The sequence below is a fragment of the Dreissena polymorpha genome, chromosome 7 (genome assembly GCF_020536995.1).
Source record: "Dreissena polymorpha isolate Duluth1 chromosome 7, UMN_Dpol_1.0, whole genome shotgun sequence".
Classification (NCBI taxonomy): domain Eukaryota; kingdom Metazoa; phylum Mollusca; class Bivalvia; order Myida; family Dreissenidae; genus Dreissena; species Dreissena polymorpha.
The window spans coordinates 77,648,486-77,792,664 of record NC_068361.1 but is presented as its reverse complement, the minus strand read 5'-3'; the positions used below and the strand labels follow the sequence as shown (position 1 = coordinate 77,792,664).

Genomic DNA, 144,179 nt, shown 5'->3' with positions numbered 1-144,179 from the left:
TTCAGTGTTACCAGTAAAGCTTACTTTCTTCCTATACGTGTTCTTTTTATTTTTGCCGTACATGTATATAAATAGACGGTTTTTATCCCAATTACGATACCTAAAACAATTATTGTCCGAATGGTTTGAGACAAACAAGAAATAATTGGTTGAAATCTTTCAGAAAATTGTATAGTATTGTAATTTAACTCGAAGAATACAAACATTCGATATCTCTCACATCTATCTTTATCACATTAATCTACCAGATTCGGTAGGATTTTTATTTTTATTGTTTAAGTATTACATTATGAAAATTATTATCATTTTCTTTTATATTTTGAAAATAATGTAAAAGTTTAGGTTCGTAATAAAAAGACCTGAAATTAAAAAAGTAAAAATAACAACGGGTAAATTATTGTACACCGTGGCTCGGCTATCATCACGTGGTGGATGAAGGCAGGGATTTGATACAGCCATGATGGTTCCAGTCAAATCTCTGCGCGGAGGTTGACGAAAATTAAGTGTTTTTTTCACAAGCGATCGAACAGAAGCTGAGTCATTGGGAAAGGGCTCCATTCTTAATTGACACTCGTTCAAAACACTAAAGACAACACGTGACAGATGGGAACTGCCCGTTCGGCATTCTAAAAACTGACGCTTGAACTCAAAAGTGTTTGAGTTGTATTGTGGTGCCCATCTAGAATCTTCGCAAATTGGCCGCACGTGAAATTGGCTGGGAAAGTTCTTGTGATCGTACGTACAGAAATTTGACTTTTAGTGTTTCATAAATGTGTATATTTCAACAAAGCTGCACATAATTTCTGTTAAAGGATCTAATCTCCTTAATTATATTTGAGTTTGTTCATTTATTAATATTTGCAATCGCTTAATTGCGTTTAAACAACCACGTGGAGCTTTTATGATGTGTGCACCATCGTACGGACAAGGAGCATTTTTGCCGGTCTGTTGCGTATTTAAAAACTCCAGCAGAATGAAGCTGTGTATAGTTATCATGCGACGAATGTCTTCCATTCTATTGCAAATGTATTATTCATGAAAGTAAAAAGCACAAACAACACCTATTTTGGCACCATACACGGACGTGTTTTCGCTAAAAATGCAGCAATTCGCTAATTACCACAACGAATTCCAGAACAAAATTGTAACAGGATTGTGCAATTTTTCGGCGTAGCTGTTTAACGTCACTTTTGACCTTACCTGACCTGAGTAAGTGTCCAATAAAATTCAAATACAATATCCCGCGGCTAGACACGAATGAATACACTAAATTTATTCCATTGGCTGATTTGAGTATACCACCAGAACATTGGAAACATGTCCGCGTCTTTGTAACACTGTTTAACTGCATGAAACAATTGTATCTCTAATGAAAAGGCTTAATAGATAGAACAGGAACAGTTTGTGCGTGCACCTTTTATTTTCAGAGGATTGCCAGCGCAAGAGCGTTTGTACTTTAAGGCTATGTTCTCATATTTAGTACTGACCATATTCCTGTTAACATGTAAAAGTATAAAGAGCAGTGGAAGTGTGGCCTCACTTTAATGCATTGCATTTCAAACCGCGAGGTATCAGGGTCAGTTCGCGGCCAGTGTGTGTGAATGTCAGAGTTTATTTACAGGTCATCGCTGCGTCTTCACGACAACCTTATGTGCTGGCCTGAGTTCGCGGCCAGCAAAATAATCGTTATATAATATAGACGCTATCCGTGAATAAGGTGAACTGGAATTTTCTTTAGACTAGAAATATGTTAAATGAAGATATTCAGCGATATACTAGTAATTATGGTATGTCAATAATAGATTCTTAATGTGTTTTCAACAATACCATGATCAATATTATTTTTCATTAATTTAACAAGAATTATTCCGCCATATTGACTAATGTATTTAGCATGAGTGCGATGATTCTCGATACTGTAAATAAACGAATCAAATAGCAATGCCCGACAAACCACTAAAACAGGTTTGTTCGAAGAACGCGCGTATAAATATTAAAAATATGTGCGGATACTTTGCGTGTTGCCGGTTGACTCGTTTGTTTTAATTTCACTTCCATTCTTCTCTTGGTTTTTTGTTTTGTATCTATTGGTTTATGACCAGCAATATGTAATAATGTAAAATAAGCCGCGAAAACTCCGCGTAACACCCCGCACTGCGTGTGATGCAGCTAAGAACTGCACAGAAAAATACATTCGCTATCCTTGATCTCATTCATTGAACTCTACCTTTCACAAACTCCAACCACAATCAACGCCTTATATCTTTTTTTAAAGATATTTCTTGTTAAGGCCACGACTTTTTTTTTTATTGGTTTACAAAAATTATTTTGAAAATGGTCCATCGGGCGGTCGAAAAAAAAAAAAAAAAAAAAACATCATTGGAAAAAAAGTTAATACTAATAACATCAGAACAAAGACAACATATCTTTTATAACCTTAACACAGAGACAAATTATGCAATGAAACACATCTATATCTTCAAATGAAATGAGTCCTAACAGCACCTTATGTAACATCAGGCAATTTTAAACACTCCATTACATGACATGCGTTCTTCTCCCATTAAAACGAAAAACTGCGCTTCATTTCCATAATTGGATGCGCACCATTACGCAATGCGATGCCCGTAAACTACTCATACACAAATTACCCGGTATGTGTTTGCTCTATCTCGACTTATGAGATCGTACATGAAAAAATTATCGAGGTAGATCGATCCATGCGTCGTCGCGGTAATGTTTGTCAAAGTTGTTGTTGTCATGAAAACTCGTTGATTTACAACGCAAAACGTCTTATTTGAACTGACGCGAATTAATTTAATCATATTTGTCAACTTCGCTTTTGCTTTATTTTGATAATTTAATCCAAAGTTTAATGTTAGCAAGTGTTTTTTTTACTGGAATTGTAAACAAGGAGTCAGTTAAAGTCTTCCGAAAATGTGCAGTCTGTGTGAATTGACAGTTTGACGTCATCAAAGGAAAGCCGCTTTCTGTCGGAAGCAATAAAGCGACAAATTTCGCGCCGAAAAAATTGGCTTCCTTTGTCTAGCAATCAACATGCCGAACCAATCGTGTGTTTGTTTCTCAATTGCAATCCTCCAATTTAATAAAAGTACGTGCATAGCTCCGCCTGCGAATCTTTTGCAGAGAACGGAGGCGGAGTTTAACGGTTAATTGAGCTAGTGTTTTACACAAGTTGAGTTCCGATTTGCCGAAATTACTCGGCCCTAAGCATTGAAACGACAAATACATTTATCAATGATTTTCCGAGATATACCGATTTGTTCCGATTTCCAAACTTTCTGTACAGTTCCTATAAACTATGGCGGATGTGTTTACAAAATTCCTAAACACATATATCGTAAATAATGGCAGTGTTTTATTGGATTATTTATACTTATTATCAAATACTATCGGGTTTGTTTAATATAATTAACATGTTAAACAATATAGTTGCGTCACAGACACGGAAATAAATTTTGATGGGGTCGACATTTGACTGACGCTGATTTTCTTATTGTCTGTAATTTTTACCCGAAATAAATTTTGAGAAGTGCCCATAAAAGGACTGGTACATAATGTGTCACATTTAAAAATATCCCGATCTCTGCAATATATGTGAACCAATCGTTGATTGTACTTACTTGATTTTATTCGCAACCGTACTCAAACCGGATCGTTTTTTTTTTTTCTCATTTCGCTCATTTTGCAGTGCGGTCGGGAATAAAATATTTAAAAAAAAGACGAATTTCCGATTTTATTTTTTTTCCCATTTTCCAAAAATTAGGGTCGGCGGTTTTGTAAACCAAGAAATATAAAAGTCGTGGCCTAAAGTGTAAATCCGTTTGCAATAGTTAACAAATGTGATACCTGGTCGACCAATGGTAAGCGGCGCCAACTAAAATTTGAAGGTTAATCATGCTATCGTATAGAACATACAGTAATATAAATGTTATTTAGTGTACTGAGCCATAACAATTTGAAATTGTCATGAATTGTATGAACATTCACAGACCAATAACTATGACCAGCATTTTAGCAGTTTTATTCCCACGTTTGTACAAAAATTCTGTTTAGGTTTTCGAGACAGATGAAATGTACGAAAATGTATGCGTGAAAAGTTTTTGTACGCAAAACATGCCGCTATGTTTCTTTAAATAATACATATTAATAGTTTTACGGCTGTTAAATATTAATATGGAGCGGATCTTTATATAATTCTTGTTTAACAACCGAATATGGTTCTAGAATTACTTGATCACTATTATAATTCAGATTGGAGACTACAGATGGAAGCTTGTCCAAAGGCAGCTTTTGATCACCTAAAAAGTGACAGGAAAAATAACAGTGGACTTTGATACATGTCATGTTCTTTCTGGTATATCACACGACATATCTTTTTATTTCCAAGGGCGTAGCTGGGCTGATTTTCAGTGTACTCAAACGGTATGCTAGGGGGTCCGGAGGCATGCTCCCCCTGATTTTTTTTATCTCACTAAAGCCGTACGTGCATTCTAGAGAAGTTCCAGACAATATTATAGTGCAAAATATGGCGTGATAAACTCGGATATGATACCATTACGCAAAAATAGAACATCGGCGGCCCTTGAAATTGCTTCCTATGCACAAAGGATAGGGTTTAACACATAACAAATGCACCTTTCAAATGTCAATGGTTTACTTTAAACCAATCAAATAGTGATTGCTATACATCTACAAGCAGTATAACAAAAACATCATTTCTAACCGCAACCTCTGAATATTTACTGATTGCAATGTTCGTCTTTAAATAACAGCGCAAGCCTCCTATTTTGATTATTAGCAAAAATGTCAACAATCTTATCAGGATCAAGCTCCTTCTCCCTATACAAGTTCAGAATGCCCAAACCAGATAACCTCCCTTTCCCCATAGTGCTCCTCAAATAGGTCTTCACCGGTCGCATTACGGAAAAAGATCTTTCCGCGGTTGCAGTGGAAACCGGCATGACCGTTAGTATTGACAAGCACGTTCTTACGGATGGGTAGAGGTCGCTGCTTGCCAGTTTCAGGGCTCCTTGAAGTGTGCTAGGGGCCTTTGGGCGGTGCTCAGCGAGGCCTGCGTCTGTCCACCACTGACGCCATCTTGAACATTCCCGGAAAAAAACATTTTCGTCGACAGGTAAGCTTGCCCTAAAAGCTTGGTATATGCCAGAAACGACGTTACTTGAAAGTCCATCTTTCTGAATCTTCAAAAAAGAAAACATACTTCAGGTAAATACATGAAACGGACACAAATTAATTGAATGAAATATAAGACGAATGTGTTCAAATATGTCAAAATTATACTAGTTTTGTATTTTTGTTGTTTGTACGTTGATAAAAAGATCATAGAATAAATCTTGTTTTTTTTTAAAATAAATTATCTCTTTTATTACGTACGGCCGAAGGAATGAGTTTTTGGGCAGAGAAGCGTGGGTTGGCTTGCAATAGCCGTGCATCTAGTTCTGTCAGCAGATGGTCCACGAAAGGAAGATACATGTTTCTCTTCCAAAACGAACTAACATTATCTGCCGGAACATTTGGACGATTCTGCTGCCTTCCAAAGTGTCAGGTGCAGACGGCTGAATGTCGACCTCTCGTGCTATACCGACTGACTTGTCGTACAAACTATCCCACACAATGTCATCGGCTCTTTCCGCCTATTTAAAGAAACATTACATAATAATTATATAGATGAGATTAAAGTGATTAGCCACTCGGCCACCGAGGCGCCGGTCGCAAATTGGACTATGCAACAAACTTTAAATGTGTGTTGGTTTCACCGTGATGTAACAATATAGTGAAAATTAAAACAGATCATTACGTATTTCAATAAACGCGGTCGTAAAAATGTCATGTTTCTTGATTAATGATTCTAAACATAAAAAAATCTTTTAAAAACAAAATCGTATTCGTGTTAAAACTTTAGTCAAGATTTATATACATTTATAAATTATTACCATACCTGAAGTAAAGCATAGACTACACGTGTGTCAGTCACAGCCTTAACAAGATCGCACTCTTCCGCCTGAAGAACGTTTGAAAGCGGCACCAGTCCTGTAGAACATGCTCTACTGCCACGAGAGTCACAATAAAATCGAATGTCAGTACAGCCATTTTGTACACGCCCGCCTTCGTGTCTCCATGCTCCGCTGAAAGCTGATCTAACGCCGTGACCACTGTACTAGAATAGGTTGAAAATAATTTTAATTGCATTATTATGACCGTTAATTGTATGGTATCATTATTTGCTATAAACATACAAATACAAATCTTAAGAATGCATTACAATATTTAAGATTTTCCTTCATGTGTTGCATATACGAAATTTTATATTAGAATAAGAACAAGTCGGTGTTTGACGAATGGACACTGCAAGAACCACAGTTTCTGAAAACCAACCTGTAAGAGGCCAGGAACGTGTGGAGAGCATCGGCCCTTGCTGACCAGCGGGTCGCGCACAAAGAACGCAGCTTAGTCCGCTCTGCCATGGCCTCCCTGCTAATATTGTCGTCGGCCAAAGTCTCCTGGAACAACAGAAGTCGTTTGGCGGAGTAGCTGAAGGCAAAGGCTACCTGCTGGACAGTATCCATCATGTTCTTAGAATACCTTTCTTTCGAAGCGTGTATTATGGCTAGGTTCAGACAGTGAGCCTTGCAATGAGTATACACTGTCTCTGGTATCAATTGTCGGATTCTTGCCTGCACTCCGCGATGGATCCCAGACATATTACTGGCCCCGTAGTATCCCTGTCCACGCATGTTCTCAGTGCGTACACCTGTTAAAATAAAAAAGCATAAATAATAACAACATTCCAGCCAAAGACGGTCAAATTACCTTACCCTTACTAATCTTAAGAGACGCTATGCCCAAGAATACTAATCATCATTAATTTATTTGTATAAACATGTATTCAGTTTTTGGAAACAACATAAAAGGGACATATGTCTTTGTCTCATTTTTACTGTTTTTGTTATGATACGCGCCAAGCGAAAAGTACACTCGGACATTTTGATCAATGTCCAGAAAGTGAAGATCAAGGCCGTCTAGCGCGTCCATAATGTTGATAAATATTTGAAAACTGATCTAAAAAATAAAATATGCCTTCTTCGACTTATTGGCGAACAATGTGGGTCCTGATCAGACTGTGTGGATGCAAAGGCTGATCTAGGCCACACTGGTCGCAAAATCACGAAAATGTCCGAGTGCCCTCTTTCCCATGACATGACTGAGTTATTTAACACAAATGTATATGCACTTATATGACACTATTTTGAATCTTTATTTATTAGTATTAAATAGAATTTAGCTAATTTACCTAGTTTAGTGAGGATATCAATGAATGCGTTTGCCAGAACCTCGCCTGTTGTACTAGTCGTGCTCGAAAACCCCAAAAATTCCTCCCGAACGGTCGACGTCGTCTTGTCAACGAAGCGAACACACAGCGACATCTGTTCCATGGTCGCGGCGTCTGTAGCTTCGTCAGCCATAAATCCAAACACACCTGCATCATTGCACTCAGCAACCAGGTCATCAGTTATGATTTTACCGCAGATGGATATCAACTCGTTCTGAATCTGTGGGGAAGTATACTTTGTTCTAGGATTGCATGTGTTTAAGTGTTCAAATAGAACCTGGTTGTACTTTGCCTGGTAGTGTAAGAGCACCCTAAAATTGCCAAAATCATCCTCGTGGCCACGCAAGGCAATATTTTGTTTCCCACAGAGAATAATTGTCTCTACAATGCCACTAAGGATTTTTCTATTCTTTTCAACCATGGCGTTGTACTGTGATACTAAAGTACGCTCTATATCTTTTTGTTTCCCTTTTGCAACTGCAGTGAAATTTTCAGCTGCGATTAATTGGTCATTATGAGACTTGCTTTTCGTGTGCCGGTCTACAATTTTACTCATGTTGCACCAATCTGTCAGGGGCAAATTGTTCAACACTTGGCTTCGACCATCTTTGCTTGCAAAGACGTAACATGGTGCACAGAATATACCATCTGAAGATAGAAAATATCGCATCTAGGTGTTCTTTTGAAACCAGGCTGGTTGCGCTTTTCTTAAGGTGCCGCCGCTTATCCTGTAACAAATTCAACAATGGTTATGGTAAATAAAAACGACAAAAAAATACATGGCGGTGGTAGGATTCGAACTCGCATCTCTTGATTTCTAGTTTTCCACTTTTACCACTTAGCCATAGAGGCATTTGAGATTCACGAAAAATTAAATCTATATAGATCTATATCAAATGCTTGATATAATTTCGCAAAAACATCTTTTCAATATTTGTTCTTCTTTTAATTCAACATTGTAATAAAAATTATAATAGATCTGCAATTACTTTTATGCTACAGTAAATAAACATTTCATGGACGGGTAGATCTTGTGATAACATTGTGGTTTAAGGCGTAAGTTTAGCGACAATTCATTGTTGCATTTACTTTTCAGTTATTTAAAATAGAAATCTACCTTGCAGGAAATATGAAATGAAGCACGTCGGTCCATTCGTTTGTCATTGATTCGGAAATCAGCGGCAAAAACATCACAATACGGCGGGCTATGTTTATCCGCCATTTTAAACACTGCCGCGTGAAAAACTTTTGGATACAAGGGGCGTAATTAAGATAGGTCTACCAGCATCTTAAATAATGACCAATAACTTGTCTTAACACAGTTTGTGCCCCGTTGATCGCATACGATTACAGTAGGTTAGTGTTAGGTTTTTTTCAAGTGAATGGAGCAAATCGCAAATAATGAATTAATACCCGATCTTTAAAACATGTGACTTTTGTCAAATATTACTGACTTTATTGAATGCCTTAGACCTTACCCCCCTTAGGTTTATGTTTTTATTGCATTTTTCGACCACTTTATTTTTCCATTTATGCCAACGAATTGTACTCAAATGAGTACTTGAGTACGCCTGTCTACGCCGCTGATTTAGCTTAGAAAAGTATGTGTCCTTATGTGCAGAATATTGACTTTAAGTGTTACATTAAATAAGGATTTTATTGAGTACATACGACCTTATATGCCGACATTGCTTTGGATTGCATAGTTAAAATAAAAATAATATTTAGGTGCTGAAAATCCAGTTTTGTGACATGTTCACGTTTCATGAAGTTATTTCCAATATTAAATTTCTTGTTAAACTTTGCATGTAACTTACCATTTTACTATAACTTATATTTACCATTCCCTGTGCCGTCATATTCATTATATCAAGTGATTAAAAAACACGTTCAAAGCTTAGATAGTCGATGGCGATGATTTTCGAAAGCTCTTGTTTTTTGGTGCACTGTAACCTCTGTTATTGCTCCAAAAAATGACGTGTGTTTCATTGGTCAACCATTCAAATGCTGATTATTGATTGGTTAATGTTGTGCCGTGTAGTTTGAAACTGCACAAATGTCATAACAGAACATTTACAGTGGACGGCTTTTAATTTTAAAAATATACTGGTAAATACATTTTTAATCTATTCATTTTTTATGTGTTTGTCAAAGCTCACACATTTTGCACACGTATTAATAATGTTTATTTACTATATTCGTCTACTTGTTGCTATTGTCGCACAAATTCGCGACCGTTTATGTCCGTTTTCGACCCAAGCTTTTTCGGCCTAGGATAATTCAGGCTGAATCGGCATCAATTTCAGGCTAATTCGGCTAAAGGACCAAGCATTTCTGCTCCATTTTAAATTTGAGAAGATCTTGGTATATATTTTGTTCGAAAGTCTGTATAGACACGATCTTGATTCGAAATGATTCTGAATCGCGTAGTCCAAATCAGTCGACAGAATTTTCCTCCCCTAGGACTTCACCTCAATCACAGCCCTGCTTTTCTCAAAGGCCATTCTAGCAGAATCGATATATGTAATAAAAGATGTGTCGTTTACAAACCAAGAAAGAATTTGACACTAACCAAACTCGACTGTTTTTTGCACACTTTTTTTCTTGCCATTTTCTAGTGGAGCACACATGCCAGACGTCCCGATCTCGGCGGGACAGTCCCGCTTTTGGACCCTTTGTCCCGGCGTCCAGATATGAGATGATTTGTCCCGACATTCGTAAAAAACGATGTAAGGTCTATAGGTTCCCAATAAAATTTGCTATTCAAGCTCTGTTTCGCTAACACTTACCACCGCTAATCCCTTTATTGCCCCCAATTAACAATCCCATTCTACTTCTCGTGTGTACCAGTGTTGTTTATGACACCTTATCAGCGATTTATCGGCTAATTATTGATTTTATCAGGCATTCACACCATGGTGGTCTTCAAGATAGTGGTCGCTTATTGCTATCGATAGTTGTATTATAATGAAATAAATGTTGAAAATGTGTTTGTTTTTGTCTTTGTTTGAAATGGTTTACAAAACAATTGTTTTGTAAAATTAACTCTACGTCATTAATGAGTCTTTTACATTCAATGTTTAGTTCCAAAATAGCGGGATAATCCGAATGTGCAATATACCAAAATCGCAACAAACACAGTGATTTTTTTTGCCAGATATTACAGCCGATATTCGGCTGCTTCCCAATTGCAAAAAATGACGTTTTTTCCCAAAAATTTGATTAAAATTTCCCAAAAAAAGACAAAATTTTCCCAATAAAGCCAATAAGATTACAATGTAATTTAGCAATAATTTCGAACGAGTGCCGATCGAGTTGCCGAGTCGTCGCCGAACAACAACTGACTTACGTATTTTTCGCGAATTTAGCCGAATACGATTTTACGTTGCTATCCACATCTCTCTCTATATTGCGGAGGATACCGACGATAGTCGATGTATCCCGATTGTAAACGCCTGTTTTTACACACGCCCATGATTGCGGCAAGCAGACGAGAAATTTGCGATGCACGGCGAAAATGATAAATAACATTCAAATTAACAACGGATATCATATGGTTATTACGGAATAATTTAATGCGTGTGTCAATTAACGCAAAATATAACGTTTGAGATAAAAACAACGAATATTTATTACAAATCTTCACAGTGAATGTGCATCACGAAATTAGTGTTGGGAAATTGGAGTTAGTCTACCGTTACTCACAAAGTTAATGCATTTAAGATGAGTATCGTTCGGAAATGGAAAGAGACAAACATGATATGTTTTATATGGTAGTGGATCTGTGTAAAATCAGATTCATATGCATATTCTGCTTTATTATGTTTGTCACGCTTTACAGTTTACCGAAATAGCAATTAGCATTGAAGTGCAAGATGTTGAAAGGTAAAGAAATGACATAAATTATTTTAACTCTTTATAATACATCATTAACATAGCAAGACCACTAAAGCGCTTTTTTTTATAAATATTTGTTAATGTTTTCACCATATGATATTTAATTTAAAAGAATACTGAATTAAATTCTTACTGTTGAAGAGGTTATGATTAAATGGTATATTTAAGAATCTATATAGATTATTGCAAGTTCAATATGAATTTGGAAGGATATTAACTTAACATTGTCTTTATTGTAAGAACACATTAAATTAGTACTTATAATATAAAAATGCTGTCAAACATACTTTAATAGTTTTAATTCTGTTCTTATAATCATATTTATAATGTTTCCCAATTTCATGGTTTATCGCGCTATTTTTCCCAATTTCATGGTTTATCGCGCTAATTTACCCAATCCAAAAGGCACAGGCTGTAAGAAAAAAAATCAAAAAAAATCACTGAAACAGTCCAAAAAGTGATACCCATCCTGTCTAGTGTAATACTAATTGGGTGTAATTGTAATAAAAACAACGAGGTGCTATGCATGACAGTTTGACCCTACTCCAATTAAGCTAAAAACAACGAGGTGCTATGCATGACAGTTTGACCCTGCTCCAATTAAGCCGCGACAATTGACAAGTAACAAACTGCGCATGGATACATGCTTAAAAAAACATCGCAACAAACAGTAAAAGTGGTCTTGTGTTATTGTAATAGTTTACTGTAACCCGTACGTTCAGTGTACTGGATAGCCTCCCCTGCGTTAATGTTTGCCATTGAAAGTAATATAATGAGTATTGTTGTCGTAATGTTCCAGATTTTGTACTCTAAAAAGATGGATATTATCTTCGTTGTTTGCTTTGTCTTATTTAATAAAACTGTTATTGTTATGTTTTAGATTTCATGCTTCATATCAGATGTTTTATGTCTTGAATAAAAGTATCAAGAGTTTTTGTTAGTACTATACTGACTACAGTAAAGGTGGAATGATACATGTAGATCGTTTTAGGTGTCCTGCTTTTTGGTCAAATGTCCCGACAATTTTTTATGGAATGTCCCGCTTTGGACCTAAAAAATTCTGGCATGTATGGTGGAGTGTAACCTTTTTTCCATGCAATTTGTATGCCCCCTTTGAAGAAAAGGGGGTATATTGTTTTGCACAGGTCAGTCCATCGGTCTGTGTGTCCACTTAATGGTTTCCAGACTCAAGAACATTTAGGTCTGGGATCAGGAAAGTTCATAGGTACATTGATCATGATTGGCAGATGACCCCTATTGAATTCAGTTACGAGGTCAAGATCACAGTGACTCGCAACATTAAATTGGGGTCGCAACATTAAATTGGGGTCACAGTGACTCCAAACAATAAAATGGTTTACAGATGATTACTCAAGAATGCTTAAGCCTGGGATCAGGAAAGTTCATGGGGACATTGGTTATGACCGACAGATGACCCCTATTGATTTTCAGGACTCTAGGTCAAAGGTCAAGGTCACAGTGACTTAAAACAGTCAAATAGTTTCTGGATGATAACTCACTAATGCTTAGGACTAGGATCAGAAAAGTTCATATGACAATGGTTCTGGCCGGCAGATGACCCCTTTTGATTTTCAGGTCACCTGGTCAAAGGTCAAGGTCACAGTGAAGCAGTATATTGTTTCCGGATTATAAATCAAGAATGCTTAGCCCTGCTATCAGGAAAGTTCTTTAAAACGTCATGACACAAATTTCCCAATGTCATGATTGTGTTTGCACATTTTTCCCGATTGGGCAAATAAATTGCGGCTAGTAGCCTAAGTATAACAGGATTAATAATTCCAATGAACACCATATTTATACTTTTATATCATTGTGAAATAATCGCCCCCAAAACAACCAAGACAAAACAAAAAATCTTGAACATATGAAACAGGGCCCTCGTGTGTCACTTTTTACCGCCAAATATCGGCGGCGTCCCCCATGAAAAAAGTATACTTTTCCCCCTTTTTCAGCTCAAAATTCCCCCTCAAAATTAAAATTTTACTTTTATACCTATGTTGCCAGCTTGTATTGTGCTACTAACCTTCGATTAAATGCATATTTATGTAAATCACATTAAAATATAGCAATTTTAGGTGTTTAATGGTTGGTGAAAAGATCTTCTAAATTTCCCCTTTTCGCCCAAAACGACGCGAAATTCCCCCTCATGAGGGATGTGGTGGTTTCCCCTGGTGGCAAGAGAGGGCCCGTGAAAAAAATATTCATTATCATGTGTACCTTAAATCAAAAGCAATATTTAACAACCAGACTGACAATTGATTAAATTAAGAAACAGCACAATTATTTAAATTGGTAACAGTTTGTAAAAGGAATATGCTGTTTAATTAATATCTTTAATTGATTATTAACCAAAGCAATATTTAAGAAACGAACCAACAAAAAATTGCAATATATAAACAAAGTACTCATATTTTGCAATTCAATTTCAATTTGTAAATCGATAATGGTGTTTTGATATTTTTCCTTATATTTGATATTTTATGCACACCTAAGAATTTGTATCAGAAAGATAATGCTGTTAGGTTTCAGGTTTTACATTGTATTTGCCAGATGACTGACAGAAAGAGGTGAAAGATGTCAGGCGTTAGCATTGTTAGTGAAGGTGGTTTGGATGATGATGGTGTCGCTTTTGAGTTTTCAATGTTAGATCAAGGTGTCTCATACCCAGCAGACATGGCGGGCTTGCCAACCTCCACACCAAATCTTGCAAAACTGAAACGACGCAGTAGAAAGTCCTGGTTTGACACTCCAAATCAAATCAAATACGAAATAGCAGTTGAAAGTCCACATGCAACGAAACCAGTGAGACGCAAGAGTGAAAATATGGAGGTCTTGACATTAACACACTTCACAGCACCTCCAAGGCTGGGCTTTGGAACAATGAAATTGGGACAAGAAAAAATGTGCATCCTCATGCTTAGAAATCCACATGACTATGAGCAGCATGTTAGAGTTGAGAAAGTCCCCGAGAAGAAACATTTTACTGTAAATTGTCGAGAAATGGTCGTTGGACCGGAGGAATCTTTTCCACTGGAAATTACATGGTCCCCGAAGGAAGCAGGTGGTGTGCGAGAAATGGTTCTTCTTCATATTGACAGCAGCTATAGATTGCAGGCATATGTGTTTGGTACAGTCACTGAACCACCCAAGAAGAAGAAGACAGTATGTCATTTACTTACTTAAATAATTCAAAATATTAATTGCAAGCCATACTGGTACTTGCACAGGTATACAATTATTCACTTAATAGATTTAAATAAAAAATTATGAATGTAACTTATGCCTTTTTTAACCAGGTTTTCCGAAGGAAAAAACTGGTTATTAGATTGGCGAATGCGGGCTGGCTGGCGGGCGGGCGGAACAAGCTTGTCCGGGCCATAACTATGTCGTTCATTGTCAGATTTTAAAATCATTTGGCACATTTGTTCACCATCATTGGACGGTTTGTCGTGCGAAATAATTACGTCGATATCTCCAAGGTCAAGGTCACACTTTGAGTTCAAAGGTCAAAAATGGCCATAAATGAGCTTGTCCTGGCCATAACTATGTCATTCATTGTGAGATTTTAAAATCATTTGGCACATTTGTTCACCATCATGGGACGGTGTGTCGCACGAAAGAATCACGTCAATATCTCCAATGTCAAGGTCGCCACGACTAAAAATAGATTTTTTTAAAAACAAACTTACAAAGGGGGTTAATTTTGTTTGTTCATTTCAAAAGTTCAGTTTGAGTTTTCTCCCTTTATCAGATTTTTTTTTCACAATGAAAACCTGGTTTTGTGACAATTTTGTCCCTTGTCTTACCTTTTTGTGATAAATGGGAATTTGGTAAATTTGGGAACTTCGCCAGCAAGTTGGGGATAATTGGCCATATTTTGCTTTTAGATAGAGATTAGTGCTTTCCACAGGCTATTTAACGGTCCCTCGTTGGGGTCGTTGAATTTCTAAATCAGAGTCTGCAGGGTATTTAAAATTTACCGATTAGTGTATTTTTTCAGTAACTGTAACTAGTAATTCTTAAGATCAAAACTGTTATTCGACTTCGCCGAATATTTGAGAGCAGATTAATTATCTTCTGTCAATTACATGTACCCAAGTTAAGCCTTTAAAGGGGGAACGTCATTGTATGGGACAATCTATATTTTCCAATTAGAGCGCAAGCTTTAAATGAGCGACAGCACTTGTATGCATGCAACAAATGCAGTAAATTATGCAGACGACGAATGGTGTAATTTCCATAAGTGTGTGGTTTTGTGACAGTTTGTTGTCTTTATCACCTACAGGTACCACTCATGAAAAGTGTGGTCACCGTGTTACGGTGTATTTATTGTATTTAAACACGACCAAGTCAGGCGATATACTTGTTGGAAAACCCCTGTCTTGATTGAATGTTATTTCATCAAATATTTAAATAGTCTAATATGCCAAAATGCATTTGTTACTTAAAAAAAAAGGCGAATATTTGTGTTGATGCAAGTCTTGAGCTCTTTTATACTCAATACTTACAAGAATTTTCTTTAAAAAGTACAAAGTACTACTTTATACCCCCCCTCCCCCTATGGCCCGGATGCATCTAAAAATCCTGTGGAAAGCACTGGTGTCATATATTCTAACCTGTAAGAAGTGTATTAGAAGGCCTATACATTATAAAATGTCTTTACTTAAAAAAAGATTCTACCTCTATTGTCATAGTTTGATATGGTCAGGGTTTTTTTTGGCCCGATTTTATAGCCGAAATTCGGCTATGTTCCCAATCCCAAAAAGTATACTTTTTTCCCAAAATGTAGGAAAAAAATCCCAATTTAAAAAAAAAAAAAAAAAAAAAAAAATTTTTTTTTTTTTTTTTAGAAAGAAGTGTCTTATGGGTATTTTATCTCAATTTTAATTCAATTACATCTAACAAAGTATTTTATGATTTTGCTCTTTTAATTCTAATGATTAGAAAGTGTTATATCAAATTTAGTATTTCCCTAATTAGTGGACTTTTCAGGTGGAAAAAAAAGGCTAATGAATAATTTTCCCAATTTCATGAAAATGCCGATAAAATTCCCAATTCCAAAGCCATGGGCTATCTTCCCAAAAAGTGGAAAAAAAAACCTGATGGTTATATTTATTATCTAACCTATTTTTTTCTTCCAGAAACGTGTTGGTTTACTTGCATCTAAGGTTGCCAAGCCATTCTCTGTAATTCACACAGCAAGCTTGGCAAATATTGATAAGCAGTACAGTCCAGAGAAGCAGACAACAAAACCAGCATACCGCCCAGGGAAAATGGCAACAAAAGCACCAACTGCAAGGAATCATGCAGTCAACAGCAAAACAATGAAAGTCAAAGGCGTTTCTTGTGAGCCCATAATACAAAATGTAATTGTACAGAAAGAGATTGAAAAGATGGTGAAAAGACAGTCAACAGAAAAGTTGACTAATTCCTTTGTTTCAAAAGAAGCTGCAATTCCTCGCAAGAAGATGAGAAGATCGAACACTTATTCAAATGTTTCTGGTATTGGTCTTGTTGTGCCCATCATACACAATGAGGAGGTTACTGGTCACAGGGACACAAGTCTTCTGAAAGTTGGCGAATGTGATATTAGTGGCCTGAATGTTTTGGAAACATCTGATAATAATGTCAATGTACTTCCAAGTTTTATGAAAGTGAAGCAGGAAGTGGATTCAGAACCAAGTTTTATGAAGAATTTTAAGTCTAGAGATGGGCCAAAATCAAATGTTATACAAAACAGTCAGCCTAGCTTTCTTGATGATGATGGATGTTCAAATAATCTGGAACCCAGTTTTCTGATGCCTTGTCCTAAAACACTGAAACATGTAAAATTGGAAGACAGTTTTCAGGATAGCTTAGATATCAAAGAAGATCAGGAGAATGTAAAACCAGAAGAACCAAGCTTCCTCCAGTCAAAAGACAAACTTAAATCATTGAGAAGAAGTGGAAGGCTGGATAAGCATTCAGAATTGAATGTTCTTCGTAGCATCAAGAAAAATCAAAGGGAAGGAGGAACAAATAAAAAACGTCGCTCATCAGATGGGAATTCTGTTCTCAAGCAGTTAAAGAACTTGAAGACTTTCATTCATGAAAAAAGTTTGGAAATTGAAGAAAATTGTGCTAACCTTAGTTTAGAAAGATCAGAAACATTTGCTACACAGACAAAGTCACCAAGATTCTCAATGGTTGCTACTGGTGACATTCGTAGAGGAACATTTGTAACAGATCCAGCAAAGATAAAGTTATTAGAAGATCAAAAACCATCGCAAGCTAGTCCCAGAAGAACCACATTCACAGTTCTGAAAACAGTTGAACAAAATGTGAAAAGAACAGCAAGTACAATTCACACTGGAACATTAAATGAAGAAGAAGACGAAGTTATTTCCAACATAGGTGCTATTGAACGAGCTTTAAAAGCTAACAAGAATAATATTGTTCATGACGAACAAAACAAGGAGCCTAAACTTGAGAGAATGTATTCTGCAGATAGCTTAGACAATAATTCTCTAGAAGAGAAGTTTGGTTCCGCACAAAACAAAGAGCCTAAACTTGAGAGAATGTATTCTGCAGATAGCTTAGACAATAATTCTCTAGAAGAGAAGTTTGGTTCCGCAACAGAAATTGTGACAGAGCCAACGGAGAACTATTCACGTCGTGCCACACTTACTGTGACAAAGTCACATCCATCAGAAGCATTGATTCAGCATCATGCACAGAAATCTGGTGCAGTGACATCTCTTTTCAGGACAGCAAAGAAAAATCCAATTGAATGCATTCAAGAAGAAGATGCAAGCCAGAGTCAACATTCTGCACAAAATAGCACATTTGAAGTATCGGCAGAGGAAAGTGTGTTGCTGAAAGATGCTGATTTCCAGCCAACTCCAGTTCACCTGCCTACCAGTCCACTGCTGAACCTTTCAAGAAGGTCAACACATGTTGTTCTTAAGCCCCAAGTGGTTAATATTACTGGGAACAGTGGCATACAGGTTATAAAGGATGCTAAAAATGTTAATTCAGACCATTCAATTATAAATGCAAGGATGCAGTCAGAATCAGCTAAAACTTGCACTGAAATAATACCATATATAGTCCCAGAGATCACGGAAGACATTGATGTATTTTCTCCTCCAAGTGCCAATACTAGACGAAGAACACTTTCTGCTAGAAGGTCTTTGGGTAAGAAAATTGAACATGATGTCAGTCAAGATTCCATTGCATGTGAAAATGCCAGCAACGTTAATAAACCTTATTGTCCTGAAGGTGATGTGCTGAGTCTGTTTTTTATTCCTGTGGACAAAGACAATGTTGATGAGCAAGTGAAGAAAAGAGTCCATAAAGCTGAACCCAAGCAATTTCTGAAAAAACGTAGCAACCCCTGTACACAGGAGGTAGACCAGAGGACAAAACGAGTTTGTAATGATAAAACGACTGTAGCAGACACCAAGAGCAACATGGCAACTACAGTCATACAAAGAAAACCTGGTATGTGAAACTTTCTTTAATTTACTAAAACAAAACTAGCACTTTGAATCATGTGTTAAGTTTGAAATGATCATACATATTTTTTCAATCTGTCTTAATTTGATGATATTGTTAATCACAGGCTCCACATCCAGTCAGGATGCTCGCCAGCCAGTGAAGCCAAAAACCAGTATAATGAAGGGGCTTGCTCAGTCCAAACTGATACTCACCAAGAAGTCAAAATCAGGTACAGAAATGACTCAAGGATGAACTATTAAAGTGATATTATGGGCATCTAACAGTATATATAGGTGTCTTTTGCAACCGTTGTTTATTTTTGGTGTTTTCACTTCATATACACTTATATTTGTTAATGCAGCATCAACATACTAAAACAATATCCTGAAAAGAGAAAAATAATCCATTTGAACATCAACCGTACTTTCGTTTTGACAACTGACAACAGAAATGATTCGATGTACGATGCGAGTCTTAAAGTAGTTTTCATGCAGATTCGTTCATACGACACAAAGACACAATTTTGTTTTACGGATCATTTCGGCTTAGAGGACTGGGTGAGTCATGTAAAATATTGAAAATAATATATATTTTTTATAAACAACTGGTAGCAAGATGAGTTGTAGATAATTGGTCAGTTACCACATTTTAACTAATTCTTTTGACCTGTTAATTCTTTTCAGCTCAATTCAACAGTGAAAAATGTCCATAATATAACTTAAACAATTGAATGATTTCAATAAAGTTTCTTTGAAGATATAGATCGTGCTTAATAGTCTGTGCAGGTTCTTGTAATGGTGTACATGTAATTATAGGGGACTATATGTGTACACCACCGTCTATTGGTGTGTTTGTCTAAATCTGGATCCTTCAATGACACAAAAGTACTTACCTAGGTGGATGAAACTCAATATGTAGAAAGAGGGCCATATGTGAATATGAACGTTTTTGCCTTTTTTAGTCTCTTAAAAAAGTTTGGTGAAATGGGTTACGGAAATAAGTAAAAACTAAAAACTTGATCCTGGCATAACTCAAAAGCTATGTTAATAAAAATCTGTATGTGGATAGAAGGCCGTAAGGGGAATATTCATGTTACAGTATTTCAGTTTACTCATTCAGATTCTGTTTAAAAATCTGGATCCTGCGATAAATCAAACAGTACTTTATCAACAGTATTAAACTAGGTTGATAGAACTTGTGATGTTGATAGATAGCCACCTAGGTGCTATGCATTTTATTTTAAGTTTTTATTAGGGCTGCAAAGAATCCAAAAAATTTGTTCGGATCCGAATCCAAATAAGGTTTCTTCGGATTTTTTCGGATCCGGATCCCTCACATATGACTAACAGAAAATAAGAAATTCTGTCCAAATTAAAGAAATCAATGTTTTAGACGTATAATTTGACTAAAAAACATTTAAGATTTATTCACAAAAGCAAAATTCTCATTTAACATTGTAGCAATGTCAGAATAAAACGAAACCTCAACACTTATTCACTTAATAGTTTGCTCGTTAACATACACTTTTCACTGTTCATGCAGTTTGATGTTTGTTTTCACAAAAAATAACATATCAACATTGTCCGGGTCCAGGCAAGCCCTATGAGCACTGACGAGGTCTCCTGCTGTGGAGTAGATTCTTTCACTGGGAATTGAGGTTCCTTACATCACAAGATAGCATTTTAACTTGAGTATATGACAAAAGATGCTTTATAGACAATACATGATGCAGGCACACAATTTGACAGGTCGCGAAATTATGCAAAATTTACCTGAATAACTTTCCAGCCACACTGGATCCACTACCGTTGTTTTAAATACAACTCAGAAAGACAATAAGGATTGAAAACTTATTATTGCCATTAGGAATTGCATTTGTCATGTGTAAATCCTCCATGATTTTGAATTAGTTTTGCTTTAGGGAATGTCCAATGACACTCTTAGGCAATAAAAGCCGAAGGATCTCCAATGATCTGCTATTTGACCGTCACACATCAATAAATATCGACTATTATACGTATCTTATATCTTTTAAACAGAACCAGTCTGCATAAAAACAATTCTCATGAAAACAGCGCTAGGTTACATACAACTATGAAAATAAATATTCGTAACCGAAATTTCCAGGGGTGGATCTGTACCCACGTATCTCAAGTTGGATCCGATATCATCGGATATTTTGGGTACCCGTTGCAGCCCTAGTTTTTATGCGCCCGGTAGGGTGGCATATAGCAGTTGAACTGTCCATTAGACAGTATGTCAGTTTGTCCGTCCGTCCGTCCGAAAACTTTAATGGTCATTACTTTTTCAATATTTAACATAGCAACTTGATATTTGGCATGCATGTGCATCTCATGGAGCTGCACATTTTGAGTGGTGAAAGGTGAAGGTCAAGGTCATCCTTCAAGGTCAAATGTCTAATATATGGCGTCTGTCCGTCCGTCCGAAAATTTTAACATTGGCCATAACTTTTACACTTTTAAAGATAGCAACTTGATATTTGGCATGCATGTGTATCTCCTGGAGCTGAACATTTTTAGTGGTGAAAGGTGAAGGTCAATGTCATCCTTCAAGGTCAAATGTCCAGTATTCCGTCCGTACGAAAACTTTAACATTGGCCATAACTATTTCACTCTTGAAGATAGCAACTTGATATTTGGCATGCATCTGTATCTTCGGAGCTGTACATTTTAAGTGGTAAAAGGTGAAAATCAAGGCCATTTTTCAAGGTCAAATGTCAAATATTCCGTCAGTCCGAAAACTTTAACATTGGCCATAACTGTTTAAATATTGAAGATAGCAACTTGATATTTAGCATGCATGTGTATCTCACGGAGCTGCACATTTTAAGTGGTGAAAGGTCAAGGTTATCCTTCAAGGTCAAAGGTCAAATTTAGCAATATTGAAGATAGCAACTAGATTTTTTAAATGCATGCGTATCTCATGGAGCTGCACATTTTTGAGTGGTGAAAGGTCAAGGTCATCCTTCAATGTCAAAGGTCAAACTTTGAAATATTGAAGATAGCAACTCCATATTCGGCATGCATGCGAATCTCATGGAGCTGCACATTTTGAGTGGTGAAAGGTCAAGGTAATCCTTCAAGGTCAAAGGTCAAATTAATGGCTTCAAAGCGGCGCATTAGGGGGCAGTGTGTTTCTGACAAACACATCTCTTGTTTATTTCACAAAATTGTGTTTACTAAATGTAACACAAATAATTATATAAAAAAACTGCATCCTGCCATGAGTAACAAGTATTTCAGCTGTGAAACTTTTGGAGACCTTGTTTTTTGACAGCATTAACTTGGTAGGGGACTGCTGTTTTGTTCGAGGTGAGCTATTGTGATCACTCAGCGTCCGGCGTCCGTCCGTCCGTCTGTAAACAATTTGTAAACATCTTCTTCTACTAAACCATTGAGCCAATTTCAACTAAATTTCATGTGGAGCATCCCTAGGTCATGGGACAAAAGAATTGTTAAAAAAAAATTGATCACATAACCAAGATGGCCGCCATGACCATATATGGTAAAAACCTTAAAAAATCTTCTTGTCAGAAACCGCTCATCAGATTTTCAAAAAAATTCACAGGGATGACCTTTGAGGGCTCCCCTGAAAAAGTTGTTCAAAGAAATTTGATTCGTCAAAAAACATGGCCGCAGGAGCTCGTTGAACTTTGCATGTTTATTCGTTTTTGCCTATTTTGTGAAAACTTTCAAAAATCGTCCAAATTTTTTGTCCGATCCTTTCCAAATTTGCACAGTGTCTTAATATCAATGAGGATATGAACCCTACAAAAAATGAGCATTATTGGTCCATGAAGTACAGAATTACCTCCCCTTGAATTGAGAAAATGGTGTTTATGCAATAAAGTCCAAATTTTTCATCCAATTCTTTCCAAACTTGTAAGGATTTAGCATGGTTCAAACAAGGGAAACAACTACGGTTTATGCATGTTCTTTTTATTACAGATTTGCCTCCCTTTAATTCATTCAAAATCTCATTTTACAGCAGAGATTCCAAATCTGACCTGTAAATGAGCCCCATATTTACTGCCGGTGCTATGTTACCTTTTCCCATTTGATCATTCTTAAGTATTGGTCTTGTAATGCTGCTACTGCTACTGCAACTGCTACTACTACTACTACTACTACTACTACTACTACTTCTACTACTACTACTACTACTACTACTTCTACTACTACTACCACTACTTCTTCTACTACTACTACTACTACTACTACTACTACTACTAATACTACTACTACTACTACTACTACTACTACTAGTACTACTACTACTAGTACTACTACCACCACCACCACCACCATCACCACCACCACCACCACCACCACTTCTACTATTACTACTTCTACTACTACTGCCACTACTACTACTACTTTTACCACTACTACTACTACTACTACTACCACTACTACTACTACTACTACTACTACTACTTACTACTACTTCTACTACTACTACTACTACTACTACTACTACTACTACTACTACTACTACTACTACTACTGCTACTACTACTACTACAACTACTATTACTACTACTACTACTACTACTACTACTACTACTACTACTACTACTACTACACCACCACCACCACCACCACCACCATTCACAGTGACAAAAAACGTATTCACACAATGGCTGCTACTACATAGCCCATATAGGGGGGCATGCATGTTTTACAAACAGCCCTTGTTTCTAAGGGATTTTAACCACAACTGTTCATGTTTATCTCCGACACATATTTTTAGGTCACCTGTCATGAAGTGACACGGTGAGCTTATGTGATCGTGTGATGTCCGGCGTCCGTTGTGCGTGCCTGCGTGTGTCCGTGCGTCCGTCCGTCAACAATTTGTTTGTGTAGACAGTAGAGGTCACAGTTTGCATCCAATCTTGATGAAATTTGGTCAAAATGTTTGTCTTGATAAAATCCGGTTTGGGATTGTATTTGGGTCATCTGGGGTCAAAAACAAGGTCACTAGGTCAAATAATAGAACAACCTTCTGTAGACAATAGAGGTCACAGTTTTCATCCAATCTTTATGAAATTTGGTCAGAATGTTTATCTTGATGAAATCTGGGTTGGGATTTTATTTGGGTCATCTGGGGTCAAAAACTAGGTCACTAGGTCAAATAATAGAAAAACCTTGTGTAGACATTAGAGATCACAGTTTTCATCCAACCTTTATGAAATTTGGTCAGAATTCTTGATGAAATCTGGGTGGGATTGTATTTGGGTCATCTGGGGTAAAAATCTAGGTCAAATAAATAGAAAAACCTTGTGTTGACAATAGAGGTCACAATTTTCATCTAATATTTATGAACTGTGGTCAGAATGTTTATCTTGATGAAATCTGGATTGGGATTGTATTTGGGTCATCTAGAGTCAGGAACTAGGTCACTAGGTCAAATCATAGAAAAACATTGTGTACACAATAGAGGTCATAGTTTTCATCTGATCTTAATGAGTCAGGTGAGCGATTCAAGGCCATCATGGCCCTCTTGTTTAGTTAATCAGCCTAGTGTTGAAATGTTAATTTAACAGATCATGCTGTGATTGTATTCCAGTTATTCCAAAGCATCCACTAGCCTTTGCAGCTAAGAACATGTACTATGATGAGAGATGGATAGAGAAGCAGGAGAGGGGTTTTGTCAACTGGCTAAACTTCATACTGACTCCAGCAGATGAAAATAAGGGAAGCGATGTCAAAGTGAAAGGTTGGTAATAGTTATTATTATTATAATTCATTTTTTGTTTCCTGCTAAATGTAACTAACAAACTATTATTTAGAAATTTATATTTTATTAAATGTAAAATTAACTATTATTGTTATGGTTTTCTCTTAATTCTGTGCTTCTATCAAACTATTTTGACAACACGTCTTTTACACAGTTGATGCGGGAAAGCTTGCCATTGATGTTGAAAAAGGACGTGGACAGTTAGCCCCAACAAATGAAATCCTTTCGTTTCGAACCTACGCGGCCCATCGGAAGCTGAACCGTCTGCGGAAGTGTGCGTGCAAACTTTTCCAGAGCGATGCTGTCCGCCATGTGATCCACAAACTTGAGCGCGAGGTGGAGAGTGGAAGGCTTCTGGTTAGGAAGGACAAGATGCTGCATGCAGACCTGGGAGCCAAGCAAAGGGTCCTTGATATGCTACTCTCCTACAATCCTCTGTGGCTTAGAATTGGGCTGGAGGTAAGCTGATTTTTTTTTCAAATCGGTGTAACTGATTCTGATATGAAAATGTGATGAAGAGTTGTGATCAAATTTTAACATTTGTTGATCAATTGATCAATGCAATGTCCAGATAGAAGTGTTTTATATGTTAAATTTAAGAGAAAAACATTTCTATCATACCATGTTGTGTGTGTGTATGTGTGGACAGACTTTGAAAATATTAATTAGATGTGTCCTTTTCCAGAGTTTTTAGTATAATAGTAAAAGGACGCTAGTTGTTTTGAACACCACATTTTTCAGACAATCTATGGAGAAGTGGTCATGCTACAGAGCAACACAGACGTCTACGGCCTATCCCGGTTCGTTATCACCAGGCTGCTGTCTAGCCCTGACATTGCCCAGGCCTATGCACATCCCACAGTGCCACATCTCTACAGAGATGGTACGTGCGGAAAGTCATTGAATGCACACACATTGATGCTACACTAAATAAAACATGATTACATGTTAGATATTATTGCCAAAGATAAATGTTGACACGTCATCTGAGATGATTTTTATACTTTATTGTCCCCTACCGGTTTCACCAGAGGGGACTTATGGTTTTCGCTCTGCGAGTCTGTCTCTCACACTTTTCTGTATCCTGCAATAACTTTAAAAGTTCTTTATATTTTTTCATAAAACTTGAAACATGGATAGATGGCAACATGGGCATTATGCAGATCATTTAATTTTGTTCCTACGTCAAAAATTCTGGTTGCTATAGCAACAAATAGACTAGAAATACTGCTGAAAATGGTAGTTTTCTGGATCCTGCGATAACTTAAAAAGTTCTTCATATTTTTTCATGTAACTTTAAACATGGATAGATGGCAATATGGACATTATGCACGTCATAATACAGGGGTGTCAATTTTCCGGATTATTCCGGAAATCCGGATTTGAGCCGTCCAGGGTTGATTTTGAGGTGAATGTAAATCCGATGAGTTTGTTTAAGGCGGGTGGGGGTAGGGACGTAATTCTTTTAGTGCGCGATCATTTCAGAACGAATATTGTTATAGCATCGTCGGCATTCCGGACATTTGCGCTTGGTACCGATTTTATTTATTGATTTCTGATTGGTAAGCGGCTGGCACTGACATGAGCAGTAACTGGCTAAGTAAAGCACTGCAATATCATATTTTAAAACAATATGTTAATCAAATTATATATTGACTGCGTATTTGCTAGGACTCTGGTTACTGGTTTTCATTTTCTGCAGTCAAACGATATGCATATTTTATTTCATTTGCAAATGATGTATCGCGACATGTTTTCGGACAGTCATTTTCGGATACGCTGGTTTGTCGATTTTAATTTAATTTCGAAGTTCTTAATATCATTTGTTTAGAATGACAAATACACCTGCGGTGTTACGGATGGTTTGGTTTATAATATTTCGCATTGTACTCACCAGAAATTGCACCTAGAAAGACTATTTAAAAAAAAGAACAATAAGCTAGGGCTCGGGGGGTTGGGCCCTCTTGTCCCTTTATCATACGGGACATACGGCTTAATTTTCCGGATTTCAAATTTGGGACAATTGACACCCCTGATAATACCCCCACAAACGAAGTTTAGGGGGATATATAGGAGTGAACTTGTCCGTCTGTCTGTTGGTCGGTTGGTCTGTCTGTCGGTCCGTAATAAGTGTCTGCTCTCTAATTCAAGTAGTTTTCATCCGATCTTCACCAAACTTGATTAGAAGTTGTATCTACATGATGTCTAGGCCAAGTTCGAAAATGGGCCTTTCCGGGTCAAAAACTAGGTCACGGGGTCACTTAGTGCGTTTTAAACATTCAGCATGTTGTCCGCTCTCTAATTCAAGAAGTTTTCATCCGATCTTCACCAAACTTGGTCAGAAGTTTTATCTAGATGATCTGAAGGCCAAGTTCGAACATTGGCCTTGCCGGATCAAAAACTAGGTCACAGGGTCACTTAGTACGGTTTACACATTGAGCATGGTGTCCGCTCTCTATTTCATGTAAATTAAATCCGATCTTCACCACACTTGGTCAGAAGTTGTAACTAGATGATGTGCAGGTTAAGTTTGAACATGGGCCATGCCGGGTCAAAAACTAGGTCACAGGGTCACCTAGTGTGTTTTAAACCTCACCATGTTGTCCGCTCTCTGATTCGAGTAGTTTTTATCCAATCTTCACCAAACTTGGTAAGAAGTTGTATCTTGATAATGTCTAGGGCAAGTTTGAATATGGGTCATGGGCGAAAATGGGCCTTTCCGGGTCAAAAACTAGGTCACGGGGTATCTTAGTGCGTTTTAAACCTCACCATGTTGTCCACTGTCTAATTCAAGTAGTTTTTATCCAATCTTCACCAAAATTGTTCAGAAGTTGTATCTTGATAATGTCTAGGGCAAGTTTGAATATTGGTCATGCCGGGTCAAAAACAAGGTCACGGGGTCACTTAGTGCGTTTTAAACATCACAATGTTGTCCGCTCTCTAATTCAAGTAGATTTCATCCAATCTTCACCAAACTTGGTCAAAAGTTGTATCCAGATGATGTCTTGGTCAAGTTTGAATATAGGTCATGCCGGGTCAAAAACTAGGTCACGGGGTATCTTGGTGCGTTTTTTAACATTCAGCATGGTGTCCGCTCTCTAATTCAAGTAGTTTACATCAGATCTTCACCATCTTCAGAAGTTTTATGGAGATGATCTTAAGGCCAAGTTAGAACATGGGCCTGTCTGGGTTAAAAACTAGGTCAAGGGGTCACTTAGTGCGTTTTAAAAATTGAGCATGGTGTCCGCTGTTTTTTGTGAAGATGACATGCAAAATATTATGTGTTAATGCGGAATGTGGGGGTATTTGTCACGTCTGTGACAAAGCTCTAGTTTCCTTTTTGTTCCTACGTTAAAAATTCTGGTTGCTATGGAAACAAATATATAAAAAAAATATAAAAAAAATCTGACAATGGTGGAATTTCTGACAATGGTGGAGCCGGTAGGCAATAGTCTTGTTTATTTTAAGTAGTTAATACCGGTAATAAATTTGAATTGAAATTAAATTACAGCTAAGCATCAGCTAAATAATTGTAGATAATAAATATGTACTGTGTTCATACAGGACTTGTAGATTAAGAAGTTTCACTGTATCATACCTCCAGGTTATGGTGAGGCAAGTGCCCAGCACACACTAAAGAAGTTCCTCATGCTGGTGTACTTTCTGGATCAGGCCAAACAGCAACGGCTCATTGACCACAACCCTTGCCTATTCTGTAAAAACTCGGAATTCAAGGTAACATCTGCATTCTACTATTGATATTTCAGTCTATAAGAGTAGATTTTCCAAGTATCCTAATACTAGTTTCTTACCCAGGATCTGATAGAACACAGTGGTCATGAACTAAATTATTATGTTTTGTTTGAATGAGTATATAAATTAGAAAGTTAGTTTGATGAGTACCATGTGAATTTTATGGGCATATATTTTTCTCATTGCTTTCTTTCCTCAAATGTTTGCATGAATTCATTTAAGTGATGTCCACAGTATTTTCTTAGCTGCACCTCTGATCATTAAAATGCTATGAAATAGTGCCTTGTTAATATTTCTTCTTTGGCAAATTAGCACAGTCTATGATGCTATATTTTTTCAGGCTAGCAAAGACTTGTTGCTCCAAATCTCTCGAGATTTCCTTTCTGGTGAGGGTGACATCACACGTCACCTGGGTTACCTTGGCTACAAAGTGACCTACACTCAGACAGCCCTGGATGAGTTTGATTTTGCGGTGAAAAAGTTGGCTGTAGATCTGAGAGATGGTGTTAGACTTACGTAGGTGTTTGTATGCCTTGTCATACAAGTCTTCCTTAACTCTATTGGTCCCAAATTAATTTCTGATTATTCTTAGAAATATTAAATACAATAATAAATTATATGCCACTTTTACTTTTTATCCTCTGGCAAAGGATATATTTATATATAATTAAAGAATGCATTTGTGTGAATAAATATATAATTAATTTCACAAAGAATGAAAGTCAAATGTAAATTGAAATAATGAGAATAGGGAACTAAATACCTTCGTTTTGCAAATTTGCGGCAGTGGCTCTGCAGTGGTTAAAACATTTATAGTATTATCTTGAAGGGTTGTCAATAACTAATAACAATAACCTCTGCTACAGCATTATAAATTTCATAAACATGAATGCAAAATACATCCACTTAAATCTGTGAATAAAACATGGAATGTAATATTGTCATTCTTCTCCCCAGCTTCAAACTATATTGTTGACAGTCAAATTATATCGCCATCTTAATTCAGTGCAGCAAGGACATTAAATGTGGTGCATCTCTATTTTGACTTAAACATGTTCAGGCGTGTGATGGAGATGCTGTGTGATCGGAGGGATCTCAGCGCCAGTCTACGTATGCCAGCAATCAGTAAACTGCAGAAGGTCCATAACATGAAACTGGTGTTCAAGGTGCTAACAGACCAGCAGGTGGACACGGGTACTACTTGAACTCATTCTGTGAAAGCGCTCCCTCTGAACATGAGAAAGCACAACAAATTATCTATATATTTAACAATTCGTAACCAGAAATATTCATTTAATTGGCCACCTCCCTTTCAAGAAGGCAGCATATAGCAATCACACTATACTTCTGTATGAGTGTCCAGATGTTCATCAGAAAATTCTTGTCTCGGTCATGTCTTTGCCATGAATCAATGGACTTGCCCGTTGCAAGACAATGTGTTGCATGTGAAACCCATCGACCTTCCTTAAAGGTTGTCAAAAGTCAAATGTGGCCATAAAAAAGCCTGAAAATCCTGTTTTAGCAATAATTACTATATGTTGATGGATTTTAAAATGTAAAGCATCATAAGACCATGTGTCGCATGTAACACCTGCCTCCCTAACTCAAATTCAAGGTCATACTTTGAAGCTCAAAGGTAAAATGGCCATTCAACAGCTTGTCCCAACTGTAAATTTGAGATTCATGACGCAAATTATAATAATTTACCACAAACGACCACCATTGTGAAATGGCTATTGCATGTACTCTCTACTTCAAAGGTTAATGTCACACTTAATGGCTAAGAGTCAAATTTTGCCATTAAACAGCTTGTTTCTGGCACAGGTGGAAAGTTTAGACAGATATGGAATGTGGGGGAAGCCATGCCGTATTTGATCATATCTTGTTTTAATGTCATTTTGGTCTGTTAAGGAATTTCACTCAAAAACGTTTGGTCAAACTAAGTCTGTCTGATAGTCATAACACTTTGAAACACTTATTTCAGTAAATCTCATTATTGCTGTTGTAATGTAATGTGGGCTGGTTTTCTCTGAATCTTCCCCATGTTTTTACATGATGTCTACCCCTACTCCCCAGGCAAGGCCAGTCCCGGTGACATTGTGGAGGGTCATCGTGAGCACACCCTGCAGCTTCTGTGGCACATGATCCTGCACTTCCAGGTCACCTTGCTGGTCAACATGGACCAGCTCAGGGAGGAAGTGAGGCTCCTTGAACGCAGCCTGCACATCAAACACAGGCTCATTGCCTTGGCTGCTCTCAAGCCATGTATGCGGTTATTGGTGAATCTTTCCTTTTTAAACAGTTAAAGAATTTAAGACATTGTACTGTTTGCTTGAGGTATGAAATTATTCCTGTTCATTGTTACAAGCCTGTCTATGCCTAAAAACAATCTTAATAAGCCACTTTGATCCTTGACAATATTAAATAAGTATTCAGGCTTGAATTTATCTTGCCCCCTACCACTCTTTAACCAAAGGGTATGAAAACCCTGCTGTCTGTCTGTCCATCTCTCTTCAAAAACTGGACCCTGAGATAACTAGTACCATGCTGTAAATACTTTGATGAAACATGCCTGAGGTAAAATAATCTAGTGAAAAGCTTAGATAGCAAAGTCAGTGCTGCTGTTATGAATGTACATTGGACTTTATTAGAAAAATTACATCTGTACTGGTAACTAGCAATTTTATAGGTAACACACAATTGTTATTTAATATGGTTCTTACCAATTTATTGCATGCTATACTTTAAAAACCCTGTTTTTCTCATTCTTTGATTATTTACATGAAAGCTTTGTTTTGATAGTAATGAAGCATTATACAACCTTGAGTCTGTTTGCAGTCGAAAAAGAAATTCGTCGTGATTCGATCATTGGAGACCTTCATACACAGGACAACAGATTGAACCTGTTACTGCAGTGGTGTAGGGCTGTCTGCGCTCACTTTGACATCAAGGTTTGAGGACTAAGATTGGCCATTTATGATGCCAATTTTTAGCTCATCTATTTTTTGAAAAAAAATTATGAGCTATTGTCATCACCTTGGCGTCGTCGTTGGCGTCCGGTTAAGTTTTGCGTTTAGGTCTTCTTTTCTCAGAAAGTATCAATGCTATTGCATTCAAACTTGGTACACTTACTTACTATCATGAGAGGACTGGGCAGGCAAAGTAAGATAACTCTGGTGTGCAATTTGACAGAATTATGTGCCCTTTTTATACTTAGAAAATTGAAAATTTTGGTAAAGTTTTGCGTTTAGGTCCACTTTTCTCAGAAAGTATCAATGCTATTGCATTCAAACTTGGTACACTTACTTACTATCATGAGGGGACTGGGCAGGCAAAGTTAGATAACTCTGGCGTGCATTTTTACAGAATTATGTGCCCTTTTTATACTTAGAAAATTTAAAATTTTGGTTAAGTTTTGTGTTAAGGTCCATTTTATTCCGTAAGTATCAAAGCTATTGCTTTCATACTTGCAACACTTACTAACTATCATAAGGGGACTGTGCAGGCAAAGTAATGTAACTCTGACTGGCATTTTGACAGAATTATGGGCCCTTTTTATACTTAGAAAATTGAAAATTTGGTTAAGTTTTGTGTTTACATGTAGGTCCACTTTATTCCTACAGTATCAAAGCTATTGCTTTCATACTTGCAACACTTATTAACTATCATAAGGGGACTGTGCAGGCAAAGTTATGTTACTCTGACTGGAATTTGGACGGAATTATGGGCCCTTTATACTTAGAAAATAGAAAATTTGATTAAGTTTCGTGTTTTGGTCCACTTTACCCCTAAAGTATCATAGATATTGCTTTCATACTTGGAACACTCGCAAACTATCATAAGGGTACAGTAAAAGGACAAGTTGCATAACTCTGGTTGTCATTTTTACGGAATTATGGCCCTTTTTTGACTTAGTAACTTTGAATATATGGTTAAATTTTGTGTTTCGATCCTCTTTACTTCTTAACTATCAAGGCTATTGCTTTCAAACTTCAAATACTTTCATACTATCATGAGGTTACTGTACCTGGCAAGTTGAATTTTACCTTGACCTATGAATGACTCTTACCTGACATACCACAATAGACTCCACCCAAACCATACCCCGTGCCCGAATCCCCCCCCCCCTTTTTTTTTTTTTTTTTTTTAAGATCATCTCACAAATGACCACCACACCCGCACACTAAACACCCCCCCACCCCCCCCACCCCCATTTTTTTTTTTTGAAACTGTTAACAAACACTTTGAAATATCGTCCAACCATCGCACCCAAGAATCACAACCCCCCCCCACCCCCCCCCACTTGAATCCCCCCCTAATATTTTTTTTTTAAGATCATCTCAATAATGACCACCACACCCCTCACACTATACCGTCGTTCCCCCCCCCCCCCCCCCCCCCCCCCCCCCCCCCGATTTATTTTTTTTCGAATTTTTTGAAAATAATGTATTAAATGTCCACACTCCCACACTATACACCCCTCTTCACTCCACCCCTCCCTCCTTTGTGATTGAAAATGAGAGTCCCTTCACCTTTAAAAAGAAAATAGATGAGCGGTCTGCACCCGCAAGGCGGTGCTCTTGTTTAAGAAGTGGGGTATATCACGCTTCACCAATCGGTCTTTAAACCATTTTTAAACTATCGAAAAGATAGATTTATTGAGACTTGCAATACATTTGAGGGGCATACATGTTTCAGTTACAGATATCTCTGTTTATAAAGATATTCCACTTTATTACACCAACTGTCTTCAGAAAGATTGTCATTTTTCGTTAAAACTGTGATTTAAACATCAAAGTGATAGATGAAGACTACTGAAGTTAATTTTCAAAAGCTTAATTTAAAATTTATGGAAACATATTTTCATCGTTAGTTTGAGTATGACATTTTCAATTTTGCAGATTTTAACAACATGCAATTTCTCACATATTTGACTTCAGCCCAATGTTTGTGTGTATAATTTTAGGTAGAGAACTTCACTGTGTCTTTCTCTGATGGTCGTGCCCTGTGCCACATTGTGCACTTCTACCACCCTGGCCTGCTGCCCCTGGGCTCCATTGCCCAGCAGACCACAGTGTCCCATCTGGAAGAGCTGGAGAGGAGGGGATCCCAGGACTGCAGCCTCAATGACAGCACCAGCAGCGCTGCTGTGTTTGGAGGTACAGAAAGGGAAAACAGGGCTTAAGTCATAAGTGTAAAGTTCTGCCCACACATGCTAATCAGAGACAGCACTTTCAGCTTTTATGGTATTTTTCAATTTAAGGAAGTCTCTTCTTAGCAAAAATCCAGTGGAAAGTGCTGTCCATGATTAGCCTGTGCAGACTTCACTTGAAGCACATGCATGAGGCACCATTGTCTCAGAGTTGGGCTTGAATAAGCCATTTGCTACACATTTATAGATCAAGTTAAAGACAAGTCTGCTTGTCTACAGGTTTGCTTCAAGAAACCCCATAAAATGGCCACATTAATAAGACAATCAAAATTCATAGATTATTTGGCAAAGAGATATTTAAGCCAAAGGGAGATCAAAGAGACTGGATTTGTTTGGGTCCCCTTGTCAGGCTTCATATGTAACAAATATTTCAAGACATATATATTAAATGTAATTTATTTGTCACTCTTTTTTTTTGCCTTTAAAAGAAGTGAAATAATTATTTGTTAGTTTCAGCGGTTTTCGACACTTTATATAGAAAGAGACCAAATTACAATAATTTTCAGACAGAAACTACCGGTAGATGGATTAATTTACATTTATTATAATTAAACATCTAAAAGGCAGCAAATTGACATTCTACAAATACAGAACAATTCTTGAAGGGCAATTTTTTTTGTTTAGTTTTTCATGTTATATACTTGTGTGTGCATGTTTCAATACTTGCATAATGTCTTCAGAAATGCAAGATCCTGAAGTCTTTGAAAAACTGATTAACAACGACAAAGAAAACTTCAAATTGCTTTCAGAAAAAGTAAGTATAGAATGTATCCTGAATTGTTAAAAGGATTATTATTTTGGTCCTCAGTTATATCACATTTTAAATCATACACAATTGTTATGGCATCTTAATTAGAAGGACATGAGTATAGAATTACTACACAGCTTTTTTTGCCCATAGGTGAAGGAGCTGGGAGGTGTGCCTATGATGTTGCACTGGTCAGACATGTCCAACACGATCCCAGACGAGAAGGTGGTTGTGACTTACCTACTCTACCTGTGTGCCCGCCTGCTGGACATCCGCCATGAGTCTCGTGCCGCAAGGCTCATACAGCATGCCTGGAGGGCTTACCAAATGAGGAAACGTGAACTCGAACTTAAGGTAATACAAGTTTGGTGATGGCGATGTGTGGAAGTTGCCTTAATGTTTTCTGCTCATTAACTTGAGTTTGGAGGTAGGTTTTGAGCTAAATTGTGTTTGTAAAAAGCCTTCTTGAATATCTAACTTCATATTGCGCAACTTACTGGTGTAACTGTCTGCCCATAAGAAAAATCTTGATCCTGTGATAAATTGTAAAAAAAAAGTATTTTAGTAAGGTGGATATCAGACCAAAAGAGTGGTTGCTTTGCAGTTGCTTTGATTGCAAAAGTAATTTGAAAACAACAATCTGTATTCTGCCATAACTAAAAGTACTAAGCTTAATGAAACTTATAGAGATCCTGTTTTAACTCCAAAAAATTTCATTGAATAGGTGACTGCGGCTTTGTCTGTGACAAACTGTTAAATTAGATTAATAACTAAAACATTGAAAACGTTTGTGGCGTTGCCATGTAACTTCCTTTGTTCTTTTTTTCCTAGGAAGATCAGAAAGTAAGATGATAGAGGGTTTCATTTTTACTGAAAAATATTGATTTCATAATGGATTTATTAATCTGCAGGAGAAGACTAATGCAGTGATGGTTATGCAGCGTGCAGTGCGAGCATTTTTAAAATCTCGCCGCCAGGCAAGACAGAATGCAGCTGCTTTGAGCATACAGAAGGTTTGGAGGGGTTACAAGGACAGAAAACTGGCCAAACAGCTGCGAATGGAACTGGCCATGCAGGAACAAATCTCAGCTGTAAAACTTCTTCAGGTAAGAGTGTTTTATAATATTGCATCGCTCCCTTTAGATATTGACCATAAAGAAAGACAATTACACAATAGCTTATCATATTATCAATTCTCCATCTGTGATTATTTTTTAAATATACTGGGTACATGTAGCCTTATACAATAAATTGAGATCACTGTTAGTATATGTCTTTATTTCTCTGAAATTTTGCCATTTTAAATAACATATCTTGTAAACAAATAAATAAGTTACTTCCAATTTTATTGTTATAGGTGGCAATCAAACGGTACTTGTTCAGGCGTCAGTTCCTGCAGATGAAAGCCTCCATAATAAATGTACAGGCTTGTTGTAGAGGTTATCTGTACAGAAAAGCGAAATGTGAATCAGCGACAACCATTCAGCGCGTATATCGTGGCTACAAGGCTCGCAAAGAGCTTTCTTGGAAAACAGCTGCAGTTGCCAAAATACAGGCCTTTTTCAGGGGCTTCCTGGTCCGCAAACATTTGAAGAAGAGTTCTAATGCTGCAAGAGTAATTCAATGCTGGTACAGGGCACAAACAGCCATGAAAAAGGATAAACTGACTTTTCAATCTTTGAAGCAATCCTCTATTGCAGTGCAGAGGTTTTGGAGGGGTTTGGTCGAAACAAGAACGCTGAGAAAGGAGTTTCTTTCACTGCGAGCTGCTGTGCTAAAGATTCAGGCTTCTGTTAGAGGCCAGATTCAAAGATCCAAATATCAGAGGATGAAAGTAGCAGCCATAGTGATACAGAGTCATGTTAGAAGCTGGAGAGTCCAGAAAGCCTACAGAGTTGTTCTAGCACACAGTCATGCTGCAGCTATGATGATACAGGCAGCTTTCAGGGGTCACATGGTGAGGAAGCAGCTTCAATCTCAACACAGGGCAGCCACTGTCATCCAGGCGAGATTCAAGGCCTTTGCAGAGAGGAAAAGGTTCCAGAAACTGGTTAATGCAGTCTGCACTTGCCAACAGCTGTACAGGGCAAAATGCATTGGAACTGTTCAGAGACAAGAGTTTTTGCTACAGAAACAAGCTGCTGTTAAGATCCAATCACATTTCAGGAAGTGGAAATCCCAAAGGCATTTTAAAGCATGTAAACAGGCAGCAGTTCAACTGCAAGCCTGGTTCCGGTGCCATAGAGCCCAACATGCTTTCAAGAGATGTAGAACAGCTGCCATGGTGATCCAATTATACTGGAGAGCAACCATCTCTGGCAGGAGGCAGTTTGATTTGTACCAGAAACAGAAGAATGCTGCTATCAAAATACAGAGTGCTTACAGAGGCTCAGTGTGCAAAAGAAAATATTTATCAATGCACTCTGCAACTGTAACAATTCAGGCCCAATGTCGAGGTTACTTGTATCGAAAGCAGAGACACAACGCAGCTCTCACTATTCAGCGTATCTACAGAGGACACATAGTGAGAAAAGTTGCAAGACAGAGTCAAATGGCTGCCATGAAAGTTCAAGCATATTACAGGATGTGTCTGGCTAGACAGAAGTTTAATATGTTAAGAAAGGCAGCTTCAATCATTCAGTCAAGAGTGAGAGCACATGTAGCCATGAGAGCTCAGCAACAGACTTACACATCTCTAAAAAGGTCCTGCATTGTTATACAGAAGTTTTGGAGGGGTTTGGTAAAAACCAGAACGCTGAGAAAGGAGTTTCTTGCACAGCGGGCTGCTGTGCTAAAGATTCAGGCTTCTGTTAGAGGCCAGATTCAAAGATCCAAATATCAGAGGATGAAAGTAGCAGCCATAGTGATACAGAGTCATGTTAGAAGCTGGAGAGTCCAGAAAGCCTACAGAGTTGTTCTAGCACACAGTCATGCTGCAGCTATGATGATACAGGCAGCTTTCAGGGGTCACATGGTGAGGAAGCAGCTTCAATCTGAACACAGGGCAGCCACTGTCATCCAGGCGAGATTCAAGGCCTTTGCAGAGAGAAACAGGTTTCAAAAACTCAAAGCAGCCACTGTGCTGTGCCAGCAAGTATACAGAGCAAACCTGGCAGGCAAGCTACAAAGGAAATCGTATTTGAAAGTATACTCTTCTGTCCTCTTTATTCAATCACAGTTCAGAATGCTGAAGAGCAGAAAGCAGTTTGTCACATGCAAGAAAGCTGCTGTGAAAATACAGTCAATGTTCAAAGGTCAGTTAGCGCGACAGAGGTACTTGCAATATCGCAATGCAGCTCATGTTCTGCAGAAACACTGGAGAGCAAGGGTGGCATGTGCCAAACTGTCCTCTGCTTATCAGTCCCAACGACTGGCTGCCATCAGGATACAAAGTGCTATTCGCAGACTTTTTTGTAGGCAGAAGTACCTTATGTTGAGATCAGCAGCAGTGAAAATTCAAGCCGTATGTCGAGGCTGGCTGTTTAGAAAGAAGCGCTTGAATGCTGCTGTAACTGTTCAACGTTTGTATAGAGGTTACATGGTAAGAAAATGCTTTCAACAAAAAAAGATTGCAGCCAGGAAGATTCAGGCACACTTCAGAAGGTATCAAGCTGTTCAGAATTTTAAAGCTTGCAAAGTAGCAGCCATCACAATTCAGAGCAAAATAAAAGCACATTTGGCTATGAAAAGGCAAAGAGATCAGTATGAAAATATGAAAAAATCTTGCATCAATTTACAAAGAAGATGGAGAGGTTATCTTATAACCAAAGAACTGAGGGGAAAGTTCCTACAGCAAAGGGCTGCTGCCGTACGAATCCAATCTTATGCCAGGAAAATGATCCACAGGAGCCACTATTTGAAGTTACGATCAGCTGCCATAGTTATCCAGAGTTATATTCGAACATGCCGCGTTAGAAGAGCCTACAAAGTATTGTTAGAGCATAGCCATTCTGCAGCTACAGCTATACAAGCAACATTCAGAGGATATAAAGTCAGAAAACAGAAGTGCATGGAAAATAATGCAGCAACAGTAATTCAGACACTCTTCAGAAAGTGGTATGCAAGAAATGCTTATCAGAACCTGAGAAAAGCAGTTATTTTGTGCCAGGTACGCGTCAGAGCTAAGCAACACTCAAAATTGCAAAGGAGAAAATTTTTATTAATAAAGGCAGCAGCTGTTATAATTCAGGCAAAGTACAAAATGATTCAACAAAGGAAAAAATATCTCAAAGAAAGAAAAGCTGCCATTACAATCCAAGCTTGGTACAGGGGCCATGTTGCCAGGAGCCAATACCAAATACAGCACAGTGCTGCTTGCATCCTACAGAGACACTGGAGGGCAGAGCTCGCCTGTCGTGGGCAAGTGTTGCAGTACCACAGGCTTCGAGACGCTGTGATGGCTCTGCAGGCCAGGCATAGAGGCAACCTTGCTAGACATCACACTGCTAGAATCAGAGCTGCAATAAAAATCCAGGCCTTTATTAGAATGGTTCTTTTCAGATCAGACTACCGGAAAATCAGGTCTTCAGCTGTTAAGATACAGGGCCAGATTAGAATGTACCGTGCTCGGCAGGTACTTGAAGGTTTGAGAGAGACAAGGCTGTGGGAGAGGGAGGTGTACCTAACCAGGGTTGCCGTGGTAATCAAGGTGCACCTTGCTGCAGCTCGCATCCAGCGCAGTTACAGAAAACACCGTGTGATGACTCTTGCCAAGGAAAGGCTTCATTGTATCCTCATTATTCAGGTAATAATCTTATGGTTCCAAGATTGAGCAAATGATATAGGAACTTGTTCACATAATGTGAAAATTTAAGTTTTCTTATTAGTTTGGCACATATTCAAACAAATTAAAGATCAATTTACGTCAGGTAGCAAAATAATTTTAACAAAGTACTTTGATATTAAAAAAATATATTTTTGTTTATGAATAATATTCATTTAAAATTAAAATTATGAAGCATTATAAATGAAAAACCATTAAATAATTTCAAATGTTTCTGCTGTTTTTGTTTTATCAAAAAGGCATTTGCTGACAAACTTTAAAATATGTGCCAATCTGTGAACAAGCCTCTTTGAATACATGTCCAAAACCTGCAGCATTAACCGATTTCAATGGCCCCAGAATCTACAGATGCATAGAGTCGTATAACGATTTGCCTTTCTGTTTTTCCGTTGGTCCATTCATAAAACTTTAAGCCTAGATAATGTCTTTCGTCTTGTATCAATATTACTTGAGACTAAGCTTTGATTCTTGCATGGACATTCACATCAGCCGTACCTCATTTGTACATTCCTCTTGATTTACGTTTGTTTTTAACTCAATAACAAACTGAATATTCTTAGTTTACTCAAAATAATGCTTTCTTACAAGGATAAATTCATTGAACACTCAATACACTCACTTTATCTGACCTCATTTTGACCTTGACATCCACATAGGTAAATTATTGGTTAACCCAAAATGACACATTTTAGTGCTTTCTACAACACTTATGTTTGCATGGATGTTATCTATGAAAACCCAACTCGCCCACATTATCTGACCTTATTTCGATCTTGACATGGATCTTGTTCTGGACAGAACTAATGCAGAAGGTAAATGTTCTTGGTTAACCCAAATTGACTGTTCAATTAGCATAAGTACTACTTACAGTGTACTTAAAAGCTTTTATACTTCCATGCTTACACTCAGCACACTCATATCAGCTGACCTCATTTTGACATTGTCCTAATTTTGGCCTAAGACTTGTTGATATCAGTAAATGAATCGTTACCACACGGGCCTCCATAGCTGGCAAAAGTGTTTAATCAACATAGCAGCATTTTGATATTTGCAATTTGTTAACAAACCTTTATTTTTTGCTTAAAGTAAGAGTTTATAAGACAAGTATTTAGAATGAAAATATGAAGACATTTCTTTTTTTTTAATTTAAAAAAAATTCAATCTTGATGTAACAATCACCATGTACATATTTCTCTATAGAACTGGATGAGAAGTCAACTGGAACGTGTACGATACCTGCGGACTGTAGAGCGATTGAGAAAGCTGCAGGCCTGCGTTCGTTCATGGATTGCCAGGAGGGACTTTGCTGCGCGCTTGATACAGAAGGCTGTCAAACGCTGGCTGGCAGAGGTTGGCAATATGAGAAAAAGGAAGGCAGCCATAAAGTTACAGGTAATTGAAGAGTTTTTATTTGCTCCGCTTCACTAAAAACCTTTGGTTTGTAATGTTATATATAGAAAAACTTGTAAACTGGTTTGTGAATAAGGTTTTTTATGCCCCCGGTAGGGTGGCATATAGCAGTTGATCTGTCCGTCAGTGTGTCAGTCAGTATATCCATCCGCCCGAAAACTTTAATGGCCATTACTTTTTCATGATTGAAGATAGCAACTTGATATTTGGCATGCATGTGCATCTCACGGAGCTGCACATTTTGAGTGGTGAAAGGTCAAGGTCATCCTTCAAGGTCGAATGTCTAATATATGGCGTCTGTCCGTCCGTCCAAAAACTCCAAAAAATATTTGGCATGCATGTGTATCTCATGGAGCTGAACATTTTGAGTGGTGAAAGGTCAAGGTAATCCTTCAAGGTAAAATGCCAAATATATGGCATCTGTCCGTCCGAAAACTTTAACATTGGCCATAACTTTTTCAATATTGAAGATAGCAACTTGATATTTGGCATGCATGTGTATCTCATGAAGCTGCACATTTTGAGTGGTGGAAGTTCAAGGTCAAGGTCATCCTGTAAGGTCAAAGGTAAACAAATATATATATATAAATTCAAAGCGGCGTTCTCATGAAGCTGCACTTTTTGAGTTGTGGAAGTTCAATGTCAAGGTCATCCTTCAAGGTCAAAGGTAAAAAAAAAAATAATGTCAAAGCGGCGTTCTCATGAAGCTCTACATTTTGAGTGGTGGAAGGTCAAGGTCAGCCTTCAAGGTCAAAGGTAAAAAATAATAATATATTTTTCAAATGGGCGTAATAGGGGACATTGTGTTTCTGACGATCACATCTCTTGTTATGTGTTGTGTTTGCCTATTAGTGCATCAATATGCAAAAATTTTAAGTTATATATAAACCTATGATTACTTCTATTCGCAAATTTCACTTAACCTTCACTTCAACCTTTATCTATTGCCCTGAAAATCATCCTTTAATTGACAAAACAATCAGTTCTGCATTTCTCAATTCATGTAAGCGGCGCTCTGGAAAAAGGGGGCTTAAAACATGTGCATAAAGTGCTGTCCTAGATTAGCCTTTGTAGTCTGCACTGGCTAGTCAGGCACGACACTTTCGGCTTTTATGGACTTGTTTGTTGAAAGTGAGTCTGTTCATAGCAAAAATTCAGTTTAAGGGGAAAGTGTCATCCGCCTATAGCTTGTACAGACTGCAAAGGTAAATCTGAGAGACACTAAGCCCATGCAGTAAATCCCGTTTAGTCAGAGCGATGCTTATTATATGCAGTCCATGTGGCGAGGTCACTGTGTGCGGCGGGACTCTACCAGCAGGCAGGTGGCTCTGGTGCGAGCTCGTGTGCGGGTAGCCACGGCAGCGGCCACTGAGGAGAAGAAGCTGGCCAACCGCACCACTTCCGCCCTGGACTTCTTGCTACGATACAAGCATCTCTCACAGGTGCAGAAGGCTCTCATGGACCTTGGTACGTACCGGTAGGCTGAACCTTGCAGAAAACTAAGAGAAAATCAGTTTGATTGCTGTGATGTATATTCGATATGTTTGTGTTTTCAGTATGGTTAGGTATCTAGGCCCACAATTGTGAACTGTTTACAATATGATCAAAACTGTGGCAGTTCACATTGTGTAAAAAAACTGCTTGTTATGTTTGGTGTTATTTAAAATGAAAATCCAGCTGTATAGTTCTGCTTTGTGCTGAAGGTTTCTACAGTGATTTCATTGTGTAGCTCTAATATCTTATACTCAGTGTGGTATTGTGTTTCAGATGTTGCCACACGGTTGTCATGGATGTGCTGTGAGAGGATTGTGGCCACCAATGCCATCTCTGTGCTGTATCGACTACTGCAGGGCTGCAACCGTAGTGTGGCTCACATGGACCTTATCAAGTACACCATCAGCGTACTCCTCAACCTTGCAAAGGTATGAAACAAATTATAGTGAACATAAACTGTTTATTTTATATATTTATCATTAATTTAGGGAAAAAAAGTTCATTCTAAACATTCGTAAAGCTGTAACATTGCACAGGTATGCTTTATTCATAATTGAAAGAATTGCATGCTCAATTTATTGCATTTATGTTGAAGTCATCATTTGCTTGTGGTAATAGGTGCTGTAGAATAAGCTATTGCAAAAAATAACTAAGATTGGACCAATTTCAAGCATGGGAAAGTTTTCTTTATACTACAGTCAGTGTAGTTTTAAGTATGGAGATATTTATGTTTTAAATGTAAATCTTGTTTATAAAAAATAAATGTACTAGTATATGAGTGGCTCTTTAGGAAAACAGGGTTTGATGCATGTGCAGTCCCCTCAGGCTAATCAAAGGATGGCATTTATCAGAGGGGGTAATCACGTGACAAACAAGATGGCGATGTTCATGCCGAGGCAGGTATTTTTCGCCATTTTACACCCTGTATTACTTGTACTACTTTTTTTATTCTGCTTACTTTCCAGCCATATTAGGAAGAAAGTTACTGGCTTTTATTTCATAGTAATATTCGCTGTATACTGTGAAACCATTAATTTTCGACAGCACAACATTTCGTCATTTTTATAAAAATGACGATTTCGTCAGCACTTAAATTCGCCAATTTCTGATATTGAATTTAAAAAAAATGCGTCAGTCAATATCCGATTTGTGTGTAATACATATTCGCGATCAATCGCAGTTGCGAAAAATCGTGGTAATTGTCCATGTTGTGTTGATGAAACAATGTTGTTTCCAGTTTTTTTGCTCCCTAAATGAAATGAAGTATTTTTTTGCAAGCAAATCAAACTAGTCACTTTTGTTTATTTTCTTGGGTATGTGTTCTAGTTGGTATGATTTTAATTAAAATGCTGTCAATACCGTTTTAAAACTGTTTGTGTTATACGAAAGAGGTTCCAGATTGTTAAGTGTTTTTTTTTCAAATAATATGCTTTTTTATTCTGATATCAACATTAAAATTATAAACTCTATGTGTGTGTTTGTTCTTAAAAAGTAAACTACCGGTATATAAATCAATAATGTCAATAATTTAAAAATTAATAAATTGATACATATAAAATAGTAATAAGTGTGGTTAAACGCAAACAATCAAACAGCAAACAGCAATTAAAATATTCTTTATTAATTTGTGATAAATACGCATGTTGATCACACATCGGCATCTTTTCATTTGGTTTATTGTCTTTCATCGGCATTCACTGCGTGATGGCTAATATGCAACACCCCTGAAAAACACAATGCACCTAATGGGTAATAAAGTTATAAACAATTAGCGCTAATTCATTACCATTCTACATAAACGAAGTCAACGCATTCGATACAGCTGTACTGCACACCCGTTTTAAAGAAGTGTCACGTGTCAGTTAAGTACCTTGTGTAATCTACATCCCTTTGTGTCAAAACCGGATTAATCTTGATTACGAAACAGCAGTGAATATGTGCATGGATTATGTTGGAATTTAGTGCCTCATGTCTACGGTAAAGTTTTAAAATATTGTTCAACTTAGTGTTTGTTTTTGTTCAAACATAGAGCATGATTGTTCGTTAGGATCTTAAATTCGCCGATCGGTCGACTGACGAAATTTATGAAAATTAATGCTTGACGATTAATAATGGTTTCACAGTATCTAGAATTTACTCGGTGCGAAATTTCTTAGCGGGATGACCTAATTAGGGCTCAACTAAGAAAATTTGCGGGGAGTAAAGTCAAGATATAAAGCGAATTAAATATGAAATGAACGTTAATCATCTTTTTACTGATATGGCTGGAAAGTGAGCGTCATTAAAAAAATAAACAGTAGTAATAAAGGGTATAAAACGGCGAAAAATAACTGTCTCGGTATGGACATCGCCATCTTGACTATCACGTGATTACCCCCTCTGATTTTCCACTTTTATGGATTTTTTTGTTTAAAAGAAGTCTCTTGTAAACATAAATCCCATCTAATTAAGCAAAAAGTGTCATCCCTGATCAGCTTGGGGTCAACTGTAGGCACATCTGTGTTATGTGCAGTGTGTGTGTGTTGTTTCAGTCTGAGAAGACCCGTGGCAGTGTGTGCAATATATGTGTGTGTGTGTTGTTTCAGTCTGAGAAGACCTGTGGCACTGCAGTGTGTGCAATATGTGTGTGTGTGTGTGTGTTGCTCCAGTATTAGAAGACCCGTGGCAGTGTGTGCAATATGTGTGTGTGTGTGTGTGTGTGTGTTGTTTCAGTCTGAGAAGACCCGTGGCAGTGTGTGCAATATGTGTGTGTGTGTGTTGTTTCAGTCTGAGAAGACCCGTGGCAGTGTGTGCAATATGTGTGTGTGTTGCTTCAGTATTAGAAGACCCGTGGCAGTGTGTGCAATATATGTGTGTGTGTGTGTTGCTTCAGTATTAGAAGACCCGTGGCAGTGTGTGCGATATGTGTGTGTATGTTGTTTCAGTCTGAGAAGACCCGTAGCAGTGGGTGCAATATGTGTGTGTGTGTGTGTGTGTGTGTTGTTTCAGTCTGAGAAGACCCTTGGCAGTGTGTGCAATATATGTGTGTGTGTTGCTTCAGTATAAGAAGACCCGTGGCAGTGTGTGCAATATGTGTGTTTGTGTGTGTGTTGTTTCAGTCTGAGAAGACCCGTGGCAGTGTGTGCAATATGTGTGTGTGTGTGTGTTGCTTCAGTATTAGAAGACTTATGAAAGTGTGTACAATATATGTGTGTGTGTTCTTTCAGTATTAGAAGACTGGTGGAAGTGTGTACAATATATGTGTGTGTGTTGTTTCAGTACGAGAAGACCCGTGGCAGAGTGTCTAGTGAGGAGGGAGGGCTGGGGGTGCTGGTGGAACTCATGAGCATCTACAGGGAGAAGGTGGCCATCTTCACCAAGCTGTGTACCCTGTTGGGCATCCTCAGTCTCGACATGACGTGCAAGCAAGTAAGTGTACAACAGTTGTGTACTAGCTCCTTGTATATCGCAGGGATTCTGTGAAATTGAAGAGTGTTGTATTTTGCTAAGTTTTGACACATCCACCAACCAGGCTCGAAGAAAAGTAATGGCTAATTCTCTTTGAGGTATTCTTGTTGACTTACAAAAGGCATGGATATAATATAGTAAAGGCTTTAATAAAGCTCAGTTGTGCAAAAGTATAAACTGCAGAAGTTTGAGTCAACATACTTCAGTCCTGGGGTCCGTCTTATCAAAGATCGTACGACAATGTTAACTTACGATTGAATTTTGTAATTTAAAAATATAAGTGATTATGATCTGTATGCTTCATATATAAAGCATATCTAACAGCTACTTTTGGAAATAAATGGAAATGTTCAACAAAGTAATTATAAAAGTGACGGTTACATATGTATGGCGCTTCGAAAGTTGCATCCTAAGGTGAGAATGTCGTACGAAGTTTGATAAGACGGGCCCCTGTGTTGTAAACTGTATGTGAAGTCAGATCAGGAATTGGTATGTGTCTAAGGAAGATCTGTAACTACACAGCAGACAGGTTGGTTTATTTGAGTGGCTGACAGATGGTTGCTTAGCCCGCAGAAAATGTTACTTTTTTTTTAATGGCCTAAATTTAAACTTGAAATATGCTATCAATTTTTTTCTCTCAATCAAGTGCATATTATCAAGACACTTTTTCTCCACAAGAAATTCACACATTATTTGCTCATAAACAAAGCTGACATGTCTGTGTAGTCATATTGGTCATGTTTGTTACAAATCTCTATTTTTAAATTTAACAAATTTACCGTCAAAATAATTATTTGTGTTTTATGTGTTTTAAGTGGTTTTAATGTCCATTCCTTTATTCTAGGCTATAATGGAGGACAAGAAATGTGTTGAAAAGTTGCGAAGCATCCAGGCCTTAACGGCTCGTAAACACAAGTTGGAGGAGACGCAGAGGGTGACGAAAGCCCGCATTAACTCAACACTCAACTCTACATTAATGATCCGCTCTCCAGTTAAGAAACAAAAAATCAAGCCTGACTGGTCTCTGCAAAAAGACAAAATGCAAGATTTTGACAGTCCGCTCAAAGCTATAAACTTTGTGCTTGGAAATCTTGGAATTCAGACCAAATGTTGAACTCTTTTACTAGATTCGGATTTAAATATGGCTTTGTTGTGATTTGAGCGCTGCAATTGATGTCATTATGTCAAATGGTAAATTCTGTATACATGTATGTATATGCTATGTGATTTACTTTGCACAGAAGGTTATATGTTTGAAAATTTTATGAACTCTGTACGGAATGTTGGTTATTCCCAAATTGATCTTGCAACCGCACACTTTACATGGATGTGTGTTGTCTGATGTATCTGTCTGTATTTGTCAATATGAATGTTTCTGTAATTGTTACTTTGTTCTTCCACTCTTTTCACTTTTATGTGTCAAGCTTTTACTTCTTGTACATTCTCTTTGTATGAAATTCTTTTTAACATAATCATGATTTTAAATTTATATGTGTATCTTCCTTACCATAAATTCAGTTTTCTTTCTACTATTATTTGGATCATATAAAGTCATAACTGCTTACATATTCCAGTTTGAAATAAACACTATTGGAATTGTTTATGATTATTAAAATATGGAATCTTAAATTATTGCAATAAATAATCTGAAAATCGTTATTTGTGTTGTATGTTCTTTAACATAAAATTATTCATAATGTGTTTTCATGTTCTCCTGATAACGACAGTAATGAAAGCTGCGTAACAAGACAAAGGTCATTGATGTGGTTGCGGTCTATATGAATCTTTTTCCCAAAAATGTTTTGACTTTTCTGTCCACATGCAATTAAGGATTTTTAAATAACTTTGCACACTTTAGCTTTCATGACGCTGCATGTTGTGATTAAGATCCACATGGCCGCATTCAAGTTCATACATTTAGGTATGAGATCAATTACATTTTATTGTAGAAATATAGCTTGTTTGCTTTCTTACTTGCCCATCCATTTGTCAGATGGATTTAGAAATGACTTGACACAGCTGTTCACTGATATGACCAGATGTGCAAGACGCAAGAACCACATCGCTCGCTACCTTCAGAAATGAGGTCAAAATAAGGCATGAACAGTGAGAATCTGGAAAAAGTAACCAGTTACAAGCGAGCAGCCCTAACCATGAATGGTTCTGGATTTGGTTGGGTACGTTGCAAGGCCTTTCGGCGTTGGCGCAATGGTAAAGAGGGTGGTTAATGCCGCTGAAGGGCAGTTGACCTGAACCTGCCAACTGTGTCTGTGCGCACTACACTTCCAGATTGTTCCACTCTATTATTGTCTTAGGGAAAAAGAGTTCTTATTTATATAGTGGGGTTTTGCATTCGATTGGTGTGTAATACTTTTTATGCCCCAAGATCTAATGATCGAGGGTATATTGTTTTTGGCCTATCTGTCTGTCATTGTATGTGTCTGTCTGTCTGTCTGTCTGTCACAAACTTTAACCTTGGTTAAACTTTTCCAATAACTTTTGCAATATTGAAGATAGCAACTTGATATTTGGCATGCATGTATATCTCATGGAGCTTCACATTTTGAGTGGTGAAAGGTCAAGGTCATCCTTCAAGGTCAAAAAAATAAATTCAAAGCGGCGCAATAGGGGGCATGGTGTTTCTGACAAACGCATCTCTTGTTTCTTTTTTAAAATGAAAATCAAGTTTTTGATAGAGTATTTTTTAACAATGTTATCTGCTTTAAAGTCTAAGGAGTAACTCTACGTTTAGATTGCCGAACTGGGGTAAGGAAGTCTTGGCTAGGCAGGGCTGGTACTAGCCCCTCAACCACCTTATAGAAGATCAGTTTATTGGCCTTTCTTCTCTCCTGGAGGGTAGGGATCTTCATACGTTTCAGCATATTTGTCATGCATGCAGGTGTTTTGGTGGTATAGTCTTCGGTAATGAATCTCGCCGATTGTTTTTGGATCTCAACTTTGACTACCGGTACGTCTTTTTTAAGGTGTGGATCCCAGAGTTATATTCTAGAGTAGACCTTACTTAGGCGAAGTATGCTGATTATCGACAGGGTTCCGGACAGAGCTTCAGGTTGCGTCTAAGAAAGCCAAGTGTGAAATTTGTTTTTTTGTGTGATCGTATTTATACGTGAGCTCCAATTTAGGTCTTCTGATATAGTTACTCCTAGGTATGGGTTTTCTGGGACTTGTGGAAAGATGTGGTTATCGATCTGGTAGAATTTTGAGGTTTTCTGGTTGATGGTTAGGATATAGCATTTTTTGTGAAATCTCGTGTATTTGCCTTAGCGACTTCTGATGGTGCGGTATAGTAAACAATCATCTGCGAAACGGCGGACTGAGGCGGGTACTTCTTCTTCTACTTCGTACTTCCTACAGTTTATTGCTGACTATTGCAGGAAGGCCTATTATAGGAAGATATGGACACTGTCGAGTCCGTTTCCTGGGAATATCCAGTACTTGGTGTCTATGGAAGAAATATTGAGATCGCTTCCCGAGTAGGGAGCGAACCCACGAACTCCCGATCGCTAGGTGGACACCTCATTCACTACACCACCATCGTTGATGTGGCAGAGGAATAGCAGGGGGCCAAGGACTTTGTCCTGTGGTACGCCGGAGTCGATTTCTCTCCTTCCACAACAACTTTCGTGATCCTGTCTGTACGAGCATCGTTGAGTACGAACAAGAATTGGCATGGCGACCACAGCAAGTGATTGTCATACTGAGCAGATTTGCCATAAGCTTCACCACCAAGCACGGGTTATACAGGGTACCCTAGATGGAGGTTGTCGACGAGGCCGTCAGAAGAAAATCGGTAGCAGGCTTTTTTCGGCACCAAGCTTTTTCGACCCAGTCCGAAAATTCAGGTCGATTCGGCACCAAGCTTATTCGGCCCCAAATTGACCAGGCTTAGTCGGCCCTATATTTTAGTAAACATTTTCTTTAAAACTTAATTCATTACAGCGGGTATAGATTGGCGGTTCGTTTGTTGCAACTGTCCTTCGATTGTAATTGATAAAATGTGTTAATGACGAGTACTTGGTTGAAATGTTTATTTTTTTTGTCAATTTGTTTCTGCCTTTGATTATGATTGATTGAGGAAATTAATTAAACATCATTATCGTTAACAAACTGTTACCAATTTATGTACCTTTGTAATTTTTAATTGAATCGATTGTCGGTTCGATAATCTTGCTTTTGATTAAAGGTGTAAATGATAAGTATCCTCCGTACTCCTATAACCGGTGTACCCGAATTACCGGTGATGTTTGTAAATACGCTACTACGTCACACAAAGGAAAAGAAAATTTAAATAGATTAATGGATACCAAATACACATGTCCTGAAAATCAAGTCAAATCAGATGCACACACATACATGCCATAATTTTTCAGACCAATTCCGGGACATTGAGTTAAATTGTCCGGGACTTTTGCCGATTTTCCGGGACATGTATAAAATGTAGCGATATTTATAGACATATGCATTTTTGGTACGTTTTCTTTTGTTTCGCATCGTTAATTGCAAAAGTTCGAAAGCCTATCCGAAATACACTTGATCTATTAAAGTCAAATTAAACATTACTACTTCCGTTACTAGATACAAGCCACGTGTTTTCAGTTAGGCGTTCTAAACATAGATGGTTACGTCACTGCGTTATTGTTATTAAGACCGGTGTGTAACGCGTAGTTGTTGATACGCCTTTATTCATTTATAACATTTATATAATAAAAAATACATCAATACAGTACCGTTAGATCGTCAACTCAAATCAATTCACAATACATACAACCAATCACAATAAAACAAATACAACAAAACAGTACCGGTAGATCGTCAACTTAAAATCCGGACAGGATGACGTTTTTATATGCTTACTTTTTTACTCAACTTCTTTGTCGGTTAAACGTGCGAACATAAACTGCTTTTAATTTTTTAATCAGCGATGTTGGACTTCAGATGTGTAAACAACTATCATTTGCCCTTACGCAGCGGGAAATAATGACGTAGTTGATAAAAGTCAATTAACAACCACATTAAACAATGCCGCCTTTTCGGTTTGACCGCGAACGTGAGACAATCGATATGATAACAGGACCCCTGTTAATTGATAGATTTTGACACGTAGCGTAGTCTGCCTATTCGGGTAGGCATTGTCATGGAGACGCTGCAGATATACACAGATTCGAGGTGCAGTTAAGCCTTAGATAAGGTACATGTATGTATGGATTTTGTAAATTCCGGGACATTTGACAGATTTCCGGGACAGCGGGACAAGTTCTTCATTTCCGGGACTGTCCCGGACAATCCGGGACGTATGGCATGTATGTGCACACATTAACTCAAAACCTCTTAGCCAGATCTGTCCAATTAATGATCCAAAATCAACAGAAACACTATGCACTGTTGTATTAAGTATAGCAAGTGAACTGGGAGAAAAAATTCTGAGAATTTGCAGATGAAAGATGAATTGGAGACTGTGATTGAAGAGAACACAAATTTATGTCACAATTTAGATGAACAATCAAGGATAATACAAGACAGAAACAGACAATTAAAAAGAACATCAAGTAGGGAGATTTATTGGAGAGAGAAATGTCAGAAATTAAATTATCATGAAAAAAATTACACTTAAGATGATATGATAACCAAACACATGACAATAGCAGGAATTGAAAAGCAAGCTAAAGACAAAAACAAACAAATAAAAGAATTAAATGAAAGACTATCTGAATTGGAAGTTGAGAACTGTAAACTTAAAAAGACTAAAGAGGCAATCATTTTTGATGAAGAAAGTAAAACTTACAGCACTGATGCTCATTTATGTGTATATTCATTATTAAATTGCAATGTAGCATTTGAACAAATTGGACAAGTAATGTCAGCAGTTCTTAATTTAGTAAATATTAAGCCAAATAAATTGCCACTGTTGGAACAATTCATAATTGGTCGATTGAACGCGGATTAATATCAAAAAAACAAATGGCAGATTTAGTAACAAAAGAAAATACAACCTTGCATAGTGATGAAACTTCAAAATATGGCATTAAATGGGGAGCATTTGCAACAAGAGATGATGATGGTCATTACACTCTTCTGGGTTTGCAAGAAATGGCAACAAAGTCAAGTGATGACACTTTAGATACATTTAAAAACATACTCAAAGATATAGAGAGTGTTTCTTCTGATGGTGTTGGAAACAAAATATTAGTCAATATAAAAAATACTATGTCCGATCGTGCATCAACTGAAAAGAAATTTAATGAATTACTTCAAGATTACAGAAATTCTATATTACCAGAAGTATTTAATAATTATGATTCATTTTGTGAAGAAGAAAAAATTGCATATTCTAAAATGAATAAAAAAAAACTGTGGACTCCACACTCTTGTTCATTTAGCTGAAACTGCTCAAAAAACATTAAATAGAAACAGAAAAATTACATTTCAACAATGACATTCCTATACTAAATAAACATTTTGATAAACCTTCTCAGCCAGGTACAATACGGCTTATTCATACATCTTGCAAAGCATTTGCAAGACGGGGTGATGCAAAGAACGGTTGCCATAGTAACTTTTTAACTTTCCTTAGTGACACTTTAAAAAAAGAAAAAATGTCATTTCCATTGCAGCCTTTAAAAGGCAATCGATTTAATATTCTTTTCACAAATGCTGGACAAATTTACTACTTTTTAAATCATATGTGTGAATTTTTGGACAAAACACCAAACCTTAATTTACTGTTGGCATCTGTTTTACATGATTTAAAAGAAGATTTTTTTGTAGCAGTTTGTAAGGCTCTCGGTCTTGTTTCAAAACTTATTACAACACCATTTTGGAATGTGCTTGAAAACAATGAAATTAGTATATCTATGTTTAATGAGCCTTTGATTATACTTGCTGATTACCTTAAATATGCCTCAACACACATTGAGGATTTTATTTGTGGAAATTGATAAGCATGTAATTGTTATTCTCAGTGTTATGTTACCTGCATTCGCTCAATTAATTAAAAATCATTATAAAGAACATCTTCCTGGTGGTGCATTGGTCAACCTAAATCTCATACAAACTAAGAGTGTAGATAAACACAATAAATTCCCTGAACGTGTTTTTTCTTATGTAGATCATCTGCTGTCTTGCAAACCCAACATTAATACAATAACTATGGAATCACACATTACATTCTCACTTAACAAAACATCAGAATGGCTTGCTGAACATAGCAATGCTCATGAAATCATAACACAAAGTCGCAAGGAGGTAAAAAATGAAAAAATTAAATTCAAACAAAGAGAAGAAACTATACATGCAAAACGCCTTGAAAAGCAGCTAGACGATTTCAAAAAGAAAGAAAATATGGAAAGGAGAAGAATTGCTAAACTAGAAAAAGAAACACTTGATATGATTTTTTATGGGTTATGGCAGAATGAACAACAGATGAAAGATGCACTTTATAAAATTAAATCCAAAACTGAACAAGAAGAAGCTTTAAAAGTTCAATTAAGATTTAGAAAGAATGTTTTTAAACAACAATGTAGTGACGATATTTACAAAATGAGCTCAATCATAAATGGAAAAAGAATAAGCTTATCTGTCGAGGAACTAAAAAAAAATGTAATTATACTCATGAACAAAGCAAATGAAATTCCTGCATCTGAAACGCTACATGACTTGGTTGGTAGAAATATAATGCACAGATTTATAGAAGAAAATGGACAGTACAAATGGTACAATGGAACAGTTATTTCTCAGGTATTCTTAAAAAAACAAAACAACAACATGTGTCTGTGCTTTACATAAAACTTCATTTGGACTGACAACTTTGTGTTACAATATAGTTTAATTTTTAGTTTAAACCTATTTATTTAAGCTCGATTGCATAGAAAGCCTAAGGCTTATTTGAAACGCCTCGAGTCCATTTCCTGGGACTAGAACCAGTACTTGGTGTCTATGGGGGAGATCTAAAGAACTCTCCCACAGTGGGGATCGAACCCATGACCTGCTTGTCACTAGGTGGACACCATATCCATTATGCCACGGCGACCATAACTAATACAATATAAATAACCTAACATATAACATTACAGCATAAGTATTTGTATAATAAATCAATTTCATGTAATAAAATAGTAATTAGTGAGCTAACAAGAGCACACATACGAATACATGTTTTCTTTCAATATGTTTAAAATAAATATGTTAAATTTTTTTTCCACTGTTCTATAGGTTCCTGGCTTTCCGGAATGGTTCAACCTGAAATATGAGGATGATAATGATATTTACACAGCAAGGCTAGAAGATGAGTTCCAGGATGGTGACGTGCTGATCCGTGTTTAGAATATAAGAAAGGTGGTGAGACAAATGCATCTTGAACTGCTGTTTAATGATTAGTGAACGACATTAACATAACAGAAGGGGAGCTATTACCACATGTTTTAAGTCAGAATACTTGCATTTATTTTGTACATTTTTTTTGTCAGTGTGTGATTTTACAGACATGTTGTGTTTGACTGTAGTTTGCCATTATTGTTTATGGCAAATGTGATTGTTTATATTATTTTCTTACTTTGACATTCACATATTTAACATTTATCAGTAGACAACTTGTATTCTGCATCATAATATCACATTTATAATTTCAACACTCAAAATGTGTTTTTTACCTGAAAAATCGCCTTTTTTTTCAATTTTCAAAGGGAGATAACTCCGCTAATAGTCAACCGATTTTCTTTTTTTTTTACAGTTTTGTACTTGTTATGTCATTCCTTTCAAAATTATACATATAATCACTTAGTTCTCATCTAAGTACTAATTAAATAGCTTGAAATGTGTTTTTAGCAGAAAAATCACATTTTTTGAAATTTTCAAAGGGGGATAACTCCACTTACGTTCAACCGATTTTCATTTTTTTTTCAGTTTTGTACTAGTGATGTAATTCCCTTCAAAATTATGTATAACATCAATTGGTTATCTAAAAAAATAATCATTGAAGTCGCTAGTCACAGCACGCGCATTTTCATTTACAACTTCCGTCGGAGACTGTTTTTGCCGGTAGCTGTCAAAACGAAAAATCCTCTAAAAAATGTTTTTTCTTCGGGTAAATAGGTATTAAAACACGAATGCCCATGTATTTTTTCGTTATTTTCACACACAATATGGTTGATCATTCAGTTTTCTCATGAAAACTATCGTTTTGAAAAGTCCGTCTGCAAATGTAGTAGACAACAGGTGCGCGTTTCCATAACCCTGATGTACATATCTCCTCTTTTCATTAGCAAAACTTCTCAATTGTCATGTAGACAAAGGAAAGGGCAGGAAAATCACTGGTCATATGTGTTTATGCAAACTATGTTGAATATAATGACTAGCTAACATTTTAGACAGTTAATGGACAATGTGAAAGGATGGACGTCCCTCCCAATGAATGAGCTACTCCCAGCAGCCCACATCAAACCTTATTGGCGGAGTATATATATGTGTCCATTATTCCCCCCCCCCCCCGCAACGGCCAGACCGGCCATGGGAATGATGATTACTTGTTTGTAATGAAAACTATCGTTTTGAAAAGTCCAGGGCTGTACCCAGGATTTTTTTACTGGGGGGGCCCAACCGGTGAGGGTTTGGGAGGGGTCCCCCCTTCCTATATATGTACTTTTTTAATTTGGCTTTTTGCAAGGTGAATTTTAATGCTTATAAAAAACGTATTTTGTGATATGAATTAATGGAAAATAACAAGTAAATCAGCACATTTCGGAAGTCTTAAGCTTTAAACAATGGTATGAATTCACAACAATATTAAAAGCTTTAGATTTCCGAAACTTACAGGTTTAAACTGACGATTATCCACATCAACTCTCGTATTGCTTCCACCATTTTTTTCACAAATCAATAACGTCACAGGTTTTTTTATATCTGATTTTTTGGGAAAGACCTTGCCATTTTTTAGGAAAAAAATTGCGCGAAACGCCTAATTTTTGGCGAATAATGAAAGTCTTAAATAATCAATTTAACATATTTTACTGTTTTCAAACAAATAAAAAGAGAGAGATAATTTAATTATACAATATTTTTCTACACTGGATCAGGTTAACTTATATAATGAGATCGATTTGTTGTTTCAATTTTCATTTTTTTACCAATGAGCCATTAATAGGTTGATATTACTCAATTCTCGGTACTCAATTATTTTAAATATTGAATTCTACCAAATTCTTATCTGTTGCTCGGCAAATTTATGAATCTGTTTTTCTTTTTAACAAACATGTTAACTATCTCATCGTAGTCTTTTTCAGTGATTTCCTTTCAAAAATTATAAATACTCAGTTTTAATACCTTTGTCAGTGTTTTTGTTCCGGTTCAAATTCAGGGCCCTATTCTCAATGCAAAAAGTATATATTGGGACCTAAAAATTCCCAATAAAAGGTTTCAAAAAACAAACAAAACAATTAAACTTTTAGAAGGGAAAAATACGTCTAGGGCCTTCTCAAAGAAGGAAAAAAACTTGCGTTGGCAATTATCAGACCATAGTCTACGAGTTGCAGTTGCTTCCATTCGCTGCACGTATCAAAATACATGTTACATCAACCATCGATAGATGAAGCATTCATGATCACAATGGGGGACTGATTGGGGATGTGTTTACAAGGCGATAAGAAAACATTGCCTAGAGGCTTATTATCCCCACGCTTTTTGAAAAAAAGGTGGGGATATTGTGGTGATCTCCGCCGTCCGTCCGTCTGTCCGTCCGTCTGTCCGTCCGTCTGTCCGTCCGTCCTGGCCACTATCTCCTCCTACACTAAAAGCACTAGAACCTTGAAATTTACACACATGGTAGCTATGAGCATATGTGCGACGGTGCACTATTTGGAATTTTGATCTGACCCCTGGGTCAAAAGTTATAGGGGTTGGGGTGGGGCCGCGTCAGAAATTATCACTCATTTTTTTAGGTTATTTTACATTTACTTCTTTATTTCTACACCGATTCACTTCAAATTGATACTGGACCTCACCTATGACAATACAGTCAATCTCAACCATGCATGGCCCCATTCCCAACCCTGGGGCGCCCCACCCACATAGGCCACACCCACCAAAAATTTCCATTTACTATAATTTTTTCATTTCTACACGGATTCACTTCAAATTGATACTGAACTTTTGTTATGACATTAGGGTCAATCTCAACTATGCATGGCCCCAATCCCAACCCTGGGGCGCCCGCCCACATAGGCCACACCCACCAAAAAATTCCATTTACTATAATTTTTTCATTTCTACACGGATTCACTTCAAATTGATACTGAACTTCTGTTATGACATTAGGGTCAATCTCAACTATGCATGTTCCCATAACCAACCCTGGGGCCCCGCCCACATAGACCACACCCACCCAAAATTGCCTTTACTATAATTTCTTCATTTCTACACCGATTCACTTCAAATTGATATTGAACTTCTCTTATGACAATACAGTCAATCTCAACTATGCATGGCCCCATTACCAACCCTGGGGCGCCCCGCCCACATAGACCACACCCACCCAAAATTGCCTTTTACTATAATTTCTTCATTTCTACACCGATTCACTTCAAATTGATACTGAACCTCTCTTATGACAATACGGTCAATCTCAACTATGCATGGCCCCATTACCAACCCTGGGGCGCCCTGCCCACATATGTCACACCCACCCAAAATTGCCTTTTACTATAACTTCTTCATTTCTACACCAATTCACTTCTAATTGATGATGAACTTCTCTTATGACAATACGGTCAATCTCAGCTATGCATGGCCCCATTACCAACCCTGGGGCACACCTAGGTCAAACATTCGGCGTGGGGATACGCGTCGGCCTCTGCCGCGCCATTTCTAGTCTCGATTTGCGAGCGTTAATCCCCTTGTTTATCAGGGACAATAAAACATAGCTGCTCTTTTGTATTGAGGGAAAGTGTACTGTGGGCCCTTGCACGAGAGAAAAATTTGCAGTGGGCCGATTATTTAAAAAAAATCATAGTTCGACAGCCAGCTGGGGGGGCCCGGGCCCCTGGGCCCATGGCCTGGGTACGGGCCTGAAGTCCGTCTGCAAATGTTAACATAGTAGACAACAGGTGCGCGTTTCCATAACCCTGATGTACATATCTCCTCTTTTCATTAGCAAAACTTCTCAATTGTCATGTAGACAAAGGAAAGGGCAGGAAAATCACTGGTCATATGTGTTTATGCAAACTATGTTGAATATAATGACTAGCTCACATTTTAGACAGTTAATGGACAATGTGAAAGGATGGACGTCCCTCCCAATGAATGAGCTACTCCCAGCAGCCCACATCAAACCTTATTGGCGGAGTATATATATGTGTCCATTATTCCCCCCCCCCCCCCGCAACGGCCAGACCGGCCATGGGAATGATGATTACTTGTTTGTAACCGAATGAGATTATTTGCAGTTCTAACGTCACATTTATTTGGTAAGAACATGAACATGACTTAAAAATAATTAAAAAAATGTCTTAAATAAGTTAAAATACCTAAAATTTATTACTTATTGTTCTAAAACTTAAAAACAAATCATCGTATATGATGGTCTATGAATTTGTTTTTTTCCATACAATTACTACGGTTATAGTTTTATGTTATGTTTCGATATGTGCTATTTCGGATTGTGTGATGTTTTCGGATGTTTTCAATTCACATGTAAATGTTTAAAATAATATAATTCTTCCGGTCACATAGCTATAATGTTTTGTAGTAATCTTTATTCCTCCATGTACATGTTTTACAATGATTGTAAGAATATAAGGGCTGTAGTATTTACCAATTGCTTTAAATGTATTAAGGCAAAGCTGTTGGTACAGTATCAAGGCGAATTAGGGACCATACAGACCATGGACCACATTTTTCCCCAAATGATATTTCCAATCTTAGACAAATAAGGTCAATATCTAGGTCACAAGGTCAAATCAAACAAATAACTTTGTAACAATCTAGAAGTCACATTTGCATGCCTATAGGAATTGGGGGGGGGGGGGGGGGAGGGGCATTAAGAATTGCACTTGTCAGTCAATGTCCTAAAGCTTGTAATGTATTTTAACTCATCTTTAACTACAGGTTAGATCTTGCACAAACTTTCACAGCTGGATGATGTAAAGATTATTGTAAAGAACTGATTTTGGGCTTTATATATAAGATTTTTGGCAGAATAATGGCCCGTACAGGGCTTGCACTAAGTGGCGTACGGCCGTATATTATGCCCGATAATTGTTTCCATACGCCAATAACAAAACCCCATGATGTCCACTGTACTTCCTAAAAATTGGTCATATGCCGAAAATAGCAACCCATGACGTAAGCTGTCGATTAAAAGTAATGCTTCAATCAACACCGTATACATCGTCAGAAACATCGATCTGAATACACAGATAACACCCTTACCAGTACATGACTGGAGCATATTAAATCAACACATTTTGTACAAACAAGCCCCAAGGGCATTGTTTGTTATCAGATCACTAATTAGCCTTTTTGTTGCAGACAATAGTAAGATGCTGTGAAAGATTATCTCTGAGGTCACGCTTGGTTAGGCACAATCACACTCGATTGTAATCAAAATCAGCACTGTACATTTTTTTAACTTCTGAATTCTTTGGTTATGATTTTGTTTGAAAAATAGTGAATTTTAATTCAAACTACCAAAAATTAAATTAATCATCTTTTTTTTAATGCGAATATGCGGTTATTTTTTATTCCAAAACAAAGTTTTAAAAAATACAGCATGGTAAAACATATTTGTGTTGTATTTGATTTATGAGCTTTAAAACGCTGTCTGTCCTAAATCAAGACGAATTGTAACATGAAAAGGGCAGATAGTTGTTTTTTCAACAAATATAAGGTTTGTTTGGAAGGAGGATATATCACTCTGCAAGTAAAGCGTAATTTTGATATTGTCATCTATTTCTGCGACCCAACGAAACTGTCAACAATGTTAAAATTAATAAATGAGTTGACATAAAGTGTTAAATAAATAAATGCTATTAATAACAATAATAATTTAACATTTTAATCAACATAATGGTGTTAATGCTACTTCATGGTGAAATTTATTAATGTTTGTTTAGACTTCAAATGTGTCAATATAAATTATTGTTATAATTAATAATATTGTGGATAAAACCCCTGGTACCTGAAAGATAAACATGCATTTCAATCATGATATATGTCATGAAATATCAACCCCCCCCCACCGGAAAGAAATATGATATCTACATATCTCAAATGCGTGTCATAGGATGCTACATGTAGCTCAAGTCAGTTATGAAATTGGCTATTTTTTCTTCCTTAGCGCCATTTTAGTCTATGTCTGTATTATTATGCATTGAGCAATTCATTGTGAGAAAAGAAAAATTCATTCCTTGTTGTATGATATATCTAGTTACTTTCACAGATGTACAGTTACCCAAAATGGATGGGAAGAGTTAGTGATCATTTACACAGTTGACATTCCATTAACATCACCATTTAAGTTGTTTGGACTTCCAACATTTCTGATTGGGACTTCCATAAGTAAAGGGCAAGAAGTCAGGACTTCCAAAATTTATTTCTTAGTGCAAGCCCTGCCCGTTGAAGTTTCTCAAACATGAAATGTATATAGGCCCCTAAAGCTTGTGTTTTTAAGTTCTCTGAAATTACTGGAAGGATTTGTCTCAAGTTTTTACAGATGAATTAACATAATGTTTAGATGATTTACTATACCATTTCAATAAAAATGCACCTATGGCAGGGGATACACTGTGACAGCTTATTGTTTAAGTTGCTTATTTGTCACTTGAACAGTAACAATCAAAACTGATGGCTGCAATGTGTTATGACGAACAACTTTCCACCATCATTATGATCCTTGGGGCAATGTGGGCAATATGATAAAAAAAAGCTATATATATTGTGGACCAGAGACATACAAGATGTGCTAATTAGAGAATGAAAAATGACAGTTTTCTGTTGTTTTTGTCTGCAGGTTTCACATTTGATATTCACAATGAGTGAATCAAAACGAAAGAGACCCAAATCCTACTACAAAAAGTGTGCAGGGGGAGGCAAAAAGTTCAAGGCTGTGAATGATTTAGATGCTGGCATGAAAGGCTTCCTGGTCACGTGCAACAAGTATGAGCGGGAGACTGTGAGAGAGATGTATAACATCCTCAATGAGTATGCAGACACCCTGTATGGACCAGAGGTTGGTGGTGGGCTGTCACGTTTATTATGATGCAGGGAGGGGTTATGTATACAAGTCTGCACAAAATTACTAGTGTATAAGTATTTGGAGCAAAGTACTACTACATTTATCAAGCAATTGAATTAAAATTTAAAAAAATTCATTACCATGAAATGTAGATGTGAAAGACACATAAAGGGCACTGGTCTGTACATTACTGGTTTATGCGCCCTTGGAAAAAGTCATTATGCTAAGTAGCATTAAATGTCTGTGGAATAAACTTCTACACTTTTTCAAGCAATTAAATCCAAACTTCACATATATAATCTTCTTGAAGTGCAGATATGCCAAACTCTTCATCTCTAGTGATCCTAATACAGGCATTACTGCATTATTTGCCCTAGAATAAAGCTTGAAAAGCTGTGTAGGTGTATATGTCAAGTATTTTACAAAGCTATTGTTCTTATTTTAAGTGATGTATTTCTTCTAATGTTATTGCAGTGTATTGGTCTCTAAATTAATAAGCTAACTTTCTACAGAGTCTGTGCTTTTTTTCTCAGAATGAGGCTTAAATATATTTAAAGAAGAAAACAAAACACAATTAATAATTACAATAGTTACAAACAAACTTTCTGTTACAGACTGCCACAACAGAGAAGACAGATGACTCCGATGACAGTGGAGAGGAAGAGGAGGAGGACATTGAGAAAGCTCTGGAAAAGGAGAGGTCAGATATCCTGAAACTGGCCAAGACAGAGAGGCGATTTCAGAACACCAACACAAAGTTCAAGAACTTGATTTTCATCCGCACAGCATTGGAGGATCCATGTGGACTGGCACATCACATCTTCACTGACATGATGGCCACACATACACAGAAGGCCAGGTATGCACAGAGAATGATTCCTGTGGACTTAACTTGCAAGGCAAACATGAAAAACATTGAACCTGCAATGAAGGTTGTTTTGACACCTCATTTTCAAACAGCATTTGGTGTCGGACTAAGGTACACGTCTGTTTGTAAAATCAGGAACAATAACTCAATTCAGAGAATAGCAATTTTGCCTATGATTGGTAGATTAGTTAATGAGATGAATCCTCTTCATAGATTGTGTCATGATGACTCAGAACTAGTCGTGATTGTGGAATTTATTAGAAATATCTGTTGCTTGAGTGTGGTGAAGGATTTCTTTACATTTAGAAAATACAATTTTCATGAAGTTATTAAGACTGGAAAGTCAGAAACAGAAGGCAACAGAGATCAGTCTAAAAGTGGCAAAGAAAAGTCTGAAGTTATGAAGGAAAATTCAGTTGATGAGCTAAATGTCCCAGATGATGGAGATGGAAGAGAAGATATATCAGATGAAAAACCTGAATCTGAGCATAAAATTGGGGACACTGCAATCAGCAATTTAGTTGATGTGAATGATAAAACGGGTGATCCAGAGAGTCAACCAGTTGTTGTTGGTATTGATCGTAAAGATGTTGAAAATGATCGTCCTGCAATTGAACAGCAGCTACTTGATGGTAATAGTAATCCTGCAGTTGTAACGACAGAATCAGCTGACGCTGATGTTAGTTAGACTGGAACATTATCAGACAAGTGAATGAAAAACTACACATTTTGATTATAATAACTTGATAATGCATAATTTTGTTATTAAGTGCATTTTGGTTCACAAGATTTTGCTTAGAGAATACAGCATGAAGATATGTTTTTGTTTGAAAACATGTTGTTTATTGTTGAAGAAATAATGTTATCGGCGGAAACTACCTTTGCTATTGGTTAAGTAGTTCCCAATATTAAAATCCTTACAGATCTGGAATGATTGTTTGTGTGTAACTTTTTTTTTATATGAAATTCAGTGAAATTTTCTTCTAAAAGCTCATAATATTTTATGGTTAACAATAAAAATATGTCTTAGAAAATATACAATAATGACTTAAAAGTTATCTTTGTTATATTATAACACTATATATTATTATAATAGACCATCATCACCTGGTTTGTATAGGGGACAGGGATATGATAGAACTATCATAGTAACCACAAATAAGCGCAGAGGTTAAATCTATTAATTAGGAGGAAAGCTTTAAAGAGATTGTAACACTCGTATAAAAGAGAAATAAAAAATACAAATATTGTTAACAACAAACAAATAATTAGTTTTGCAAAAAAGCTAAGTACAAATATCAGGGTCAAAATCCTAAATCTAGCTCCGACAGTAGAGCGCTGGACTACAAATGCGAAGATTAGTTAGTATGTGCACTTAGTACTAATAAACCAGTGAACCCAGATAAGTATGAGTTGGTAAACTGACAAAATTTATCGTGTCACAAACTGGAAAAAATATTGCTTACTGGTAAATATTTAACCTCAGTACTGTTGGTTTGTGCATTTTACCTTGTATTAGTGAAATATAAAGAATCATTATGCCAACACTTTTTTGCTTGTCTACCTGTACTCAAGGAACAATATTATTAGAAACATCTCATAAGCAATGCAAACATTCCTTGTTATCCCCCGCCATAGGCGGAGGGATATTGTTTTGGCACTGTCCGTCTGTCTGTCTGTTCTGAGCCATATCTTGGAACTGCTTTGGTGGATTTCATTGAAACTTGGTATGAGTAAATATATTTTTAAGAGGATGATGCACGCCAAATGGCATTGTACACCATTTGTTAATAACGGAGTTATGGCCCTTTGTATCTTGAAAACATGCTTTTTAATATAAGCTTAGAGCTGTATCTCCATTAACACATGAGCAAGAGCCATGAAACTTGCCATAGTTCTCAATCATCTGGGGGTGCTTCACATTCAACACCCATAATCCTAGGGGCTAAGGTCAAGGTCACACATTGAGGTCAAAGGGTGTTGTCCATTCGTCCAGAAAAATGTTTATGTCCAGAAGCATATTGGCGGGGGATATCAATTCAACAAATTTGCTTGTTCTCTTTTCAATTGCTAAGCTTTATCACATTAGAAACCAAAGATTTTGTATTATCAGCTTATAAGAAACATCTCATTGTATGTTCGTGTTACAAACACTAATGGTTTAATTTCTAATAATCAAAACTCCAAATCATTGTGCATTGGCTGATGGAGATTTATTTCTTAAATAATGCATAATAAATCAACTGATCATCAGAATGTCAAAATATGTGCTGAACAGATTTTCAATCATCTTCAAGGGGCTGTCCAACGTTTTGGTAAATTGATAAAATTAAACAAAGTTGTTTCAGATTTGCAAATTTTCGTTTTTGTTATGATATTTTTGAGGAAAAAGTAATACTGACCATTTACCACGCTCTTAAATGTCAATTATATGCATCTTTTGACGATTTGAAAACCTGAACATTATAAAGCGTCGTGCGACGCGAAACGATTGAATAAATTGGAAAGTTCTGTTGTTGTCGTGGTATTTTGGGAAACTACGAGGATTGCTTATATAGGTAAAAAATACATCCGCTCTAAGCATGAACATAGATGGTCTAGGCGGGAGACTTTTTACTCCAGGACTCCAGTGGTTCGAGCCCTGTTGAGGGTTACTTTTTTCCTTTTTTTAAATTGTATTCTTGTTTTTTTTACTGTAGATTTTTAGGTCAAATTGTTAAATTAATCAATATAAAGCATTTAATGACATGCTTCAATACATGCAAAAATCTGTTGCACGGCCTATTTAATATGATTTACTTGACTTGATTCTTTAATTAGGAAGAGATTCTACAAGCTGCAAATAATCAGATGATTGGAATCTCTACACACTCCTCGAAACCTGATAGTTGCAATTAATGGACATTAATTATAATTTCAAATTTGCATTTTCCAGAGTTGTGTAAACTGTATTAATCATACAATATAATGCTTTTTGAACCTTCGCTGCTTAAGTTATTTACATGGTTTTGCCTACAACTTTTGATATCACAGAGAAACAAGAGCTGTGTTGTGAAACACAATTCCCCCTACTGCTTGTTGCCGCGCGGCAGCTATTGTAGAAACAAGGTTATATTTTGAATGTAAAGGGCACAGTGACCTTGACCTTTGAACTAGTGACCTCAAACCATGTTTGTAGACCTCAATGAGATGCATGGTAGACCTCAATGAGATGCATGCACATGTGAAGTTTAAAGAACATAGACCCAATTTTATGAGCAAGGTTAAAGTTTTGGGACAGAAACACACATACAATGACAAACGGACTAGGCAGAAAACAATATACCCCCTTATCATTCGATCTGGGGGCATAAAAACTTAACACCGTAAAACTTAAATGTCTGAATGTCAGTAATTCAATCTGTTTTTAAAAATACAAATGCAGTACATTTATCATCAGATTGGAAGATTTCCTCAGGGAAATGTCCTGGACTGACGGACCAAAAACAACAAACCAGTTAGACATGTTCACATTTATTAATAACTGTTTGCAATCTCTAATAGTTTATAATTAAATTAATACACATATACACATATATTAATCACAAACACTTCATTTTTGCTAAACCACAAATGTGAGGTGTTCTAGTGCAAATGAAATTTTGTAGGATGTTGTTCATGGGCAGCTGTATTTTTGTTATTAAGAATACTTTTGCAATCTGTTACCATTTAGTCAGAATACTTGTGCTGCTTTTAAAATTGTATTTAAAAATATTTGCTTTTTCAAAAAGGCTTTTCAATACCAGGTGCATAGCCATTGTCTAGTATACTTTGTCTTGCTTGGCATGATATAATGTACCATCAAATTCACAAGAACATTTACTTAGTATAAGTTAAGGAAGATAAAACGAGTTGTAATGTTTGTAAGGTGAAAATGTATCTGAGTTTACAGTTCAAGAATCCCAATCAAATTAACTATTGGTTTAAAATGTACACTGTGAAATGTGCTGGTAAAAACACAGAATGGGATTGTGACAAATGAACAACTAAAGTAATAAAACCTGTATAAAACTTATCAGTGTCATAAAAACACAAACTTAATTTTTAAGAGTTAAAAACTGTGAAATATGAAATGCATGATGGCTTAAATTCTTGCAGGTTTGTCACTTAAACACGGTAAGATTCTATGAAGGAACATATTCACAGAATGCAACATCATTGAAAGTATGAAGACATAAATAATGCACTAGAATTATCCATATATTGAAAATAATATGTTGGATCAAAACAGTGATCTTATTGAAAACATTAAAACAGTGCATGACTTATAGGATCCAGCAAGTGAAAGTTAAATTTCTTAAGATAAATTCCCTTTGTGACAGTCTTCAGAAACTTTTATGAGTCTGTGAATATGTTCCAACAAAAATTGCCTAGCACATTCCAGTATGGACACCTGCCAAAGCACTAGGTGGATGTAAGTCCCATCATCTGGCAACAGACAGTGTGTGATATAATGATGTATATACAATGATATGGTCTATTTACAATCACAGAATATTTAACATTAAAATACATACACAGTACACAATGGACACGAGTTAAAGTCCTAAATGCATAAACATGTGGTTGTCCTCTACAGAACATGTATTTCAGGCAAACCAACCAGTAATTGACATATAAACACACAATTAATGAGACACTGAGTAAAGTTGAGTTATGGCAAAATGTATATTTTATTGGCCTGCAATATTCAATTTCATTGGTCAAGTTATGAAATACAAAATGGTATGAAACACCCAGTTTGAGAGTTATACAAGCGTAGACTGAGAAATACTATTAGGCAATTAAACGCCAAAATGTAAATTTTGTACGATACCTAAGTGCATAATTCCTTGCTTTGTATGATGAAAATATGCTTAAAGATGTCATGATCCAGTGTAATGACACAATGACTTAGATGGTGTAGGGATTATATATAAAATATTACAAAAGGAGAGAATAATAACACACGTTCACCTACAGGCACAATTTCACATTCAATCTACTGGCATTTTGGTCAAATGTTAATCAATGGATACTTAATTAAATGTGAAAGACAAATACAAATACACACACAAATGGTACAGACAGTGAAATAGGATCAATTTGATTTTTTGCCAAACCAAACCAAACATGTCTCTCATATGTGTCAAAAATGTGAAAGACTCTAGGTCTGTCAGTAAGTGCACTTGATGCAGGCATATACATCATACAAAAATATTTACTCTTCATTCATCAAATAAATTATGTACAAATCAGTCAATACATATACTCAAACTTATGCTAAACTATTTACAAACAAAATCTGGTCACATTTCACAATAAATAAATAAAACATTTTCACTACAATTTAAACAAAGTGATTTGTATTAATACAAAACTATGAACTATGAAATCAATCTCACTAGTTTTTTTCCCCTGAAAATGCTGGTAATATCCAATATTTCATAAAAAATACAATCTCTCAAAGACAAATAATAAAGCACCATGCTTGTCACTCTATATTGACTGTTATGGTAAATATCACATCTTTTTAAACTAAACACTAAATCTTAAGTGTAATTGTTCAGTTTTTAGAACAGGGTTTCAATTTGAGTATGAATTATGTGCCTGTTTTAACCAACAAATTGAATTGGATAACTTGGATGACATTTCTGGACTTCAAAAATTGTTTACATTTGTACATAGTAAAAATGTTCTTTACAAAGTATTAACATGTATACCATCATTTTAGCTCTCTTATTGAATATTAATCAATTAATAATTAGAAAAAAAATGTGCAAAGCACAGATTTTCTAATACATGTGTTTTCTTGGAAAAAAAAAAGAAAAAAACAGTATTTAAATCTGAAATCGTTTAACTTCTGCTGGATTAAGCTTAATTTATTATCTTTGCCATTGACATTTTTTCCCATTGGGACAGCCTCATGATTGGTTGCCAAGATTTGCTAAGCATGTGCTTGTTCTATAAATAATTTCGGGATTGAAATTATTATCCTTTATTGATTTGCTACTGAATTATTAGAATACACTTTCCACAAATCATTGACTCATTACATTTCTTAATCCTACAAATTAATCTTAAAAATACACATACAATTAAGTGTAGATTGCAGATTGACAATAATCACATATCCAGTAAAGAGTAAACATTACCTGCTTTTCATTGACAACCAGAAAACTCATGCTTGTCGTAATAATCATTAATATAAAAAACAGAAAATAAATTAAATCTCCTAACAATTGTAATACATCATCTTTTGTGCATTTCTAGACGGTTATTTGAAGCGGACAAATAACACTCCCAGACCAATGTAAGGGATGGACCAAGGAAAATAAGGCATAGTGCCCCCTATTGACAACAAAACTCATGAGATTTTACCTAAAAAATACTGATCTTAAATGTTTACTGAAGATTTGTTTACACAGTTCTCTGAATACATAGGGTAAGGTAAGGTTATGATCCTTTGCATGAACAAATGAGATAAATTAAAGGAATGAAGTAAGACATGTTGTCAGAAGTATGTTATCTGTATATTTAGGGAATTTACCAAGAGGAACTATAAAACACCTTTTCAAATGAGTGCATATTTAAATTAAGTGTATGTGTATCCATTTATAACAAATGCCAATAGGTAATAGCCATTCAATTAATAGTCCTGAAGATTTTATAATGCGCTGTTAACATATTGATTGATTGAGTAAACTTTGTTTTCATTATGTGCACTGGCTTTTTTAATGAGCACTAATAAAACATAAACCATGATTCTCAAACAGGAAGTGACGTGACGGATAACTGCTGAGTCTTGATGTGTCCCAGAATGCATCACAATTCTCCAATCATTCCACTGCAAACCCACATGTCTCCTCAACAGCACAAGTCAGTTTGGAATACAGTTTTTCGTAAGTCTCGTACGGTGGTATATCAATTCTGTTGAAACTAGAGAGACAAAAACAGTTTTATAAACAAAATAGCTGCAGAATAGAAATTCACATTTAAACCCAAATGTTCATCTTTCAGGACATTTCATAGGATGTCTTATGCACGCATTTGACATTTGTACCTTTCAAAAGGTAACATTTTGTAAAGAATTTCATAATAAACTTCAATCGAAAAGATTAAGATCCATGACAGAGTGGCCATATATTTGACTATCACATACCAGGTGTGTGCTTTTGGCAGGTTGTCGGTGCTGATTTCAACAAGATGAATGGTGAACAGTCGTGGACCAGCAGCGCCCGTTGAACCTGAAAACAACACAATTGTGAAAATCAGAATATATATGCATGACAATATTTGCACATGAAAACACTTTTTATAAAGGATAGAATGTTTTTAGTATGTAAAATGTTCATTTTAAACAAGATTCAAGTCATAAGCAATTTTAACAAATCAGCCTGTTTCTCATGGCAACATTCCCGCTTAAAACATATACTCTTTTTCTCATTCTGGATATTTGCAGATGACAAACATTGATCAAAATCTATAATATTTCTTCTTTTAGTTTTCTATTTTATTGATTAATCCAATCAATACATGTAAAATTGCAAGGCTACAACATAATTATGTGTTTAACATATAGGCATTAAATATTTGGTTAAATTTTTTAATTAAAAGGATATTTAGGATTTTTTAAAGGGGTGACAACAGACAAAATCTTTGCTTCATTTGTTCATTTCTGTTATTTTTTCATTCATATTTTTCCTTCCTATATAAGATTTATCTTTCCTTTTGATGCCGACATTAACAAATACTGATTGAAACACCTTATTCTAATTTAACAACTGTACCCTGTAATGCTTTAAATCCCTGCAGGGGTACCCGTGAGCTGCCAGTGACAAACTGCAGCAGACGTGCCCTCATCTCGTTGTCATAGCTCTCTGTGGCTTTCCAGAACCACTTGACGATGTTTGTGTCTGCCGTGCAGTGTTTTAATCGAGTGTGCATTTTCCAGTCGTTAAGGTCAATCTTGCCCAGGCCTCCAATCATCAACTGCAGAGCAACACCAGACATGGTCAGTCGGTGAACAAGGAATATACACTAGCCATGGTCAGTCAGTGAACAAGGAATATACACTAGCCATGGTAAGTAAGTGAACAAGGAATATACACTAGCCATGGTCAGTCCGTGAACAAGGAATATACACTAGCCATGGTCAGTAAGTAAACAAGGAATATACACTAGACATGGTCAGTCAGTGAACAAGGAATATACACTAGCCATGGTCAGTCAGTGAACAAGGAATATACACTAGCCATGGTCAGTAAGTGAACAAGGAATATACACTAGCCATGGTCAGTCGGTGAACAAGGAATATACACTAGCCATGGTCAGTAAGGGAACAAGGAATATACACTAGCCATGGTCAGTAAGTGAACAAGGAATATACACTAGCCATGGTCAGTAAGTGACCAAGGAATATACACTAGCCATGGTCAGTAAGTAAACAAGGAATATACACTAGACATGGTCAGTAAGTGAACAAGGAATATACACTAGACATGGTCAGTAAGTGAACAAGGAATATACACTAGCCATGGGCAGTAAGTGAACAAGGAATATAAACTAGACATGGTCAGTCAGTTAACTAGGAATATACACTAGCCATGGTCAGTAATTTAACAAGGAATATACACTAGGCATGGTCAGTAAGTGAACAAGGAATATACACTAGCCATGGTCAGTAAGTGAGCAAGGAATATACACTAGCCATGGTCAGTAAGTGAACAAGGAATATACACTAGACATGGTCAGTTAGTGAACAAGGAATATACACTAGCCATGGTCAGTAAGTGAACAAGGAATATACACTAGCCATGGTCAGTAAGTGAACAAGGAATATACACTAGCCATGGTCAGTAAGTGAACAAGGAATATACACTAGACATGGTCAGTAAGTGAACAAGGAATATACACTAGCCCTGGTCAGTAAGTGAACAAGGAATATACACTAGCCCTGGTCAGTAAGTGAACAAGGAATATACACTAGCCCTGGTCAGTAAGTGAACAAGGAATATACACTAGCCATGGTCAGTCAGTGAACAAGGAATATACACTAGCCATGGTCAGTCAGTGAACAAGGAATATACACTAGACATGGTCAGTCAGTGAACAATGAATATACACTAGCCATGGTCAGTAAGTGAACAAGGAATATACACTAGCCATGGTCAGTAAGTGAACAAGGAATATACACTAGCCATGGTCAGTAAGTGAACAAGGAATATACACTAGCCATGGTCAGTAAGTGAACAAGGAATATACACTATCCATGGTCAGTAAGTGAACAAGGAATATACACTAGCCATGGTCAGTAAGTGAACAAGGAATATACACTAGCCATGGTCAGTAAGTGAAAAAGGAATATACTCTAGCCATGGTCAGTAAGTGAAAAAGTAATATACACTAGCCATGGTCAGTAAGTGAACAAGGAATATACACTAGCCATGGTCAGTAAGAGAACAAGGAATATACACTAGCCATGGTCAGTAAGTGAACAAGGAATATACACTAGCCATGGTCAGTAAGCGAACAAGGAATATACACTAGACATGGTCAGTAAGTTAACAAGGAATATACACTAGCCATGGTCAGTAAGCGAACAAGGAATATACACTAGCCATGGTCAGTAAGCGAACAAGGAATACACACTAGCCATGGTCAGTAAGTGAACAAGGAATATACACTTGACATGGTCAGTAAGTGAACAAGGAATATACACTAGCCATGGTCAGTAAGTGAACAATGAATATACACTAGCCATGGTCAGTCAGTTGACAAGGAGTATACAAGAGCCATGGTCAGTAAGTGAACAAGGAATATACACTAGCCATGGTCAGTAAGTGAACAAGGAATATACACTAGCCATGGTCAGTCAGTGGACAAGGAGTACACAAGAGCCATGGTCAGTCAGTGAAGAAGGAAATTATACAACTGAAAATCTTCAGGACAACTCAATAGATACTGCTCATTGCAGGAACATAACTTAATTTTAAAATGAAATCTCAACAAAATACATTGTTATATCATGTTTAATATACAAATAAATATATTGAACATATTAATGTTCCAGTTTCTGATAACTTTGAATAAAAAGCCTTCAGCTTTTTCTGTATTTAAATATTTCAGTTCATGTTGTAAAAGATTCTGAAGGAATGCCTGTGGATAGAAAGAATTTAATTGCTTCAAAGTTTTATAACCATAATGTTTTATTTTCAGAAAAATCACTTCAGTGTTTACGATAGTTTTAAACAGCATAACAAATATTCAAATAATGCTCATTAAATCATGGATTATACATTCTTTACTCTTCACCGTTGTCACGGTGGCATTGAGGACAAGAAAGAATCTATGGAAATTAACTAAAACATCTGGAATGTTCCCTTACAGGCAGGATTATCAACATTAATAGTAAAATAACAGTGAATAAAGTAATAAAGTACACAAATGCATTTCACAGCTTAAATTTAATACCAAATAAAGAGGTTCTTAAAGTAAGAATAATCCCATGTTTACGATCCTCTCCATATCCATAAAATGATAATTTAAATTGAGTCTTGACATTTTACAGGAAGAATTTCGAAAGCAAACAAAAATAATCTGTATTATGATATTGGCATGTGATAATTTGTTTTACCATGTGGGCAAGGCGAATATTAGAAATAAAGTTTAGCGCAGAATACATTTCAGGAAAATGGAATTTCTACTCCTGACAATTCAGCTCTATTATTATCAGTATTTGATTTCCAGATTTGTACATAAAATGAAATACAACTGTGATATAAAAACAATATCGAAATTGTATGGTTTTAGATATATTACTCACCTCCAATTCTCTTTCATCAAATGGCCGTAGCAAGTGTTGTGGAATGATTTCATGAAAGCCTTTCTGCAGAGCTAAGAACTGTGCCTCTATACCTCTCATGAACACCCACTGAACATACAGTCTGAAGCAAACACACACACCATATTAACATACAGCTGCAACCCTTATATAACTTTTATAAGTATGACTTTTACAAATATCTTCCCAAATGAACATTAATACCTTCTTATGAAAAGGTTTCATGTAATACATTTATTTTTCCAAACAACAATTGATGATAACATTTCACAAAATGCTTTCATGTTACAGATACATTTTCATTATTTTATTGTAACATTTTTAACAACTTGAAATTTGTCTCAGGAACTGATTCCTACACTATATACTGTAATAACTCTAAGTTTACAGACACTATAATTTTTCGGAAATTCTCTTTTTAAGCCAAACTAATAATTGTTAGTAACTCCAATTTTTTTTATCTGACACACAAATTATTCCCTTTTATAAATGGTTCTTAATTGTTTACTTAGTGTTTAATTCTGTTCTTTGTATACTAGAGTGTTGCCACCTACTTGACGTATTCCTTTTTGTTGTCCTCCGTGACCTTGACCTCTCGCCCGCCCGGTTTCAGCTCATGTTCCTGGTGCTGGCCGAATGAGTGACTCTCCACGCAGAACGTGTGGTCCAGTATACCCTCTATGTTGTTCTCACTAAGAACACGATTCAGTACAGTATTGAGTATGGTAACTATCAACATACTGGATGTACAGATAATGGCATTAGTCTAAAAAACAATACTAATATGTTACATAACAAAAACAAAATACGACAACTCTTGTTATGACGTAAGATAGCAGAAGAAACCATTCAAGCCTGTAATATTATGCTAATAGAGGTAAAGAGTATTAGATAAATACTTTCACACTCCACAGACAATGGCTCAGATATGCTGGTCACCTCGTGCTCAGATCACACTTCCATCCAACTTTAGGAGCATTCTAACAGGAAATCACACTTTCATCCAACTGTAGGAGCATTTTAACAGGAGATCACACTTCCAGCCAACTTTAGAAGCATTCTAACAGGAGATCACACTTTCATCCAACTACAGGAGCATTCTAACAGGAGATCACACTTCCAGCCAACTTTAGGAGTATTCTAACAGTAGATCACACTTTCATCCAACTTTAGGAGCATTCTAACAGGAGATCACACTTCCATTCAACTTTAGGAGCATTCTAACAGGAGATCACACTTCCATCCAACTTTAGGAGCATTCAAACCGGAGATCACACTTCCATTCAACTTTAGGAGTATTCTAACAGGAGATCACACTTTCATCCAACTTTAGGAGCATTCAAACCGGAGATCACACTTCCATTCAATTTAGGAGCATTCTAACAGGAGATCACACTTCCATCCAACTTAAGGAGCATTCTAACAGGAGATCACACTTCCATCCAACTTAAGGAGCATTCTTACAGGAGATCACACTTCAATCCAACTTCAGGAACATTCTAACAGGAGATCACACTCTCAACTAACTTTAGGAGCATTCTAACAGGAGATCACACTTCCATACAACTTTAGGAGCATTCTAACAGGAGATCACACTTCCATACAACTTGAGGAGCATTCTAAGAGATCACACTTCCATCCAACTCTTGGAGCATTCTCAAGATCTCCATTATTTATCACTTGGTTTATCTAGGAGATTGACTCAATAAGTATAAGGCTTTCAATGAAATCAAGCTAAAATAAATTTATTAAAACTACTGTCACATACAGCATCCACACGAGGCTCCTGTGCAGGTCTGGGTCGACACTCTCCAGGTCCTCCAGGATCACTGGTTTCCCTAGCAACTGCTTGTACAGCGGCATCGTGAACCCTCCGTCCAGGTAGTGGCCATGGAATATCGCCATGCCCAGGATACGACCCACGAAATGGAAGTACGACAGGTGCTCCTGCAATTTGGAGGTCATGTGTCTAACTGGTCAGTGTACAAATTAATCAAGCTCTTTATCTGTTATAAAAAACAAGGCAAATGCATTTTTCTATATATATTTGATTTTTTAAAATTTATCACATACAACAGTTGAATAAGAAATTATTTGGTTCATTAAACAATCAAATATACATGAAAAATTTTTGTCCACACAAATTGTGCATTCAACAAACTGTACAACAGCATGACAGTAATGTCATAAACAAGACATGTAAGTAAAACATGCTTGTGCCCACTTCTTGCAGCCAAGTTGTCAATTGGTAAAATATTTTTTTGATATTATTCTTCAACACATAAGGGAATAGATTGCCCCATGTTCACATTCACAATTCAAGCTCTACTAAGGAAAACATTTCATTTTCACAAAAATCCTTGACATCTTGAAATCAAAACTGATTTGTGTCTTATTTGCTTAAGACAACAAAGCATAATAATGATGATTTAATCTTAAACTCTTACAGGTTGACGGCATATTTACAGGCTTCTTCCTTAAATGCTGAGTAACCAGCAAACTAATTAAGATGATAATTGGTCAAAGTGTTCTCTAGTAATTCACTGGAAACAAACAAGTCTACAAGGAAAACATCTTTCCTGTTACAAGCCCTTGTGACCTTGACATATATACCTCATAAGTGATACTATTCTCCCTTCTCTCCAGGGTAAACCACGTCTATGCTTAAACTAGAGCTTTGTCACAGACGTGACGAATACCCCCACATGCCGCATTGACACAGATATTTTGCATGTTGTCTTAAAAAAAACAACAGCAGTCACCATGCTCACCATGCTCAATTTTTTAAATGCACTAAGTGACCCTGTGACCTAGTTTTTAACCCGGCATGGCCCATGTTCGAACTTGACCTACACATCATCTAGATACAACATCTGACCAAGTTTGGTGAAGATCCGATGAAAACTACTTGAATTAGAGAGCGGACACTTAATACGGACCAACCGACAGACCGACCGACTGACAGACAAGCTCACTCCTATATACCCCCCTAAACTTTGTTTGTGGGAGTATAATCAATGTAGGTCAAAGCATTCTGACCAACTTTGGTGAAGATCGGATGAAATCTACTTGAATCAGAGAGCGGACACCATGCTCAATGTTAAAAACACACTAAGTGACCACGTGACCTAGTTTTTAATCCGGCATGACCCATATTCGAACTTGACCTAGACATCATCTAGATACAACATCTGACCAAGTTTGGTGAAGATCCGATGAAAACTACTTGAATTAGAGAGCGGACACTTAATACGGACCAACCGACAGACCGACCGACTGACAGACAAGCTCACTCCTATATACCCCCCTAATCTTTGTTTGTGGGAGTATAATCAATGTAGGTCAAAGCATTCTTTGTACTTGGCGAAACAAAAAGGTCTATTGAAAGACTGACCAACCATCCAACTTACAATTAGGGGCAAAGCAATATACATCCACTTCTTAGAATCAGAGATGGGGAATTGTAAATATAGTGTTTTTTTTAATGCTTACAGGGTTGACTCCAGAGTCTGGGTTAATTTGAAGTGTGTAGATGTCATCCCGGGCATATTGAAAGAGACCGTAGTATGGATTTAACATTTCATGGGACAACAGACAGAACCATTCTCTGAAATAAAAATAAAATCTGTAATGTAAAGCACTTTAAGTCTATATTAATGTACAGAAATTATTATTTTTTTATTCAGCAAGAGATTTGGAGCTCCAATTTTCTGAATTTCAAAGCAGCCTGTGCTAATGTGCATCACCTATGTAAACCAATAAATACAACTCAACAAAAGGAAATAATTTTTATGGCTTTTATGTAGGGATGTCAACGAATATCCGAATATCCGAATATTCGGTCCCGGACCGAATATTCGGATACTATTTTCCGAATCGAATATTCGGAAGAAAAAAATCAAAAAAATCGAGTAATTTCTAAGACTTTGTATTCGTGAAATTTGCTTTAAACATTGTACAAAAAGTCGTTCCTCGTGTCATAATGTTTAGTCCGGATAATTCGTCGCTATGGTGATGACAGTATACCGGTCATAAATCCCGCTAATTGCCTAACAAAGATAGTCACTTTGTGTCAAAATTATGAAAGGTTCTAATCGCATCGGCAATCAAAACACCGACCTGCACTTGATCCAATGACTCGAATTACATTTAAAATTATCAAAGATTAAATGAGTAAAGGAAAAGCCGTCTTGGTGTAAAAAAACAAATAAGACCGTATGGCAATTAAAACACAGACCCGTCTTGATCTAATAACTCGAATTACATTTAACATGATAAAAGATTAAATAAGTAAAGGAAGTGCCGACTTGGTGTGAAAAACAAAACAGATCGTATGGTTATAATCACGTTGTCCAATCAAAAAAGCTTTTAGAAAATAATTTACTCAACCTCTAACCGAGCAAGAGAATTCTGACGAACTTCAGAGATATTTGCTTGTGAAAATGGAGCCAAACGCTAAACCTCTTGACTGGTGGAAACGTCACGAGAGCGAATTTCCGAAAGTCGCGTATGTTGCTAGGAGTGTTCTATATGTACCTGCAACTTCTATGCCATCTGAGCGCATATTCTCAACCACTGGATTGCTCATCAATAAACTAAGAAATAGACTCGCCAGTGATCTGGTCGACGCAATCGTGTTTTTAAATAAGAACAATGTTCATGTGCCCTGTGACGCCGATCCGAGTGACTTTTAAATGTGGCAACGGTGTTTTGTTTGCATGTGTTCGCTATGTAAATAATACGTTTAAGTTCAGTTCAAATTATTTATAGATCTAACTGTTTTGTCATGTAATTATTTTGTCGTCATGTAAATATTATGTTTCTCGTTCTATTGTTGATGTACAATATTAAAGCACGTGTTCGCTTTGTAAATACTATGTTTAAGTTCAGCTTAAATTATTTATAGATCTAACTGTTTTGTTATGTATTTGTTTTGTCGTCATGTAAATATTATGTTTCTCGTTCTATTGTTGATTTACAATATTAAAAGTTTAAAAACAGTTTTCGTCATTTAAATTTTAACAATTAGCGACGGCAATGCTGTGTCAATATTTAGTCACTTCCGGGGAACTTCCGGTAAAAACGAAAGTAGAATTCATGGAGTAATGGTACGGTAAACATAGTTGATTTTTTTCTTACAGATGTTGACCGAATATCCGAATATTCGTTCGGAAGGATGACCGAATATCCGAATACCAATATCGGTATTCGTTGCCATCCCTACTTTTATGTTCAAACAATAACAGTATTAACGCACAGTTTATTAATTTATCATGTATGTTTGTAGGATAGATGAGTTGCTTACGGTAACTTCAACAGTTAAGCACAAATATTTAAAACATTTAATATTGAACCCATTAACCAACAACACTTTGAATTCAAACACTATTAACATACTGGCCTTAATCTGCATTGAAACAGAACTATATCCCTGCTGCTAGCAATAATTTGGCTTTAAACACACCCATTAAACTTCTATTTTTGAGATTTATTGCCTGAAGTGGAAGGTTTTGGCAAAAAAATTATCGAGAGAAGGATGAAGTAGCACATACCTGGCCACTCCACCATAGTCCAGGCCTTCCTCACCCTTGAACTTCACCATGAGACGTTTGCGTAAGTCTTTGGCTCGCATTTTCATCACTTGCCGATAAGAGTCCTACAGGTCAAAATGAAATAATAAGACTTGTGTCTGATTTCTAGTACATTCTAGAAAAATACGTTTTTGCTGGATAAAGTAATGAAGAAAGCTATTAAACCTCACACAGGGTGTTTTTAGCCGATTTTGGTGGCTGAAATTGTTGAATGTTTACAATTAGCAGATCATTATTCATCACCGACGCCCACATATGGGTGATTAGTATAACTCAGACTTTTCCTTGAAAAGGCAAGCTACAAATAAAAGCCTGTACCTTAGATGTAGACCTTGCTAAGTTTATTAATTGGTTAAAATCTAGTTTCTTGACATGGTCACATTTCTTGTTTTTATTTATAATTTTTCAGCTTTAAGTTTACATATAAAATTACTCCTACTACAACTAATCAGCTTCAAATAATTATGTCTTTGTGGTCATAATATGACATGACTGCAAGAACATAAATATTATACTAACAATCAAAGCGAAAAAATAGGCGAAAACTCGAATTAGTTTTTTATTTCTTAAAAAGGATTGCCAGTGTTTATTTTCTATAATGATATCAAGTAGATATTTTTCATTTTAAGCAAATTATCAATGTTCATGAATTGCCCCTATCTAGGTATTCAACATAAAAATTACCCTCTGGAAGAACCTATGGCCACATTCCACATGGAGTGAAAATATGTCCTCAGTTATCTTATTATAAAATGCGTATTATTCATAAGGGTCGCATGTATGTTACAAAAAATATTTCCTACTTTTTGTCCTGAAGAAGGCTCAAGACAGACCTTAATTCTTTTGAAATATTTTGTAAACATGATCCAGGCTGTGTTGATTGAAATCACTACTGTGTATACAATAGCTCAAACATGTTTGGTACATTTATATAACTTAAACAACTTCAGTGAACTGCTATCAGTGTTTATTGTAACCTTCAAAATAGACACTGACAGACACAGGCCAGCAATCAACATATATGAAATTTCCAGGTGTTAAACAAAAATTGACACCAAACCAACAGTTTATCCAATGCAAAGATAATGTATCTTCATAAAAGTATTTGGTAGGTAAGCCCGTTGCATTTCAAAGAAGTAATTCATCAGCAGTAAGTGCATCAATGTTATTGAGTAATTCTCTTTAAAAACATGTATTATATTTGAATAAATAATTTTTGTGTTTTTTTACATAAAAATACAAATCTGCCTTAGTTAAAACAAATTTATATCCAGCATCAAATTTTGTTTATTCAGGAACCAATACATCACATTAACAAATTTTGGGACAGCCTTTAATAAATAACGAGAGCGCCGCATACAGGTGCCATGCTCGGCTGCGGTGCAGTTTTGAATAGGTGAAAGCTTGTCAGATTTTTTTTTTTTAAGAGGTCACAGTGAACTTGACCTTTGACCTAGTGACCCAAAAATGGGTGTGGGATGTAGAACTCATCAAGGTGCAGCTACATATGAAGTTTCAAAGTTGTTGGTTGAAGCACTTTGATTTTCGAGCCAATGTTCAAGACCTTGACAAAATGTTAAGGTTTTAGCACGACGTGGACGACGACGGACACGACACGACGAGCTGGCTATGAAATACCTCGGGTTTTCTCTGAAAACAGCCAAGCTAAAAATGACAAGACATTCATGCAGTAACCTAAAGACACTCTATTCACCACTCCAACCGATTTGTCATCCTACCTCAAATATTTCTTCTCTGGACACTTCTAGCCGACAGTGTCCGCCCTGAGGTTGTAGACTGGTGAATTCCTGCTTCAAGATCTTCATCTTGTGTACAAGATCACGCTTATACTTTGGCACTGGATTGTCATTCTCTTTATCACTGCTGTTTTTACTGAAGATTGAAAACAACACACACTTTCATTTAGCATAACTCCAGCACTAAAAATAATTCTGAACAGTTTGCACAATTTGTTTCATACGCTCAACAATTATGCTTTATTTCAAATGTGGCTTATATAAACAGAGGGCCAAAGGCTCTGTATCACATGCCTGTGGCTTATATAAACAGAGGGCCAAAGGCTCTGTATCACATGCCTGTGGCTTATATAAACAGAGGGCCAAAGGCTCTGTATCACATGCCTGTGGCTTATATAAACAGAGGGCCGAAGGCTCTGCATCACATGCCTCAGCCCAAAAGAAACAAACTAATCTGAGAAGATTTTGTATTACTTCAGGAACCATTAAAGATTAGCAACAAAAAAATTTCACGACAAATGGACTCTAAATGTGACTTGAAAGTTCACCTGTAACTACAGCCATTTAAGGAAAAACGTCTCTGTACCCCTGTGGGCCATGTTTTAAGCCAAGATATCATTAGCACAAATATTCTGAGAATGATTCATGAACATTCGACAATAAATGTGTCTTCTTAAGTTTAAACAAGGTTCCACTAATGCCATATAAGGACCCCCCAATGAGTTTTTCATGAAAATTCGGCATAAAAATGTGACTTCTAGAAGCTAACAAGCCAGAAGAGTGTTGAAGAAACAACACAGTGTCATTATTGGATATGCCAGTATAATTGGTCGAGATTATAATGAAGCATTTTTCAAAATATCTACAGATACCCCTTTAGATTTTAATACAATATTTTCGTAATAACACAAAAGTATACTTCAAGCTTACATTCTGTTCTGTAAGAGCTCAATGTTGGAAGTGAGGCGTGGATCGGTAAACTGAGTGGTACGGTTGTTGTGATCCACAAAGTAGACGCGCCCGTTGCCCGTGTGTCTGGCCTCCCAGCCAGGCGGCAGAGGACCTAACTCTCGCTCTAGCTGCTCTAAATTATTTATGTCTCTGAAGTGAACAGGGGGATAAAAACTACACATATGGAAGATGAAAACAACAGAACAAGTGAATTAAAAAATTCATTTACAAAGAAAATGGCTTATTTCATTATCTCCGAATAAAAATGTAGAATGAGTTATTAAAATTGTTTTGAAGTTAGTTAAACAGTTTCAGTTCGATCTTCAATTTAAATTAAAGTTTTAACTAAACTGAATACAAACAGAATTCACTAATCAGGGTAAAGCCCTTAATTTCAAAGGATCTTTTTGGACAGCAGAAAAGGTGTTGCCCTACCTGGGAACCCGTGGGTCGTGCCAAGTCGACACTCCGGTCTGGGTGTGCAGAAAATACACCTGACCCTGCTGTGTAGTTCGCTGTTCTGAAAACATATCACTGGAACATTAAAAAATAGTGCAACGTCAGCTTCATATATTTTTTTTAAACATATTTAATTACAGTTTCAATAGCAATCACTGTTTCTTAATCAATAAATGATACATTTGCAAAATGTTTCATGGTCATTAATATTTATGTCATTGTGATACATAATGGTTTTAATTGTCAAAAAAAAAAAATTCTCTAATAAACATCAGACAAAAATCCATCTTAAATCAGCTGCGAAACTCTGGAATTTTAATTTGAGTGGTCACAAAGTCAAGCTTCCAGTAATTGAATTTAACAAAACAAAAACACCATCCTATAATAATTATGATACACCTGCCCAGAGACAAAACCAGACCAGCTCATTATTGAAAGTGCAGAGCTACTGGAAATGATCTACATCCCCGTAACTGGCTTACATCTGGTAACACTGCATTAACAGGGCAAAATGTTTCTTGGATCATGAGGTGTTGCACAATTTAAAAGCTTTCTGGAGTTTTAATAGCTCTACAAATTCATTTAATCTTTTTCATGTTTAAAGAACATGTGTTGGGAAGATACTTAATGTAAACGTTTACATATGTGTGCTAATACAATGTTTTCACTTCATAAAACATTGCATGCTAAATGTCTTATAAGTATAATATGCTTCATAAAGAAATATTTCAAAGATATTTAGTTCCTTCTTAGCAGTGATGTACTATGTCAAATTGTTTGTTTAAATGTATTTAAAACAAATATTTAACCAAGAATACACATTTATTTATTTACAATATTGACAGGACATCACCAATATGCAAGATTCATGATGCCTTTAAATCTTCAAATCTTCAAGATAACACTTACAGGGTGGGTAATACACCACCCAAGAACTAAAGATTCACCGCAGCTGGAAGTTCAATGCTAGTACACCCCATATGGTATGACTGGAAGTTCAATGCTAGTACACCCCATATGGTATGACTTGAAGTTCAATGCTAGTACACCCCATATGGTATGACTTGAACTACTCACAGCATGCTGCAAGAATGAACCCTTTGCATGCTGGGAAATTTGTCGTCTGCAAAAATGTCGTCTGCTGAATTTCTAAAATTAGCATTTTCTTCGATTTTTTCAAAGAATACTATCAGAATAGCAAACAGTTTGGATCCTGATGAGACGCCACATTCTGTGGCGTCTCATCTGGATCCAAACTGTTTGCAAAGGCCTTTAAAATTCGGTTCCCGCACTGAAAGGGTTATTGGTACAAACTACTTGACATTTATTGTGATCAAGCTCTTAAAATATCACAGGCTGTGTAATACAATTTATTAATATATAAACAATAATATTGCATGACATAGTGAAATAATTGAAGAATGCATATTATTTACAATGAGAAATGTTGTAGCCAAAGGCAACGCAGCTACTGGTACAGTACACATTTTTACAAAATAATAATTGATTTTTCATAATTATACACAAAGCTCTGAGATGATTCATGTTAATGCATGTACTGTATGTAGTGCTAGGTATATAAGCTCATTTTGATGACATTTGCTGTCAAAATATTTGAAATTCCATGCAGATCAGTGTTTTGGTGTTGAAACAATCCTATGAAATAGAGGGGGAGTTATAAGAATCATCCCACTTAATTCTGTAAAAATTTTGTCCTTTTTCTGATCATTTTTTCACATTATTTTACATAATGTTATCTCAAGAGGTAAAAAATACAATTTCCCAATTTAAATGCTTGCATCATAAATGCAAACATATCTAAGAATATGCCAGCATTTAAGACAACACAATGACTGGCAACCAATTAATGAGAAGAAAATTAAGTTAATTAACTCATACAGTTTTTCTGTAAACAATGTTATTGTTCTGACAAAGAGTTAATCCCATGTTGATTTAGTGTGTTATAATTGTATATTTTTAGCCGTTAATGCTTTGTTGCTATGCTTGAAAGAAAAGAGGTGCTTGTGAGTCAATAACCCCACTGCCAGGTGGAGTAAGTCTGGAGTCTGGCAACTTTTTTTGTCATGCAAGCAAGATTTAACATCCCTATTTATCTAGTGGTTTCTAAGAGAGGAAACAAGATGTAACAGGCCAGTTCATCTAGTGATTCTAAGAGAGAGGGGAAACAAGATGTAACAGGCCAGTTCATCTAGTGGTATCTAAGAGGGGAAACTAGATGTAACAGTCTAGTTCATCTAGTGGTATCTAAGAGAGGGGAAACTAGATGTAACAGTCTAGTTCATCTAGTGGTATCTAAGAGAGAGGGGAAACTAGTGAGGAGAAACATGATGTAACAGGCCAGTTCATCTAGTGGTTCTTAGAGAGGGGAAACTAGATGTAACAGTCTAGTTCATCTAGTGGTATCTAAGCGAGAGGAGAAACTAGTGAGGAGAAACATGATGTAACAGGCCAGTTCATCTAGTGGTTTTAAAGATGTAACAGGCCAGTTCATCTTGTGGTATCAAAGAGAGGGGCAACACGAAATAACATCCCTGTTCATCTAGTGGAATCTAAGAGACAAGGACAAAAATATATAATATCCCTCTTCATAAAGTGGTATCAAAGAGAGAGCAACACCATGTAACATCACTCACTGTTCATCTTGTGACATCAAAGGGAGAGCAAACAACAAGATGTCACATCCTATGCAAATAACACTTGACTTTATTGAATAAACTTGTTAAGATCTTGTTACTTAAGCGAAAAATTTTGGCATAAAGAGTTGACCATAAAAGTGTCAACCAATCTAATATTTTCAGAAAAAATGTAATCAATTTTTGTTAACAGTATTATTCACCATCAACAACGCTTAAATGCTAGTGGCTTCCATGTTACCTTGCCTCATAACTCTGTTTTCACAACTTAGATACTTTGGTGTCAGCAAACAAACAATTTGATTTTTTTTCAGCCCTTCTTAAACCCCACAAATGTATTTCAATATAAAACTTGTTTAGATTTTTCATTTATTTGTTTTAAGTGCATCTTATACATTGTGGCATCTTCCATTCGAGAATTTACAGTATGTTTTCCAAAAAGCTGTTAGCTACTTGTCCGTAAAGTCACAATAAGAAATTATATGACAAAATTTCATTTGTGCCGATTGCTATTGGACAACCTGTGATATATATATAGACATATCATTGTGCCAGGCCTGAATGAATAGACAAGCAAGATTCCAATGTTATACATACCTAAACCTTATAACTGAGAAGTATACCAACTTGCATGAACACAAACACAAAATATTGTCTTTGTAATCCAAATACTAAGATACTAACCATAACCTTGTGGTAAATCCACAGCATTATGCAACTGATTTCTGTTAAGATAATTGCGTCTTCGAGTAGACCGTCTCCTCGGAAACTCTCCCTCAGACTGACTATTATCCTCACTATTGCTATTATTATTGCTAGTCACATTGCTAGATCGCGCACTTTGCATTCGTGGAGGATTTAACGAGGATGTGCTGTGTCTATGGTTACTAGAGTTTGCACGGTCCCGGTGTCTTTGGGCGACGCTGCCACCGGACTGGCGTGTTGCCGATGCCGACCGACGCTCACTGCCAGCAGAGCTGTGGGTGGGGGTGGTCTGCACTGTGGAGATGTGCACCGACATGTCAGTGGGCCTGCAACACACAACATAGCTGTCAGGCAACAGATCTGTCGTAACCACGGCAAACATACAAACAGTTTACTCTCTGTGGTATTGGCTATTTCTTACCCAGTTATTGCCAATGATGACGCTGAGTTTCATCAAAATTAAGACACTGCTATAATGTTGATATTACTGCACAACGTAATGATGACTGATTATTATTGATGTATTAATTTGTGGGAAATATTTCAATAAAGTAAATTCTATTGAGGCCTGGTCATGCAGCTTACAGTATTACAAGACATACAAGTAACTCATGTCAATATCATGAACAGAACAGTCATGGAAGTATAGATGAATCTAGATCATTTTGTCTTGCTATGAGATTCCTCTATGTTGCTATGTGTATTTGTAGACTACTAATTGTTTCACAACACAACCAATGCTTTTAACCTATATACAATGAACTTCCTTAATCCCAGACACATTTATTATAACCAGTTGATACAATGCCCCATAATCATTGAACAGTCTACAAAATAAAATTAAATGTTTGTAAAATGGGTTTTAATTGAATTAATGAGCCCTGAAATAGTTTAAACCTGTCTGGTTTGTACCCAATTTTTGTATTGTTTTTAAAGTTTCAATTTCCATTACATTTTCTGAATAACCAAACGTAAACTAGAGGAAAAGTTAAATCTGTCAAGGAGCAAAACACATATAAGAAACTTTGTATACGTAATAAGTTACAATGAGACACCTGAAAACAAACAATCTTGAAGATCAGAGTCGTGTTTTGAGAAAAGTGGGCATAATGCATGTGCGTAAAGTGTTGTCCCAGATTAGCCTGTGCAGTTGGCACAAGCTAATCAGGGACGCCACTTTCAGCTTCTATGCCATGTTTCGTTTAAATGAAGTCTCTTCTTAGCAAATATCCAATTTAGGCGGAAAGTGTCGTCCCTGATTAGCCTGTGCAGACTGCACAGGCTAATCTGGGACGACACTTTACGCACATGCTTTATGCCCAGTTTTCTCAGAACACGACTCAAACAATCTTGAAGATCAGATGGTGACAATCAGGGACAGCAAACAGCAATACAACATGTCCATTATTTGTGCATGCATACATACATAACATCATCCCTGCTATTACACCATAGGGGGTGTTAACATCATTATGACTTTTCAGTTTCTGATTTAACTGTTAAACATTATTCCAAAAAACAACCATAAATTGCTTATGTTAATTTATCAAATTACTATATATTAGATTTAAAGTGTTTGATAATATAATTTATGATGTTATTATAACTTCTAAAATGCTCTGAAAAAGTACGCTATTCTCTTTATCTAACAATATTTTGTTGAAACTAAATTACCAAACTAAAAAAGTGACTTTGCCAAAACAGTTACTTGATAAGCATGTGATCCAATATGTTCTTCTCTTAACAAAGAAACACTTAGCAGCTAATTTAATCATCAGGTTGCTTTCATGTTAAACAGTGGACTCAGTAAGAGATGCTGTTACATGACCCTGGATCTGGTATCAGTGACAACAATGCACTACTGTGTACCTACCAGGCTATGTGCTTCAATGGACACTTCAAATGACTTTTATTTATTTGAAATTTTGATCAAATGTCAACAAGGATTTATATATCAGTCATTTAAAGATGTTTTTTTGTTATGTGAGGTTTTGAATACTTCTTAACCCTTTGCATGCTGGGAAATTTGTCATCTGCTAAAATGTCGTCTGCTGAATTTATAAAATTAGCATTTTCTTTGATTTTTTTCAAAGAATACTATCAAAATAGCAAACAGTTTGGATCCTGATGAGACGCCACATTCTGTGGCGTCTCATCTGGATCCAAACTGTTTGCAAATGCCTTTAAAGTTGGTTCCAGCGCTGAAAGGGTTAAGTACCAGAGGTTGTTTATGATACCAGGCAATAGAGCTGACAACAGGCGTATCATTTAACAGTATTTACTGCAGTCACATCTTAATTTTTGTAAGATTTTCCTTTTTAACAAAAGTGATCAGTCAATCATAATGACACTTTGCACTGTCGCATTGACATATTACTACGTCAAACAAGTAAAAATTATAATTTTATGCTATTGTAATTCATAATTTAAATTAGCTTAAAGAAAGATGGGACAACTGTTCTGTGAACGTATTTCATTTTCAAACAGAACATCTTGAGGAAGTGAAATATTGATATGTACTGGATATAACAGCATGATAAAGAAATTTTTCTGTTCATCCTTCAAAAGCATCAAAGGAAATTACATTTCCTGGAAAACAAAACAAACAAAAGCTAAGGCATAAGTAACACTTACACATCAAAAAATGTGAAAAAATCATGATCATAAAAAAACAAGATATGTGTTTGTCAGAAACACTATGTCCCCTTTTGCGCCGCTATGAAGCTATATTTTTGACCTTTGACCTTGAAGGATGACCTTGACCTTTCACCACCCAAAATGTGCTGCTCCATGAGATACCAAATATCAAGTTGCTATCTTCAATATTGCAAAAGTTATTGCAAATGTTAAAGTTGGCAAAAAACAAACAAAACAAACACACAAGCAAACCCACAGACAGGGCAAAAACAATATGTCCACAACTATAGTGGTGGGGGACATAAAAAAAACACCAACATGACAAAAAGTTGAAAGCAGGGAAATGTGAACAAAGCACATTATCAAAACCCACTTATGACAAGAGTAATGTACTCTGTAGAAAAGACACTGCCCAAGGTGATATCACATGAGAGCTGGTCATTTGGAGGTATGCCACAACCACACATCACTGTGGTGACAAATATGGTGTCACAGAGACAGGGGGATTGCTACCTTCAGATGTGTATGTTAGTGTAATTAATTAAAAGGCCATTTTGGTGACAGATGAGACAATGTAACCCACGCATGCTGTATTTTTTTCCGTCAGTAGCGTAAAAACTAACATCTATTAGCCCCCAATTAAGATCTCACGCATAAATGTAAATATAATTTGTGAATTTCTTTGAGCATAATGTTTTGTTAGCATAAGTTAAAAAATACATTCTTTTCTTGTCATGAAATGATTTATTTCCATTGCTCTAATCAGTGCTCCAGCTAGGATTTGAAAAGGGCAGGGGGGCTTTTTTGTCAAAAGGGCACTTTCGACGCGCAGTATTTTGTCAAAAGGGCACTTTCGACGCGCAGTATTTTGTGAAAAGGGCACGTACGAGCGCGCGGGTGTTTCTGGAATGCTTCCTATTGCATGTTAATTTATATGTTTAAAATAATTGTATTATTCCCATTATTATTAAACCATTCAAATATAATGTCTACAATGAGGATTAAAGTAATTACAATGTAATAAGAGATTAATGAATAATCATATGTAAAAAAAACAAAAAAAAACAACAATTTTTTTTTTTTTTTGGGGGGGGGGGGTGTTGTAATAATAAGTCTTTTGTTTATTAACATGATGTGGAAGTAGAGGATAGTGTGAGATTATCTGTCAGTGATCTCATACCGACCTGGTGGGGGGTTCCCATTGTGTGGTGCGAGTGATATGATTGACATAATGGACACGCCCACTGGCAGTTCTACGCTCCTCCCACCTGCAACACAATGCCAATGCGATGACACTTGCAGACAAATCACTTCTCAGCGAAAGTGGCTTATTTCTAATTTAATTGTTGCTTTTCTGAATGTATGCTGAACCATTCCTTTATCATACCAGTTTGCTGCTGTATACTTTTTGTTATTGATATGTATGGAATATTACATGACTGAGGTGTTCAAATTAAGATTCCATTTAATTATAAATATACCTTCTGATGATAAAAAAGAACCTGACAAGTACACTATATAGAAAATGCTGCCATTATGCCATTATGATGTGCACATTAATGACAGCACTCAAGTCTGTTGTATTTCCAGCCATTCAATATGAAACGGTTTTCACACAAGGAGCTACAGAATTCTGATGTGGTGTTCTGTATTTGAACAAACACTACCAGCAATAATTCAGTCAGTTTATCAATACGTTAAAAATAAGTATTTTAAAAGGACCTTTTCACAGATATTGCAAAATATTGAAGTTTGTCATTATATGCTTTATATTGATAAATCTCAATGTTGGATCTAAAAAGCTCAAGTAAAAAACTAGAATAAAACAAGGGCTGTTTGTAAAACATGCATGCCCCCCATATGGTCTGTCCGTTGTAGTGGCAGCCATTGTGTAAATAAGATTTTTGTCACTGTGACCTTGACCTTTGACCTAGTGACCTGAAAATCAATAGGGGTCATCTGCGGGTCACGATCAATGTACCTATGAAGTGTCATGATCCTAGGAAAAAGCGTTCTTGAGTTATCATCCGAAAATCATTTTACTATTTCGGGTCACCGTGACCTTGACCTTTGACCTTGTGACCTCAAAATCAATAGGGGTCATCTGCAAGTCATGATCAATCTACCTATGAAGTTTCATGATCCTAGGCGTATGCGTTCTTGAGTTATCATCCAAAAACCATTTTACTATTTCGGGTCACCGTGACCTTGACCTTTGACCTAGTGACCTCAAATCAATAGGGGTCATCTGCGAGTCATGATCAATGTACCCATGAAGTTTCATGATCCTAGGCGAATGCGTTCTTGAGTTATCATCCGGAAACCATTTTACTATTTCGGGTCACCTTGACCTTGACCTTTGACCTAGTGACCTCAAAATCAATAGGGGTCATCTGCAAGTCATGATCAATCTACCCATGAAGTTTCATGATCCTAGGCGTATGCGTTCTTGAGTTATCATTCAAAAACCATTTTACTATTTCTGGTCACCGTGACCTTGACCTTTGACCTAGTGACCTCAAAATCAATAGGGGTCATCTGCGAGTCATGATCGATGTATCTATGAAGTTTCATGATCCTAAGCCCAAGCGTTCTTGAGTTATCGTCTGACAACCACCTGGTGGACGGACCGACAGACCGACCGACATGAGCAAAGCAATATACCCCCTCTTCTTCGAAGGGGGGCATAATTAAAGAAAGAAACAAGGGCTGTTTGTCAAACATGCATGCCCCCCCTGGCACTGTGACCTTAACCTTTGACCTAGTGACCTGAAAATCAATAGGGGTCATCTGTGAATCATGATCAATGTACCTATGAAGTTTCATGATCCTAGGCGTAAGCTTTCTTGTGTTATCATCCAGAAACCATTTTACTGTGTCAAGTCACTGTGACCTTGACATTTGACCTAATGACCTGAAAGTTAATAGGGGTCATCTGCGAGTCATGATCAATGTACCTATGAAGTTTCATGATCCTAGGAATTAGCGTTCTTGAGTTATCATCCAGAAACCATTTTTCTAAGTTGAGTCACTGTGACCTTTGACCTAGTGAACTGAAAATCATTAGGGGTCATCTGCGAGTCATGAGCAATGATCAATGATCATTCTTGAGTTATCATCCAGAAACCATTTTATATTTCGGGTCACCATGACCTTGACCTTTGACCTAGTGACCTGAAAATCAATAGGGGTCATCTGGGAGTCGTGATCAATGTATCTACGAAGTTTCATGATCCTAGGCATAAGCGTTCTTTAGTTATCATCCGGAAACCATTTTACTATTTCGGGTCACCGTGACCTTGACCTTTGACCAAGTGACCTGAAAATCTATAGGGGTCATCTGCGAGTCATGATCAATGTACCTATGAAGTTTCATGATCCTAGGCATAAGCGTTCTTGAGTTATCATCCGGAAACCATTTTACTATTTCAGGTCACCGTGACCTTGACCTTTGACCTAGTGACCTCAAAATCAATAGGGGTCATCTGCGAGTCATGATCAATGTACCTATGAAGTTTCATGATCCTTTAAGCGTTCTTGAGTTATCATCCGGAAACCATCTGGTGGACCGACATGAGCAAAAGAATATATCCCCTCTTCTTCGAAGGAGGGCATAAAAAGTGACCCTAAACTGGGCTCAAACAACTGACCCCTGAAGTAAAATGCTTAGACCACTCGATCATCCGTGCTCATACATAGAATGATGTATTTTATACTTATATATATATATATATATATAAGCAATCATTGTAGTGTACCTATACCGCTGGGACATGGCCAGTTTTAGCTACATGGACATGTTTTTTGAACACTTCAAAGAGACCCACCTAACCATGTTTAAAAACATATCAGATTGAGGAGCTTGCAGTTATGAGACTTAGGCTACTATTCCATCTGTCTGTATCCGCATCCACACATCCAAAAAAAAATATAACCAGTTGAAATGCACTGCGCTTATTCCATTCATCCGCATCCGCATATCTGCACGCGCAATAGGCGTCCGCAAAAGAACGCTCAAGTGAGCATTCTAATGCGGATGCGGACAAGATACGGACGGCATTTAGCACAATGAGGGAAGCTGTCATCTCAAAAATCAACTGAAAAACTAATCGAATTCGTGGAAAATTACCCAGAATTATACAACCAATGCAGTTCTGCATATTGGGACTCTGATTTCACTTCAAATGTATGGAAAAGCATAGCCAAGGCACTAGATGAAGATGTTTCAGGTATTTACCATTTGTATTCTTTTACAGGCAGAATGATGATTTGTACCATATTTTCTACTTAAATTCACGCTTGTCCTTCATAATAATCTCAATTATAATTTTCAGTTTTATCCATATATTTTTTCCCCCAAAAAGTAAGATATGTTCGACATATGCGGATAAATGGAATATAGCCTCTGCATTATGATTTTGCGGATACAGATGCAGATACGGATGCGGAGAGATGGAATACTAGCCTTATTGATGGTTCATCGAAATATTCATATTCTTTAACAGCGAACATTTGCATAAACAATTTATGATAAAAAAAGTTACTTCACTAAACATATCCTCAAAATTTACATAACTAATTTAAATGAACAGACTTTGATACACAGTTATGAAAAACATAATCCATCAACATCTTCAAGCTTGAGGGTCAACCACAACATTATTTAATAGGCAATTAGAATTTTAGCAATTAAGTTGAAAAAGGGGGGGATAATTTCTATAATTGTGAATGCAGGATGATGAAAATGCACTTTATATGATAAGGAACTATGCCTGCAAGTCTTAAGGTCAGATTTAAATACACTGTAACTCCAATATAACGCGGATGATGGGGTCCAAGCCACGCAACAGCGTTATAAACGGACAGTGTTATAAGTTTTGAGCTTATTTATTTACGGGGGCTATAAAAACAGGTATAGTATAGCCCATAATATAGGTCCTGTGTATTGCCATGCTGTGTTGTCATCCACAAATACATGCATATAAACCGAATCGAACGATAACAGTATACAGTAAATACCGCTTTTCTAATGTGCACATTTATCCGATAATCCAATATAATTACAACATCACGTACGAAAAAATAATCCTAAACATTTATGACGAGAAATATGTTTACAAATTTCATAAACAAATCCAAATGCCTACGCCATTTTTTCAGAAAAATAGTACAGTGCATTATGGGACACAGCTTTCATTGGACTAGCGAATTTAAACTTGGATTAAATGCAATTCGATACATGTACAAAGAAATGTTTTATTGCGTCATACGCAGCATGTAAACAAGATGCGTTTGTGAAACACAATGTCCCCCTATATGATGTTTGACCTTGAAGGATGACCTTGACCTTGTGAAGGATGACCTTGACCTTTCACCACTCAAAATGTGCAGCTCCATGAGATGCACATGCATGCCAAATATCAAGTTGCTTTCTTCAATATTGCAAAAGTATTTATAAAATAAGCGATTTGGGCCACATATATTTGACCTCTGACCTTGAAGGATGACCTGGACCTTGACCTTTCACCACTCAAAATGTGCAGCTCCATGAGATACACATGCATGCCAAATATCAAGTTGCTATCTTCAATATTGCAAAAGTATTCATAAAATGAGCGATTTCGGCCACATATATTTGACCTCTGACCCTGAAGGATGACCTTGACCTTTCACCACTCAAAATGTGCAGCTTCATGAGATACATATGCATGCCAAATATGAAGTTGCTATCTTCAATATAGCAAAAGTTATTGCAAAATGTTAAAGTTGGCGCAAACAGACCAACAGACCAACGGACCAACAGACCAACAGACAGACAGGTCAAAAACAATATGTCCCCCACTACTATAGTGGGGGACATAAAAAAGTGCTTCCTGTGGACTTTCTGATAACAGGCAAAAATTAAAGAGAATCTCTGTTAACAATTACACTGCGATAGAATGTAAATAAATCATCAGGATTATTTAATTTATTTTTCGTATACATACTGAAACATTAAACATACACTATTTAGATCTTTTCATTTATCAAGCATGTATAGCATATAATAAACGATAAAACACTTACACAGCCATAGTTTATACAATGAAATACAATACACGATAAATACAAAACATAAACAGGTAATTGTTTTGATTAACTTTAATTTGATAATTATTCCACTTGCACTTACCTTATTGAAATGAGCGCACCGAACCGCTTTGATTGGGAAAACATGTCATAAACACTGACTCGCGAGTTTTTCACACCTTTATTGACATTACACAACAGATTAACACCAATTAGCTGCCAAGTGTCGTTTAACCTCTAATCCATTAAAATCAGTTAAACGGACAGATAAAGCGATCAAGCTGTGATCGCCGCCTTCTTTGTATTATCTGAATAAACATGAAGTTGCATAACATGGATTGAATCAGAAATGGAAGGTTGGAGAAAAATCGGGATCCAAGCACCCCCCACGTTATATTGGACACAGCGTTATAACAGACCGCACTATATTGGAGTTACAGTGTAGTGTAAGTGAACATCTTCAGATTCTTATCATGTTATTGAATGTCTAATTTGAAAAGGGGGACTAACAGGTGAAATGTTTAATGTTTTTAAGTTAACATCGCACATACAGAACTTCATATCATGAGAAACAATGCCAGGGGTTTTTCAGCACTGTCTGCGCCTACTGTAAACAGAAGCACTCCCAAAGCAAACGGACCCGATCCCAAACCGGAATTATAAAAAAAAAATCCCAATTTCCAAAAAAAAAAAATAAAAAAAATTTTTTTTTTTAAATAATGAAGTGTCTTATAACTTGTGTGACTAATCAGTGTTTGTTTTGGTCAAAAATATCTGCTATAAGGTTTTGACTGTTAAGTTCTTATCTCAGAGTGTAACTGTAACTTAAAAACAAAACTGCAGTACTTGAATAAACGTTGAACATGCCCAATATTGCATCTGTTTATATAAAGAAGACAAAATAACAAATAAAATCAAATTTATTTGTTAAACCACTGAATTATTTAAGCATGATAAATTCACAATTTTTTCCCAAATGAGCTGTTTCATCGAAGCAAAAATTCCCAAATGGTCAATTTTGTTGATAAAAAATTCTAAATTTGGTCAGACTCCTTTTCCCAAAATAGGCAGAAAACCCCCTGAATGCCTGCACCTATGTATATTACATGTTGCAGTGTTATTATATGAACTATTTGCCAACACAGGACAGACACAGTGTCTCCTGATTACAGTTCTAAAAGTAAACTTGATGTTGCATAGCTCAATATTCACCTTGTTTGCTACATTTTACCTTTAATATAAACCATAATCTTGTCATCATAATTGGACAAAAAAAAAATAAAAAAAAAAAAATGAACACTGGCAAGTATTCAATGTTCAGTTTGTCAGCAGGACTACACCAAAACAAGTGTGTGTATTCAACATTTGTTGAAGAAATTCATCAGCAATACATCAGCTTTTCAAGGTCCCTAAAGGTACTTAAGGCTTTGTTAAATGTGAGAGCAAATGTGCAGAGATTTTATAATGTATCCTAAATCATGAACAAACTGTTATCAACCTATCACACCCACACTTTGCCAATTTACCTTTATTTTTTTTCTTAATTTACATGCACATATCTTAAGAATAAATTCATTTCACCACTTAACATTCTGTTCGCAATTGTACACAGTATTTACTTGCTAATTTTATAAATTGGGATTACAGATAAGGCACGTAATTTTTTGTGAAATTTCATGACAACATAAACCAGCCAGTAAAGATAATGATGATATAAAGGCACCTTGTTTATGACAGGTAAACAATCTGCAAGATAGGCTTATCAGCCAGAACACTGCATTTATTGACATCTAAAGGATGCTTAATCATGATCCTAATGCTAAAGTAAATGAAATTAAATGTTTTGAAATGGTGCATGAATAGTTCAGTGACATTTAAAGTGAAATTATAGGTTGCTTGAGATTTACAGAGAAGTTTGTAAAAGAAGCAAAAAGTCAATATGTGCATTGTTTACAAGAATACATTTTGATTTTACATGACCTTGAATCTTGACTTGTTTATATGAAAGTCAAAAGAGGTCTTCCTTCATTACTTTTATGCACAGCAGTTTACATAATGCTTTAAGATAGTATCATATAAATTATTATTATTTATATGATACAAGCTTTAAGCATTATGAAAACTGCTGGCCCAAAAATCAATACATCATACATGTCCTCCATGTCTTCCATTCCAACCAATTTGCATCATTGTATGTCAAAGCATACTCTAGATATAAATTGCAAACACAGAAGTCTGCATTTCATGTCACCCCCCCCCCTTAACCTTTAACCTGTTGACCTGAAGATTTGAGTCTTGCCATTATTTCAAGAAATCATCATACCAATTTGCATAATTGAAGGTAAAAGTGTATTATTAATATTGCGCCTAAATGGAATGGTCATCAGAAAAACACACTATCCAACCCACAGACATGAGCAAAGCAATATACCCCTGCTTTTTATAAGGGTCATAATAAACAAAACTGTGACTATGTCATTTCATTTGTTTAAATTTGTTTGCCATGATTCCATGATTATGATCGGAATTATGTATGTTTTAAAAAAAAATCTTTTGAAGCTAGAAATAAAATAATTCAACAACAGGAAAATACCTACATTAAATTATTTTACATGGCCTTGTTAAAAACTACTGAGACAATAAACCCATGCCAATGCCTTTTAGCAGCAAATTAAGCCTACTTCAACAGTATTTTCGCAATACAAGAACTGTATCAATCAATGGTGTATTTGTATTGTTATTTTCTGTCTCATGATTATAGGATAACATGTCGTTCTTGGCACTGTCTGTGGGAATATATGTCGTTCCCACATTATGAATTTCTTCATTACAACATACAACACACATGCACATGCAGCTAATGGTGATGAAGATGCAGAAATTACTTTATTCATATTAATTATCAAGTATAGCCAACATCACTTTTGGATGTTGTGTTTTCTTACAGGGAAATCACTATTGGTAATTCATCAATTGTTGCCCACACAATTAATTATATCACTTTTTTTGACTGTATATCATCTTACATGAAATATTTTGAATAACAAAATGCGATATGTGACAGCAGCAGCATAAAATATAAGTGCCAACCCAACCACGGACACTTAAGATTGATGACAATACAATATGCCAAGCTTCTTGTGATTGCTTACAATTTATGTAGTGCTTTCAGGTACAGAGTTACATTCAGATCAACATCAATTACAGTCAGTATAATAAGGAAATAAAGAAATGCTTAAATAAAAAAACTTAAATAATGAAATAAGGATATGCTTAAATGAAAAAACTGTAACATAAAAAAACTTAGTTATTTCTTTAAGTTATTCCAGAAATCCTATCATCTTTCAATTTCTAATCTTTCATAGGCACTGTAACAAGTAAAGGCCTAAGGTTATACAAAAATAAAGAATAAAATGAGACTTTTGAATTCAAAAGACAAAAGAAAAATATCTACAAAAGAATTAATATTCTCGCCAACAACATAACACCCATATACCCACACATAAAAAAGATTACAAGAGCGCACAACAACTCACCCTTCAGGCAGCTCATCAGGTTCACTTGGTGGTGAGCTGTTGGTGATCTGTGAGGAGGTGGTGACAACTGGGCTCGTACCGGAGTTGCCCCTGTCCCGGGAGATCAGACTGATCACGATCTGACCCCGCACCGGCTCAGTGTCATCTGCATTGTTCCTCTGCAGATCCAGCCGCTGGACTGTAACAGAGAATTTACAATTTGGAGTCCCAGGTCGACGTGATGGTGTTGATGCTCGAGAGGGTGCCAGTGAGCGGCATGGCTTCGTGCCGCCTGGTATCTGCGTACACGACTGCACGGATCTGGGACCAGGAGAGCAGGACAGTGAGCGTGCACGTGACGCACGTGAGGGCATATGCACACACACTGACATTCTATGAGGAGGGTTGGAGCCCGCCACTATAAAGCCGAGATAAGCGTGAATAGAAAAATTGTGTCCTGGCACATATCCAACACACAATCTCGTAGTTGAACCGTTTTGCTACTATTTAAATCATAAACTTGTACAAACTGCAGATGTTTTTCATTGAATATTACATCTGTAATCCACACCACATGTTTGTCAATTTGCACGATGCTGCCAGGACAAAGCAAGCTCTGAGTAGATGCAGTTAATGAAACCCCTATTATAAAAATGTAAACCACAATTCAACTACAGCCTTGACAACAGTAAATTTATATCCTTTCCGCCCACTATTGGTGGATTAAAAATTTAACAGATGAATATCTTGTCACTATTTCATTATGTAAAATTGTGACCCCAATCCATCTGTAATTGCCAGAACACAAAATTAAATCAGATTAGTATCTGTCCAATTTGCTTTCAAATATGCTTTTCCTCATATGAGCTGTATTTTCCTAGGTTGAATGGAGAGTGTCAGACTACAGGTATTCAATTTAAGCCTACATGCCTGTTAAACTAGCAACAAGTTAATGTATCAACATGGTAGGAAAACTTCAGATTTACATGGGCCAGTATTAAAACACATGTTAGTAAAAGAATGTTTAAGCTACCCTACTATAATGTCTCAATATTGAATAAGATATTAAATAACAAATCTGTATGCATACAATATCAAAAGCTTATTGTATTCTTGATTTCTTTTTTAAACAAAACTTATGACATAACACGTAGATAGTGATACAAAATAATGTAGTAATGCCTGTGTGCAACATGCAAAGCTCATTGCCAATAATGCTTGAAATTATGGATCATGCCGAACAATGCCCAGGCCAACCTTAAACAAGAGCACCGCCTTGCGGGTGCAGACCGCTCATCTATTTTCTTTTTATAGGAGAAGGGACTCTCACTTTCAATCACAAAGGAGGGAGGGGTGGAGTGAAGAGGGGTGCATTGTGTGGGGGTGTGGACATTTATTACATTATCTTCCAAAAATGCCAAAAAAAAGGGGAAAAAAAATCGGGAAGGGGGGGGTGGGGGGTCGGGGGTATGGATTCTTGGGTGCGATGGTTGGACGGTATTTCAAACATAAAATAATAAAAATAAATATTTGTGTTTTTTTAACCGTTTAAAAAAAAAATTGGGGGGGGGGGTGAGGTGGGGGGGGGGGGGAGTATAGTGTGAGGGTGTGGTGGTTATTTGTGAGATGATCTTAAAAAAAAAAAAAAAAAAAAAAAAAATTTGGGGGGGGGGGATTCGGGTGGGGGGTTGGGGGGGGGATTCTTGGGTGCGATGGTTGGACGGTATTTCAAACATAAAATAAGCAAAATAAATTGTTTTGTTTTTTAACCGTTTTAAAAAAAAAATTGGGGAGGGGGTGGGGTGGGGGGGGGGTATAGTGTGAGGGTGTGGTGGTTGTGAGATAATATAAAAAAAAAATAAAAAAAATAAAAAAATAGGGGGGGGATTCGGGGGGGGGGGGGGGGGGAGTGGGGGGGGGGGAGTGGGGGGGGGGCACGGGCGATGGTTTGGGTGGAGTTTATTGTGGTATGTCAGGTAAGAGTTGTTTTGTCAAAGTATCAATCAAATCTAATCATAAATAAAGAAGTTATGGCAATTTTAGCAAAATTTAATAATTTGACCTTGAGAGTCAAGGTCATTCAAAGGTCAAGGTAAAATTCAACTTGCCAGGTACAGTAACCTCATGATAGCATGAAAGTATTTGAAGTTTGAAAGCAATAGCCTTGATACTTTAGAAGTAAAGTGGATCGAAACACAAAATTTAACCATATATTCAAAGTTACTAAGTCAAAAAAGGGCCATAATTCCGTAAAAATGACATCCAGAGTTATGCAAACTGTCCCTTTACTGTACCCTTATGATAGTTTGCGAGTGTATCAAGTATGAAAGCAATATCTATGATACTTTAGGGGTAAAGTGGACCAAAACACAAAACTTAACCAAACTTTAAATTTTCTAAGTATAAAGGGCCCATAATTCCGTCCAAATGCCAGTCAGAGCTACATAACTTTGCCTGCACAGTCCCCTTACGATAGTTAATAAGTGTTGCAAGTACAGGCTTCGCGAAATTGCCGGTCCGTCGGTCCTGACCGGCAATTTTTCATTTGGTCCGGCAGGTTTAACCAGAATGTCGGTCCTTGTGACCGGCAAAATAAATGTGAAATGAATGCAAACATATCATATTTTTTCAAAGTTGAAAATTCGAAGGGCAAACCTTTTACTACAGTCTACATCATGAAAATGAAATCGCTCATTGTTTTGATGTTTGCAATAAGTTTGTTACGTACAATTAGCAAATCCAACTGGTTACACAACACCTACTTCAAACTAAGTCGCAAAATCGGCAACTGCGTTCTAACAAAAAATCTTGATAGCTTTGATATATTTTTCGAGTAGATAAGGACATTGAAGTATGAATTTCTGTATGAAGCATTTCTTTAAAAAGGTTGTTTATTAAATATAAACAATGTTCTAGTATTATCTTTATAACATGCACTCGTCATAGGTCTCCAAAAATGTTATCATTTTACATTGTACAAGTTAGTGTCAGTAAACCGCAATTTTATTTTCGATACTTCTACAATCTTTAGTCTACGTTGTTAAAATGCGTAAATGGATATCATTGGTCAGTTAAATATAGTTTGACCAATTAGATGCCCTGTAACTGTTACATATTTCGCTGGATGTAAACATCCAAAATGTCGTTTTTACGCTTTTATGATGGCGCAAAGCCAGGTAAGAAAGGTAAGCTAACCGACGATAAGAAAAAAGAAAAAGCGAAAGAGTACGAGTCTCGAAGGGTGGAAAGATCTTTCCAATCAAAATGGAAAAATGAAAGAGACTGGCTTGAATACGACGAAGAAACGAAAACAATGTTTTGCACTTGCTGTAGGGCAAATTCACAATTCAGGTCAGTGTCTGTGAAAGGGAATACTTTCGTAGAAGGCAGCTGTAATTTTCGGTATTCGGCAATCGTTGATCATGAAAAGTCAACACCCCATGAGAAAGCTCTACGCATGTCAAAAACAACGCCATTGACGCCTTCAGAATTGAAAACTACCGAAGCTGGAAATGCCTTGAAAATGTTGCAGGCGGCAGAGCGTAACAAACTGTGTTACCTGTTTAGAAACGTTCATGCCATAGCAAAGAACAACAGACCAATTTACGATTATAAGTGGTTATGTGAATTAGATATTGCTAAACAAATTGAAATTGGATCAACATATATAAACGATCATGCAGCAGTGAATTTTATCCATCACATTGCTAAGGTTGAACTCTCTCACACAGAAAAACAATGTAAAGCTGTTCCTTTTCTGTCTTTTCTGATGGACGGAACTACAGACATCTCGGGATCTGAGCAAGAAACATTGTATTTACGGTATTCCAAAACTGGCAATGTAACCGAGAGGTTTCTGAATACAAGTTCCCCGAAATCAACAACATCTGCAGACCTGTATGACCACGTAATTGATGTGCTCAAACAAACAAATATTGACAAAGGTAATTTAAAATTAACACCAGCACTAAAAGATAAAACTAAATTTGTGTTTCTTTTAATATTTATTTAAAAATAAATTTGTGAATAATTAAAACCATCAGCATCTGAACAAATAAATAATTGAAAGAAACTGTAAATATAAGCTTTGAATCACTGAATCAATGTTTGCTTAAGTAAATGTCATGATTTCTGCTCCTGCCATGGCAATGGTTTTATCAGAAAGAAACTAATATTCAATAATCAACCAACTGTATACATTTCAGACAAACTTGTGGGCATGGGTACTGATGGTGCTTCCAACATGACGGGTTCTCGTACAGGATTATCAACTTTGATGAAACAAAGAATAAATTCTGAACTAGTCAATGTTCATTGCTTATCGCATAGACTGGAATTAGCCTTCAGAGATGCCATTAAGAAAAACAAGCAGTATGAAAAGCTTATGACATTTCTCATTGGCGTACATTATTTCTACAAGAAAAGTCACAAACAAAAAACTGGCCTTCTCACAGCTATCTCCACTATCGGCAAGGGAGTGCTTCCACCTAAAGTTACAGGAACCAGGTGGCTACCTCACCTCTTCAGATCAGTTACAGCGCTTCTCAAGACTTTTCAGGCATTAGAAATCCACCTTGCGACTGCCAGTCATGGAAATCCTAAAGCAGAAGGTCTATACAAGCTGATGACAGATATAAATCTGTTAGCGTTCTGTATCTTTCTACTGGTATGAAATTCAATGTGATCATATTTCATTTTTGTAATTTTAAAGATTCAATAACATGATTAAAGAATCATGAATGTAATACATATTTCATCATTATTTTATACCTGCAAGGTTGTTCATCACCAATAAATTGTTTATTTAACATACAAACACTCATGTTGTAACAAACCTATTTAAATTAATATACTAGTATGGTATAAAGATTAACATATAACATGAAAGCAAAAAGAATTTAAGTGCATACATTCATTTCAAATGTGTATAATTATGTATATATATAATCTTCAGGATGCACTGGACCCAGCGATGAGGCTTTCCCTCAAGCTCCAAAGATCTGATGTGACGCTCTGTGATAGCCTGTGCTGGATTGAAAGCACAATGGAAATTCTACAAGAAAAGAAAGGAAGGTACTGTAGTCACCGTTCAATATTAAAATTTGCCATGAAATAAAAAGAAACATAAACTTATCAATAATATTAACCAATCGCAGTGTTAGTAATAGTATGATCTGTATCATTATGACTACTAGAAGTAGGTTGCATATTAAAATAATAAATTGACTGCTGGCTTGAAAGGCTACCTGAAGCTGCCATCGAGCTTCTACAAAAACGAACACATGAAGGGATAGCGCTTAGAGGTAATGCGTCAAGCATGAGCTATGCAGATGGCATCATTGATAGTCTGGTCGAGGCCATAAAGACAAGATTCGTAACAGAGTCGAAAAACATTCAGAATGCTACTAAGATTCTGCACTTGAGAAGTTGGCCATTAGGCAAATTGACAGGTTTAATATTCAGTTGATCCCCAGTTATTGCCCAAGTTCAATTGATATAGAAGTTTAGTTTCTTCAGTTGATGTTTTCAATGCAATGTTTGCATGCTAGCATAGTCTTTACAGGGTTTCATTGTTTGTTTTATTTTGGTTTGTTTGTTGTTGTTACAGCTAGTATAATTATAAGCCAACGTTTCAGCCTGTGTGAAAGCAGTTAAGAGTTAAGTGCAAAACTCTTGTCTGGCTATAGTATAAAGCTTTCTGTTAAAAATCAGTTCTCAAACGTGCTGTATTTCTAGTGATCGAACTCTGATAAATATTTGTTGTTCATTAATATAACAGGAGATTTCATTAACCTATCTGCAACAAGTAAAGTTGTTTGCTAAGTAAATTTAGAATGTAAACATTCATACTTGGCCAATATATTAATAATTTATATAAAACGTAATATTATATACTAAAACGTATGGTGTTGCATTTTGCCTCACTTGACTTGACTTCACTCATAATAATGGAACATTGAATGATGTATAAAAATTTAAGAGTACATAATTTTTTTCATAAATCACCAAAGAGCAAGCTGCAATGGTTGTGTTGCTTATTTCAATAAACAGAAACAACATATAATAATTATAATACTAATAATTACATCATTAGTTACAATTTGTCTCTTATAGATAAAAAGTTTATGGTTGCGTATATTTCATCACATAAAATGGTTAAAGTTTTAGCATGTGTTACCTTTATTTCAGAATATGGTGATGAGGACGTTCAACTGGTGTGTTCCCATTTTGAGAAAACGCTGAAGCGTGCGGTGGCAGAGTTCACACCAGTGGCAGCAATAAACGAGTGGAAACTTTTGAAGAAACTGGTGCCAAAAAAGTAAGTTTTGTGTTGTTTGTTTTAGTTAGGAAACCGTTTCAATTGAACTCTTTAAATTATTTGAAGAAAAACAACACAGAAATAATATACTTCCGGGTACATTCGGTTGAATACCTATGTAATGATAATGTTTTCAGGCATGGCAACGACTTATCAGACCTGGGATGGGACCAGGTACTGACAGGAGCAGTGGCAGATGATCTGCCAAATATCACCCTAGTGATTGACCTGCTGTTGACGCTCCCATCCACTAGTGTGCGTTGCGAGACCGCATTCTCACAGCTGAAACTCCTCAAAACTTGCAGGAGGCAAAAGATGGGGGAAACTGTTCTACTGGACCTGATGACCGTCAAGCTGTTGTCACCCAGCATAGATGCCTTCAATCCAGAATCTGCTATAGATTCATGGCTGGTAAGCTTAACTTGAAGTCAAGCTCATTTACAATATTAAAACATGCAACCAGCCACTATGTGCAGTACCTCCACCATGTTTTGGCAAAGTATTGTTTATACTATTTGTTATAATATTGATTGGGCATTGGAAATTTAACTTTTCAGGCTGAGCCTTCTGGTGGAAGACGGACATCTTACACACGCAGTCGCAAGCGTAAGCATGACCCAGAAACCACAGACATTTCTGCCCCATCAACTTCTTCAAGTGCAGTGATATGCCTGGAATCAGACTCCACTCACTCCGACTCAGAGGAAGATGCTGAAGTGCCTGTGCCCAGTGTGGTACAAATCACTAACTTCGAAAAGGAGATTGACAAACTGTGTGACAATGATGAAGAAGATATGGAAATCGAAGAAGATTGCGAAGACTTTCAAGACGAGATGACAAACACTGAAAAACTGCTGTCTTATTAGAATAAAGGCTTGTTGAGCTAAAATAAAGGGTTTTTCTTAATGTACATAGTTGTGTTGTTGTTTTTTTTCGGTCCGGCTAAATTTTCTCCGGACCGGCACATTTTCTGAAATGCCTGTCCGGATGACCGGCAGTTTTTTTCCGATTTCGCGAAGCCTGAAGTATGAAAGCAATAGCTTTGATACTGTAGGAATAAAGTGGACCTAAACACAAAACATAACCAAATTTTCAATTTTCTAAGTATAAAAAGGGCACATAATTCTCTCAAAATGCCAGTCAGAGTTACATTACTTTGCCTGCACAGTCCCCTTATGATAGTTAGTAAGTGTTGCAAGTATGAAAGCAATAGCTTTGATACTTAAGGAATAAAATGGACCTAAACACAAAACTTAACCAAAATTTTCAATTTTCTAAGTATAAAAAGGGCACATTATTCTGTCAAAATGCACGCCAGAGTTATCTAACTTTGCCTGCCCAGTCCCCTCATGATAGTAAGTAAGTGTACCAAGTTTGAATGCAATAGCATTGATACTTTCTGAAAAAAGTGGACCTAAACGCAAAACTTAACCAAACTTTTCAATTTTCTAAGTATAAAAAGGGCACATAATTCAGTCAAAATGCATGCCAGAGTTATCTAACTTTGCCTGCCCAGTCCCCTCATGATAGTAAGTAAGTGTACCAAGTTTGAATGCAATAGCATTGATACTTTCTGAGAAAAGTGGACCTAAACATAAAACTTAACCGGACGCCGACGCCGACGCAGACGCCGACGCCGACGCCAAGGTGATGACAATAGCTCATAATTTTTTTTCAAAAAATAGATGAGCTAAAAATTGTTTGTTTGGCATAACCCGACCCAGGTAAATTTGGGTGGGTCGGTAGGTAGGTATTTTTTTTCTGACATTGAACTCCGACATATACCAAACTGAAAGGTAATTATTAAATAAAGCTCCAAGTCTTCTGCCTCATGAAAGAAAATTGGTAAATCTGCACCGTCCGTATCACCGCACGTGTATTCGTAAGTGTATTTTTTCTATAAAGAGCTTCTTTTCATTTACTTATTTTTATATACGACTTTTGCCATCGGCCGTTATATTGTAGGCAGATGACAATATCAACTGTGTATTCCATTATCTGCGCATGAATGACCCAATATTACCCGATAGCGAACTCAATGGTGATTGGCCCGCTACCATATGCGCTTCAAATTGTTCATGGAAACAAGGAGAAAAATAGTTAAAAAAAAACACTTCTGAATAAAATGGCAGATGTTTTCAATGAAATTTAACAAGATTTAAGCATATTCGCAAATTATATTTTTATAGAGCCAAATTTGCTTTACTTTTGCAAATGCCGAATGACAGCGCGAGCCCTGTAGTAGTGAGCATTTATTCCAATTATAACACTTTCGCAATGCTCCCGCTGTCATTCGCCATTTGAGTCATTTGCAAAACTATTGAAAATTTGGCTCAAGAAAAATCTAAATTGCGAAAATGCGAAAATCTAGTAAAATTTCCCTGAAAACATCCGCCCTTTTAAATCCGGACTGGTTTTCTATATTTGTCTCTTTGTTTCAATGAAAGTGTTTGCAATTCGAACAGTTAACGAAACCCGGTCTGTACCCGATTAGACATTGCTTGACCTTATTGTTAATGAAGTGCACATGGTAGCTGGCGAATCAGCATTGAGCTCGCTTACACATGACATGATGTTGTCGAATGAAACGTGAGAACGGGTGGAGCTATCGGATAATATTGGGTCATTCATGCGTAGATGTTGTTTAATTGAATACACATTTAATATCGCCGTCTGCCTCCAAAATAGCGACCGGTTGTATAAAGAGATAATCAAATGAAACAAAAACGTGACAATACCCGTCAATAAATATTTCTAAACTGACCACTTTTTATCTTTCTATCGAATATTTACCGAGCTGAATTTAAGAGTGATAATTAATTAATTAGTTACATGGCGATAATATTACACATCCTGCCGAATGCCGAATTTAATTGAACGGTGATAATTAATTAATTGTTTTTTTTTTACTCCCAAACTATCCTTAACAACAGCAGCGTATTTTAATTAAAGGAATACGAAAAAAACAAGAGGGGTTTAATTGTATTTAAAGTCTAATTAATCGCATATGCATATGTCAAATAAATAGGCGACTCAAATAAATACCGGTACGTGTTTTGTTCATTGCTATTCTAGATACCCTTGAAAGAGCATTCAATTAAATGACCCAAAAAAACGGAAAGGATAAAAAGCGGACAGGACAAATTTAGCGGAAAGAAGTTTCGGCAAGCAAAAAATTTTTTTTTTTGGAAAGTAACAAAAAAAATTCAGTCGGGCCGATTTTAGTGGGTCGGTCAGGTTATGCCAAATAAAAGAATTTTTAAGTATGGCCCCATGTTTGACCTTTTTCCTTAATTGCAACCTTAAACTTTGCCCTTAGTGAGATACACTTTGCTTACCTGGTGACCATTATTGACAAATTATTAAAAACTTATAGTCTGGACAAGCTGTTTCAAAGAAAAATTTTAACCTTGGCAATTGACCTTGACCTTTGAGGTACAGAGATGTATGTTACTTATTACACAAAGCCTCAACATGGTGAAAATTTCTTACATAATAATAACAAATTCATGACGTCTGATGAGATGGCAGTTCATACATGAAGTTTTATGCACAAGTTACAACTGAAACCTCTGCATTTGACCTTGAACTTTCAGGTATGGAGATGGACTTAGCAAGTAACACATTTTCTTCTCATGGTGGTATTTTTGTGGGAAGTTATTTTAATATTGCATGATGAATGTAGAATTTACTGTCCGAAGAAGGTGTTAAATGGCAAAATTAGACCTCTAAGTGTGACCTTGTAATATGAGGTAGAAAACCCATGAAACCTGCATTACACAGCCTCCTTGTGGTGGTAATTTGTGGCTTATTATTATAAAATTGCATGATAAATCAGAAGTTAAAGTCTGAACAAGCTGTTGTATGGTCAAATTTTATCTTTGACATGTGACATTGACCTTGTAGTTAGGGAAGAGATATGTTTTACACAAGGCAAATGTCTTATTTTGATGCAAATATGTGGAACACATAGTCTTATGAGGGTAAAATTGTACACCTTATCATAATAATGCCTGCTATAACAGCTTTCGTCAAGTGATCTCGACACATAAAGATACTCAGACTGACAACTTGTCCAATTAGATCTATTAGATATATTACCATTAATTCAATAGCAGTTAGTTATGTAAGCATATGTGACATATATTCCCTTTTAAACCTTTAAACTGAATACAGCTAGGAAAAAAAGATATAACAGAAACTTTTGTATTACATGGCATTCACTGATATTTAACAAAACAACAAGACATTTTCAGTATCAAACAATACTTGCTTTATAAACGTCAAAATCAAACAAAGGCCAAAATTCTGTTCCCATTGCATACATGTTTTATTGAAATCCACCTGCATGATCTTATGAAGTAAATTCTTCAATCCTGCCAACTGACTACACTGAAACTTATCAAGGATTCACATTCATTAACAATAAAAACAGACATACAACAAGGGCTGTTTGTAAAACATTCATTCCCCCCATATGGGCTGTCAGTTGTAGTGGCAGCCATTGTGTGAATAGTTTTTTTGTCACTGTGACCTAGACCTTTGACCTAGTGAGCTGAAAATCAATAGGGGTCATTTGCCAGTCATGATCAATCAACCTATGAAGTTTCATGATCCTAGGCGTAAGCATTCTTGAGTTATTATCCGGAAACCATTTTACTATTTCGAGTCACTGTGACCTTGACCTTTGACCTAGTGAGCTGAAAATCAATAGGGTTCATCTGCCAGTCATGATCAATGTACCTATGAAGTTTCATGATCCTAGGCCTAAGCATTCTTGAGTTCTCATCCAGAAACCATTTTACTATTTCGAGTCACTGTGACCTTGACCTTTGACCAAGTGACCTGAAAATCAATAGGGGTCATCTGCCAGTCATGATCAATGTACCTATGAAGTTTCATGATCCTAGGCCTAAGCTTTCTTGAGTTATCATCCGGAAACCATCTGGTGGACAGACCGACAGACCGACCGACTGACGGACAGAACGACATGTGCAAAACAATATACCCCCTCTTCTTCAAAGGGGGGCATAATAATGTGTGAAATAATTCTGCATTAAAAATATGTAATCCCATTTTATGCACAATAAAAGGCACATCATGGGAGACAACATCACATCTAATACCAACCATTTTTTATGTATTTTCAAACTCACCTAACATTTCTTTTAGTTTTTTTACAGACATTGATAACTTTTAAGGACTTGTTTGTTTTCTTCTAATGAAATAACTGCAACAGCCCTATTTGTCGAAAAACTTTGTTTTTCAGATATGTGTCACATTTCTTTGATTCAAAATGTTATTGAATTAAGTAAATATGCAGTAATTCTTTAAACTCTATAAAATTGAGTGATAATGAGTGTTTCACTTTCCCACAACTTTTGAGACATAACTATCCCCCAAATATAGATATTACCCCAAATTTCATTCTTAATAGGGAAAGTTTCTATTACATTATAATTTATGTTTAACAAGGATATGTTTTTAAAATAGTGTGTACAGTTTGGTGCCTTAGAGGCTGTATGATGTGGGTTACATGTAGGTCAAGGGCAGGTCAAACAGGCTAATGAAGTACACGTACCAAATAAACCTTTTCTGAATTTATGAAAATTAAATCTTAGAAAAACAAAAGTTTAGTTTCTGACATAATTATAATACAAATTTACCAATTCAAGTAAAACACACATTTCTCTATATACTTTGTTGTTAAATATTCAGGATACATATTGCAGACTAAAACATCCTTTTATTAACATTAATAGATAACCTTAGTGGATTTTTAAAATGTATTTCTATCAAGTTAGAATGTCTTATTATGTTTCAGCATGCTTCACAAATCACACGCCCAAGCTAATGTAATGAGACAGATTTGCTGTTAGAGCAACTACAAACCATAACCACACAGCTACTACAGACTCACAAATCTATCAATTTTCCACCCAGTTTCATGACAAACATTATGTGATGTGGATTCAGGTATTTATATGGACCTGCTTATCAGTGTCATTTCATTTAATGTACAACACATTAGTTTTCACTTATACAAATAATTATACTTAAATTAGCAAGTTAAAAGAAAGCAAAAACAATAATGTTCAGTTTGTATGACAAGTAAAATCCAACAACTAACATAAAGATTCAACAACATGCTGACAGTGATTGTTTTCATCTTTCCATTTACTAGAAAGTACAATATTGGCTTCACAATCATACAATGCAATAACACGTGATTTTCTATGAGCTTTTATCCTATAACAAAATGAAAGCAAATATGTCTGTACAAGAAGGTGAAAATACTTAAATTTCTGCTGAAGAACCTCGTAGTTAAAATTGTGTATGAACTAAGTAAACTTTAGGGTCAATTGGATTTATACAGAATACAAAATGGGCATGGTAAGGGAGTTAACTCTTGTTTCAGAAAAATAAATCTATCATGAATTACTGCTCTTGCAGTGATAATTGTTGATGAGAATTTGCAAGACTATGTTCTCTAAACACAAAAAGATCTACAAATGATACACTGAATGCAGGAAATCAATAAAGGCAATGGTAAAACGTTGTCATTTACTTTTTTTTAATTGTCTTTTTCCCTGCCAGCCTCCATGTTGGGATGCACTTTCTGTATTTTTCAATCTCCATAATAATAACTAAGTATATTTCAAACAAGATATGTTTGTGAAACACAATGTCCCCCTATATGACGTTTGACCTTGAAGGATGACCTTGACCTTGACCCTTCACCACTCAAAATGTGCAGCTCCATGAGATACACATGCATGTCAAATATAAAATTGCTAGCTTCAATATTGCAGAAGTTACATTACATGAGCAATTTTGACCCATATATTTGACCTAGAAGGATGACATTGACCTTGACCTTTCACCACTCAAAATGTGCAGCTCTATGAGATACACATGCATGCCAAATATCAAACTGCAAAAGTATTCATAAAATAAGCGATTTGGGCCACATATATTTGACCTCTGACCTTGAAGGATGACCTTGACCTTGACCTTTCACCACTCAAAATGTGCAGCTCCATAAGTTACACATGCATGCCAAATATCAAGTTGCTATCTTCAATATTGCAAAAGTATTCATAAAATAAGCGATTTGGGCCACATTTATTTTACCTCTGACCTTGAAGGATGACCTTAACCTTTCACCACTCAAAATGTGCAGCTCCATGAGATACACATGCATGCCAAATATCAAGTTGCTATCTTCAATATTGCAAAAGTATTCATAAAATGAGCGATTTTGGCCACATATATTTGACCTCTGACCTTGAAGGATGACCTTGACCGTTCACCACTCAAAATGTGCAGTTCCATGAGATACACATGCATGCCAAATATCAAGTTGCTATATTCAATATAGCAAAAGTTATTGCAAAATGTTAAAGTTGGCGCAAACCAACCAACCAACAGACCAACCAACAGACAGGGCAAAAACAATATGTCCCCCACTACTATAGTGGGGGACATAAAAATCATGTCACACCCTTACTTCCAAGTTTACAACCTTAATAATACTCAATCAGATAAAAATCCCTAGGCCACTGAAAATAATTTGTTTTAATAACGGCATAAGGCATAAAAAAATAAATTACATTTATGTAACTTTTTTTTAAAGAAATGCATTTAATTATGTTCAGGTTTAAAGTGCTCAACACAAAATGAATATTATATTAAATTAATTCATGATGCAGAATATTCTCTGTCAACAGTGGTGTCATTTGTCCCCAGAATCTGGAAAATTAGGATGGGGGTCTGGATCCCCAACATGGATAAAGGGCAGAGTCCAGTCCTAACTAATTTTACTTTTTTATAGTCTTACTAGTTGCAATTTCTGGTGAATACAATCGGAAATATCATAAACCAGACCATCTGTATCACCGCATGTGTATTCATCAACCTATTGTTTTTATAAACAACTTAAAAAAATACTGTATCTGAAAACGACAGTCTGAAAAATGTATGTGTTTTTCACATGAAATAAAATGTGCATATTGTTTGACTGCAGAAGAATGAAAACCAGTTACCTTGCACATATGTAATCAATATATAATTTGGTTAACATATTGCTTTATAGTATGCTATTGCACTGCTTTTCTTTGCTTATCCATCAATTGAAATATTTCAAAATGGCGGACATAGAAAAGTTTTATTGACTTATGAGATCATCTAAAAGTAGCGAATATTTGTTGTCAGTAACCATTGCATCAGCTTACAAATAAGAAATAAACAAGGGCTGTCAGTAAAACACGCATGCCCCCCATATGCTGTCAGTTGTAGTGGCAGCCATTGTGTGAATATGTTTTTTGTCACTGTGACCTTGACCTTTGACCTAGTGACCTGAAAATTAATAGGTGTCATCTGCCAGTCATGAACAATGTACCTATGAAGTTTCATGATCCTAGGTGTAAGCATACTTGAGTTATCATCCGGAAACCATTTTACTATTTCGCTTCACTGTGACCTTGACCTTTGACCTAGTGACCTGAACATCAATAGGGGTCATTTGCCAGTCATGATCAATGAACCAGGGCTTTCAACAGGCGATTTAACGATCCCTCGCCGGGGCGCTTGAATTTCGAAATCAGAGTCCCCCGGGTGCTTGAAGTTTTCCGATCAGTGTATTTTTCAGTAAAAGAAAGTGAAGGTTGTCAAAAACAATCAAGGTTTCTCTATCAGTGTATCAATATTCCCTGTTTTAAAAGAGCACTCGCTCGGTACCTACTTTCACAAGTTATCGCCATAAACACCACCTGGGGTAATGGGTAATCCACTGATAAGACGCGCGTATCGATTATTCTAGCCACATTACACAGTCATTTAAATGCTGACAAGGATATATCAGGTAACTTTCCAGTCGTCAAACTGTGATGTTCATCGTCCAATCGGTTATGCGAAAGCTAATAAGGGCGGGGTTAACTATCGACCATTATTTTTGATTGACGTCGGGCACGAAGTAAGAGTTTATCGCAGCTTGATTAGCAAGAAGTTATACCATTTACGTAATATAAAACCGGTAACTAGTACAGTACATTACATTAAAGACGGTTTGGGGCATCATCATCACACCTTTTTACTGTAAACAAGTGTTACCTATGACTAGAGCTGCAACGATTCACCAACAGCTCGATTCGATTTCGATTTCAGACACTCCGATACCGATTTTTTCGATTCGATTCATCTTCAAACCTAGTTTTATTATATATTCACTCTTATGCCTCAACAATAACATTTCTGTTCAAATGTGATTTCAATAAAACACATAAAAAAGAAAAGCAAATTAGGAATTTTAATATAAAAACTTCTGACTAGAAGATTGTGTTGATTACACAATAATATAAAAATAAATAAATAATCATAAGAACGTATCTGGAATCAGTTGAATGGTAGTACTATCACTATTATACTTTTACCCAAAATGGCTATAAGAATGTCTACCATTGTGACATGACAGCATCACCTGTTACTTGGTGGACAAATCACATTCTCTAATAAACTTAACAAAATTCCAACAGAAATAGAACTACTGTTCTGGCTCGCGACTTCAGTAGTTGCACTTGTGCGACCTCTTAGTCTTGCTAAATCAACGTTATGTTTGCGTTTGACATGTTGCATTAGATTAGTGGTTGAGCCGGACTTTGCGTACGCCACATCCGTGAAGCACAATTTACACTTTGCTTTATCGGTAGGGCTACCATCCCGAAACCCAAAATACTGCCACACTTTTGATATTAGCTTCTTAGGCGCATCTGATAATTTCAATTTGTCGGCAACAACTTGTTCAGCCATTTTGACGCTTCTTCCGAAAGTAGGCCGTAACGCGCTTATTGATTGGATGACTAAAGTAATAAGCAACCAATCGAGCGGGTCGTAATTACAGGTAAAGATAAAACCTTCACCTTCCCGTATCAATAGTCAGAATACAGCGTGCTTTACGTATCTATGTATATATGTATATATGTTAAAGAATCGAATCGAATTTGGTAGGTTTGGTATCGTAATCGAATCGAAGCATTTCGAATCGATTTTCGATGAATCGGATCGAATCGTTGCAGCTCTACCTATGACTCAAAATTAATACGAGAAATTAATTGCAAGTGGTAAACAATTAATTACTTATAGCGAGTAAGTTGTGCAAATAACTCCCAGTTGCAATTATGCGATAACAATTTTATTCCAGTACATGTATATTTCATCATGTCCATTTATTAGACTGATTCACCTCGTTTTTCTGACATTTATTCGACACGTAATGCACTTTAACAAATTTTCGTTGAATTAATTACGCACACTTGTAAATATTTCGTCCAATAATCGATACTTAGAAGACTGATGATGGCAACCGGCCGTAATCCTTGCGGACAATGTGAATTTCATGCATAATTCCGTCAAAACATTTATTCGACTCGTAAAGTGTTTAAACAAATTATCGTTGAATTCATAACTCAACTTTTAATATTTGTCGAAATCTCAAATGGGAATGATTAAATTTGTAATCCGAAACCCATTCCAGTAAGTCGATGTTAGCGCGTTTTTAATCTGAAACACACTTCCGAATGTAAATGTAACCGCAACGTAAAAAATATTCTTGCTTCAAATTAGCAGTGCAAATTTATTTTGTGTCTAAGCTTTTTCTCAATTAAAATTATGCAGCATGTACAACGTCGCGTCATGTGTATTGTGCGTGTATTGAGCATTTTAACAAGCACACAACACGTCAGGGGATTGACGCATGTTAAGAGGCAATATTTCATCAAATCTATAAATAGTAACTTAAAATTTATTTGATACTATAGAAAAATGGCAAGGTTTGTGTTAAAGAAATAATCGAGAGCTTTTAGCGTACATATTTACCAGAAAGTGATTTATAAAAACGGAATAAACGGGATTATCAGGTTATAAATAGAAACTTGAAAAGTAGTAAGTATACAGTAATAGAGTAGGGTTGAAATGGATGTATTGGGAAATCGTTCGAGTCGGGATTTTACTATCTGTGCGGGAAAGTTTTAAAACCATTAAACAATATAAAAATATATATATATAAATTTAAATGACTGGGTTATTTTCTTGAAGAGTCATAGCGCACCAAATGATGTCTTTTGACTCTGTTTTTCTTTGAGTTATAATGCACCACAGAACGTGAATTGACACGTTAAATTAAAATAAAAATCAACGTCTGGAGGGGACACCCCTCCCTAACCACCCCTATCAGCCCCGAGGCGCCTGAGAAAAATCCTGTTGAAAGCACTGCAATGTACCTATCAAGTTTCATAAGACTTGGCGTAAGCGTTCTTGAGTTATCATTTAGAAACCATTTTTCTGTTTCGAGTCACTGTGACCTTCACCTTTGACCTAGTGACCTGAAAATCAAAAGGGGTCATCTGCGAGTCATGATCAATATACCTATGAAGTTTCATGATCCTAGGCGTAAGCGTTCTTGAGTAATCATCCGGACACCATTTTTCTGTTTGGAGTCACTGTGACCTTGACCTTTGACCTAGTGACATGAAAATCAATAGGGGTCATCTGCGAGTCATGATCAATCTACCTATGAAGTTTCATGATCCTATGCGTAAGCGTTCTTGAGTTATCATCCGGAAACCGTTTTACTATTTAGGGTCACTGTGAATTTGACCTTTGACCTAGTGACCTGAAAATCAATAGGGGTCATCTGCGAGTCATGATGAATGTTTCTATTAAGTTTCATGATCCTAGGCGTAAGCGTTCTTGAGTTATCATCCGGAAACCATTTGGTTGACGGACGGGCCGACCGACCTACCGACATGTGCAAAACAATATACCCCCTCTTCTTCGAAGGGGGGCATAATAAATAAAATACCGGGCAAAATCGGTACCAAGCATAATTTTCCGGAAAGCCGATGAAGCTATAACAAAAATATTAATTTTGTTCTCAAATGATAGCGCACTCGAACTAATACCTCTTAAACACTCATCAGATTTACTGTGATCTCAAAAATGACCCTGGACAGCTCAAATCTGGATTTCTGGAATAATCCGGACAATTGACACCCCTTATCAATTTATATCAGAAGATGACACATGTAGAGTAACTACATGATTAATATTTCTTAAAATTTCATTATATTTAAATGAGTTTTTATATTTTAATTAAAAATCTGCCAATTGCTCATGATTTCCGCAAAGTTTGCAGTGTTGAAAATATTTAGGCAGTGTAGCACAAAATTTCAACAATAATGGACATGTATTTTTATTTTCTCCAACTACTATGTACTTACAGCCAGTGTCTTTGAGCTGGGTGATTGTGTTGGACATGATGCGCACACACCCCAGAAAGCCTGCACCCTGCTTCTTGTGAATCTTCTTGTGGTTCCATATACTTATTGTCACAGAGTCCAACTGTCCAATGTACCTACAAATAAATAATCCAGCATGTTGTTCATGAATTTGAATATTCCCATGTCCATGCCTATGGAAATTCATGCTGAAGGAACACCTAAAGAACAAATTAAGTTTATAAGGTGTCATGAAGCAATGTACCACAAAAATATCTGATATACTGTCAGACCCCCCTTGTATAATTTGACAATTCCGTTTAAATTTACATGAAACATAATTAATTCAGAGAAACTTTTATCAGTACATGCCTTAATAAATATGGCCCTTCCAATAAATATATGTGAAACAATCTATGTAGGTTTGGTACTGAACTAGACTTACAGATCGAAGTGCTGGTTCCATTTTGGATCGAGAGTGTTTTTACATATCTCTGTGGAGTGACACTGCCCGGAACCGTCCACACTGATCTTAGCAAACGGGTCAGGCAGGCCTGGAACAACCACACAAGAACAATGTATAACATTAAATAATACCACAATCATAAAAGGCAAGTATGTCATTATTAATATATATGTGTAATATATCACAAATGTTAACATACACATCAAGCTTCACACTGGCGGTTTTTGCGCAGTGGCACTGCGGTGCCTTAACATTCATATCTTTTTTGCCGCAAGGCTTGGTTTACTGATCATTATTATTCAGAGCTTGAAATTTTCAAAAGCACCTGCAAGGTTTAATTGGATTGAAAATGGCATTCATCTTACAACCCATTAAATCACTACTTTAATCAACTGTTTGTGTACAGGCGTTTACACAAGATGTGTGCGAGATTTATGAGTGGCTTCACAAACAAATCAAGTTTGGTCAAAATTTTCACTCCTTTATGGTATATCATATTCACGCTAGTGTAGTGCAACAGTTACATAAACAGTTTTACATCATAGAGCATACCACCCTTAACAACATCTTCTCTTTGACTTTGACATGAAGTTAGCTGTCAATCAGTCTATTCTTCTCAATAATCTAATCAGCCAATCAGCACTCAGGCAACAGAATACATGCTGTCCACATTGCCAAACTATGCTTATGAATTTATATCTACATGAATAACAGTCAATTTATGTCATGATCACTGTCTCTGGATCCCACAAATTGCAATGTAACGGATGTTCATGTGAATTTTAGGAAGTACATATAAGAAAACAAGATGCGTTTGTGAAACACAATGTCCCCCTACAGTGTTTTTTTAATGGCAATTTCGGGGCTGATATTCGGCCCCATTCCCCTCAAAAAAAGAGTATATATTTTTCCCCTATTTTGTAAAAATAATCCCCTCCTGAAGTAAAAAAAAAAAAAAAAAATTTTTTTTTTTTTTAGAAAGAACTGTTTCATAATCATGACAAATGTATCTCAAATTTATTTCATAAATAACTAACAAAGTATATAACTATAATTTATATGATTTTTAATAATTATAAAGTGTTATATTAAATTAGATTAGTTTTTTCCAAATCAGTGGACTTTTTACATGAATTGCATTTTTCTCCCAAAATAGCCAGGAAAAGGCCTGATGTATCTATATTGTGTCAATATTTGTTGATAAAAACATTCCAATTTGGTCCATTTTATTGATAAAAAATGCTCAAATTTGCCATTTAATATAAATAAAATCAATTCAACTCAAAATGGCTAAGAAAACTGAGACTGTGCATGAAGGCTGAACTGTCTGAAACTAATGTTGAAAAAATCATTGATATATATTTCAGAAAAAGGACAGAGACATTCTGCTGTGAATATAATATTCATACAAACATGTGTATTCATATAATAAATATCATTACATATAAAAGAGTGAAGTTTTAATTTTCCCCTTTTTCTAAAAAACAACGCATTTTTTCCCCTTTGGACGGGCCCCACCGCCATTCCCCTATAAGTGAAAAAAAACACTGACCTATATGACGTTTGACCTTGAAGAATGACCTTGACCCTTCACCACTCAAAATGTGCAGCTCTATGAGATACACATGCATTTCAAATATAAAATTGCTAGCTTCAATATTGCAGAAGTGACATTACATGAGCAATTTTGACCCATATATTTGACCTTGAAGGATGACCTTGACCTTTCACCACTCAAAATGTGCAGCTCCATGAGATACACATGCATGCCAAATATCAAGTTGCTATCTTCAATAATGCAAAAGTTGCTCAAAAAACTAATTAACCTTAAAAAACATTCGACACTTCTCAAAAGGTAAGTGGATAAAAACTTGAATTCTGTCAAAATGCTTGATACAGTTGTATGCTCTTGTTTATAGGTTGGGGTCATGATGGTAAACAAGTATGCAAAATATGAAAGCAATTTGTCAAGGGACATTGAAAATATTTGGGGTAGTACGCAAACTTTAAAATTTGCTGCATATTCTAAGTGGAAAAGGGGCCATAATTATGACAAAATGCTTGAAAGAGTTGTCTGCTCTTGTTTATAGGTTGGGGCCATGTTGGTAAACAAGTATGCAAATTATGAAAGCAATATGTCAAGGGACAATGAAAATAATTGGGGTAGAACGAAAACTTTAACATTTGCACGGAAACACCAATGCCGGGGTGAGTAGGCTAACTCCACTATATATATCTCATATAAAATAGTCGAGCTATAAATGTATAGAATGACAAATACATATGCGGTGTTACGGATGGTCTGGTTGAAAATATTTCGTTTTGTACTAACCAGAACTTGCACCTTAGATAGACTTTAAAAATTGAACAATTTGAAGGGGCAGTTTTCTTATTTTATTAATAGTACTTTAATAAAAGTATTTATCTTTTTGTTTTAAAGTATATATGTATGTTACTGTAGCTGATGTCTGGTTTGTTAAGTCACACCCACAACCTTGATTGTATTCTTAATTGTAAAGACATGATAATATTTTATAAGAAAATGACACTGATATTATGCTTGTTTTTAAGTATATATTATAACTTAAATCCAATATATATACATTTGATTAAACATAGATAACATGAGATTCTTTTTTTTTCTTTTTACCTTCAGTACCATTTTGCGGTAAAGTCCACGTCTGTTTTGGCTAATTTTTTTTTAGAAAAAAAAGATGGCTATTATTTTCTGAAGGCCAGAGTGAGCACTGTAATTTACTTCCTTATGACAATGATCTAGAAATATATTAAAGAGAACCAAAAAAAGTTTGATGAAATTGTGTTTTCAATAATGGGTTCAAGCAATATACAATTGATCAATGAATCAAATGAATTGTTGCAGCTCTAATGCCTTCACCCAGGTGAGAGAACATATGTCATTTAAGAACAACACAAACTGTAACAAGGGCTGTTTGTAAAACATGCATGCCCCCCATATGGGCTGTCAGTTGTAGTGGCAGCCATTGTGTGAATATGTTTTTTGTCACTGTGACCGTGACCTTTGACCTAGTGACCTGAAAATCAATAGGGGTCATCTGCCAGTCATGATCAATGTACCTATGAAGTTTCATGATCCTAGGTGTAAGCATCCTTGAGTTATCATCCGGAAACCATTTAACTATTTCGAGTCACTGTGACTTTGACCTTTGACCTAGTGACCTGAAAATCAATAGGGGTCATCTTACAGTCATGATCAATGTACCTATGAAGTTTCATGATCCTAAGCGTGAGCATTCTTGAGTTATCATCCGGAAACCATTTTACTATTTTGAGTCACTGTGACCTTCACCTTTGACCTAGTGACCTGAAAATCAATAGGGGTCATCTGCCAGCCATGATCAATGTACCTATGAAGTTTCATGATCCTAGGCCTAAACGTTCTTGAGTTATCATCTAGAAACCATCTGGTGGACAGACCAACAGACGGACCGACATGTGCAAAACAATATATCCCCTCTTCTTCTAAGGGGGGCATAACAAAATATATAGGGCTTATTCTTATTAAGTTATCAGCAGTGTATGGTAAGCTAAATATCTGCATTTGCATATAAAAAGTACGCAATCCATATTGCTGACATTTGTGACCAAATATATATGCAAGAGCAAGATAAGAAAAGAAAATTCTTCAATGATACAAAAGAGAGTGAATTGTTACAACAGCTTCTGAGCAAGAAATACTTACACACAAAATCTTCAATGATACAAAAAAGAGTGAATTGTTTCAACAGCTTTTATCTTAGGTTTAACTGTAACCACTGGTCAGTTCCTACTACTCCTCATATCACTCCTACTCCATCAATATGTCAATAGCTGCCCCCAGCTATCCAGACTCACTGATCACACTAATGACATTAATCAGCCAAGCCTCCAGAGAAATACTAACTGCTCCAACCCTCAGACTGCCTGGCCCAGAACATGACTCCAGACTGACTGGAAACATGGTCATTACTTTCCATATGCTGTTCCTCATATTTTCACATGGATAATATCTATGCAAACAATTTACTGACTACTGTAAATATAGGTTAGATATTACATGATTATGTAAATAACAAATCTGGAAGACGTTAAATCAGTGTAGCCAAGAGTCTAAATGCCAATTCATATTTCAGACAGAACATCCGCAACCAAATAATAGTATTTTTCAAGAACTTTCCCCTCATTGTTTAAGGATTTTCCTCAATCTTTCAATGACTAGAACAATAATTATTGATCCTTCTTGAAGAAAATATGCAAAAAAGAAAGTCATATAACAAAAAAGATTCCATCAATAATTTAATATAATTTTAATACGTATGTATGTAAAAACAATCAAAAGCCAGTGTCCGACAAATCCATTGCCCGGAGCCCGGGGGCTACCAAAATTTTTTATCGGGCTACTGAAATTTTCCAGCTGACGCCCGCCGGGCTACTGTAAATCTATAAGAGCGGTAGCCCGGTTAATTGACAGACATACGTAGAATAAACACGCTGACCATGTGTTTGTACACTGTGTATTGCTCATAATCCGATAACAAAGTGCAATCAATTATCTATTCAGTCACCGATCACTTGTGGTAATGTCGTAAACAGTAACAATGTATTATAATCATCCAATCAGAATCAACATTTATCATCTGCTAATAATATCATGAGAGCCGGTTAGATAGTTGGCGCACATGATGCAACATCATTTCGCAGTTTGGAATTCTTTGTTAACCGCAACAATGAGTAATAGCGACAATGTTTTGATGTCGTTAAATATCCAAGGATGCCAAACATTAAATAAATAAAAACCATAGCGGATTTTTCAAAACTGTACGAAACCGAAAATGAATATTAATAACAACGGTGTGAACGTGGTTAACGCCTGCTAATTAGTTTGCATAGTCAATTAATAATTGGATTAATCGACTGTTAATCATTATTGCCATATATGCCCGATTTATATTTTTAAAACCAAATTATGGGTGGGTAATAAAGACGATAAGAGTCATAAACACAAACGTTTGAAATTTTTAAAGTGTCAAATGAATTTCGGCATATGGGTCTATTTAAAGATATGATGAAATAAGCTACCAATCAGGGCCGTTGTATTGCAACATGCGTATATCACCTGCCACGGTTTGCACGCGTTGTGTACAGCTATTTAAGGTTACAAAATTCTACAGTTAATAAATGAATTTCTTTGTCCAGATAAAAAGCGCGCGAAAATTGGCGTGGGTGTTTTTATTTGTAAATAAAAATTTCGTAGCGGGTACAAAATTGAGATCATTTAATTTCCATTAAAAGTTTCGTTGTGAATTTCAACTAAAGGACTGGGGTATCTCGCGAATTATTTGGCATTGACATTTCCTCTTAATAAAATATAATGTAAACACGCTGTATCGTTACCGTTACGCTGTATCAGTTCCTTCATTATTGAAACAATTATTGTATTGTATACTGACTGCACACAAGTGTCGTAACATAAGGATGCAATACGTAAATTCGGACAGGACTTAAGTCGGACACAAGTAAATAAAATGATTTAATACTCTTGATTTCTTGAAACTCGGTGTGTGTTGTTAAAAAGGGCAATTGCATTGATTAACACCATATGAGCCAATCGTATTGATCATCTAAACGCTTTATTTACGTTACCGACTTAAAGTGCTGTCCGAATTTAAATACACATACATGTGCACATACATGTAATATTTACATGTAGTATATGATTTTCTTTGGTACATTTACATTTAAGTACACGGTGCCTGTACTGTAACATTAATTTACGATATTGACTGTGGACATCAGACTACTTGCTGTATTATGTATATGTATGTATACATATAATGTTTATGTAAATGAAGAAATAAAATAAAGATGAGAACCTGCCTCTTATCACTTTGTAGGAAAATTTTATGGGCTACCAAATATTTTTATTGGTAGCCCAGTGGGCTACCTGAAAAATAAGAAATTTGTCGGACACTGAAAAGCACAGATTTAAAGCATGTTTAATCAGTTCAAACTAATTATCAGTCACTTGTTTAGAATATTTAAGAAAATATTTAAGAATATATTTTTTTTAATAAATCACTGGCTTTACGTACTATACATGCATATACAGTGCTTTTTTTTAAATCGTGGCGTTATTACAAATATTGGGATATTAATATTGTTGTTGTTATGCTTACAAATACTTCAAAATTTAGAAAAGTGTTTTCAATATTATATTTAACTTAAATTTGAGATCTAACAAGAGATCTGTTTGTCAGAAATACAATGCCCCCTACTGCGCCGCTTTGAAATATTTTTTTTACCTTTGACCTTGAAGGATGACCTTGACCTTTCACCACTCAAAATGTGTAGCTCCATGAGATACATGCATGCCAATTATAAAGTTGCTATCTTCAATATTGCAAAAGTTATTGCAAAAGTTTAACCAAGGTAAAAGTTTGTGACAGACAGACAGACACATACAATGACAGACACATACAATGACAGACAGACAGGCCAAAAACAATATACCCCAGATCATTCGATCCGGGGGCATAATTTTTTTATTTTTTTTGGAAAGCTTTCATTGGGATTTTTAGGTCTCATTTGGGAAAATTATTAACTTTCTTCCATTGGGAATGGGGTCCCATACGGCCCCGAATTTGAACTAAAATACACATTGATATACATAAAGAGTTTTAGGACAGATATCATTTGCGCTCAATACATAGGAAATAAATCAATGATGGGTCACATGTTAACCTGTCTATTAAGAAATCAATAAAACCTAATTAAATAATTGCAAATAACTGTTCACAAGACAACTAAAAAGCAATCAAGCTGTTTCCAGTAAAGAGCCCAAGATCAAAGCCTACTTATGGACCTAATACAGCCTTCAATGCCCCAGCACTCCAGGGCTGGAGCCTGTCTGGGAATACAATGATTACCATATGGGTACATCCACTTAAAGATAAGAAACCCAACAGAAGTGCTATATGCCAGTGAACAAGGGAAGCCACACAGACCAAAGATATGAATCAGAGGCTTAATATGATAAATATCAACATTATTTCTTACTACTAATGCATGACATTTTTTAATTGAGATAAATAGGATCATTATGAAATTTTTCTAGCTGCATTAGATGCTGTTTATATATCATTCACAAACATATTTAGAAAAGCTGATAACAACGGACATTTTGTATTCAAAATAAATCAATATTAAAATTGGTGTTCCACTGCAAAACAAAATCAGCATTTTGTTATGATTTACAAATATTGCTCTTTTTCCTTAATGAACTCCAAATTTGTGAATGTCCAGAGCACAAATATGGGCTTTTCATTGGACACTTCCTGTGTGGGTAAAACTTTCTTCAAACAGAAGACTTTCTTAGCTATTGCTAAACAAGAGTTGTCAGAAGACAGCACGCTCCACTTTTCAAGTGATTGGCAGTATAACGTAAGCCATCATGGGGATATTGTTCATATTTAAGATGGTCAAGGTACATTGTAATATAGTCATATTCTAACTGGAAGAGGACCATAATTGAAACATTGATCGCTTAAAGAAGTGGTATATTACAGACGATTCAAAGTTCTGGTATATTTTCCACAATCTATTGAACATTTGTAAAGACATAAAACAAACTAAAAAGATTATATTTCAAGTTTCATAGCAATAGCTTGAGTGGGATGGTTGTACGGTCTTTCAAAAATAAAATAATAAAAATAAGTGTGACGGACAGACAGACAGACGGACAGTGTGATCACTATATGCCCTCCTTCGGGGGCATTAAAAAGGGAAAAAAAACAAACAAGAGATATGTTTGTCAGAAACACAATGCCCCTATTGCACCGCTTTGAAGCCATATATTTGACCTTTGACCTTGAAGGATGACATTGACCTTGACCTTTCACCAATCAAAATGTGCAGCTCCATGAGATACACATGCATGCCAAATATCAAGTTGCTATCTTCAATAATGCAAAAGTTATTGCAAAACTTTAACCAAGGTTAAAGTTTTGGGACACACACAATGAATGAATGACAGACAGACAGGCCAAAAACAATATACCCCCGATCTTACGTACCCGCGATCTTTCGATCCAGGGGCATAACAAATTTGGGGAGGGGGGGCGGGGATTCTGGGGTGGGAGTGGAGTCCATTGTGGTATGTCAGGTAAGTGTTGTTTTGTCAAAGTATGAATCAAACCTGATCCTAAATAAAGAAGTAATGGCAATTAAAGCAAAATTTATTTATTTGACCTTGAGATTCAAGGTCATTCAAAGGTCAAGGTCAAATTCAACTTGCCAGGTACAGTACCCTCATGATAGTAAGAAAGTATTTGAAGTTTGAAAGCAATAGCCTTGATACTTTAGAAGTAAAGTGCATCTAAACACAACATTTAACAAAATATTCAAAGTTACTAAGTCAAAAAAGGGCCATAATTACGTCAAAATGCCAACCAGAGTTATGCAACTTGTCCTGTACAGTCCCCTATGATAGTTTGCGAGTGTTCCAAGTCTGTAAGCAATGGCTATGATACTTAAGGAATAAAATGGACCAAAGCACAAAACTTAACCAAATTTTCCATTTTCTAAGTGTAAAAGGGGCCATAATTCTGTCAAAATGCCAGTCAGAGTTACATAACTTTGCCTGCACAGTCCCCTTATGATAGTTAGTAAGTGTTGCAAATATGAAAGCAATAGCTTTGATACTTGAGGAATAAAGTGGACCTAAATTATACAAAACTTAACCAAATTTCAATTTTTTAAGTATAAAAAGGGGCCTAACTCTCAAAATAATGATGACAGAGTTATGCACCTTGATCTACACAATTGTCTTGTTGCCATAAAGAAGTATTCCAAGTTTGAGTTAATTATCTTTGATAGTGTTAAAGTTATTTGACTTTATAAAAAACTTTAACCTATGGCGACAGTGATGCAGACGCCGGTGCGAGTAGTATAACTCTCATTTTTCTTTGAAAAGTCGAGCTTAAAAGTACTCCAGCAAAATAATGTTCTGTTAATATAGAGTACATTAAAGCGGGTATATACGATCTTGTCAAATATTTATTAATTAATATAAAATGTGTAAAAACTTATTATACATATATTTCACTATAAACTAAAATAAAAGTTAAGAAGAACATGTGTCGAAAAATGCTAAATAAGCCAGATATTAAATTCTGAAATCGAAAAAGGCTGTACAGCCGAATTCGCCAGCATGTATATCATGCATGTACGATGTGAATCTAAATTTAGTTTAACGGTTCATTTGAAATTCCTGCAGCGATATCGATTCATACGACACAGGAACACTTACTAAAAAGACGAATGCATCGATTATTGTAGGAAAATAATTACGAATTATCTTCGTCACAATCGGCTCGGGGCGCTAATTTGTATTTGCTGTATTTTATGAAATTCGTCTTAAATGTATCATTTTTCTTGCATATTGTGTGTTATTATAACATATTTGTATCAATATTTTACAATTCAGCACATTTAAAAATCGTATATACCCGCTTTAAATACTGTGAAACCATTTATTTTCATCAGCACGAAATTTCGTCCTTTTTAAAAAAATGACTATTTCGTCAGCACTTAAATTTGTCCATTTCTGGTTTTGAAAAAAAAGCGTCCGATTTGTTGATCACACATCGTCATATTTTAATTGCGTTTAATAGTATTGTCTTTAATCCGGATTCGCCGCGTGTTGGCTGTATAATCTGCAACACCCCTGAAAAAAACAATACACACAATGGGTAATAAAGTTGTTAACAATTAGCGCTAATCAACACTATTCTACCTAAACGAAGTCAACACATTCGATACAGCCTTATTGCATTCGCGTTTTACAGGAAATGTCAGTTGTCAGTACACTGTATAACGTACACCCCTTTGTGTCAAAACCGGATTTAACTTGAGTATGAATAGTCGACTGTTTCATGTTCTTTGTATCAATACCATCCGGGTATCTGTACTTTAAGTATACCTGTCTACAAACAAGGTGCGCGCTTCCGCATATGGGTATTCAGACGTTCAAAAAATTGACCTATGGTTTAGCGTTCACGCCGTCGAACGCATTAAGCAATATAACTCGTTTTTTTTCACTATTTCTTTACTTGCAAAAAATACTTGTGGCTTATAACTTACCTTGCAATCTTTTTTACTCGCATTTTGCGAGTGTGCGAGTGTTAATTTCGAGCCCTGTGTATATGCGTGGATTACGCTGGATTTAAATGCCTCATGCCTACGGTAATTCAGTCTGATTTGTTTCAAATATGGGACATGATTGTTCATTAGGATCTTGAATTCGTCCATCGGTCGAAGGACAAAAAAGACGAAAATTAATGTCTGACGAATAATAATGGTTTCACAGTATTTACTGTTGCAATAACCCAATACACTTAGGTTAGCAGGTCATTTACTTAAACAATATTTGTGTAAAAATCTATTTCTTTACATTACTGATTTGATACATAGAGTAGTGAACTTGCTGAAAGCATGCATGAATTCCACTGTTATGTGAAGCAACATAAAAACCAATACATATCATCAGTGTTGTAGTAAAAAGCATTTACTTTGAAAACATAGCTTTGTGATTCTTCATACATTTATGTGTAACAAAGAAGATATGATCAACACGTTCTCTCTTTTTATGAGTTTCAATATTCCTGAATATATTATAGAATAGAATAAAATCAACATGAAACCCCAGGAAAGCAAAAGCATCTTCACTCAATCACAATATTATGTGCTGTTCAAGTATTGGATTCAGTAGCAGACACACCACTGGCCTACATGAGGGAGACATAATTCTGGGGTCAAGACCATTACTTCAATCAGGCCACTAGCCAATCAGTCTCCTATGAACCCTGTCTAGACTCAACCAAGTGCACAGATATTGATCTTGTGGATCATCTAATACAACCCCATAATGGAAATACAAGTGCCTCATGCATGGATAACACAATTGCAACTTAATGGTACTCATTTCCATTTGTCTGGTGAACACTGGACAGTAATATACATAAATATTTCACTAAATACAAGGGAAACTACATGAGTCAACAGAAAGTACAAATGAAGTATTTGTCTACAAGTGACCATTACTTAAAGCAGCATAGACACATATGCATCTTAGAGTAATAACTAAGACAAATTTATGTTTTATGTATGCATAAAAAGCCTATTAGTATAAAACAAAGCAGTCCTAATAACATCTGTATGAATTGCAGTGATCCTTTTAGAAACTTGAGACTTAAACCATGGCTTTCTTGTGCTATATCTCCTGCATTTTACCAGATAAAAGGATTTTCATTAAACCTGTAAATCACATGAGCTGTGTCCTAAAAAAATATGTCTTATGCAATACATGTGTATTAGCCAGGGTAGCTCCAGATAAGCCTCGTCATAAGCTAATTAAGATTATTACATTAATTTAGTATTTTTTATTCAACAAATTGAGTTTTATAAATTACCGCAAGCATATCATACAATAGCTCTGCATATGATTATGCTTAACAAGCATACACAAAAATGTTTAGTCATGAAACTACACACAATGTATTAAAGAATATTAACATGGTTTAAGGTTTTACATGCCAATGCATATTGATGGGGAAATTAAATTATTTATTAACAAAACATAATTGTAAACCAGTCATGATCAATGTACCTATGAAGTTTCATGATCCTAGGCGTAAGGGTTCTTAAGTTATCATCCGGAAACCATGTGGTGGACAGACAGACCGACAGACCTACCGACATGAGCAAAACAATATACCCCCTCTTTTTCGAAGGGGGGCATAAAAACATTATAGTAATTTATACAGAACCACATAGTTTTCCCCATAAATTCTTTTGTTGTGTGTCACTTATATTAGGATATGTATAGTAGCTGCTAACATTTTAAAATTAATCACAATTTGATCAAAAACTTTAAATGTTTAATTAAGTTGACAACATAAAATTTCACATCAATATTATGTGACAGATACAGTACAGTCCACGCGTTTCCCCAAAAAACGCGCTACCTCCGCGGGGCATTTGTCTACTAGAGAGTGATTCCGGCGGGGAAAGCGAGGTGTACTCGCTAAAACGCTTGGCGTTCCGCCGAGTTAGCTAATACCCGCTGCGTTTATTACTTAAGCCTAGTCGTTAAATGCAGACAATTTCCGTTCTTATCAGGACACTGCCGCGCGACACCCCGGTAGCAGTGTGCTACTGTGCATGCCAAAAAATTAAAATGTTGTAATTAAAAATTGTTTAAATACTGTGGCTTATAAAAATAAAGATAATTGTATAAAAAATTAATATATGTTTTTATTCACAGGTACGTCTACAGTATGAATGAATATACGACACGTAAAGCGTTTTGACAAATTAATATTTAATTCATTAAACATATAACACAAGAATAAATGTTCTGTTAAATTTCCAAATGAGAGTAATAGTTTGTTATCCAAAACACACTTCCGATTTTTAATGTTAACACGACGTTTACAAATGCTTCTAATATACAGTCATCATGTATATTTCCCGACAAAAGCGAGCGAAAATTATGCTGCAATGTACAAGTTCAAGGTTTATGCGTGGAAAGCGTGCGTGTATTGATCTTTTTATACAAACTTTATAGCGCAGAGAACACTGAATTCTGTTGATTTCGGTTGAAAGTTTCTTTGGTATTTTTTAACCCCATATATATTGCTTATAATTTTATATTTCCTCCAAATTAGTTTCAATTCAAACACGCTGTATCTTTATCGTTACAGTATTTAAGTAGAGTAATTATTGAAACAGTTATTGTACTGTATACTTATTAAAGAGAACATCTGGACGGAACTGGATTAAGTGTTTGGCGTTATGAAAATACGCAAAGCTTGTCTACTGACCTATTGTGTAGACTGCTGTCTGTGGTGTTTTGACAAAAGGGATTAACATGTGTGAATGTCACTCTGCCGATTTGGTCCATAATTGACCACTCGCAAGCTGTCAATAAAACTCGCAAAATAATCAATAAGATTTCATTTATTGCGGCCACATGGTCTGCCAAACAAAGACTGTCGGAGTAATGGATAAAGCGTTTTATGAAAATGATAATTACCAGTAATACATTGTTTTGAATGTCATTATTTTATATACATATGTACTTGTAATAAATGTAATTTTATTTGAAAATCAGGAAGTCAAACAAAGTTAAATCGATCGTTATCTCGTTAAACACGGAGTTTCCTCCGCGTTGCCCAATGCTGAGGGCCGCCGCGTCGGCTTATCAATTTGCCGATTGTTTACCTCGGCAGCACCATTCTTGCAAACTCCGCGTATCGCAGGACGTTCTTAATCTCCCTCGGTGGGCATGTCCGCGGAGAAGCAAGGGAAATTGGGGAAAACGCGTGGACTGTACTGTATCAATGTCTTAATGAGGGTTCAAGAGCATGCAAAGAAGCCCAGAAAATGGGGTCACAAATTAGCATCAGGAACACAGAACCATTTGTATGATGATTATTTTTCATCTGGATTTTAAGCAATCGTAATAAAATAAAAGTGAATGATTATTATAAGTGAAAGCTCAAACAAATTTCAGAGGTCTTACACCAGGCATCAGTCTTTGTGTTCATGTAAGTAAATTGCAAGAGAAAATTGGAATACACTAGATAAGCCTTAGATATACTGATTGCACTATCATGACAATGAAAAACTTAATTTACTTACGAAAGAAGTCTCTCTTGCATAGATTCTTGGCACACAGAACTGAAATAAAAAAGAGGTGTTGGTAAAACATGTATTCTCTCCCCGACACGCTGCTTTGTCACCGCTATGTCCATGGCCTTGCATCTAAAAATCATTAAGGGTCTTCCTTCTTCAAGACTAAGGCATAATTATTTTCTAGACATTGTGCTGAAACCAATGTCATGATGCAAGTACCTGTGACCTTGACCTTTGAACAGGTGACCTCAATATATCAGACATTTTACTCTCCACTCAAGTAACCATCTTGAGAACATAACCAAAACAACGGCCTTAAAATATTGAAAGGATTCCATCATACTAAACTGTTTATTTTAATGTTTTAATTATGCAAAAGATGGCTTTTAAGGGTAATACCTTTTTATTTGTGTCGCGTTCTGAGAAAACTGGGCATAATGCATGTGCGAAAAGTGTCTTCCCATATTAGCCTGTGCAGTCCGCACAGGCTAATCAGGGACGACACTTTCCGCTTAAATTGGATTTTTGCTAAGAAGAGACTTCATTTAAACGAAAAATGTCATAAAAGCGGAAAGTGTCGTCCCTGATAAGCCTGTGCGGACTGCACAGGCTAATCTGGGACGACACTTTACGCACATGCATTATGCCGAGTTTTCTCAGAACACGACACATTTTAATATCATGTTTGTACAAAAGTTTCTTAAGAATAGCTTGATAAAAACCTAGACATTTAATTGAAAGCCAGAAAATTTCAGTCCAAACAAGATGTGTTTGTGAAACACTATGTCCCCCCATAAATTTAACATTTGACCTTGAAGGATGACCTTGACATTGACCTTTCAGCACTCAAAATGTGCAGCTCCATGAGATACACATGTATGCCAAATATCAAGTTGCTATCTTCAATATTGCAAAAGTTATGGCCAATGTTAAAGTTTGACGCAAACAAACCAACAAAACAACCAAGCAACAGACAGGACAAAACAAAGCAACAGACAGGGCAAATACAATATAAAATTCACAATCCGCAGCAATCAGGGATCATATTTTCCCGCAACATCAATCGGTCCGGATATAAATGGGGAAAAGTATCCGAAAATGTACATCCAAAATCATGATAAATTACGTTAAAATATATAGATCTACCATTGATTTTGCCATTCATGAAGGTGGTATAATACATGTACAAGTAAAATTCCCTTAGGCATTTTTTTAAACGAGTTTTCTCAACTGGTTTTATCATTTGGTATTTCATTGTTGTTTCGTGGGCTGTTTTATCCGAACCCCTGTTTTATCAGACTGTTTTCATCGTTGTCAATATTATTAATCTGTGTAAGTCTATACCGATGTTTTAAATTGTTGTCGACTCGATAATAGCTTACAAACATGCACTGAACCAAATAAATGTCTGTGAGTAGGTTGGCTACTGACAACAACAAACCAAATAATTAAAAAATAATTTGTTGTCAAATAACCCACGGACGATAGTTTAGATGCGTAGGGATTTAATCACGAGAGCGAAGCATTTGAAATCACCCATCTAATTTTCCGGTCGTGAGTTATTCAACAACAAAGTATAAAGTACACAAATTATTTTGATTCTAACACAGATATACTAAAGATTTATTCAATGTATATTATTTTTCTTGTGTACTATTTTATGTGCAGTTCCGCCCATAAAAATAACTTTCGGCTGTTCTGTCGATCAGATCCGCGACTTTCATTCATAAATATATTACCGGATTATTACGCTGGTGGAAAATGTATCGGCATGTTTTGTTTAGTTACAGCGCGTGCATTCAGACACGTCTTTTCGAATGCGTCTTTAATCCGCTGTTCACAAGTTTTTGATTCTTGGTCTGACGTGCAATAAACCGGTCCTGACCGGTTTAGAGACTGCAGCGAATGGTTCATCACACCTAATCGAGATAAGAATGTCATTAGGGTGTGTTAGCATGTACATGTGTAATCGATTTCATGACATGGGAATTTTAATAGCAAACAGAATCGGACCGACTGTTTGGGATTTTCAATCGGTCTTTCACGACCCCAATCGGTCTAGGACCGACAAAACCGAAAAAAATATGATCCCTGGCAGCAATGTTTGAAAACAATGGCCATATGATTGCATTACTTGAAACATATGCTACAAGATATGTTGTGAAGGAGCAACATATTTTGATTACAACAAATGGCAGCACTTTATCTGCTCATATAACACAATCAACGCTTTTCTCACCATTTTTGGAAAATGAGCTATACCATCAAAATTTGGAATTTAAGCTTTATTTAACTTAAAACCGGAAGAGTAAAATTTGTGTGATAAATAAATTTGAAATATTGATGATAATGGTCAAATATGACAGAAAATCCCAAAACATAAAGATATCAGTAAAATGGATACTACACATACAAAATTCACACCAGTAAGTGGGAATTTTTACATTGGCTTTGGGAAAAAATTGCCTGCATAATATTAACAAAATAATGACTATAAAATCAGCACTGTCTCACACAAACCAAAAAAGCTCTCACAATGTATGTTGGTTCCATCCACTCAAAAACCTGCCTATGTTCGTCATTGATGACACGTTTAGCAGGGGTGAATATACAGGACTTTTCCTGGCGTACCTATGGATCCGTTAAACGATTCCCATCCCAAACTGATATTGTAAAAAAAAAAAATCCCCATTAATTTTTTTTTTTTTAGAAATAAGTCTTAACTATTGAATGTCAATTTTATTTAAATTAAATGTAACAAAGTATATAGCTATAATAAATATGATTTTGTTCTTCTCATTGAACTTTTATAAAGAATTCAATTAGTTTTTCCCAATCACGTGAAAAAATTCTCAATCACGAAATTGCATTTTTCTCAAAATGGCAAGGAAAAGTCCTGGTCTTTATTACATTCCCGTGTAATGGCTGCCGGGATTGTATGACAAACGGCACCCAGACAATTGACTCCTTGCAATTTTTTGCATTCCCGTTCCATCAGCAACAGACTCTTTAAACCAGCAATTAATATCCTGTTTTTTCATGAAATCCTTATCGGTCATTATTGCACTTTAGCTAATTGAACACACTCCAATAGATGTGATTTTAGTAGTCAAAGCTGTTTGTTTTCTAGTTTCTCCCAGAGATTGTTTAGGCGAGACTGGTGCCCAATGGAGCCCTTCTTACGCACCTTGTTACCAAGTGTCCAGATCAGTCAAACATATCCTGATTCCAACACTTTTGAGGAGTATACATGTAGTTGATGTAACACAACCTTCACACACTTATGTGGTGTGATTTCAAACTGTTTTATTTCAAAATGATTCCTTTTTCTTTCTTCTATTGACACATTTCATTTGCATTTTCAGGGATCTCAATAGACGCAGAAACCTGCGTTTTGACACAAGCAAATTAAAAATGACTCGTTTTTTAAGCAACCCTTTTTCTGCCGTGCGTCACTGTGACGCATCGAAAATTTCACCCGTGCGTCAGTCAGTTAACATCTCGAGTTCCATGGTAATAAATCCCGATGTGCTCCTAATTGAAATTAATGTTTCGGTATTTGAAACTCGGCCTATAATCGAGGGAATACCCCGGGCGTTATTTATGTTATCTCATCTCTTCCAATACACATGTCACCGTCTAAATAGTGCGTGCGCACTAACTGGGTAGCAGTGATTACGTGATAATTGATTGATCATCCAATAATTGCAGGTTTTATTGCAGACTTGCCAGACGGCACAGTTAAAGGAAGTCAGCAAAAATAATTAAAGAAAAAACTAAATTGATTAAAGGTCTATTAATTACGTAGATCCACTAATAAGTCAAGCGAGTTTTGTCAGTTTGTTAATCCACCGATAATTACGAGTAACACCCATCTTATATAAACTGGAATCACAGTTCATTTTTTCTACTAACAAGTCATAATACTACACATAAACATTAAGAATACACATTTCCTCGATTAGATATAAATTATCCGAGTAGAATTTAATTGCTACGTCATGACCTTCGACATTGTAAATGGCGGCCATATTGTAAATTAACATTCAACCCGCGTTCAATTCAAAAATGGCGATTCAAATTACAAGAAATGGTGATTCAATAATGGAGAAAACATTAACTGGATTTAACAAACATTTGATAACGTTTGTTAAACCAGATAACAAGGAAAATTTGGATTATTAAAGTTAAACTACTACTGGCACGTCACTACTGGTAAGGCATTCTTAAGTGTATATATTTCGGACATGTATAGTATTCGGATAACCAGTAATAGATATACTAGATGTTCCATGCATTTAGATTGTGTTTTTGTACAAAAGCTATCATAGGGATGATGATAATATAATGAGAATAAATATGTATGAAAAGCTGCTACCGGTACATATCTTAAATTACTTAAATGTGTTAAAAGACTTAAATGTGTTACGATGAAGTAGATTTTAATGAGCATTTATTGTTTTTACAAATAAACATAGTATAGTGATAGAAATAATAAAAGGTGTAAAATGAACATGTTTTGTTTTTGAAAAACTTAAAGTCGATTTTGTTCGCACAAATTATTGATATTTTGTCCTTATCTTTGTGTACCAATTCATTTAAATATGTTGTGTTTTGTATCATGGTATTTTTATTTAATAAAGCAGTATAACTTTTTAAGATATTGTGTTACTCTAAGAGCATATTTTTATCTAAAAAATTGAATAATACAGACAAAAACACAATTAACGCGCTTCAAAACTGACCCCTGCATTTTTCAATTTGACTCCTCAAAATTTCAGTCCACGGGTCATTGACTCCTGGTTTTTAAAATCTATTGAAATCCCTGCATTTTGTTGTTTTGGGGAAAAATCATGTGTAAAAGCATACTTTTATCATCATATATACTAGGTTGGCGCTAAGGAAAAAAATTAGTAGCCAAATTTCAGCACTACGATAACGACCCACATTATAAACTTATTTGCTCAATGAACGACATAATCATTATCATGAATCTATAGGTATCAACAATGACTGTATTAAATTATCAATGAAGTCACATTTAAATAAATTATTTGTTACCTGAAATCAAATAATTTTATGTTTTTTTATTTTTCATTTATATTTATTTTCATGCATTGGCATAAACAGTATACAATGTTAGAACTTTCAGATATGCCCCGGTCTTTGATTGGGTGGGTCTTGCGTAACTCTTATTCGCCACCCCCCTTCTCCCAATAATTTTTGCCGTAGTCTGGTGCTTCTTAATTCTTGAAAAATACATTTACTGCAATGTATTCTTGAATTGACATAATTTTCCATAGTTGCAATATATAATTTATTGAAACGTACCGGTAAATTTGTAAGTCTTAAATACTGTATGTACTGAGTGGCTAGGCTATATTTAGTTACACATCGTCTGTTTAAAAAAAAATGCTTTGCATGCGTAGAACTTGGCATTGCAGACGGCAGCAATAATTTTGCGCTCATTCTTATAACACGGGTTTTACATGGCATACCGGTATTAATGCATGGTGAATAGTTATTATCACGTGGCTGTAGAAAAACAGTGTAAATCAGTTCTACAAATAGACATGATAAAATATACATGCACTGGATTTAATTTGTTACCGCATCAAATTATTAACGGGTTTTGTTTTTCGCAACTTACTCGCCTAAGTAATTTTACACTGCTCACCAATTGCAATTAACTTCTCATAATTAATGATTGTTTACAGTACGGTAAATAGGTGTGATGATGATGCCCGAAACCGCCTTTAATGTACTGCTTTATTTACCAAATTTTCAATTTTCTGAGTATAAAGGGCCCATAATTCCGTCCAAATGCCAGTCAGAGTTACATAACTTTGCCTGCATGGTCCCCTTATGATAGTTAATAAGTGTTGCAAGTATGCAAGTATGAAAGCAATAGCAAAAGTTGGTGTTAACACGTTTTGAATACGAAACACTTCCGAATGTAAATGTTACCGCAACGTTGAAATATTTTTGCAGTGTAAATTCTATTTCGTGTTGACTCTTTGTGTTGAGTCTTTTTCTCAATAAAAAAGGCGCGAAAATTATGCAGCATAGAAAGAAAGCGTGGGTGTATTGAGCGTTGTAACAAGCACACAACTAGACAGGGATTGATGCATGTTTGGAGGGAATATTTCATCAAGTCTATAAATAGTCACTTATGCCGAAATTTATTTGATACAAGAGAAAAAATGGCAAGGTTTGTGTTAAAGAAATTAATGAGAGTTTTTATCGTTTATATTTACCAGAAAGTGCTTTAAAAATGTTATAAACGGGATTATCGGGAAATGAATATAAACTTGAAAAGTAGCAAGCATGCAGTAATAGAGTCGGGTTAAAACGGATGTATTGGGGAATGTTCGAGTCGGGATTTTACTACCTCTGCGGGAAAGACTTAACACTTAGGAAGGGGGTTTATTCCGCCTCTCTGAAAACACGAAGGGGGTTTATTCCGCCTGTCTGAAAACTCGAAGGGGGTTTGTTCCGCCTATGCAAAACTAGCGAGGGGGTTTCTTCCGCGTATGCAAAATTTGAAAGGGGGTTTCTTCCGCTATGCCGTTTTTAGGGAAGGGGGTTTCTTCCGAAGGGGGTTTATTCCGGTAATCTATAAAAAGTGCCAAATTACAGAGCAACCTTTTGGCCATATTTAAAATTAATTTTGGTCTTTGGGCATGGCACCACAATTGATTATGAAAAATATGTTATCAAGGATGACAGGTGCTATTTATATATTTGAAACTTAAATCTAAGGTTTGCTTTAGTCAACCTGAAAAAGGAAACCCAGTTAGTTATTATCAATAATTGACAAAAGATTTCAATCAATGGCATACCTGTCAAACGTATCTTCATTGTAGATGATCCATTTCTTCTTGATCCGTTACTAGCCATTCCCTTACATCTTTAAGCACAAAGCCACTAAATAAACAACTCAAAATACCATGTTATTTCAGAGTAAAAGATTTTACATCAAAAAAAGGACAGTATGCAAATGAGTTCAGTCAACTTCCGGTTAAGTTCAATTTGCAGGTTTCCAGCTTCGGTGATTGTTCAACAAGAAACAGGAAACAAATATGTGTACTATGCGGAACAAAGGTGTGAGATTTGCGATATCAAACGGGTGACCAAAAGCAAAGACCTAGAATAAATCTTTACCAAAAGTAATTGTATAGTTGTGTTATGTGGTATTATTTCAGTTTTACATTCATATTTTAATAACTTCATCATATCCTTTTGATAGCATTATCTAATATGACATTAAATCCAGGACTATTTATATAAAAACATGACAGCTTGAGAATGGAATTTAACTTTCATTTGTGTTTAAAATATCACAATCACTTATTTATTAAGGACTAGTTACAATACATTACATTTTTGGATAATAATATATATAAAATTATATATTTATTCATTTTAACAACTCTTAAACTTGTTGGGTTGGTCCCAATTAATCCGAGCGTTAAACATTTCAAAGCAAGCGTCTACATAATTTCAAGCAATGGCGAAACGTTTTTGCTGAAATTTTTGCATGAAGATTTTGGTTGAGTGTCCAGGTATGAAGGTTTTTAATGTGAAACATAAATTTGTAGATCCTTTAAGCAGAAGTGATCATATGGATATCAAAATATTATAAAGTTGACGTTTCATGTGAAATAATCATGAGTATGTACTCTACATCAACAGACGCTTTTTAACATGAAAGAAACAAGGTCACAAAGCACTTACAATATGTTTGTCTTTTCAACATCAAAAATAAAACTACCGTAAAACGTTGTGTATTACGCGCATTTATGTATAACGCGCAAAAAAACGGGAAAAAAAGTTTTTGAAGCAAAAAAATCGGGGGAAAAATTCCGTACCGCAGGCTAACTGAAAATCGCTATATTTACATTGCCGATCTTACGTATTCTTTTATTGCTTCAATTATTAATTATTTTAAAGACGAATACGATACAACTAGCTTGTGTGTTTTTTTAAAGCATATGCGTAAACATAAATGTTTGGATTTAAATGAATTATGCATGAAATGCACACTTTCCACAAGGATACCATCAAGGTTTTCATCATATGTCTCCGAAGTAACTGTCCACGATTTTATCATGGAGGAGTACACATAACGGATGGATTAGTTATAACTAAGAAACTGACATTATCGATTGGTATTGTCACGTGGTTATTCGTGCATGACAACCGGGCGTTTTATTTACATTGCCGATATCATGCGTTCTTTTCGAGTGTCTATAATTGACAGGAGATTTTAACGACTCAAACTTCTCAACACCAATACGACATTACCGGGGATTAACAAACAATGAAGGTGTGAAGCCGTTTGCCGGTTCGCATGTTTTGATAATAGCCCAGCTACACAAAACTTGACAGGTGACGCAAATTGCTCGATAATCACATCCTCAATTTTGACAAGACGTATGAAAATGTGTAAACAAACACAACATCAATTTTATTAACACATTTGAAAAGCAAGAAAAATAATCATAAATATATCGGGGAAAGACCTTGCCGACATACTATTGTAAATCGACAAGTGCCCCCAAATAAATTGTGTTACCCTAGTACAGTAGGGTATAATATTGTGGGAAAACAATAACATTTAAATAAAAATGGCTTCCTTGTTTTTCATTCTCTTCTTCAAATTTATTTGATTTCAATTTTTGTACGTACCTGAAAAAGATAGAAAATATTTATGTTAACTTTATAATGTTTGTCCATCTTATTCAGATCGTAAATATAACACTATTATTAACATAGTTACAGTTAAAACACCAGGGGACAGAATGATGCGAATTACCGCAACTGGGTAACTGACAGGGAAAAAATGTCTTTGCATGGCTGTAGTTGTGCATAATGCGCATCACGTTTTTAAAATGAAATTTTGGGGTAAAAAAGTGCGCCTTATACACAACTTTTTACGGTAGGTCAGTATTGATTTATTATAGAGAAATTAATGTTTGCCTGATATTCAAAAAACTTATTTGTATGATTTCAAAATTTATTTGAATACAGTCTAACCAATATGTGCTTCGTTGTAGACTGCTTCTCTACCAACATCATCAGCATGGATGCCGCCGTCTTAAAATGTTTCAGCCCTTTTAATTCCATGAACATTCTGATAGCGGTGGGCCCACAGTGATGATCAGTCACTGCGTGTTGGTTGATTGCCTCCAGCTCTTCTCCTCTCGCCTTAGCCACAGCCAGCTTGATGCCCGTTCAGCTGCTTGGCTAAGCCTCTGGATAGCCACTTGTCTCTCCCTGCCAGTAGTTCCTACTGCTGTCATCAGCCTGTGCACGGACTGCGAATAGAACCCTCTAACACCAACTTCCACGGGAAATAGCCAAGTACGCCAACCTTGTTGCTTGCACAGATCCATGAGTTCTGTGTACTTTGCCTTCTTCTGCTTGTAGGCCTCTTCACATTTTGCCTCCCATGGTACTGTCAGCTCTATGGTGACAAGCTTCTTTCCTGTCTCTGACCACAGTACAATATCTGGGCGTAGGGTCGTCTGAACCACGTTTGGGAAAACAAGCCTTCTACCAAGGTCAACTTATATCTTCCAGTCTCTCGTGCCATCAAGAACTGATGCTTTTGTTGGTTTCTGTGTCTTCATGGTCTCACCCGATTTGACGAAAGCGATGTGCCCATGGCGGGGTTAATTACCACGTTCCTTTTTTCGTTCCTTCTCTAGCCAGTCAGCCAACTCTCTGAGGACCAAGTCATGCCTCCATCTATATCTTCCCTGTGTCAGTGCTGTAGTACACGATGACAGAACATGCTCTAGGGTGCCTTCTCTGTCACACAGGCTGCATTTTTGATCTTCTGCGAGTCCCCAAAGGCACAAATTCGCTGGGGATGGAAGTAGTTCATAGACAGACCTGAGAAGAAAGGAAAAGCGAAAAGGCTCACACTTCCAGATATCTCCCCAGGTCACTTTCCTGTCTGCGGTTTCCCATTTCTACAGCCCTTGCTTGTCTGGCATTTTCTTCCGCTCTCCTGACTTCAGACTGGATCATCGCACGCCTCTCTTTCTGGTCTGATCGGCTCCACAGTACCACCTTTCTTGCACCAATTCCTTCACGTCCAACAGCAGTCACTCCGACAATGTCTTTGTGTTTGAGCGCGTTCTCTGCCTGGCTCACAGACTCTGTTGCTGACCATTTCCTGCTCGTTCGAATTGAATCGAATTGAATCTGAATTTTATTATAGAAATAAATGATTTCTTTTAATTATTTTACAAGCCAAAACAAGGTTACAAATTTAATGAAATGAATAGAAAGTTTTTCTTTAGTATGACACAAACACAGAAATAGATTGACAAGTAGATAAGACATAATAAAATGATGTTGCCAACACAATTTTAAAAGGCCAACAGTGAAATGCAAGATTGTTGGACTTTTAAGTGATTTTTAGTTGGTCGCGTTAGCGGCCAGCTAAATTTACAGAGCATATTTTGCAAATCAGTATGTGCTTAGAAGCCTTAAGTACGGTAAGAACCACAACTCACTCTGTAAGGGACGATTACCGCTGCCTGTCTGCAGCAGACGATAAATGATTCTGCTCTAGCAGTGAGTGTACAGGCTTTTTCCGCCCTATGCCACGGGTCCGAAATTCGGTCCCATTCCCAATGCAAATCTGGTTGTTTTTTTTCCCAATTGAAAAAAAAAAAATCCCAATACCCCCCCCAAAAAAAAATTTTTTTTTTTTTTTTTTTTTACCTTAAAATATATATTAGTTAACCTGATCCGGTGTAGAAAATAGAAAGTGTTGCATAATTAAATTATCTGTTGCCTTGAATTTGTTTTAAAAACTGTAAAATATGTTATTGATTATTTAAGACTTTCCTTATTTTCCTCAAAATCCGGCGCTTCACACGATTTTTTTCACCTCAAAAAAGGACAGGCCTTTTCCCCAAATTCAGATTAAAAAACCTGCACTTATCTCACATAATCATAATACTTTGTTAAATTTTAATAATAAGTTATCAAAACAGTCGTTATTTACCAGTTAACGGCTTCTTTGAAATATAAGAAACACCATTTACATGCGATACTTTTTCCCAATTGAGCCAATTTTGCGAATAATTTTTTCCCAAAATGGAGGTTTTCTCGACGCGAAATTCCCAAAATTCCAGTGTGGCGTATTCCCAAAATGGAGCAGAAAAAGCCTGGTGTATATACCCTCTGGCAGTGAGTTTATATACCAGCTTGTAAGTCGACATTGGCCAGTCTAGTGTTTATCATTGAAATCTGTACATATTGGCTTCTTTCAGGGAAAACGGGGCTTAATGCACGTCAAATAAGATTAGCCTGTGCAATGCGCACAAGCTAATCAAGGACGACAGCAGCGAACAACTGCAGTGCCTTCAGCGCTTTGATTATATCCTCTAGCATTCTAGTGACACAGCCTGGTGTTCTGTTAGTGTTGTCATCATACATGCCAGATTTTTTTAGGTCCAAAGCGGGACATTCCATAAACAATTGTCGGGACATTTGACCAAAAAGCAGGACACCTTAAACGATCTATCATTCCACCTTTACTGTAGTCAGTATAGTACTAACAAAAACTCTTGATACTTTTATTCAAGACATAAAACATCTGATATGAAGCATGAAATCTAAAACATAACAATAACAGTTTTATTTAATAAGACAATAGCAAACAACGAAGATAATATTCATCTTTTTAGAGTACAAAATCTGGAACATTACGACAACAATACTCATTATATTACTTTCAATGGCAAACATTAACGCAAGGGAGGCTATCCAGTACACTGAAAGTACGGGTTACAGTAAACTTACTTGTCAATTGTCGCGGCTTAATTGGAGTAGGGTCAAACTGTCATGCATAGCACCTTGTTGTTTTTAGCTTAATTGGAGTAGGGTCAAACTGTCATGCATAGCACCTCGTTGTTTTTATTACAATTACACCCAATTACACTAGACAGGATGGGTATCACTTATTGGACTGTTTGTTGCGATTTTGGTATATTGCACATTCAGATTATCCCGCTATTTTGGAACTAAACATTGAATGTAAAAGACTCATTAATGACGTAGAATTAATTTTACAAGACAATTGTTTTGTAAACCGTTTCAAACAAAGACAAAAACAAACACATTTTCAACATTTATTTCATTATAATACAACTATCGATAGCAATAAGCGACCACTATCTTGAAGACCACCATGGTGTAAATGCCAGATATTATCAATAATTAGCCGATAAATCACTGATAAGGTGTCATAAACAACACTGATACACACGAGAAGTAGAATCAGTTTGTTAATTGGGGGCAATAAAGGGATTAGCGGTGGTAAGTGTTAGCGAAACAGAGCTTGAATAGCGAATTTTATTGGGAACCAATAGACCTTACATCGTTTTTTACCAATGTCGGGACAAATCGTCTCATATCGGGACGCCGGGACAAAGGGCCCAAAAGCGGGACTGTCCCGCCGAGATCGGGACGTCTGGCATGTATGGTTGTCATCGGTGATAAATCTTTCTGTCTGCTTTTAGATTTGTTCCTGTTAATCTGTCTTCTTTTAGATATGGGTCTCAGACAATGGAGCTTTAATCAAGTATAGTCCTTAAGGCAAGATAAATTGTTATAGGGCAGGTTCAGGGCAGTGTTTTAAGTTACATCTAAAGAAGCCAAGAGTGGAATTTGATTTTTCCCAGATCTTGTTAATGTGAGAGGTCCAATGGATGGTCTGGCTGAGTCTGAGTTTATTTAAAAAGAGGTCATATTTTATCAGACTTGGCAGTTATATAAGCAATATTAGCAATATTTCAGATGGCAGTCAGCAATGCATGTATAATACAAATATATTTCCCTATAGTGCATTTTGTTAATTTAATGCATTTTCAGGGGACAGTTCCTGCAACACATAAAAATGAAAATTTCTCATGAAAACTTGATACACAATCAGTCCCCAGAGTACAGGAAGGCCCTTCAGGAACTCATCAAGTTTGAACTACAAGCATTGGTAAGCACTCATGTATAGCAGGGTGATAATTGAGAGCCTTCGCAGGTTTGTAGTAGATCTTGTGAAAAAAGTAGCTTTAAGTATCCTCTGATCTTTAAGTTCATAAAAGAACGGATATTTCATGTTTAACTCCACAGATATGTTTTTTTATTACTAATTAAGATATTCATTCAGCCATATTTGAAACACTTTTCAAGAAACTTGCAGAATAGATGGTTGTTGCCCCTGCCCTCCCGCCTTCTGCCCCTCTGGAAATTAAACACAAAAACTCTGGTTCCCCTTTCCACCCTGTCCCTTTTTAGAAGCCCCATGTCTCTTTTGGAATCCTTGATGTAATAATCACTTTTAAAATGGTATTTATTGTACATTTGTTAGGTTGAGCGTTTGTCGGCCACTGGAGAGGAGGCCCTTGTGTTAACAGCCAGTGTACAAGATGGTTCATCCACACAGTTTGGATCGCACAGAGCAGAGTGCTTTCTGAGTAAACGCAGCTGTCTTGAACAGGAGTTCCTAAATTTTTGTTCAGGTTTGTTTTTCTTGATAAGCAAACAAGCTTTGCAAGTAGTTTTATAAATATTTCGAACATATTTTTTGTGTGCATTAAGTGTGTAAGAATAGAAGAAAACACATTGAAAATGTATTTATTTTTTTGGGTTATCCAAAGGAACCTGAAGCTCTAAGTCCCAATTTAGACAGTTGATACTCTCAAGCACGACTTCAGTGTAAAGAGTGTTAAGTTTAATAAACTCGTTGTTTACTGTCAATAAAAACCTAATTTCGAGGAAAATCACTCACCTCTTTGATGTTTATATGCAACTTATTATTTGTACATGTTTTATAGAGTTTTCAGCATAATTGATGAATTTCCTAATTCAGATGAGAACACAGCTAATTTTCCCAATTTGAAGGGTACTGGTACCATTCCAAAAATAGTGAGCAAAAATGCTGATTATAGTAAAGAAAGGAATTTCGGCTGCAACATGTTTTTGCGGAATTATGGCATTTTTTTTTGTCAACTGTATCCTTTCATTGGCTATGTCTGTGTCCTGATATGCGTAGTGTTTAGTTGTATTCATACTTGAGTCACACTTATCACGAATCAGGAAACTCAGTTGACTCATTTAATTCAAACTTTAATTGTTCCATAAACATCTTTTTTTATTTGATCTCATTATTTAATGTTATTAAAATAAAACCTGCATGTTAGACCTTTCTAGACATCTGTAGTGCATGGTTTTACATGAACTCCAGTTTTTTATTTAAAAATCCGAATTTTTTATAATTATAATGAACATTTTAAGTGTTACGCAAACGTTTTCGAAATCATGCCAAATGTTCTAATGTTTTGTAGGGTTTTTAGATGAAGTGGCAGCCAGTTCTGCTGATGAACTGTGTCACTATGGCGATGAATTGGAGGAAGATGAAGCAAAAGGTATCAAAAGACATATTTTCAAACATTTTATGCCATATGCGGCCATATACGCCATCTGTGCAGAAGGTACCCTGTTTACAACAAAACCTTGCTTTATTTTATGAAAGACACGGAAGCTCCTGACCAGACTGCGGTTATGATATTTGATACTTACCATATTTCGTAACAAAACATTTTATTGATGATGCCACGTTATATCTCTTTCCAGAAGAACTGAACAGTTGCCCGTCAGATGTTCCTATACAGTTTTCCCCATTGAGAACAAGGGAAAGAAC

General features: G+C 36.2%; 8 protein-coding genes and 1 long non-coding RNA gene across 21 annotated transcripts in view; 7 read left to right on the top strand and 2 right to left on the bottom strand.

Moving 5' to 3' along the window:
* The window catches only part of LOC127838810 (transmembrane protein 220-like), a 10,712-nt gene extending 10,680 nt beyond the window's left edge, over window positions 1-32 (top strand). For all 5 annotated transcript variants that reach the window (XM_052366807.1, XM_052366808.1, XM_052366809.1 and 2 more), the window contains exon 7: window positions 1-32. This exon is cut by the window's left edge and continues 650 nt beyond it. The gene's annotated coding sequence lies outside the window, so the exon portion shown is untranslated.
* A 3,998-nt stretch (window positions 33-4,030) lies between these two features.
* LOC127839848 (52 kDa repressor of the inhibitor of the protein kinase-like) lies at window positions 4,031-7,796 on the bottom strand. The gene is made up of 5 exons (XM_052368238.1): window positions 7,337-7,796; window positions 6,421-6,796; window positions 5,984-6,197; window positions 5,419-5,678; window positions 4,031-5,225 (listed from the first exon to the last, which is right to left on the bottom strand). The coding sequence occupies exons 1-4, from the start codon at window positions 7,794-7,796 to the stop codon at window positions 5,487-5,489; spliced, it is 1,242 nt and encodes a 413-aa protein (XP_052224198.1). The 3' UTR covers window positions 4,031-5,225; window positions 5,419-5,486.
* A 1,557-nt stretch (window positions 7,797-9,353) lies between these two features.
* Window positions 9,354-47,038, top strand: LOC127837699 (abnormal spindle-like microcephaly-associated protein homolog). Of its 3 annotated transcripts, none has more exons than XM_052364973.1 (22): window positions 9,354-9,484; window positions 13,844-14,455; window positions 16,435-18,775; window positions 18,897-19,001; window positions 24,362-24,511; window positions 24,687-24,991; window positions 25,274-25,415; window positions 28,137-28,267; window positions 28,626-28,801; window positions 29,346-29,479; window positions 30,362-30,550; window positions 31,124-31,236; window positions 33,252-33,444; window positions 34,178-34,251; window positions 34,399-34,599; window positions 35,157-35,351; window positions 35,603-38,989; window positions 40,229-40,420; window positions 41,713-41,905; window positions 42,206-42,360; window positions 45,191-45,340; window positions 46,224-47,038. In XM_052364973.1, exons 2-22 carry the CDS (start codon window positions 13,868-13,870, stop codon window positions 46,491-46,493), a joined length of 9,384 nt encoding a protein of 3,127 aa, XP_052220933.1. In that variant the 5' UTR covers window positions 9,354-9,484; window positions 13,844-13,867; the 3' UTR covers window positions 46,494-47,038. The 3 variants fall into 3 exon arrangements, with proteins under 3 accessions (XP_052220933.1, XP_052220934.1, XP_052220935.1); XM_052364974.1 differs by having other exon boundaries at window positions 9,360-9,484; window positions 13,816-14,455; XM_052364975.1 differs by having other exon boundaries at window positions 9,438-9,484; window positions 13,823-14,455.
* A 10,711-nt stretch (window positions 47,039-57,749) lies between these two features.
* LOC127839293 (THUMP domain-containing protein 1-like) lies at window positions 57,750-62,546 on the top strand. The gene is made up of 3 exons (XM_052367570.1): window positions 57,750-57,852; window positions 60,396-60,614; window positions 61,235-62,546. The coding sequence occupies exons 2-3, from the start codon at window positions 60,417-60,419 to the stop codon at window positions 62,174-62,176; spliced, it is 1,140 nt and encodes a 379-aa protein (XP_052223530.1). The 5' UTR covers window positions 57,750-57,852; window positions 60,396-60,416; the 3' UTR covers window positions 62,177-62,546.
* Window positions 62,547-64,985: 2,439 nt separating this feature from the next.
* Window positions 64,986-136,488, bottom strand: LOC127837934 (E3 ubiquitin-protein ligase SMURF2-like). 3 transcript variants are annotated; one of them, XM_052365391.1, is made up of 18 exons: window positions 136,300-136,488; window positions 129,464-129,502; window positions 115,724-115,832; window positions 115,282-115,415; window positions 96,709-96,886; window positions 88,288-88,371; window positions 84,446-84,792; window positions 81,084-81,168; window positions 80,628-80,798; window positions 79,680-79,833; window positions 77,902-78,005; window positions 75,842-75,956; window positions 74,118-74,296; window positions 72,904-73,041; window positions 72,332-72,452; window positions 69,297-69,498; window positions 68,669-68,753; window positions 64,986-68,445 (listed from the first exon to the last, which is right to left on the bottom strand). In XM_052365391.1, the coding sequence occupies exons 1-18, from the start codon at window positions 136,355-136,357 to the stop codon at window positions 68,346-68,348; spliced, it is 2,403 nt and encodes an 800-aa protein (XP_052221351.1). In that variant the 5' UTR covers window positions 136,358-136,488; the 3' UTR covers window positions 64,986-68,345. The 3 variants fall into 3 exon arrangements, with proteins under 3 accessions (XP_052221351.1, XP_052221352.1, XP_052221353.1); XM_052365392.1 differs by lacking the exon at window positions 88,288-88,371; XM_052365393.1 differs by lacking the exons at window positions 96,709-96,886; window positions 115,282-115,415; window positions 115,724-115,832; window positions 129,464-129,502; window positions 136,300-136,488 and adding an exon at window positions 93,276-93,581.
* On the top strand, window positions 69,320-71,566 carry LOC127837938 (uncharacterized). Of its 3 annotated transcripts, none has more exons than XR_008029547.1 (2): window positions 69,320-69,598; window positions 70,510-71,566. It is a non-coding gene; the product is annotated as an uncharacterized LOC127837938 (long non-coding RNA). The 3 variants fall into 3 exon arrangements; XR_008029546.1 differs by having other exon boundaries at window positions 69,775-71,566; XR_008029545.1 differs by having other exon boundaries at window positions 69,705-71,566.
* On the top strand, window positions 100,335-103,000 carry LOC127837936 (zinc finger protein 862-like). Of its 3 annotated transcripts, XR_008029544.1 has the most exons (4): window positions 100,346-100,631; window positions 100,893-101,297; window positions 101,642-101,760; window positions 102,877-103,000. XR_008029544.1 is itself a non-coding variant. In XM_052365396.1 (3 exons), the coding sequence occupies exons 1-3, from the start codon at window positions 100,457-100,459 to the stop codon at window positions 101,689-101,691; spliced, it is 630 nt and encodes a 209-aa protein (XP_052221356.1). In that variant the 5' UTR covers window positions 100,335-100,456; the 3' UTR covers window positions 101,692-101,834. The 3 variants fall into 3 exon arrangements, 2 of the variants coding, with proteins under 2 accessions (XP_052221356.1, XP_052221354.1); XM_052365396.1 differs by lacking the exon at window positions 102,877-103,000 and having other exon boundaries at window positions 100,335-100,631; window positions 101,642-101,834; XM_052365394.1 differs by lacking the exon at window positions 102,877-103,000 and having other exon boundaries at window positions 100,335-100,631; window positions 100,893-101,353; window positions 101,642-101,834.
* LOC127837937 (uncharacterized) lies at window positions 102,801-104,016 on the top strand. The gene is made up of 3 exons (XM_052365397.1): window positions 102,801-103,006; window positions 103,144-103,417; window positions 103,564-104,016. Exons 1-3 carry the CDS (start codon window positions 102,813-102,815, stop codon window positions 103,870-103,872), a joined length of 777 nt encoding a protein of 258 aa, XP_052221357.1. The 5' UTR covers window positions 102,801-102,812; the 3' UTR covers window positions 103,873-104,016.
* A 5,673-nt stretch (window positions 136,489-142,161) lies between the features above and the next one.
* The window catches only part of LOC127839847 (zinc finger protein 805-like), a 3,403-nt gene continuing 1,385 nt past the window's right edge, over window positions 142,162-144,179 (top strand). Inside the window, exons 1-5 of the mRNA XM_052368237.1 lie at window positions 142,162-142,226; window positions 142,355-142,472; window positions 142,848-142,998; window positions 143,824-143,904; window positions 144,113-144,179. The exon at window positions 144,113-144,179 is cut by the window's right edge and continues 1,385 nt beyond it. Coding sequence (XP_052224197.1) covers window positions 142,192-142,226; window positions 142,355-142,472; window positions 142,848-142,998; window positions 143,824-143,904; window positions 144,113-144,179 — 452 coding nt within the window. The 5' untranslated portion in view covers window positions 142,162-142,191. The remainder of the gene's footprint in view (window positions 142,227-142,354; window positions 142,473-142,847; window positions 142,999-143,823; window positions 143,905-144,112) is intronic.

Bases quoted from the DNA above. Each gene is read 5' to 3' on its own strand.
- LOC127839293 (XM_052367570.1), top strand. From the start codon at position 60,417: ATGAGTGAATCAAAACGAAAGAGACCCAAATCCTACTACAAAAAGTGT. The intron at 60,615-61,234 runs GTTGGTGGTGGG...TTTCTGTTACAG, and splicing joins ACACCCTGTATGGACCAGAG to ACTGCCACAACAGAGAAGAC.
- LOC127837936 (XM_052365394.1), top strand. From the start codon at position 100,457: ATGGACGGAACTACAGACATCTCGGGATCTGAGCAAGAAACATTGTAT. The intron at 100,632-100,892 runs GTAATTTAAAAT...TATACATTTCAG, and splicing joins ACAAACAAATATTGACAAAG to ACAAACTTGTGGGCATGGGT. The intron at 101,354-101,641 runs GTATGAAATTCA...TATAATCTTCAG, and splicing joins CGTTCTGTATCTTTCTACTG to GATGCACTGGACCCAGCGAT.
- LOC127837937 (XM_052365397.1), top strand. From the start codon at position 102,813: ATGGTTGCGTATATTTCATCACATAAAATGGTTAAAGTTTTAGCATGT. The intron at 103,007-103,143 runs GTAAGTTTTGTG...TAATGTTTTCAG, and splicing joins AAGAAACTGGTGCCAAAAAA to GCATGGCAACGACTTATCAG. The intron at 103,418-103,563 runs GTAAGCTTAACT...TTAACTTTTCAG, and splicing joins CTGCTATAGATTCATGGCTG to GCTGAGCCTTCTGGTGGAAG.
- LOC127839848 (XM_052368238.1), bottom strand. From the start codon at position 7,796: ATGGTTGAAAAGAATAGAAAAATCCTTAGTGGCATTGTAGAGACAATT. The intron at 6,198-6,420 runs GTTGGTTTTCAG...ATTCTAGTACAG, and splicing joins ACGTTCCTGGCCTCTTACAG to TGGTCACGGCGTTAGATCAG. The intron at 5,679-5,983 runs GTATGGTAATAA...TTCTTTAAATAG, and splicing joins TAGTCTATGCTTTACTTCAG to GCGGAAAGAGCCGATGACAT.
- LOC127837934 (XM_052365391.1), bottom strand. From the start codon at position 136,357: ATGGCTAGTAACGGATCAAGAAGAAATGGATCATCTACAATGAAGATA. The intron at 81,169-84,445 runs GTTAGTATCTTA...ATATGTTTTCAG, and splicing joins GGATTTACCACAAGGTTATG to AACAGCGAACTACACAGCAG. The intron at 73,042-74,117 runs GTATGTGACAGT...TCGTGTTCTTAG, and splicing joins AGGAGCCTCGTGTGGATGCT to TGAGAACAACATAGAGGGTA.
- LOC127837699 (XM_052364973.1), top strand. From the start codon at position 13,868: ATGTCAGGCGTTAGCATTGTTAGTGAAGGTGGTTTGGATGATGATGGT. The intron at 25,416-28,136 runs GTACGTGCGGAA...TCATACCTCCAG, and splicing joins GCCACATCTCTACAGAGATG to GTTATGGTGAGGCAAGTGCC. The intron at 42,361-45,190 runs GTATGAAACAAA...GTGTTGTTTCAG, and splicing joins TACTCCTCAACCTTGCAAAG to TACGAGAAGACCCGTGGCAG.